The sequence below is a fragment of the Capricornis sumatraensis genome, chromosome 3 (assembly GCF_032405125.1).
Source record: "Capricornis sumatraensis isolate serow.1 chromosome 3, serow.2, whole genome shotgun sequence".
NCBI classification, from domain to species: domain Eukaryota; kingdom Metazoa; phylum Chordata; class Mammalia; order Artiodactyla; family Bovidae; genus Capricornis; species Capricornis sumatraensis.
The window spans coordinates 19,456,988-19,578,883 of NC_091071.1; the positions used below are offsets into that span (position 1 = coordinate 19,456,988).

At 45.1% G+C, this 121,896-nt stretch overlaps 2 protein-coding genes across 10 annotated transcripts; one reads left to right on the forward strand and one right to left on the reverse strand.

Annotated features, from left to right (window-relative positions):
* The first annotated feature begins 6,244 nt into the window (after window positions 1-6,244).
* Window positions 6,245-57,718, forward strand: ARHGAP17 (Rho GTPase activating protein 17). 5 transcript variants are annotated; one of them, XM_068969414.1, is made up of 19 exons: window positions 6,245-6,343; window positions 11,723-11,796; window positions 12,620-12,731; window positions 12,965-13,041; window positions 16,592-16,703; window positions 20,014-20,082; window positions 20,242-20,323; window positions 25,031-25,158; window positions 25,949-26,060; window positions 26,603-26,684; window positions 29,759-29,839; window positions 31,849-31,962; window positions 34,379-34,470; window positions 36,707-36,866; window positions 38,795-39,028; window positions 41,041-41,204; window positions 47,621-48,220; window positions 51,117-51,165; window positions 56,919-57,035. In XM_068969414.1, exons 1-18 carry the CDS (start codon window positions 6,269-6,271, stop codon window positions 51,122-51,124), a joined length of 2,376 nt encoding a protein of 791 aa, XP_068825515.1. In that variant the 5' UTR covers window positions 6,245-6,268; the 3' UTR covers window positions 51,125-51,165; window positions 56,919-57,035. The 5 variants fall into 5 exon arrangements, with proteins under 5 accessions (XP_068825515.1, XP_068825513.1, XP_068825514.1 ...); XM_068969412.1 differs by lacking the exon at window positions 51,117-51,165 and having other exon boundaries at window positions 56,919-57,718; XM_068969413.1 differs by lacking the exons at window positions 51,117-51,165; window positions 56,919-57,035 and adding an exon at window positions 49,330-49,423.
* Window positions 57,719-63,212: 5,494 nt separating this feature from the next.
* On the reverse strand, window positions 63,213-111,478 carry SLC5A11 (solute carrier family 5 member 11). 5 transcript variants are annotated; one of them, XM_068967514.1, is made up of 15 exons: window positions 111,344-111,478; window positions 108,646-108,717; window positions 101,929-102,033; window positions 100,202-100,261; window positions 90,331-90,435; window positions 88,695-88,800; window positions 86,948-87,028; window positions 81,679-81,884; window positions 76,995-77,130; window positions 69,957-70,064; window positions 69,514-69,664; window positions 66,476-66,644; window positions 65,871-66,086; window positions 64,821-64,989; window positions 63,213-63,418 (listed from the first exon to the last, which is right to left on the reverse strand). In XM_068967514.1, exons 1-15 carry the CDS (start codon window positions 111,476-111,478, stop codon window positions 63,213-63,215), a joined length of 2,025 nt encoding a protein of 674 aa, XP_068823615.1. The 5 variants fall into 5 exon arrangements, with proteins under 5 accessions (XP_068823615.1, XP_068823617.1, XP_068823616.1 ...); XM_068967516.1 differs by lacking the exon at window positions 90,331-90,435; XM_068967515.1 differs by lacking the exon at window positions 86,948-87,028.
* Between the last annotated feature and the right edge of the window lie 10,418 nt (window positions 111,479-121,896).

Genomic DNA, 121,896 nt, shown 5'->3' on the forward strand with positions numbered 1-121,896 from the left:
TCCCTTTTTCCCATAACCTCTCCAACATAAATTATTTATAGACTTTTTAATGATGGCCATTCTAACCAATGAAGTGTACTACACTGTAGTTTTGGTTTGTATTTCTCTAATAATGAGCAGTGTTGAGCATCTTTTCGTGTGCCCATTGGCCATCTGTACCACAATGGGAGTTTTAAAATTAAGTTTTCCTCTTCTATTTTTAAAATTTCACTTCATAAGTAGACATATATGCTCTGAATCTTCTCTTTTGAACTTGTGAATATTTTAATAGGCCTTGGGACTTTTCTCTGCACATACTTATACTTACAGAAGGAGATATCAGCATGCTGTCAGAGTCATCCAGGGCTCTATCCAGAACTCTGGGTTCTGGCCGGTGAAGACAGATGAAAGTTATGTCGTCTTGAGGTGGTATTTTGCTCGAGGAGTGGCAAGGCTGGGATGAATGGTGAAGCTATGGTGGTCTCATGCCAGGCTTGTCCCTGCCAGGCCGACTCACAGGCTTCTCTCCGAGGCTGCTTGCTTGAGATCATAGTCAGCTGGGGTCCTGCTCCACTTCCCTAACTGGCATGACTACCTATGTTTGGCACTTCAGCAATGCCTGGCACCATGCGTGCCAAGCGAGGGCTAGGGTGACGTATTTTGGCCGGCTGCTTCCAGAACTCGTTTGTAGAGTTGAGTTGGCCTCTTTGGGAACCTGGGGCCTTGGCCTGATCTCCAGGCTCTGCTCCTCTGGACCTGGGAGGATTGAATCAGGTCAGAGTTCTAGTTTCCTACAGAAACCACAAGTGAGCCACTCCTGTAGGCATCTCCAGGTTAACTGGGGCACTACTGTTGACAGCTGGGTTTCACTTGATGTGCCATCTCCCAAGCATGGGGTTGGGGGTGTGGGCCACCGTCCTTCTTGCATCTAGTGCTCTTCTGAGCCTAGCAGTGTTTTGCCGTCATTCTTGGGGGTCCCACCGGTTTTTCTGGCCAGATGCCTTCTCCTTCTCTTGTGTTGGTTCATGGGCAAGACCAAGGTCATGCAGCCTTCCGTTCTGCAGCGTATCTTATAAAAAGGCTTCAAATTTTCTGATTCATCAATGGTCTTACCTCCTCCCTCCTACAGTGTGATCAGAGCTGAATTTTTCTTTTTCATTTTCCTTTAAAAATGTCCCAGTTTGTTTCAGTGGGAATTTGGTAGGGATGTTAAATGACTGGGCTTAAATCACTGTTTGAACCAAAAGTCCAGAGTGGCTCTTTTGTAGTGATTCTGGGTATACCAACAATGCTGCTGTTTTGGACTGCAGAGAAAAATCTTCTTGGAAAAAGATAGCGATCTGGCACGTGAGGTTCCAGCAGCTGACAGTCTCTGCTGATTGTCGGCTGCTGTATCAGTCCTCTAGACAGGTCAGCAGGAGTTCTGAAGCGTAGATAAGGGTGAAAGTATTTTGTCTCTTGAAAGTAAAGATGAGATAGCTGAAGGAAGGAAGACTTAAGTGTTGTTACCGTGTGTGTATGATTGCATAACCTTTCTGAATCTGTGGCACACTTGTTTGCTGTGAAACTCAGAAGTGATCATTTTAAAAACTGAAGTTTAATTTTCTCCAGAGCAGTCTTTTCTCAAAGTGTGGTCTACAGGCCTCCTGCCAGGGAATTCTGGGCAGGGAGGGGCTTGTTACAAATTCAGGATCTCACTAAGGTGGTAGCAATTCTGGAATATGGCATTTTAAGGCCACACCTCCTCCCTCACCCCCTTGTTGGGTCTGTGCATGCCCAGGTTTGAGAACCCCTGATCTCAATCATTTGGTTTTTAGGGTTGCTAGTTTCTGCAAACTTCATTTATTTGTTTCTTTGTGGCTTTGCTAAAGTCGCCCTCTAATATAAAAACTGGTAAAAAATCCCCCCTTGTGATCATTCATTTCTACCTGTTGTGTTTTAAACTCCAGGATACTAATTACTCAGTTTCATGGGTTGCTTTTTATTTCCAGACGTCTAACTCTGAACTTTGAATTTTTCCCACAGGGCCGAGAAAACAGAAGTCCTCAGTGAAGATCTGTTACAGGTAACAAAAGAGACTTTTTAAAGTGCTCCATTTAAATAAGAACAACAACAACAAACCCATAAGTAGAAAAAACCAAACAACTCAAAAAACCCATGGGGGAGAACTGAACCTTATGGTTCTTTGTTTTGGGGGGATTTTTCCCAAAACAGAATTAGCATGATTAGCATGGTTTTGAGCAGGAAAAGAAAAGCAGTTGAGTTGCACGGTGATAAAGCGGATCTGAAACTTTGGTGTCGTATTCTGAAGTTCAGATGGGGCTAGTCCCGTGTTCAAGTGCCAGGTGTGTGTGTGGGGGGGGGGATGGCGGCAGAGCCTGGCTGGGCCGTCTGGGCGGTTGGCACCATGGCCTGGTCACGGGTCCCTGCAGGCCGCTGCATGGTGCCCTTGATGCAACAGGCTCCACCAGCTGCAGCAGTGACCCCACTAGCTCCAGCAGAGTTTGGATTTTTTGCTCCATTTTATGCTTCTTTTCCCCCAAACTGAGCTAAGTTGGGTCCTGCAGGACTCAGAGTTCAGTGACAGTGAACAGATCTCTCAGAACCACCCAGAGGCCCTAGGGTGGCCTCACATGGCTAGGCCAGACTTTCCTCTCTGTACAGGGAGAGGTGTTTCCTGCCAGGGACCTTAATTACGGCTACTCCATGCCATCTCTCAGAAGGCTTCTCTAACTGTGGGGCTGGCCGTTTCTCCCAGGAGGGCTGGGACCCTTATAGACACATCACTTCACCCAATCCCACTCCATCCCCACCCACACCGAATACTTCGAAAAAGACAGGACCCCTTCCACAGGCAGGTTTTGTTAAGACTTCTCCACCTGTCTCCTAGCCTTTTATTTTCATACGCTGCCTCAAGTGTGCTCCAAGGAGTCCCTGGAGACCAGAGATCTGCTCCCAGATGGCTTTCTGTCTCTTCCCGTGGAGAGAAGGAGCTGCATAATTTAGAAAAACACCTGTGCTCTGCTCCCACCCCATGCCAAAACAGCCTCCTAAATTATGACAGTCTTCTGCAGGTAGAAGATTTTAAGAGCACTTTTTTTTTTCTTTTTTTAAGGACTAGAAATGTTTATCAAGGACTAGGTTTTTTAAAAAAAGATTTATTAAGAAATCATAATCTTAAAAATAATTTTTTTTTGAAGTATAGTTGATGTACAATATTATAGTTTAGGGCTTCCTGGGTAGCTCAGATGGTAAATAATCTGGAAACCCGGGTTCGATCCCTGGGTCAGGAAACTCCCCTGGAGAAGAGAATGGCTACCCACTCCAGTATATTTTCCAGGGGTAAATATTACCATGTACAGATTAGTCTGGCGGGCTACAGTCCACAAGGTCACAAAGAGTCGGACACAACTGAGCGACTAACACACATATTGTAACTTAAGAATCAGATTCTTAACACTGTTTCCCCACTAACTTTTATCAGATATTTCAAATCCATTTTCAGACTTTTAGAAATATTGTTTGTTCCAGTTCCACTAGGTTTTCCTGTGAGCATTCTCATTCCCACATCTCATGTCAGTAATTTCATCCCAAAGCCCTGAGAAGAGACCAGAGCTCTTGCTGGCAGGTGAAGGATTGCAGAAATCTTACGGGACTCAGACAGTGACTGTCTGTTCTTGCCTCTCTGCTCAAACATCCACTAGGGCCTGAGGAGTTTGCTAGTTTCTAGAAATCCTTTTTTTTTTTTTAATTTATTTTATTAAAGTATAGTTGATTTGCAGGGTTGTGTTAATTTCTGCTGTACAGCACAACGATTCAGTTATGTATATCTGTATATCCTTTCTCGTATTCTTGTCCATTTCGGTTTATCACAGGATATAGGAGCTCCTTATAACACAGATACTCCACGTCTGTAGCAGTTGTTTCCCTGCTCTGATTTCTGTGGGCTCTAGCCATAAAGAAGGTTTGTTGTGGTTCAAAGCTCTGAGTCTGGTGACCAGCCACCTGTATTCCATGCCAGGTCTGCCCCTAACTAGTTTGGTGGCCTCAAGAATTCTCTGCACCTCCCTCTGCCTCAGTTTCCACTTCCACATCTTTTGACTCTTCTCTAGAAGGAAGGTAATTGACATATCACCCCATGGGGTGGTTAGGAGGGGCTCATGGGTTAAGCGTGGTCAGCCCTGGGAGCAGAGCCTGGCCCGTAGTAAGGAGTAAATATTAGTGACTTGTCGATAAGATCGCCACTGTCTCAGCTGCAGAGGCTGTCTTGTTTCTGGTGTGAGACTTCCCTTAGTTTGCTTTTCCTCCTTCCCCTTTTCTTAGATCTCAGTTAGAGCAGTTCAAGAGGCCGCCCTTTTATCTTGTTTGTATAGAGTTTCCCCAAGAGGCTGTCAACCCCAGGAGGGCAAGAACCGCAGATTATTTACTCTTGTTTTTCTAATACCGTGTACAGGGATTCAGTATATACTTATTCCTTCAACACATACTACCTTCCATTCATGGGCCAGGCAGTGATCAAAGCACTTGGGATAAATCAGTGACCATAACAGAACAAGGCTCTGTCCTTGTGGACTTTATAAAAGTGAAGTTGCTCAGTCATGTCTGACTCTTTGTGACCCCATGGACTGTAGCCTGCCAGGCTCCTATGTCCATGGAATTCTCCAGACAAGAATGCTGGAGTGGGTAGCCATTCCCTTCTCCAGGGGATATTCCCGACCCACAGATCCAACCTGGGTCTCCTGCATTGCAGGCAAATTCTTTACTGTCTGAGTCATCAAGGAATTCTAGAGGAAATTGGGGCTTCCTTCGCAGCTCAGTCAGTAAAGAATCTGCCTCCAACGCAGGAGACCTGGATTCTATTCCTGGGTTGGGAAGAACCCCTGGAGACGGAAATGGCAACCCACCCTGTTATTCTTGCCTGGAGAATCCCATGGACAGAGGAGCCTGGCAAGCTACAGTCCATGGGGTTGCAAAAATCAGACACAACCTAGCGATTAAACCACCACCAGTGGAAAATGGAATCACGTAAAAATGGAGTTTTCTGGGTTTCTCCCCCGACCCTGCTTTTATGGCTAATGGAGAATGTGTATTAATTTTCCAATGCCTTACAATCAGGTCATTATAATATTTGGGACAAGTGATGTGGCATCTGGTCCTAAATAAATGAGGCTGCAGATTGGGGTCCTGGTAGGGGCCCCAGGTCTGAAGAAGGGCTGCTTGAGAAGGAGGCCCCAAACCATCTCCTTGGGTAAAATGTTTTGGGGTAAAAATATATTCTGCTTGAAATCTGTTGATTTTTCTTTAAAATAGAAAGCATCCCTAAGGGCCTGCCCTCATTCTTAATGAGTCATCAGAATACACATTTTTGGCATTCCTTCCTGTAAAAAGCAGCTCTCTTTGCCATAAACAGCCATATCCCAGCAATAATATTTTGGGAAGCTAATGATGATGAGTGGGCCCCCGGAGTCAGAGTTTCTTACTGTTGGCTGTCCATTTTGCTTTAGAGGTTTGTTCTAAAACAATACATAAATAAAGGCAAAAACACTCCCACCCCCCGCCATCCCAAGCCCAATAAGGAACAATAAGGAATAATTTTGAAAATGCTAATCTCAAGTGTCAGTTGCAGAGCACGTCTTTTGACTTTTCTGTCTGATGTACTGCGTGTGGAGGACTCCATTGCCACAATCTGGAGAAAGCTGAATGTCCCCATGGCTTTCCCACTTGGCAGTGGGCCTGGGGCTGGCCTCAGCCTGTTCATCTGCAGTGCTGCTGGTTGGACCTGGGGCTTTGCTGGTGCTGTAGTTAGTGTGTGACTTGGCCACCGCTCATCAAAGAGCAAGCTCTAGTCAGGATTGTCCCCTCCTCCTGCACATGGAGTCAGCCTTTAAGGGATCTGAAGCTTCACTGCAAAACCAGGGGCCGTTTTGGCCTCCAGGAGGGTATTTGACAATATCCAGGGACAGTTTTGATTGTCAGAAAGGGGCAGTTGGGTGCTACCAGCATCTAGTGGGTGGAAGCCAGAGATGATGCTGAACATACCGATAGTGCACAGGACAGCTGCCCCTAGCCCAGAATTATCCAGCCCAGTTGTCAATAGTGAGAAACCCTGGTGTAGGTGCATGGGAACCTTTTCCGTTTACACCCAAGAGCTGAAAAACTCGATGGCAGGACACTTTTCCCTGCCTACATGCAGACTGCAGGAGAGGAGTCTGAGCTGGTTCCTGAGCCCCGCCAACCACTCGTCTGTCTGTGCTTTCAGATTGAGCGGCGCCTGGACACAGTGCGCTCCATGTGCCACCATTCCCACAAGCGTCTCATGGCCTGCTTCCAGGGCCAGCATGGCACCGACGCGGAGAGGAGACACGTGAGTACCGGCTGGGACTCGGAGCCTGGCTCTCATGTCCCTGAGAAGCTCCTTGCCCTTTATCAGTTGATTTTTCCCAAGCAGCATCAGAAGGTTTGGCTGCAGGCATGAACCTTGTATGGCCATTCACGCTCACAACTCGTGCCTGACCATAGCGTTCTTTCATGCTTCCCTGAGCTGAAGGCCCTGCTCACACTGAATTCTCTGCAGGTGCTTTTAAGAGTGAAAGTGAAAGTCGCTCACTCGTGTCCGACTCTTTGCGACCCCCTGGACTGTACAGTCCATGGAATTCTCCAGGCCAGAATACTGGAGTGGGTAGCCTTTCCCTTCTCCAGGGGATCTTCCCAACCCAGGGATTGAACCCAGGTCTCACATTGCAGGCAGATTCTTTACCAGCTGAGCCACAAGGGAAGCCCTTTAGAGATTGTACTGTCAGTTAGAAATCCTTTGACGGCAAAACGCTGAAAGCCTGTCTTGAATTATCTGCTGCTGCTAAGTCACTTCAGTCATGTCCGACTCTGTGCAACCCCATAGACAGCAGCCCACCAGGCTCCCCCGTCCCTGGGATTCTCCAGGCAAGAACACTGGAGTGAGTTGCCATTTCCTTCTCCAATGCATGAAAGTGAAAGTGAAAGTGAAGTCGCTCAGTCGTGTCTGACTCTTCGTGACCTGTGACCCCATGGACTGCAGCCTACTAGGCTCCTCCATCCATGGGATTTTCCAGGCAAGAATACTGGAATAGGTAGCCATTGCCTTCTCCATGAATTATCTGAGAAAGTAGAATTAACTGACTTACTAATTGAAAAGTTCAATAGTTGGGATGACTGCAGGTAAGGCTTGGTCTGGACTTTCAGTGATGTAACTAGGACCTCAGTTTCTTTCCTTCTCTCCTTCTAGCTGCTTCAGTGTCATCTTTATCCCTCATGGTGCAGGCTGGCTGCCACCAGCCTCCACAGGCCACCTGCTTCTTTGTGCACATCCAACTGGAGTGGAGAGCATGTCTTCTTGTAGTGTCCTTAATGGAGTGAGGAAGCTTCTTTTTTCCCATACCATTGGCGGATAGAAGTCCCTTCCCATTGCACCGATGTGCGTTGGGTCACATTCTCCATTCCTGAACAACCTCCTCCCAACCCCCACCAGTTACGGTGGGTGGGGGTGAGTTTGGGTGAGGAGATGAGACTTGCTGGTTAGCTGAAGTTAATCACGGCTCACCCCAGAGTTTGGACTGTTGTCTTACCTCCAGCTTGTAGGCTCCATCAAAACCAGAATAGATCCTCAGCAGGCCCCAGGATGCTGTTATAGGCAGGAGGAAGGATGGGCTCTAGGAAATAATCCGATGTCTACTCCAGGGTACGTTTGTTCAAAGCGTCCCAGTCCCCATATCCCTTGAGCAGAGCACAGCAGCCTCGTTCATCAGGCAGTTCCCTCCTTAGCATTACAAGTTCCCAGCCTATGAGCGTACTCTGACCCTTAGAAGCCCGTGTAACTTTAAAGTGGGCGTTTCGATGGGTTTCAGGGAAGCTGTGATTTCCCTTATTGTTTTATTTGTGACTAGATGTCTCATAAGAACTGGTGGCAGATGATCTGTGTCATCTCCTTTGATATTTCCTACACGTTTCTGGCCAGCTTGCCATCAGAACCAGGCCCAACCCACTGGTCCTGCCACCACTATGCCTTCACATTTTCCTGCCACGGCCTCTGCTCTGCTCCCCTGTTAATACCATCCCCTAAGGGTCTTCCATTCATCTCCTTATTCTCGCCTTCATACTCCTTGGGGCCCCTCCTCTCCTCATGGCTCCTAACTAATGTGTTTATTCAGGCACCTGTAAACCATGTTGTCTTTTTTTTTTTTAATTAAACTTTTGATTTTGTATTGGAGTATAGCTGATTAACAATGTTGTGATAGATTCAGGTGGACAGCAAAGGGGCTCGGCCATACATGTACATGTATCCATTCTCCCCCAGACTCACCTCCCATCCAGGCTCCTGTATAACACTGAGCAGAGTTCCCTGTGCTCTACAAGTAGGGCCTTGTTGGCACTTGTAAGCCATTTTCAATCAGCAAAATACTGCCTCCCTGGTTGTCTATATCAGCATGCATAACCTATTCTTCCTTCTGTGTTGACTTGTGAATTCCGTGCCCCCTATTATGCAGTCCAGGTTATCTTATATTTCCTGCTTGTCTTATCCTCTCCCTCCCATAGCTGCTTGATTTGCAAGTCCTGTGATTCTGTCTGTGACTGTGTCTTGAATTCCTCACCTCCACTCCATCTTTACCACCTTCACCTAAATGCAAGGCCCAATTACCTCTCATGTGGACTGTTCAGTCACTTCTTGAGCTACATTGTCTGCCTTTAATTTCCTTTTTCTAGCCTTTCTTCAATGTGATCACCAGAGTTGGTTTCCTCAAGTACAAATTAATCCTGACTTCCCTGGGGGTCCGGGGGTTAAGACTCTGCACTCCCAATGCAGAGGGCACAGGTTCGATCCCTGGTCAGGAAACTAAGAGCCCACATTCCATGCAGAGAGGCCAAAAAGCAAACACAAACAACAGAAAAGTTGATCCTGTTATCCTTCTGCATGATTTAATATTTTATAGATTATACTCCATTTAAAATTGTTATAAAATATTGGCCATTTTCTCTGTGCTGTACAAAATATCCTAAAGTCCAAGCTCTGTAGAGGACTTGTGTGTGTTCAGTCACTCAGTTGTGTCCAACTCTTTGAGACCCTATGAAGTGTAGCCCACCAGGCTTCTCTGCCCCTGGGATTATCCAAACAAGAATACTGGAGTGCGTTGCCATTTCCTTCTCTAGCGGATCTTCCTGACCTAGGGATTAAACCTGCATCTCCTGTATTGCAGGAAGATTCTTTACCACTGAGCCACCCGGGGAAGATGACTTGAGCCCATCATAATCTGATCAAATTTTCCTTATCAGTCTCACTATTTCCTGCTTCCTCCCATTCATGCCACAGGTCATTGCCCTTCACACAGAGCTGTCTTCTTGTTCCTTTGGTCTACTTTGAGACACAGCCCAGGACCAAGAATGGACACCAGAGGAGGAGAGGGGTAGTTACAGGAGGCTTCCTGGAGGAGGCAGTAGCCTAGCTGTAAAGGAGAAAGAGTGTCAGGTGATGGCCCTCTTCAGGCAGCAGGGGCAAAGGTGTATCACTCTCATTTCTGAAACCTAATGCCTTAGCCTTCATTTTCCAACCTCAAATCAAAGTACCCAAGACAGGCTCTGAGAATGTCTATAGTCTACATGTGGGAAGAGGAGTCGCCATGGAAATGCCAGGTGATAGGTGGCCATCAGATGTCAATCATGTTGAGAAAATCACAGCAGTCTCTCAGGCTCGAGGAAATACCAGAGGAGCCTCCCCCAGTCCCCATCGAAAGCTTACACGCTTGGAGAGAGGCAAGAATTGGAGGGAAGAGAGACGTAGCAGGTGGCCTTCTAAACCCAAACTTCTCAGCTTATATTGTGGGTCACACATGTTAGATCTGAAATTATTTTTGTGCAACTGGCGTGCCTTTTGTAAATTAGGATGCCCTCAGCCGTCTCTGCGGAGGCGTCTGATGTGAGTAGACAGCATCTTCATTAATCAGCTCAAGTGTCAAATGAGCGGAATGTCTGTAATCTGGACATTAGGAAACGGAATTGTTGTTCTTGGGAGTCAGGGCATGGAAACCACAGCCTAGTTACAGCTGGGTACTTGAATGATACGTGTCAAAATAAACTCTTCTCTTTATGATTTGTTTCCCCATAGACCTGCATCTAGAGTTGCACAAAGTATATTTCTCTTCCTTATTGCATTGAGCATACATTAAGTCCCCTTAGAAAGGCAGCATCACTAGAAGGTATGAATTATCCTCTATTGTGATCAACTGTACTGCCTGTTTTCTTATAGCTTCCTAGTCTAGAAAGGTGGAAGCGAGAGGCGTCCCCTTGTAGGACAGATAAAGCCTGTTGTTCGTTTATTTGAAAATAACCTGATGGGGAAGGGAGATGGTAAACATATTTGTTGTTATTTATTTTAATTTATTTTTTATGTTATTTTGTTTAATTTTTGCTGCACCATGCCACGTGTGGGAACTTAGTTCCCTGACCAGGGATCGAACCCATGACCCCTGCATGGAAGTGCACTGGACGGCCAGGAAAGTCCCCATTGTTATTTATTTTTAAATTTAAATGTACCGTTTTGAATGGGCTGTCCATTTACATGGTCAAAATCCATAATTCAAGTGAACGTAACATGATGTCTCTCCCAGCTCTGTTCCCTGGGCACCCAGTCCCCATCTCCAGGACCACCAGTAGTAGGAGTTTCTTGTATAGCCTTGCAGAGAAATTCTATAAGTATGTTGAGTGGACCCCTTTGAAAGCAGGAAAGGCAGGTGCTGTGCATGAGGTCGAGGCAGAGCTATGCCACAGCAAGGTGAACCCTGGGTTTTAAACATGAGTGCTGTTCCTACTTGGAAGGCAAAATGACGAGGTACTGCAGCATTGAAAGCATCTTTATTAGCAGTTTATGGTGTTATGACCAACATAACATCATAACACCTGGCATCTTCTGCCCATATTCTGAGATAAACCACCAGCCAGGTACGGACAGACTCTGAACTGGGGCTTGGGCCATCAGCACCAAGATCTGGCTCCATGCCCTCACCGGGGTGCCTGGTCAGGCTATGTAAGCGCGCCCTGGGCTTCCCATTTCCCAGCCACACTATGCGAACATTAATCAGATGACCCTTACGGTCATTTCCAGCTGAAAAACCAATCTCTGATAGGAACAGAAATGGTTTTATGCTTAAAAATCTTTTTTGGATATTTAGCTTGATATTTTCAAATTTTTAACTGAAGCAAAATCTTTATGATTACAGCCAATGTAAGAGCCAGTTTAAGAATGAGTATTCTAGCAGTTTTTGAAATTTGAGCAGTTCATGGCATTTATTTGCCATGATAATCAGAGGGCATGATCTGTGTCTTATGTCCCATGTCCCTAGTGCGTGGGACATAGTTTGCTCTTGATTAATGAGTAATTATAGTAATAGCAACAACAACAGTAATAATAGCAGCTTACATCTACTAAGTACTTGCCATGTGGGGGGTTGCTTGACCTTGATATATCTCCTTTAATCAACAGACAGCCCTAGGACCCTTGTACTGTTAGCCCTAATTTCCAGGCATGAGGAAATGAACACAGAGGTTAAGTCAGACAATTGATACCTTTGAGACCAGAGTCTAAACCTAAACAGGTATCTCTTATCTGTGCAGTGTACCTGGAGAAGAAACCAATGAATGATGATCTGACGCAGGTAATTAAGAATGGGTGTCAACTCTAATGAAAAAAAGTAAAACCCCATTGTCTTCTGCCTTCCAGAAAAAACTCCCTCTGACAGCTCTCGCTCAGAATATGCAGGAAGCATCAACTCAGTTAGAAGACTCTCTCCTGGGGTAAGAATTGACTGCTATCAGAAAGAGAGCCGAGCGCCCTGTGGGTTGGTGGAAGTGGGTGGCTAGGGGGCGGCCTCCTGTGTGACCAGAGGGACCGTGAGCGTGATAGCATGGCCCATCTGCCAGGGGATCGGCTCAGGCGCCAGGGGATCGGCTCAGGCGCCAGGGGAGGCCCCTGGGATGCTAGAGAATCTTTCTTTTAATAGAAGCAGGGATCGATGCTACAGAGGGCCGATAATGAAGTAATTGATAGGTCAGTGTTTATTCTGCTGAGCCTGTCAGCTCTCTCCTGCTGTAACACGGGCCCTCCTTTCCCAGCTGGTATGACCTTTGGATTTTTCAGCCCATTTCCAGGGTCTGCCATGCTCTGCGCCCTGTCGTTCTCTGTCGTTCTTTGAAGGGCACTGCCTAGGCTGTGAAGACAGAAAACAGATACAGTGTTAATGAACTTCACTATTATTTTCTAGCAGACAAAAAACAAAATAGAATAATGAACTTGATGTATGTTTTGAACGATTTTCAGAGTGCTTTTGAGAATACGTGGCTGTCCCCTGATCCAAGGGCCTAACCTTTCAGTGAGCTGCCACCTCACTGTTTACACACATCCCACCCCTGCATACACACAGTGTACCTGAGATAGTCTTGTTCATTTTAAAGAACAAGCCTGTGGACTCACGCCCTAATAAATTTATAGCATTTTTAAGGCTCTATCGTGGAGCGCCCTAAGGTATTCCCATCGTGGGGAGTGTGGAGCTGGCTCTGGGCTTTGCGGGCCAGATTTAATGGATGTACATGTGTTGTCGGGGCATCTTGTTTTTTAAAGGAAGATGCTGGAGACGTGTGGAGATGCTGAGAATCAGCTGGCTCTGGAACTCTCTCAGCACGAAGTCTTTGTGGAGAAGGAGATTGTGGACCCTCTGTATGGCATCGCAGAGGTGGGGGCTTCGGTGGGGGCTGGGCAGGGAAGGTTCACTTGTATCTGAAATTGTAACAATCAGTGCTTTTGACGTTTATGCTTCTTTTTGGATATAAGGGGAGTAAGCAGAGGGTACAAAATCCTTTGCCTAAAGAGAAAAAACATTTGTAAATAAAGATTACACTTTCAAATGTTAAACTGAAAATCCTGGAGCTCGTCCCACATGGTGTGTTGGTGTGTTCTTCTTTGCAGGTTGAGATTCCCAACATCCAGAAGCAGAGGAAGCAGCTCGCCAAGCTGGTGTTAGACTGGGACTCGGTCAGAGCCAGGTAAGATAAAGCCGAAAAATAACCCATACTGTGGTCTTCCATGACATCCCCGGTAACCATCCCCCTCCTCAACTCAGATAAAGACCACTGGGTGGACAAAGCGGAAGTCGCCGCAGACTCACACACCTGACTGACCGAGTCACAACCCACTTACACCTGCTTTCCGGCCCCATTCTCCCAGCGGGATGGTGTTAGAACACCCTGCTGTTAATCAACCAACAGTGAAAGAAGACAGGAAAAAGAAAAAAAACCTAAGTGTATTCAGGGAAGAAGAGACAGTTCTAAGAAAAACTAAGAGCCTTACTCTTGGAGTAGTGGAGTGTAGGAATAAATAGATCTGTGACCTTAGCAACCACGAAGGGTCCCACTGTGTCAAGATACACTCGTGTGCTTTTGATTATTTTTCACAGTCAAGGGATTCTGTGCTCCACTCCATCCTAGAACAGGCATTCCTTCATGTTGCACGTGCTTGTGGAGAGCAGACAGGACTCAAGGAAGGGAGTAAATGGTCCTTGCTTCCCAGAGCATAGTTTCATTTGTTAATTGTCACATTTTATCGAACGTCTCTTCCCCTCTGACCTTCCTCTCATCTGCACTTTCCTGTGGTCTCTTTTCCACAAGATGAAAGCACTGCGGAAAGGGGAACTTGGTTTCCTTCCAGATAAAGGGAAAGAGCCTGACTGTAAATTTTAAAAACATGTAAGAAACTGCTTACGTTCTGCCAACAACCAGAAACAGGAAGAACTATATCTGAAGCTGTGTCTGCAAACAGATTAAAAAGCACTTTTATCTTTAACTCATCACTGCAGACCTTGTAATCTATTGTATACTCAAATGTTTTACTGTATCAGAGAAAACATCATGCGATACATTCAGAAAAGCTGGGAAAATAATTCAAAATACAGTATAATTAACTCAAAAATAGAAAGAAAGAAATGCTGTGCTCAACAGGGAGGAACTAAGTAAAACCAAGTAACCATCCCAGAGGGCTGGTGTCAAGTGACCCATCTATCAGTGCTCCGGGCTCCAGCCTCAGCTCCATCCGTGAGGGCGTTTGTATCGATGATTCATATGAGAAGCATGGGGATAAGGGAGATGCCCTTATAGGCCGATCCTTTCTTATACCTTATACAGGGATTGACAAGCTTTTTCTGTTAAGGGCCAGATAATAAATATTTTCAGCTTTGCCACCCAGATGCTCCCTGTTCCGGCTACTCAGCTCTGCAGTTGTAGCGTAAAAGTAGCCCTGGGCAATGTGTAAATGCATGAGCAAGGCTGTGTTTGAATAAAACTTTATTTGCAAAACAGGTGGTTTTGCTGAGCCCTACTTTGTTAATAGTCGTCATTGCGCTCTTGTGAACTAGATGTGGTTATTTCTGTTTGGCAAATAAATGGAGACACAGCCACCATTTACTGACTTTCTGTGTGTCAGATGCTTTTACCGCAGATTGAGAGAGTCTGTAACAGGGCTGCATTTCCTTGCTTCTAAGATGCCATGGAGTGTCAGATGCACCACTGATTTAATACCCATCTTCAAGAGGGAAATGAAATAGAAACACCACTGTATTAAATGTACAAATCAATTGGTAAGACACATCCTGATATAACAAACGTTGAGGTGATAAAAGAGACATCTAGGAATTAACACGTGGTGAAAATGGTAATTGCCACCACCTACCGGGTGCTTGCCACATGCCAGTTACACATACGTGATATGTCAGTTCTTCGATTCTCGCACCAGTCCCTATCAGTTTGCCTGTTCATGTTTTCAGCAGACATGAAGTAGATCTTTACTGTGAATCAGACTCTATCAGATACTAAATGCAGAGACCCTTCAGTGAAGGTTGTTGGGGGACGGGGGTTAGGAGGTTATGTGATGTCTCCTACTTTGAGAGGAGACTTGTATTGCAGAGACAGGAGGGACGTGCACATGGCATGTCTGTGACTGGCTTTGGCCCTGAGACATACCAAACAGCAGAGCTAGGGTTCTGAACGCAAAGTCCATCATCATCTTGCCATCTGTGTACGTGTGATTAGAATCTTGTGGCCAGAACCAGTATCTGGGAGTGCAGGCTGCCCAGTGGTAGATTTTTGCTGAAGAAAAGGAAGAATCTTTTTATGGTTAATTGAACAAAGCTGTGAGTCACTCTTGCTGGAATTGGTTGAGCAATATTATAGATGCCTACCTGCCCGCAATTTACATCTGCAATACACGTATCCTGTAGGAGATTTCAACACTGATTCTTTGTCCTGCGTTTGTGGCCCCGTTCATTTAATGATGAGAAGCTGAAATAGATGAATATTTCCTTGTTAGTTTTACTTATTCCTGTTGTTTTTCCCTAGAGGAAAATGGTAACAGCTAACATCAAGTGGGACTCCATCACGTGCACACGCATATACGCATATGTTTGTTCTCTCCTTTGTTGCTTAGGACATTTCTGGCATGCAAATGGTATTTGTTTTCTTAGTTTTGCAGATGAGACAACCTGAGGCACAGAGAGGTTAGACCATTGCCCAAGGTCACACAGCTCATGAAGGCAGAGCCGAGCTTTAGACTTGAGCCTATCAGACTTCAAAGTCAATGCTTTTTCCATCGCCAGCTTTGCTTTAGCAGATTTACTGAAGCCTCGTTGTGGAGGAGGGCACCATATCAGGAGCATGAAAGAGTGGGGCAGAGCCTTTTGAGGGCAATGCAGTCATCTGGGAAGCTGGATAAGTTGCTAACATGGGTTTTCATCTGCATTCTTATAACATCCATGTTTAAATTTGAAGTGCTAGAACTTTCCACAATAGCAGGTATGTCCATATTTAAAAAGAAGTCAAAACACACTTGAAAACCGAAGAGAAGTTGTTTTAGAGTGTTATTCCCCATGCATCGGCCCCCCCACCGCCATGACTATTGCTGTATAATTTGGGGGAAGGGAGTCCTTTTGACTTACTGTGAAAGGAATGTAAACATTCCACATTATGTTTCAGATTTGCTGTAGCTGTTGTCTTTGGAATATTAATCCTTACAGGTGATTTTAATTCTTAAAGTGCGTTCACTGCTATCGATTACTAAGTTCCATGACTGAAGTTCTGGCTTTCACTTGCTGAAAGTAGTCACAGGTCAGGACAGTTGTTGGCAGTGTTATACGGGGTCCTGAAGAGCAGCAACGGACCCCCAGTGGCACAGGGAACGTTCCAGATCAAAGAAAGAGAACAAGGGGGTATTTCATGGCGCCGATCCCAAGATTGGATGCTAGAGGAAGAAGTTCCATGGACTGATTTCCAGCAGTGGGGCTCGCAAGAGACAAGGTGTGTCAGTTCTGCTCGGAGCGGACAGCTCCTCCCGGCACTACGACGGTCCGGTCCCAGCGGGAAGCCTGCGTCACTTCCACCAGTTTCCTTTCTTAGAGGATAAGCTCCAGAGAAGCTGGCATCCTAGGTACTGACATCCCAGGTAGAATCAGTTTTGGGAAAGGAATCTGTCTCTGCTAGATCCTCGACTCCATAAGATTGCATATATACAGTGGCTTCTCAGATAATACCTACCCCTGTGTTTTTGTAGGTGGAACCAGGCTCACAAATCTTCAGGAACCAACTTTCAGGGGCTTCCATCAAAAATAGATACCCTAAAGGAAGAGATGGATGAAGCTGGAAATAAAGTAGAACAGTGCAAGGTAGGAAAATTCCCTAAGGAATGTGTACTTAAATCAGTCTTTTGGTTTTTGCAAGTGATGGATGAAAGGTCAAATACTGCAAGTTATTTAATGTCTTATATAATTCCTGTTAGAATTCCCTGAATGATATTCAAGGTGGTTTCTATTTTCTTCTTCCTTCTTTATTTTCCAAGACTCTACATTGCTTTATAATCAGAATAAAACATTATTTTTTAAATTCAAGTAGGATATTTTTTAAAACCTTGATTAAAATGTCTAAACTTATTTAAAACAAAGATTTTAATAGATATACCTATGGCTGATTCATGTTGATGTATGGCAGAAACTAATACAATATTGTAAAGCAATTGTCCTCCAACTAAAAATAAATAAAATAAAGAATGGGGGGAGATAAAGGGAGAAAACTATAGACAAACATATCATAAAAGTTATGGGCATTAAAATAATGCAGAGTAAGCACAAAAACAGAATCATATAGGTTTTCTAGAATGAATGCTATTATGTTTAAGGGTTGAATATATAGTCATAATATGTCCACAAGAAAGGGAAGGATTATTTTTAAGATGTTGCTAGGACAATTGGTTTCTCACTTGGGAGATATATGAAATTTGTATCTCATAAATTAAATTCCAGGCTAGGTGGTTAAGTGATCTTATTCTCTATGCATTTATCTACGAAAATAGATGTTTATTCCAAATGTTATTTGAAGTGGTAAAGAAGCAAGTCTTTGGTGAGTCTTAGAATCATGGCCTGAAACTTTTCTTCCTCTTATTATTCACCATTTTCCAAAACTGGCATTAGGACTGGATATTTTGGTTTATTCAGGTTATGCTGTAATTCACTTTTTAAGATAGGAAACCTTGGACAATTTGCAATAAAACGACTTGTTGAAAATAGTATAGTGGGTAAGAATTAATACTGAAGTCATGCCATACCCTTTGCATTTAAAAAGATGATAACCACACAAATGCTTCTGATAAAAGCCTCACATTGGCTTTTTCTTGTTTAGAGAGTTGTAGCTTTTCCATTGTTGTTCATATCTGGTCTAACCTAGCTCTCGGCTGCTGGTTCCTTATTGGAAATAAATTTGGCTAGCAGTTTGGGTGTCTGAACTGGTGCATTATGGGCTGATGTCTCTTCTCTGAACTTCCACACCATGGCTTGTCAGAAAGTCAAATGGTGAAAACTTAGGAAAATATTTTCTGTCTCCTCCTCTCTTTATGTTAACTTCCAGTTCCCTAAGATAGTTAGGAAACTATTTTACCTACTATGAAACTACCTACCATAAGGTAGTTTCCTAAGATGTAAGTTCTGCTTCACTGATTCTCTCTTTTGCTATGTATGATCTGATGTTTAATTAACATTGAGTTTTGAATTCCACTGACTATATTTTTCATTTTAAAGTTCTAGTTCTTCAAGTCTGCCTTTTTTGATAGTACATTATTCTTTTTTAATGTTTTCAGTCACTTATGTATGTTTAAGTCTTTGTTCATTTTGTTTTCTTAAATTTTCTGGGAGAGTTTCCGTTATGGTGGACTGTTTCTCCTTTATGGTGGACTGTTCTTCAGTTTTGTATCATGAGCTTATTTTAAGAGGGGCTTTATCTGTGGGCCTTCTTGGGATTAGGAGTCAGTCTCCCAGAGAGTATTGCCAGCCCAGGGCAATTTTAAACTAAACTTTCTCATTTTAAGGATTTCTAGACCATACATATAATCAACTCAAACTTCAAACCCTCATGAAAGTAGATCTGTATTTGAGAACTCTCAGGGAAATGTTTTACTCTCCTAGATCCAGAACCCTATCCAAAACAGAAAGTAGTACACTAAAAAAAAAATATATATATATATATATGAAATTCTATATGTATATATATGAAATTTTGAAATATGGATATATCCAAATGCCCAACTTATCAGTTTTAAGTGAATTTTTATGTAAGTAATTCATTTTGTTGTTGTTCAGTCACTAAGTTGTGTCCAGCTCTTTGTGACCCCATGGACTGCAGCACACTAGGCTTCCCTGTCCTTCACTATCTCCCAGAGTTTGCCTCAAACTCATGTCCATTGAGTCGATGATGCCATCCAACCATCTCATCTTCTGTCACCCCCTTCTCTTGTCTTTCCTTCCAGTGAGTTGGCTCTTCGCATCAGGTGGCCAAAGTATTGAAGCTTCAGCCTTCAGCATCAGTTCTTCCAGTGAATATTCAGGGTTGATTTCCTTTAGTATTGACTGATTTGATTTCCTTGCTGTCCAAGGGACTCTCAAGAGTCTTGTCCAGCACCGCAGTTCAAAAATCAATTCTTTGGTGCTCAGTCTTCTTTATGGTCCAACTCTCACATCTGTACATGACTAATGGAAAAACCACAGCTTTGACTATGCAGACCTTTGTTGGCAAAGTAATGTCTCTGCTTTTTAATATGCTGTCTGGGTTTGTCATAGCTTTTCTTTCAAGATTTCCATGAATTCTTTTAATTTCATGGCTGTAGTCACCATCTGCAGTGATTTTAGAGCCCAAGAAAATAAAATTTGTCACGGTTTCTACTTTTGCCATGAAATGATGGGATCAGATGCCATGATCTTAGTTTTTTAAATGTTGAATTTTAGGCCAGCTTTTTCATTCTCTTTCACCCTCATCAAGAGACTCTAGTTTCTCTTCACTTTCTGCCATTAAGGTGGTATCATCTGCATATCTGAGGTTATTGATATTTCTCCCAGCAATCTTGATTCCAGCTTGTGAGTCGTCCGCCTCAACATTTCACATGATGTACTCTGCATCTAAATTAAATAAACAGGTTGACAATATACAGCCTTGACGAATTCCTTTCCCAATTTTGAACCAGTCCTTTGTATGTTAGTTCAAATATCAAAAGTATAAAACAGTATAAAGTCTTTCTTCCGCCCTTGTCCTTCTCCTCGTAATTCCCACTGCTCCCAACAGGTAACCCCTGTTATTAAGCAAACCCTCTTGCTTTTTTTCCTAGAGGTATTTTTCTACAAACATGGTGGTAAAAAATCTTTTCCTCTCCCTCTTTTACACTTTTACTATACCAGAAGTAATGTTCTATGTTTCATGTCTTAATAAACCTTAGAAGTTTGTTATCAGGCCATACCTAATAAGATCAGGCCATAATAAGCGTACTTATTCTTTTCATCATCCCTATGTATGAGCATACCAATCAGTTGATGGACATTTAGTCTGTGGCTGTTTCATCACGTTTTGCTCTTGGAGTTCATGGATATCAACTCTCAGATGCTGTTTGCTTTCACATCTCTTTTCGTCAATGACACATCTCCTCTTCCACTTACTCAGGATCAACTTGCAGCGGACATGTACAACTTTATGGCCAAAGAAGGGGAGTACGGCAAATTCTTTATTACGGTAAGCACTTTGCCCTGGCGAGACATGAAAGCACTGTAAAAGTTGAGTCATTTTAGCTTTTTTTGCAAAAGATGTCATTTTTGGTTTTGCTCAGCCATTGTGTGTATGTCCATCCAATGCTAACGTTACTTTTGTTTTTGAATGTGGGTCTGTTCTCAGTTATTAGAAGCTCAAGCAGATTACCATAGAAAAGCATTAGCAGTCTTAGAAAAGGCCCTTCCCGAGTTGCGAGCCCATCAAGGTAACGTAACCTGCGTGCTGGCCTGACGCCTCCTTCTTGCCTCTGCCACTTCCGCCTTTGTTCTTCTTCACCCAGCTCCTTTGCATGCGTTTCCTCCGGACAGAGCTGCTCTGCCTAGGCGGGCACCGTTCCCCAGCACACTTTCATCTTCCCTTGCTGCATTCTCTAATTTCTTCCAAGCCCAAATTAACATACTAATGGAACATTCGCAGTTCTTCTGAAACCTTCAGTTGAAGAGAAAGCTGCACCCTTTGGGGGAGCGCCTATTTTTCTGTCTTCTAAATAGGCTCAAAACCTTCTAGCCTCTAATTACCTTCTCCCAAACCCGTTATTTGTTCCATAGGACGTTATTCTGGCTCTGGGATTCCAGGAGCATACATTCTAAGAAAAAAGTCGGGGGCTTCCCAAAAGAAATTTTAGAAGCCGGTACCTGATACCACAGCATTAGGCATGTAATCAGTGTGATTGGGCCATGAGAACATGACCACCTCATTCAGATCTTGTTCTCATCAGCACTCACTTTGCCCACTATGTTCAGGCACATTGCTGATCCTACCCTTGAGTTATGAGCAGTCCAAACTTTCCCTTGATGCTTAGTTTTGATTCTGATCCTCTCTGATTTGCTATCAGAGCATCTCCCAGCAGAGATCAGTAAATGATTAGACACTGCTGTCCCCTTCAGACATGTTACATGCTTTGCCTTATGGTATGGTCCTGACATTTGGAACTTAAATGCCCCCAACAGAAGCCTTGGTCTTGAGCTTAAAGAGGATTAAGCCAGACGCTGACTGTGACAACTCCGTGATTGTGAAACATACACGTGTGTGCATGGGTGTGGCTGTGCTTACACACTGGCCCCTCAAGAATACCACTCCTCTCTCCTAAATATTAATAGTAGGCAATCCCAAAAGATAGTCTTTGTGCCTGAGAGTTGTTAGATTTCAGAATTAGAAAATTCTGTGCCTTGCCTGACCCTTTAGCCCATCTCCCATCTGATCCCATCGCCTAACTCTTGGGTAATGGGGTTGAGTCACAGTACAGAGGAACGAAGCAGCCAGCGAACACTCAGCCTTGCAAGGGCCCGGCTCTTGCTGGTGAGAGCACCAAGAGCGTGTAGTTACGGGATACCTCCTTCGCGCAGTGCTCTACACAGGACAAAATAGTAAAGCTCACCATCTTAGCCTTTGAGGCCTAGTCTGGAAGGGTTGGCTAAAGGACACAAAAAAAGAAATTCCTTTAGCAGCTCCACTCCCCGCTTTTGAAAAGCTCCCATTCTATTTTTACCCAAGGCTATTTTCCCTGGAGAAGCATGTCAGAAAGTCAGGGGAACGGGCAGGGGCAGGCAGGCGTTTTAGGAGGGACGAGAGAAGCCGGTGTGTGGCGGGAGCAGCCATCGAAAGAAATGAGATTCTCTCTCTCTGAGGCTGCTGCCTTCGCCCAAGTCTTGCAGTTCAGCCCCTTCCACCTCTGCCTCCAATCCGCCGTTATCTTAGTTCTGTGTTCCTCTTCCTTCTTCTCTGTTTCTAGAAAGACTCAGAGTATCCTTACGGTAGGAAAAAGCTCAGCCTCCCACCCAGCGCCCTGGTCTCCCACTCTGGTCATCTGACCTTGGCTCACTACCTGCTTGTCCTCAGCATGGAGCCTCCTTTCATCACATTTTCCTTTGCTTTTCTGGGAGGCTGAAGAGCCTCCAAACGACTCCTTTCTGTCGACCACCTCAATTTTCCAACCAGCTTCCCACCCATGTGCTATGTGGTCTAATTTCCACTTCCAACCACTTTGCTGTTAAAACCAAAAATGGAAAACAAAAAGCACTGCAAATCCCAATGGGCCAATGATTCTGGATTGTCAGATTCTGGCGTGTGACGTGGCTTGAATGGGCTCTTCCTTGCCAGTTCCCCCACTCATTTTGTGTTTTCCACCATTGTTGGGGGCTGTGTTTTCTCCACAGCAGAAACTGAGCCTTTTGTGCGATCCAGTCCTTGCTCCTGTGTCCTTCTGCCTCTCCTCTTCCCCACCTTCTTTCTCCAGGCCTCCACTCTCACCTGCATCTTCATCCACACAGCCTCAGTCTCAGGCGATGACTGGCTGTCGTCTTAAACTGAGCGTATCTCAAGCAGCACACCGATGCTCCCCCACGCCAGCTGACCTTTTTCTCTACCTGGGCTCCTCGGGACCTCCTTTCCCTCAGACAATCCAGGTTTTAAACCTCAGAGCCCTCTTTTCCTTCCTTTCTGATGCCTCCTCTCCATTCTCACTCACGCCCCATCACCTGAAGCAAGAGTGTGGACGAAAGTGTCCGTTCCCAGACTCAGGATCCCTGCTCTCTTCTCAGCCCAAGTCCTCCTGGTCTACTTAATTCCTATCCAACTTCTAAGACTTTCACCAAGCTCCCCTCCTTGAGAAGCCTTCTCTGACAACTGAAGCCAACAGTGAACACTTGCATCTCCCAAATCGCTCTAGCATTTATGGTCTACACCAGAAGTCGCAAACAGCTGTTTCTCATTTAAAAAAAAAAATTTTTTTTTTAAACTAATTGCCATCATTTAAAAACCCTAACAGTCCTAATCTCTGGCTTCTCTTGGAAGTTCAGAGGGTCTGGTGATGCTGGATCTGCTTTCCCGCATGGTGACATGGGGCCAGCTCCCAGGAGCGGCTGCCTCCTTGGGGCAGATCACGTACATGCTCCCCACCGGATCGAGCTCCTACGGCGCCCCTGCACACAGTTATGTTTGCGACCCTTGTCTATACCATTTTTCTGCAGTGACTTTGCAAACACGTCCTGTCTTGTTAATTTCTGTTGTCCATTTACATGTGTGTTTTGTGTTCTCCTCACACTCTGATCGCTCTCGTCCCGGGGAGTGGGGCTGGGGGAGGGGGTGGTGTTCTCTGTGAACTCTGACCCAGCACTGCAGGTCTGTCACTTGAAGGGTCTGTCGTTGAAGGGGCAGCCCCGGTGGTAAAGTCTGCCTCTGGAGTGGTCTCTAAGCCAACGGCTCTCACAGCCATCCTCTGCCAACGTTACACCAAGGTGGGGATGGGACACCCTGTCCAGTTTTGACCTGAAAGTTCCGGCGGGGTCTGGAGTGTGCCCGCCCCTCAGCATCGCAGGGTCATGCACAGGGAGGTGATGGCAGGAATCATTTTCAGCAGTCCCTGGGTGATTCTGATGTCCCCCCCTCAACAACCCCACCCCACCCCACCCCCACCCCCGCAGGGGAAGGTCAGCTGGCCCTCTTCTGCCTGTGTTGAGAATCATTGCTTTAAATAAAGGGACGAAGTATTTGAAGTAAGATCTGGCCTTTGAGTCGACTGTCCCAGAGCTCTGTCTTCTGAGAAGGGCCAGGCCCCCTGGCTGCTGGTTTTGTTCAGAGTTCCACGGACCAGGGCTGGGGCTCTCACCAGGGACGAGGGGCCACTTGACAGTTCTGAGAGCGGCCACTGCCCTCCGCCCCCTCACCCCTTCCTTTAAGGTCCTAGGGTAGGAATTTATGTTGGCCCTTTCCAGTCCTGTATGATAATGCCCGGCTTGTGTTTACATTTTTAAGAAATTATTTCCTTTTTCAACTGAAGGAGTCGATTTCTTGTACCCTACTTGCTCTTTCTACCAAAGAAAAGCAGCCTTTGACCTCTGACTTCCCAGGAGCGCCCAGGTCTCCGGGTTCGTGGGCTTTCCCTTTCCTTCCTGCAGTGGGCCCCTCCCCCCATCACATGCAGAGTGGTGTCAGAGCCATGCTGGGATAACACTGCCCACCTGGCATTCAGCATTCGAACAGCAGAGTGGCTGAAGGACGCGTGTCCACATGCCGAGAGGAACCCTTCCTGAGCCACGTGTCCCGGTGGGGTCCCTTCCACCAGGCGGTCTGCTCTCTCTGGCTTCTGCCTGCATCTGCATCAGTGCTGGGCCTCCGCGGGCCCCCAGGCAGCCCGGGCGCCACCACCAGTTCTTAGTTTCCCTGTGCATCCACGTCATAAATGCCTGTTTCTGTCCCCGCCGCTTTCTCGCTTGTCTTTCTGCCAAGCCGCCTCACCTCTTCCGTGCAATGAAGCAGCGCACGTGACCGGAAAATAATACACAGCGTTGCTTCGCTGCTGTTGGCACAGACTCCAGCCCAAGCTGCCTTGTGGGGGCTGCGTTCTCTCCACTCAGAATCCTGGGCAGTCTGGGGGTCTGGCACCAAAAGGTGCTGCAGGTCCGGGTGTAGGAGTTTACGGTGGCCCTCTCCAGTCCTGTTTAATAATACTCGGCTGATGTTTACAATTTTAAGAAATTACTTCCTTTTTCAATGGAAGGAGTCGATTTCTTGTCCTCCGGATAGAAAATCAGTGCTGCTTTGCATGGCTAGGTCAATTTCTTTTCAGTGAAAACTCTGTGTTCAGATCGGCTATTGGTTTTGGCCCAAGGCAGCCCACCCATCTTGGGTGCATGTTGGGCCAGAAGCCCCATTGCAGCTTCCACTGGGCATCTCACATCGGGCACCATGTGGGCGTGTCGGGCTCTGTTCTACAGGTCACCTTCCCAGCCTGGCACATACGTTAACAGGAAAGGACACAAGCAAAGAGGACACGTTTCCCCCTTTCCCAAAGCCTCAGCTACAGGCTGCTAAAGAAAAAGAGAAAAATCCCTTCTGGTAGTCTGGGGGAGGAAATAACTTGGTGACGCCCACAAGGTGGTCGAGTGTCTCACTGGACAGTTTGCTGCTCTAGATAAGTGGGCGGAGAAGCCCGCCTTTGGGACGCCTTTGGAAGAACACCTGAAGCGGAGCGGCCGTGAGATCGCACTGCCCATCGAGGCCTGCGTGATGCTCCTGCTGGAGACGGGCATGAAGGAGGAGGTGAGGGGCCCCGCCATCCCGGGCCAGTCTCCCCGGACCAGCGATTCTTGAACTGCATTCACTGTGACCACATTTCATGCTGAAACCCTGTCCATGTAACCTTCTGTAGACATGGAATGAAAGAGAGCTTTCACAGAAAAATTTTTACCTTGCCTACCTGCAGTACACTCTGCCTTTTTTTTTCTTTTGGTCCCATTTGATTATTTCATTTTACACTGTGGTCATGATTTGTGAAAGTGAATTTCATGATGTACTACTGAACCAGAGCTTATGTGAGCTTTAGTTTCCAATAGCAAGATTCTTACATTTGTGTAGTACTCGGTGAGGTGGGGGAGCATGGTATTTACATACTTTTATTTTATGAAATCCTTACCCCAGGTGGCGCTAGTGGTAAAAAAAAAAAACAAAACAAACAAACAAAAAACCCACCTGCCAATGCAGGAGACGTAGTGTTCCATCCCTTGGTCAGGAAGATCCCCTGGAGGAGGGGATGACAACGCACCCCAGTATCCTTGCCTGGGAAATTCCATGGACAGGGAAACCTAGCAGGCTAGAGTCCATGGGGTTGCAAAGAATTGGACACAACTTAGCAACTTAACAACAAAAGCAAATAGCTGACTAACAATGTTGTGATAGTTTCAGGTGAACAGTGAGGGGACTCATCCGTACAGATACACGTATCCATTCTCCCCCAAACTCCCGTCTCATCCAGGCTGCCGCATAACATCGAGCAGAGTTCCAGGTGCTGTATATACAGTAGGTGATACTAATGGCTTTTCGTTGTCTTTAGGGCCTTTTCCGAATTGGGGCTGGGGCCTCCAAGTTAAAGAAACTGAAAGCTGCTCTAGACTGCTCTACTTCTCACCTGGATGAGTTCTACTCTGACCCCCACGCTGTAGCAGGTGAGCTCCATGGAAGAAGGCGCCTCAAGGTGGTGGCACAGCATCAGCTGAACGTTCAAGATTAAGTTTAAGTAACAGATAAAATGGAAATGGTCTCCTTAATAGATTGAAATGACAAAACTCAAAAGTGTGTGTGCTTTCACTTACACATACATATCTTTTCTGTTCCTGTTTTGGGGGTTTTGTTTTATTTTCCTGATTATTAAGTAAAGGTGAAAGCAGCTTATAAGCCAAATGTTTGGAGGCATGCTTGTATTCTCTTCCCTTCTTTTACCCCCAAATCTCCGTCTATGCAGAGAAATGATGCCTGTTAAGATGACTTTGAAGCTGATTTTACTTTCTATTAATCTCTCAATATATTTTACAAGAGACAGAAATTGTCTTGTGAATATTTCATCCTCTAACCAGTCCTGCCAATTCATGATTTGTTCTATGTATCATGAGTGGTTAGAATTGAGGTCATTTGAATTTGCAAAATAATGTATCCTGAGAGTCCCAGCCTTGCCCCTTGCCATACTCAAAGAGGGTGTTACTAATTTCAGGTGCTTTGAAGTCCTATTTACGGGAGCTGCCTGAACCTTTGATGACTTTTAATCTGTATGAAGAATGGACACAAGTTGCGAGGTAAGTGTAAAGAACACCAAGTTGTTTTTTTTCCTAATTGATTTACTTTTAACTGAAGGATAATTGCTTTACAAAATTGTGTTGGCTTCCACCATGCATCAACAGGAATCAGCTGTAGGTGTACATATCCGTTCCCTCTTGACCCTCCCTCCCACCTCCTACCCCATCTCACCCCGCTAGGTTGTCACAGAACGCCGGTTTGAGCTCCCTGAGTCATATAGCAAATTCCCACTGGCTGTCTATTTTACATATGGTGCTGCTGCTGCTAAGTCACATCAGTCGTGTCCAACTCCGTGCAACCCCATAGACGGCAGCCCACCAGGCTCCCCCATCCCTGGGATTCTCCACGAAGAACACTGGAGTGAGTTGCCATTTCCTTCTCCAATGCATGAAGTGAAAAGTGAAAGCGAAGTCGCTCAGTCATGTCCGACTCTTAGCAACCCCACGGACTGCGGCCTACCAGGCTCCTCCATCCATGGTATTCTCTAGGCAAGAATAATGTAAAGAACACTGAATTTTAAAAGTTAAAGAAAACAATGTAATACTCTGTCCTGCTTGTAAATCATCTTACTCTTGGGGACCACAAAACAACATTAAAATAAGGTATTTTGAGCTGTGTGGGAACTCAGCTGTGCAGTAATATAATGTTGACATGATCAATAACAATAGTTGATGCTTACTGAGCATTTACTGCATGCTAAGTACTGCACTAATCTTTATGCCCATGAATTCCTGCAGCCGATAATTAATAACATGAAAGGCAGAAATGGTTGTTATCCTCACTGTTCAGATGAGGAAATGGAGGCTTATGGAAGATCGGTGTCACTTAACTGACAGAGCTTGGAATCCATACCCAGAACTCTGCCCCAAAGCCTGAGTCCATGTTGTTTATCTCTTCTCCTCTGACCCCGGCTTCTGTCTGTCCAGAAGTAGTTGGTTTTAGGCACGGCAGAACTCATTGCAAAAGTTCTAGAGGCTTCTCCCTGGCCGCCTCCTGGTCAACTTGTCCCTCCCAATTGACTCGCTTCCTCTCAGAATGCCTAATTCCTCACCTATAAGGGGAGGGGACTATACCTCCCCTCCCCTCCCCTCGCCTCCCCTCCCCTCATCTTCAAATGCTCACCTGTTCCCATCAAACGAGCCGTGATTAGAAATAAACCATGTGTTCTGATGAGTCATTCATCATCAGTTGAACCAGGCATTTGGGCTTTATTTTTTAAGGTATTGACTTTTTTTTTTCTTTAACTATTTAGTTATTTTTTGTTACATCAGGTCTTAGTTGCAGCATGTGGGGTCTTAGTGCCCTGACTAGGGATCGAATCCATATCCCCTGCATTGGAAGGCAAATTATTAACCACTGGACCACCAGGGAAGTCCCTAGCTTCTCTCTGCAGCTATGGAGCAAGACGTTATTCCTGGTAGATAGTGAGGATTTTAAAGTAAGAGTGACCTGTTAGTCCAGTTGTGTCCTTGGAACCAGCAAGGAGCACTGCCTGCTCTGGGTACCCACATTTGTGGGGCTGGAGGAACCCACCGAGCAGTGTCAGGTCAGGGGTTCTGGAGTCTCGTGTTGGGTCGGCTCCTTCCCTCCTCCTAGGCCTTGAGTTTTCTCTCTGTTCTGAGATTCCCAGACTTGTCCCTGTGAGGAAATAAGCGGTAAAAGAAGGAATCTGTCTACTAGTATGTTGACTCTATACTTGAGAAATGTCATCCCCTCGCAGTGACACATTCACTGGCCTCCAGAGTGTCATTGTGTTTAACCCCTACCCACAGCTCTCCAGGCTGGTTCAGCTGTCCAGGAAGTTTTAAGTCTGAAGGTGTGTTGTGTGAGCAACTTCTAACACCCTCTCCTGCTGGTGGGCAGAGTTGATTCTAGCCCTGCAGGGTCTGATCTAACCCTTTTTGGGTCTGTGAAAGCTCGCACATTGAAACTCTGCAGCAGAAGAATTCCTGTAATTGCTTCAAAACAGAAAGGGCTTCTTGGCCCGGAGCCTTTGGGCAGTACTGAGTGCAGGGAGAGCCCCAGGGAATGGGGTGCTAGGAGCTTGGCCCGCCCATCTGCTGCTGGGCCACCCTTGGGACAAGAGACCTGAGCCCCGGACACTGTACAAGAATATACACATTGTCTAGACAGAATTTCCAGAATGCCTCCTGTGTGCCAAACATTGATCTGGGTGGTTTCTTATGTTCTGTCTCTGAAAGCTCACAGTCACTTGGCAGAATTAACATTCTTATCCCCAGTTTGGCACTTCAGGAGATTGAGTCCTAATGAGGTTGACTAACTGCTCAGCGTATGTCAGTTAGTATTTGACTCCACATTTGTTTCTTTCCAAAATCTGTGCTAATTAAAAATTTTTTTAATTTAATTTTTTATTTTTTGGCTACACCACCTAGCATGTTGGATCCTAGTTCCCCAACCAAGAATCATTCTTGCACCACCACCCCCACCCCCACCCCATGCATCGGAAGCTCAGAGTCTTAACCACTGGACCACCAAGGAGCCCCTTTAATTTTTTTTTTTTAATCTTGGCTGTGCCACACAGCCTGCAGGATCTTAGTTCCCTGACCAGGGATTGAACCTGGGCCACGGCAGTGAAAAGTGCCGAATCCTAACCACTAGAAATTGCTGTGCTGTTTTCCCACTGTGCTTTCTCTGTCAGTGGGGGCATCGCTGCTAATATAGCAGATGAACACAGGTATTCCTAAAATGAGCATTCGGTTCAGTTCAGTTCAGTTCAGTTGCTCAATCGTGTCCGACTCTTTGCGACCCCATGAATCGCAGCACACCAGGCCTCCCTGTCCATCACCAACTCCCGGAGTTCACTCAGACTCACATCCATCGAGTCCATGATGCCATCCAGCCATCTCATCCTCAGTCATCCCCTTCTCCTCCTGCCCCCAATCCCTCCCAGCATCAGAGTCTTTTCCAATGAGACAACTCTTCGCATGAGGTGGCCAAAGTACAGGAGCTTCAGCTTTAGCATCATTCCTTCCAAAGAAATCCCAGGGCTGATCTCCTTCAGAATGAACTGGTTGAGTATTAATAAAGGTTATAAATAATTTTTTTTTCTCAGTGTACAGGATCAAGACAAAAAACTTCAGGATTTATGGAGAACATGTCAGAAGTTGCCACCACAAAATTTTGTTAACTTTAGGTATGTATGATCGGCATTCTGCAAATTAAGCCACCAAGCTGCAGTGAGGAGAGGTTTACTCCGCAGTGGAGAGGCCATTGGATTCAAGCATGTTTGGCACATCAAAAAAATGCTCTGGAGGGTAACTCGGGGTTGCTGGGAGTGGGGCTTGAGGTGTATTACTGTGATGCGTCTGGAGCACGGGTATCACGTCTGCCATCGATAGATACGTCTCCTGACCATTTCATCACTGCAACTGTTGGGAAAAAATTCTTGTGAAAAGTTTGATTGACAGTATGTTGGATTTGGAGTCCAAATTGTCCAATATCTAAAAGGCAAAAATTCAACAATAATTGTCCTTTCTGTAATGTGTTTCACATATGCTACATAATTTATTTAAGCAGAGTACAAATCATCCTTCTCAATAAAACTTCAAGAAATGGAGATTATATATTAGTTTGTGGAATGGCTGTGTTTGTAGGAAAATTTGCCGTGGAATAAATTTCTAGTATTTAACTTCAGTTTTCTCTTTGACTTACAATGTAACTTTGAAGAAGCACAGAGAGAAGGGTAAAAAAGGTAGCCTGAAGTAATAAAGTCATTTAAAACCAAAGAAAACTTTGTAAGAAGGTATGATCTGAAATGACAGATACTTTATTGGTGAAATTTCTGGTATGTCGCCTGACCTTTCATTTCAGTCTTAGATCCTGTCACTGAGCTAAAGCTAAATATTCTAATATTTAGCTAATATTTTAAAATCTAAATGTTTTAATATCTTAGCTATCAACCTTGCCTTATGAATGTGTTAAATTTATAATCCCTTATTTGATTCATGTAACACACCCAGCTTGTAATTGCAGGTACTCTTTGTTCAGTGTCTTATGGTGGAAACTAAATCACAGAGCTTGGTACTTTGGAATTTGAGCTTTTATTTTGTTTAACTTACTCATTTTAATTTTTACCAATTGTTTTTTGACTAGGGAGGACATTTCCATGGTTCAAAATTCAAAGGTGTACAGTGGAAAAAATCTCTTTCCTCTTCTGTCTCTCAGCCACCTACTTCCTCTCCTGAGAAACAACCCATGTTTTCAGTTTCTTGTATATCCTCTCAGCAAGAGTTGATAGATGTAGAATCAAATATATATACATATGTATATGTTTGCATACATATCTACAAACATTTCTGTCACACCTTTCACTTTTTTTTTAAACTAAAGGCAATGTATATTATGTACATCATTCTCCTCCTTGCCTTCTTTGCTATAATACACGTCCTGGAGGTTTGTCCATATCAGTGTGTAATAAATTTCTATGGCTACATAGTACTCTACTGTATGGATATGCTGTAATTTATTTAATCAGCCCCCTCTTGGTAAATAGTTGGGTTTGTTCTTAATTTTTTGCTTTTATAGTGCTATTCTTGTACCTGAGAGTGTATGATAAATTGGATCCTTTCATAATTAGGGCCTAAAGGATTCTCAGTTTCTTCTAAGCAATAAACCTATACTTGTATTTTTAAAGTCATGTTTGTAAAAAAGAAACTATGTTCATATCAAGAATATATTGACCCCACTGTTAATCATACTGTAATCTAGTTCAGGGTAGAGAGATAGGGCATAAAGGAAAAACAGATTAGAAATATATTGCACATAGAGATTAGATCATTGAGGCTTGCATTGAGCTGTTTTCCCATTCCAAGCTCTGAACTATCTGTTCCCTGGAACAAAGAACATGTACTTATGGAGAATAAAATGGCAACCCACTCCAGTATTCTTGCCTAGAGAATTCCGTGGACAGAGGAGCTTGGCGGGCTAGTCCATGGGGTCACAAAGAGTGGAACAATAAAGGTTACTTCAATAACCAAAAAAAAAAAAAAAACAACAAACACTTAACCCAGGGCAGCTTCGGGTTAAGTCACACCCTGCAGTTAGCATCTGTGGGATCTGGGGCTGAGCAACCCCTGGGCAGGAAGGTACTGCTCCTCCAAGTATTTCAGAGGAGATGCTTTTCTTCTCTCGTTTGTTCCTTAGGTATTTAATCAAGTTCCTTGCGAAGCTTGCTCAGACCAGTGACATTAATAAAATGACCCCCAGCAACATTGCAATCGTGTTAGGCCCTAACTTGTTATGGGCCAAAAATGAAGGGTGAGTAACCGTTCCCTGTATCCTATTATCTAAGTTCTGCTTTCCACCTGATGGGAAGGGTAGACATGAAATTCACTTCTGAAGTCGATCTTTCCCTTATAGCTGACTTTCTCAGACTTAACTGTGCGCTGGGTCCTGTCCCACACACTGGTCACACAAAGGTGTAAGAGACTTTGTCCCTGTCCTCCAAGGACCCCAGTCCTGGGCAGCCAGGCAGGTGAATGGCGATCGTGCAGTGATAAACTCCACACACATGTCTGTGCATCGTAGATGTTATGAAGGAGGAACACAGCTCGGGCTGAGTCATTCAGGAGGGGACGGCACTTGACTGATGATGGATGAGTGGTTTACCATAGGTAGGACCTGAATGAGCTGTGGCACAGAGGGCACAAAAAGGCCCTGGTCTCTGTGTTTGGGGGTGGGGGGTGGGGTGTGTCACGTGGTCTCATGTAACTTGAGCACAGGGGTCATGAGGCTATGGCTGAAATTTATAGAGCCACTTTATGAAGGGCCTCATGCATCTTGCTGAGATGTTAGGAACTTATTTATGGGTCATGCTGGGAAGAGGGCATCAAGATTTCTCAGCAGAAGAATCACTTGAGCAAATTGCATTTAGAAAGATTATTTGTTGGCTCTGAGAATTGTAGATTGACTGGAAGAGAGGGATCTAAGAGGTCAGCTAGAAAGCGTCCAGGAAACCACTCCTTTTGACGTCTGCCACATAACCTTTTGAAGTCGGTGATCTGTCCTCATTTTTACAGATGAGGATGCTAAGGCTTAGAGAGGGCAAGTAATTTGCTTATTGCACAGCAGGGAAGTGGTGGGGCCCACAGGATCTGTCCTTAGCTTTCACTACTTTTCCCTGCCTCCCCTCACTGCTCTTCAGCTTTGTAAAATCATGAATGGTTCAAGTTACCATTCAAAAAATATAAGGACTTTCTGAATCAAAATTTTTCTATCTTTAATTCATCCATTTCCTTGTGTTATGCCCACTCTTGTTTTGGAAAGTATTTATAAAATTATTTACAAAGATCCAATGTTATAAAGCAAAAGATAGGTGAATATAAAGGCTAACTACATAGTGTATCGTATCCTATAGCAAATAAATTCCAAGGTAGACCAAAGAGCTAAATATAAAGAGTGATGTTATAAACATAGCAAGTTAAAAAAATTAAGTAACTAAACATAAAGGCATCAGGTAAATATTTATTAGCTTTGAGCATATAATGTAAGAGTATTTTATAAGCATAAAAGCAGTTTAGGAAACAAATAGATAAAGTCAAAAAGCTCCTTAAATAAATGGCAATTCACAAATGGGGAAGGAGTTCCTCTAAAAATATCCAGATATATAAAAAGGTCTTGAAATCAATAGGTAAACAATACCTCCTCAAAAAGAAAAATTGGCCAAGAATACCAGTGAATCATTCCTCCCCAGTGCTAAGGTTCTAAGGCAGGAGAATCAGAATCCAGATGAGTGGAAGGGAAGTATGAACGGGAGGGGAGGGTGATTTTCAGGCAGAATTTGAATTCAGATTCTAACTAATCTGGAATTTGAAAGGAGCTAGAACTTTCACGTGGCTGGGAATCAGAGCAAAAGTATTCTTCCCAGTGGAAAGACAGGTTCTAGTGATAAAAGGAGGGAGGAAGTAGGTTTGGGACTGTCGGATGTGGGATCCAGTCTGTCAGAGATCCAGTGTCCTTGTTTATATGAAAAACCTCAGAACAGTCCTGACGCTGTAAAAATTAAGTGCAGTGAAGAATCTGAGGCTCTGAGCATGGTTGGTGCCCAATAAATGTCAGGCCATTGCATCCCGTCGGCTGTCCTGTGTTCTGACTCTGGGCTCGATGTGAGCTCCTTAATGGCAGGAACAACAATTCTTTATTTTCTTTCTTGTGAGCCCTGGCATTCAGTCACTGTCAGCTTCTTAACATGCACCTTGGGACCAGTCCCCATCTGTATGTGACAACCTTAGTTAATATGTGTAAATGCAGAGCCCAGGTCTTCTGTGTGATAAGAGACACCTCGAAACACCGCATACGCTTGGCTGCATCATAGCCATGATCACCACTGTATATGTGATCCGGGGTCTTAGTGTGACTCCCGCAGGCAAGAGTACGGGGTGGGAAAATGCAGGCCTGTCCCCAGACAACTGAAAACCAGTATTCTGAGACATCACTGGTCACTGACTTACATCATACTTGTCAGCACAGACTAAGGAGTGACAGCCGAGTTAGGGTAATTTTTCTTCCTGGGTGATCACTGCCACACTCCTCGGCCAGAGCCTGGTGGATCTCATTTTTGCCTTTGTACTTAAATGTCTTATCCTTTCAATATAATTGAATTGCCTTGACTCAACCTGCAGAAATTGGAGGCTGCCCTGGGGAGATGGTTTAACTTTGTCAACTTCTTTTGCAGAACGCTCGCTGAGATGGCAGCTGCCACTTCCGTCCACGTGGTTGCGGTCATCGAACCCATCATCCAGCACGCCAACTGGTTCTTCCCTGAAGGTGACTGCCGCTCCGATTTCATTGACACACTGATACACAGCAGTAGTATAAACAATCTTTCTTTGTTGTTTATCTTTGAAGTTTTCATTGTGGTAAAATACACATAACATGAAATTACCGTTTAAAGTATACAATTCAGAGGGATTAACTGCATTCCCAGTGTTGTGCAACCATCATCATCTATTTCCAAAGCTTCTTCATCATTCCAAACTGAAACTCTCTGCCCACTGAACGATAAGTAGACATTATCTCTGCCCCTCAGTCCCTGGTAACTGTTAATACTGTCCTACTTTCTGTCTCTGGGAGCTGGTGATGGACAGGGAAGCCTGGCGTGCTACCGTCCTTGGGGTCACAAAGAGTCGGACATAGCTGAGCAACTGAACTTTCTGTCTCTGTGAATTTGCCTGTTCTGTGCATGTCCTATAAGTAGAATCATAGAGTGTTTAACCCTTTGTGTCTGGTCTATTTCATTTAGCATAACAGTTTCAAGGGTCATTCATCCATGTTGTAGCATGTGTCAGAATTTCATTCCGTTTAAAAAATCTGAATAATATTCCTTCTATGTATAAACAACATTTTGTTTATCTGTTAGCCAATTGGTGGGCATTTAGGCTGTTTGCACCTTTTTGACTATTGGTAATTGGCCGCTCTAAACATTGGTATACGAGTATCTGTGTAATTCCCAGATTTCAGTTATTTTGGGTACATATCCAGGAGGGGAATTGCTGAGCTATATGAGAATTCTATGTATAAACAATCTTTTTAAGGAAGCAAATGCATAAGTAATCCCATCACATTGCCTTTGCTTTTTCACGCTTCTTTTTAGACCCTTGGCATTCCTGTTTTCACGCAATGGTAACCGCACTGTTGGGTATTTCACTTTGTTTCATGGCACCCGGAGTCACCCACTCAGCCAGTGTATGTTGAGTACTCGCTAGGTGCATGTGTTTGCTCATAAGACGTGCTGTCTTCCCTGGAGAAGGAGATCTGATCATCAGAGAAACTCTGACACACAACACATTTGAAGGAAGGTGGAGGGAGGATTTGACAGACTCAGGTGTCGAGCATGAAGGGCCAGGAGTGGCTCGGTAGATGAGGTGGCGCTGACATGCAGGGATCCTCAGGGGTGCGGGGCCCCCTTTCGGGTACTGCCTGGGAGTCCGGCCCTCCCGCCCCAGCTTTGACCGGAGCGGCCCAGCTGGCACCCTCCGGAGTGTAAGCTCCTTGAAGCCTGGTCAAGCACATCTCTTCTCCTCTGTCTTTGTTCTTCATGGGCATCTTTCTTCTCATCTGTCTCTTCCCCTGAGTTCCCGCCATCCAGAATCACACCCCGCTCACGTAAGGATGCATAGTGAATGTGTGATAGATAGGTGATAATTGGCATTCTGCCCAGGGTTTCCTTTTTTTTTTTTTTGGAGGGGGTCAGTGTTTATTGAGGTATAATTTGCATAAATTAACAACTTATGCAAGACTGTACAATGTAATGATTTTTAACAAATAAATCCAGTGTGTACCTACCACAACGATTATATAGACTATTTCCATCATTCCAGAGAGTTCTTTCGTGACCCTTTTCAGTCATTCCCTTCATTCAGCCTGTGGCCATCACTCATCTGCTTTCCATGTCTACACTCTGCCTTTTAAAATTTTTATATAAATAAGAGTATGGAGTGTAGTCTTTTGTATCTGGCTTCTTTCATTTAGCATCGTGCTTTTCAATAAGTTCATTCGCTCAGTCATGTCTGACTCTTTGCGACCCCACGGACTGCAGCACCCCAGGCTCCCTGATCATGCTTTTGAGAGCCAAGATTTCTTTTGAGAAAACGAGTCTTCAGAACCTGCTATAGACAGTATGAAGTTGATGCCACCCTTTTTATCTACTTAATATCAAGCTGTACATATCTTAGTTTTTTTTGCTTCCAATAAGTAGTCATCCATGCTCAGTATCCTCTTCCATATTCCATGATTTTTTTTTTTTAAGAAAAGAAAAAGCAGGGTAATTGTGTAACTTGGATTCTGAATCATACCCCTCCCCTAGCTCTAGTTTTCTTAACTTACCCCCCACCTTGGTTTGCTAAACTCTCCTTAAGAAGATGAGATGCCTGGGGCTTTCACTTGTGGAATAGTGAGGGCTCGTGGATGAAAGAAGGAGTCTCCTAGCCCAGTGGGGTGTCCTCCAGCTCTCTTGACCTCTGTGCGCTGTGTCTCATGTACACGTTTCTTTTTCTTCCGGCAGAGGTGGAATTTAATGTGTCAGAAGCGTTCGTACCTCTCACCACCCCAAATTCCAATCACTCATCCCACACTGGAAATGACCCGGTCGACTCGGGGACCCTGGAGAGGAAGCGGCCTGCCAGCATGGCGGTGATGGAGGGGGACCTGGTGAAGAAGGAGAGGTGCGTTCAGAGCTATGGATCTTCACGATAGTGGGAGCTGGCACAGGGGAGAGGTGGTGGACCCGTGGTCCCTGGTCCTGCCTCAGTGGACCAGCGACTCAGTGTGCGCCCAGGCCTGTTAGAGTCTAGACAGTTTCAGGAGCTCGGCTCTAGTTCATTGGAAACATTAATCTGCCTCCACAGTAGGTGTGTAGCCGCCAGTTAACATTCATATCTGATGCATCCAAGCTTTGCTTGGTGGTCTGTGATGAGCCCTACACAGTAGCATCGCACACATGTTACGAATTCACCTAAATGTACTTGATTGGAGAAAAAGAAAAAAAAAGAGTTAAATATTGAGGATGTCTGTCCAGGAGTGAATGTGAGAACAACCCACCTCTCCTGGTGATCTGTATGAGTTGGTGTCTAAAGACACACGTTTTTAGTATAACTTGGTTCCTCGTTGGATGCCAACCATAGCAGCCTCAGTTTTTGCCAGTTCTGGAAGAAAAAAAAACTGTGTCGGACTTCTCCTTGGGTGATCTGTGGGGTTTTCAAAGTTATTAAGACTATTTGTGATTTCTGCCTTCAGATGCCAATCTGTCCAACATGTATGCTGAAATGCTACTGTGTCTACTAGTAACGCTGAGTTAGGAGTCGCATGCTTTTCTCATGTACATGCAATAATCTTACTAGAAATAGTTTTACATTAAAACTAAACAACAAGCTCTTATTCTAACTGCCCGCTCTTAAAGTGAGGTCTGTTTTTTTGTTTTGCCTTTTTGTTGTTTGTTTGTTTTTAAAACCCATGGCAAAGGAAAAGGCTTTACTTTTCTGTTCTGTCACTCTGGAGGCCACATTTATTATGTGCAGAAGCTTCACTCCTCTGAACCCACATTCACACACGCAGAAGTGCTTCCTGATGACAAACTGTCCGTCACAGAATTAGCCTTTGTGTACCTGAAGTTACCGAATGCAGTGTTAGGGTCTACTTAGTACATGATAAACAGTTCCCAGCCATCTTCCTGGATGGATTCTCCCCACCAGCTGACCCAGTAACCACAAGCTCAGGCAGCCATGTACCTTTTTAATCTTTTGAACTGGCCAAAAGGGTTAAAATTCACACACCAGTGGCTTCAGTAAAAAGTGAATCTTCCTTCTAACCTATCCTCCAACCACCATCTCCTTTCCCAGAGCAACTATTTTTCCAGTTCTACACATCCTTTCAGATACATTCTTTGCATATTTACCATTATTTCTGGGCTTCCCCGGTGGCTCAGACATAAAGAATCTGCCTGCCAACGCAAAGACGCAGGAGATGTGGTTTGATCCCTGCGTCAGAAAGATCCCTTGGAGTAGGAAATGGCAACCCACTCCAGTCTGAAGAATCCCGGGCACAGACGAACCTGGTGGGCTACAGTCCATGGGGTTGCAAAAGAGTCAGACATGACTTAGCAACTAACCAACAAGCAACACGTCCTTTTGGATATATTCTTTGCATACGCATAGACCAAAGTTTCTACATCTCAGCTTAAGAGGTGACGTAAGGCTGTCTTACTTTGCTGCTGGTGGCACTTCTGCACTCAGCTTCCACCTTGATGCCGAAACACACAGATTCCAGGTGATGGCCTTGTGGAAATAAACTATGGAAATAAACACGCTGTCATGATGGCACTCACTCAGGATGAGGCCTGCGTGTTTGCTTTCAACTGCTCACACCCACTTTAAGAAAGGGCGCTGGTCAGTACCAGGTCCAGATTTAAAGCCCTGTTACTCCATGCCTGGGTAACAGGAGTGACCATCTGTCTGGTCCTTGCCGCTCCATTGCATGCTGGGCGACTCGGGTGGCTGTCTCCGCGTGTGGGGTGTAACGCGTGGGGACCGATGGGCTTCCGTGTCAGTGGTCGGCTCGCATGGTGTGTTGTTCACTGTTTCTTCTCTCTGTGTAGCTTTGGTGTGAAGCTTATGGACTTCCAGGCCCACCGGCGGGGTGGCACCCTAAATAGAAAGCACGTATCCCCTGCTTTCCAGCCGCCACTCCCGCCCACAGATGGCAGCACCTTGGCTCCAGCGGGCCCAGAGCCCCCTCCCCAGAGCTCTAGGGCCGAGAGCAGCACAGGGGGTGGGACTGGCCCCTCCTCTGCGGGCATTCTGGAGCAGGGGCCCAGCCCGGGCGACAGCAGGTAAGGAGGCCAGCTTCTGCTGGCAGTGGGTGCCAGACACCCCAGCCTTCTTGCAGGTGCTGGCCTGTGGGCATGGCCTCCATGCCCCAAGGATCACTTGGCACGGCATGAACCATCTTTGCCTTCCCTCCTCCTCTTGGCAAAGGATGGAAAAAAAAGACTGCAAACTGCTTGCTTCCTTTCCTGTTTTCAAAAGAAAGCAACATTTGTTTGCATTCTTTACCAAACTGCTTTAGGGTTGGGAAGCTAGAAGCCAATAAGTGTCTCACAGTCATAAGCCTCTCTTACCTGTTTGACGTGTACTCGTTCACGTAGCATTTGCTTGTTGTCATCCAGAATGCTGACTAGTAAATGTTGGAATGTAACAAGTTAGTAAGATAATTATATTCCTCGCATTCCTTCACTCATCCATTCATCCATCCGTCCAGTCAGATGTACTGAATAACTGAGTACTGAGTAATATGTGCTGGCCAGTATACTGAGCATCCCCCAGCCCCCTGACTTTAAGTCTTATAGAGGAGGTGATATACTCCTCTGAGTATAAAGTAGAAAATGATGGTAGGTTTTCTTTGGAGGCCCTTTTGTTACTTCACCTTTTGATTAGCCACCTGGAGTGGAGTGTGAATTTATAGCAGCTTCAAGGAAAAACACCTTTGACCTGGAGACCTTTATTGAATTGGCGTGAATTCAGTTCTCCACTCTGACCTGGGCAGATGATCACAAGAGGCCACTTGAGGTGGTATGTTGGGTGGTTCAGAGCTGGCAGCTGCTATAAAAGATGAGCCCCTCTTGTACATGCTAACATTTTTATTGTATTTGGTCTACCTCGGCCACCTATAAAGCACTGAACGGTCACATATCAAGTAAAATAAAAGATAAAACAAGGATGGCATGTGGATCGTGCACTTTTTTCCTGCCCAGAGGTGACTTTACCTTGGGAGAGTTCCCTCAGGTCTTCTCCTTTGGCGGGGAGAGACTGTCATGTGCAAAGCGTAATGAGATGAGAATTTCATTAAATTCTCATATCTGAACTCTGAGGGCTCTGTGCATTCCTACATTCCTTTCTACCACCATAATTGAAGGAAATATACTTTCTAGTTAAAAATAACTAAGGCTTCAAACTCCCTGGTGCTTCAAACACACATTGTAAGCTCCACCTTGGCCTGTCCATAACTGCTGCCACACAGGTATTCATTTGGGCCTAAATCTTTTGCTTGGAGAAAAAGTCTTAGCAGACTCACACATTTTCATTTACCTGAAGCGTTCAATTTGTTTTAATCAGGCAAAATATTTTATTTAAGACAGAAATTAGTCTTCACCGCAGAAGGACAAATAGGATCTCCGTCATCAATTTGCTGTTTGTTTTTTGTGCTCTGTGGATATTTTGGGGTACATACATCTCATCAATGGCATTTACCTTGACAAACTGTAGCTGTAAGGTTCAGTATACAAAGTTCTGAGCCAGGGATTAGTGGAACCTCAGGTCTGATCTCTATGCCACTGTTAACCCACCCTGGACCTTGAGTAATCGTTTAGCCTCTCAGAGTTTCTCTTTCCTGCAGGCCAAATTATTGATACTATTTCAGCACTTGATCATTTAGCATAGCATTAGCGTTTTGCTACTGCATTTGCTTAGTTTTGCCCAACGTGTATGTCAAAATGGCATTATTTTAAAGTCCCAAAAACCCTTTCATGTCTTTAAATGTTGCCCAATTTAAGTACAAGCTCATTAGAACTTGAAATTTCTTATCAATTGCTGCAAAATGGCCTCTCGTGATTTTTAAGTGACAGAGTAGTTGGAAGACCATCTGGTGTCATGAATCTCAAAATCTGTGGTCCTGACTGGCACCAAATAGATACCAGCTTCAGAGACCCTGAGTGAGCTATTTAAAAATTCAGACCGCCTCCTTGCCTTCCATGGGGAAAACTAGTGGGAATCCCGTACTTTATAGCATCTTTAGCTTTTCTGGCTGGGGATGCTTGACATCTAACGTGGCTTCTGCTCCCCGTAGTCCTCCAAAGCCCAAGGACTCTGCGGCTGCCCCCGCGCCCGGGAGGAACAGCAGTCAGGCGGCCCCCGGCCCAAGCCAGGCCCAGGCAGCTGCCGGCTCCCATCAGCTCTCTGTGGGCCCCGCGCACAATTCCGCCAGCCCGAGCCCTCACACCGTGCGCCGAGGTGAGTCCCCGCTCGTGCCCTTGGGGAGGGACACGCACACCTCCCTGGGTCAGCGTAGTGGTCAGGCTGAGAAGCTCTCCAGCTGATGGTTCCACATCTGTTGTAAAGTGGCAAGCAGAAATACCAGTCGTTAACGGGAGGAATCCTTAAGGGAAGTGGAAAAATGGGGAGCAGGCGAGCAGACCTTTCAGAATATGTTTGAGCCACCAAGCCTGAGAGACAGTCGTTTCTCCAGAAATGCTCCCCATTTTCCAGGAACCTGGTATTCCAAGCCCTCGCTCTGTTTTCGGAACCACAGCCTCTGTCCCAGCCAGGCTTCCTGGGCCTGGAGCCCCCAGGCTCTCTGGACTGGGCTCTGGGCCTCTGGGTCCCCATTCCCGTGTAATCTGACCTGCTCCCACCTGTGCTGCTGTGGTCCTCACCCCCGCAGGCAGGGACATGGCTTTTTTTTTTTTTAATGAAAAGTTCTTTAAATTCTGTAGTGCTTTACAGTTTTTCAAAAGTTTTGCACACGTGATTTCATATAATCCCGTAATAACGCCCCCTTTTCTCCATACCCCTTTCTTGCCCCTGCCCGCATCCCTCTCCCTAGTGGTAACCACTGGTTTGTTCTGTGTATCTTTGAGTCTGCTGCTTTTTGCTTTCTTCACCACTCCGTTGTATCTTAGATTCCATGTAGAAGAGATACCATACAGGATTTGTCTTTCTGACCTATTTTGCTCAGCATAATGCCTGTCAGGACGGGGATGGCTTTAAGCCACAAAGCTGAGTGTGTCATCCTGGCTGGAACTCTCCATACCTTCCATGCAGACCTCCCACCAGGCACCCTGCATGGCCTGGCCATGTGGTCTAGGTTGGCCCCTCTGAGCCCAGCTCTTCCCCTGTCCCCTTACTGACTTCAGCCTCACTGGTCCACTCTCCGTTCCTCAGATGCACTAAGCTTATTCCCTCTTTAGAGCTTCTGCACATGTGTTCTCTTCCAGAACATTCTGTCCCACATCTTCACATGGTTCCTTCTTTTTTATTTTATTGGGGTAGGAGCACATGAGATCTACCCTCTAAAATATTTGTATATAATAGATAGTACTGCACTCTTCAGTGCATAATACAATCCTATACTGTAGGCACAGTGATATACAAGAGATCTCCAGAAGCTACCTAACATGATTGATACCTTATGCCTGTTGAATACCAGCTCTCCATCACTCCCCATCTTTACTCCTGCCCCCAGCCCCTGGCAAATCCCATCCCACTCCTGGTTCCAAGAGTTTGACTATTCTTTTTTTTTTTTTACTTTATTTTACTTTACAATACTGTATTGGTTTTGCCATACATTGACATGAATCCACCACGGGTGTATACGAGCTCCCAATCCTGAATCCCCCTCCCACCTCCCACCCCACATCATCTCTCTGGATCATCCCCATGCACCAGCCCCAAGTATCCTGTATCCTGTATCGAACATAGACTGGCGCTTCATTTCTTACATGATAGTATACCTGTTTCAATGCCATTCTCCCAAATCATCCCACCCTCTCCGTCTCCCTCAGAGTCCAAAAGTCCGTTCTATACATCTGTGTCTCTTTTGCTGTCTTGCATACAGGGTCGTCATTGCCATCTTTCTAAATTCCGTATATATGTGTCAGTCTACTGTATTGGTGTTTTTCTTTCTGGCTTGCTTCACTCTGTATAATCGGCTCCAGTTTCATCCATCTCATTAGAACTGATTCAAATGTATTCTTTTTAATGGCTGAGTAATACTCCATTGTGTATATGTACCACAGCTTTCTTATTCTTGATACCTCATGTAAGTGGAATCAGAATCTGTCCTGTGATTAGCTTGTTTCACTTCACATCATGTCTTTAAGGCTCATCTGTGTTGTTATATGTGACAGAATTTCCTACTTTTTGAGGCTAAATAATATTCCATTTTATGTATATACCAACTTTTAAAAATCCAGTCATCCCTTCTCAGTGCAGTAGGAAAAAAATTTGGAAGTAAGTTTTGATGCATAGAAGTATAGAAGATGCAATGAAGTATGGAAGATCCATATCCAATACACTGAATAGTAAATTTAAAAAATCAGGAGCCTCTTAAAGGGCTGATATCCTGTTCATCATAAAATTGAGATAAAAATTAATTGTGCTAAGAAATACCTTTTCACCTCCTCAGTAAAAATGACCTTTTTTCTTTAAAGAAAAAAAGAATCCAGTTATCCATCAATGGGCAATAGATTGTTTCCACATCCTGGCTATTGTGAATCATGCTTCAGTGGACATGGATGTACAAACAGTCTCTTCAGAATCCTGATTTCAGTTCTTTTGGGTAAATACTCAGAAGTGAGATTCTTGAATCAATGTGGTAGTTTTATTTTTAATTTTTTTAGGAGACTCCATTCTGTTTTCCATAATGGCTATACCTATCTACATTCCCACCAATAATGTATAAGAGTTCCAGTTTTTCCATATTCTCACCAATGCTTGCTGTCTCTTGTTTTTTGATATCAGCCATTCTAACAGGTGTGAGGTAATATGTCGTTTTGGTATTGATTTGCATTTTCCTGATTGTTACAGTGTTGAGCACCTTTTCATATGTCTTTTGGCCATTTTTATGTCATCTTTAGAGAAATGCCTATTCAAGTCTTGAGTCTATTTTAAAATCAGGTTATTACTTATATTGCTGTGAGTTGTAGGAGTTCTTTGTATATCTGGGGAATTAACACCTTTGCAGATGCATGATTTTGAAATTTTCTCCCATTCTGTAAGTCGCCTTTGCATTCTGTCAGCTGTTTCTTTGGTTGCTTTACCAAAGCTTAGTAGTTTTATATAATCCCACACATCTATTTTTGCTTTTGTTGCCTATGCATTGGATGTCATATCCATGAAACCACTGCCAACACCAGTGTTATGAAGCTTTCCCCTTGTGTTTTCTTCAAAGAGTTTTACAGTTTCAGGTCTTGCATTTAAGTCTTGGATCCATTTTGAGTTGACCTCTGTGTTTCGTGTAAGATAAGGGTGCCATTTTGTTCTTTCACCTGTGAGTATCCAGTTTTGCCAGCATCGTCTGTTGAGAAAACTATCCTTTTTCCATTGTGTATTCTTGGTGCCCTGTTGAAGATCAGTTGGCGGTACAGATACAGAGTTACTTCTGTGCTGTCTGTTCCCTCCATGCTTTGAGGTCTCAGCTCAAAGACCTCCCCAGTGACCCCTCACTGGCCAGCCAGTCTGAGCTGAGGACCACCACTCACACAAGTCATCCTCTTATCACATCACTCTGTTTCTTTCAGAGCCTTTTTCTCCATCTGGAATTTTTTAATTTAACATATTGCTAGTCTCCCCTCGTAGCTCACGGAACTGGGATCTGGCCTGTCTCACGCACTCCTATATTCCTAGTCCTGGTCCCGTGCCTGTTACAGAGAGGATACTCAAATATGTATGGTCTGGGAGTTAGAGAAGCTTGAACGATTCGGATCTTGGGATGATTTTGCTCTCCTCCCACCATCTGGGACATTTGGCAATGTCTGGAGACTTCTTGCTTGTCACAACCAGGGAGAGGAGCGGTATTGGCATCTAGTGTGTGGAGGACCAAGATGCTGATAAACATCCTACCATGTGCGAGACAGCCCCCCGCAACACAGAACCATTTAGCTCCACATGTCGGTAATGCTGAGGCTGAGAAACTCTGGTCTACAAAGAGACATGGTTCACTGAAAATGTTTCTAAAGTCAATTAAATTCCATGTGAACCAGGGCGCTCTATGTCTTAATTCCAAACTGCATTTACTGGAGTATGGATGATCTTCAATATAAAATGACATATATATTTTTTAATATTAAATTTGATATAACTTTAGACTTAAAGGAGAGTTCCAGAGATAGTGTAGAATGTGCACATAGTCGTCCCTGAACCTCTCTTAAATTTTTATATTTTTATAGAACAACTATAGGCATCAGGAAATAACACTGAAGCAGTCTTATTAGCTAAACTTCAGGCTTTGACCACATTTCCCCAGTTTTTCCAGTAAAGTTCTCTTTCTGTCCCAGTATCAATCCAGAATCCCACATTGCAGTTATTTTTTTAAGGTGTACAGTGTGATGATTTAATACATATATACACTGTGAAGTTATTACCACAATCCCAAGAGGTTAATATCCAAGATATATAGGAAACTCATAGAGTTTCAATAGCAAAACAGAATATCCCATTTAAAAATGGGCAAAGAGTATATTTCTGGGTTCATTTTCTTGTATTATCATCTCTGTAACCAGGACTGGGGAAACAGAATAAATAACAGTTTTGCTATTAAAAAATCTTACAGAGGCTCTCCTGTAAGCCACTGTCATCTTTGTCTGCGTCCTAACTGATGCTCGAGGAAAGTTAGGTCTTCTCTTCCTGGATTCCAGGTATAGCCCTGGAATCGAGACTGAGATTCCTTCATAGCCCCTTCAGGAGTTTTTCCTGCGTCGTAGATCTCAGGTTTCCTCACAAGAAGAGTCTGAGCCTTTGCGCACCGTCCACTACCCTGACTCAGCCTCCCAGCACCTGCATGGTGGGCTTAGACGAGGCCTGACTTCCTCTCAGCCTGGCCTCCACGCTGGACTTGGACCTTGTCATGCTGCTGTCATGCTTTCTCTCCTGGTTCCCTCTACACCCTTAAATGTCAGGAATGATCTTTTAATCAGCATGGATTTGTAATATTGTTTGGAACAGAATGCTGGAAATTTTTCTTTTTAAGTTGCTTATGATAACCAGAGTGCAGCTAATGTTCCAGATTCCTTTGTCAGTGGGTTGGTTGTTTCTTATGGGAAAAGATCTTCTTATTTCCAAGGTCAAAAGTTCTATCAGGCCAGCAGAGCAGACTTTATTCCTTTTTTATTCCTGAATTCTGGACCTTATGAGCAGGGAGCCAGGCAGTGTAGGAAGGAAGAGGAGAGAGAAAAAGAGTCCAAGGAGGCCACAGGACATGGTGTAAGCCTCTGCTCTGCTCTGCTCTGTACTGGCTGTGTGAACTTTTACAAACACTTGACCTCTCTGAGCCTCGGTTTTCTGCACATGAAATGGATATGATAATGCCTGTCTTACAGTGAGCTTCTGAGACTTAAATGAGACAGTCTATGTAAAGGGCCTAACTTGGTGCCAGTCACGTATTAGGTGAATGATACACCTTCATTTCTTCCCTTTGTTTCCCTCTTCCTTTCTTGCAGGATTAGAAGGATCTCAGCAGAATTTGAAAAAAATGCTAAAGTTTCTCCTTTCCACCCATTTCTCCCAACACCACACCAGCTCCAGACTTGTTTTTTCTCCTACCCTGTCATCCTCGGTACTGAAGTCCCACCCCCAGTCATACTGATCTCAGCTGGTGTACGGAGTAGAGTGATGAAATTCAACTCTTGAAACTGAATCCAAGGCGACCATCCAGATTTATACTTTTATCTAGAATATATGTATTAGCACAGATGATTCTGGAATTTGTAGAATTTCTGTTAATAATAAAAAAATATCATGCCCTCTAGGAGATGATATCTCAGGGCAAGGGGTCCATGATTACGTACAGGTGGCCCAGTCATGCTTAGAGACCCCCTTAGCTGTTCTTGGAGAAGGAAATGGCAACCCACTCCAGTATTCTTGCCTGGAAAATTCCGTGGATGGAGAAGCCTAGCAGGGTATAGTCCATGGGGTCGCAGAGAGTCAGTGCTTGACTTCATAAAAGTGGGTCAGCCTCTGTTAACTGAGTTTTCTAATCATTCAGCTTTTTAAATGACAGGTTTTTAAAGACCTGTATGTGTACAATGTACTTTTTTTTTTAAAATAGCCTTTTTATTTTGGAATAATTTTAGATTTACAGAAGAGTTACAAAGGTAGTCTAAGTTTCGGTGCACTTCTCACTCACTTTCCCCTATGGCTAACATCTCCTATCACCAGGGTACTGTATCACGGCTGTGAAACCAACTCTGGCACATTACGACTAACCAAACTCCGTATTTTGTTCAGATCTCACCAGTTTCTCCTCTACTGGCCCTTTTTTGACCCCAGCTTGTCCCCTCCCCCACCCCCCAGGTCAGCGTGCGGCGTTTAGTCAACATCACCTCTCCTTACCGTTTTCTAGACTGTGATAGTTTCTTAGTCTTCCCTGAGTTTTCCGTGGCCGAGACACTTGTGGGGAGTCCTGGCATTTTGAAGACAGCCTGTCAGTTTGCATTTGTCAGATGCTTTTCTCATGGTTAGGCTGAGACTGTGGGGTTGGGCGAGGAGGGCCACGGAGGTGGGGTGCCCCTGGCTGACATGGGGTTGGGAGTGGGGGCAGGTCCGGATCCCAACCTGGTTTACATGGTGAGGTTAAGCTCGATACCCTGGTCCAGGGGGCGTTGGCCATCCCCAGCACTCCGCTTCCTGAGAGATGTTTTTCCTTTGCGCAGCTGTTAAAAAACCTGCTCCAGCACCCCCAAAACCAGGAAACCCGCCTCCCGGCCATCCCGGGGGCCAGAGTTCTCCAGGAACATCTCAGCACCCACCCAGCCTGTCGCCAAAGCCGTCCACCCGCAGCCCTTCTCCCCCGACCCAGCCCCCAGGCCAGGCCCCGGGCCAGCCCTGCGCCACCTCGCAGCTCTCGGCACCACGGAGGTACTCCAGCAGCCTGCCTCCGATCCAAGCCCCCAACCACCCGCCGCCGCAGCCCCCGACGCAGGCCGCATCGCCATCAGCGCTCACCAAGCCCGGCAGCCAGGGCCCGCCGGCGCCCGGGGCGCCCGGTGAGCCTGGACTCGAGCAGTCGTCCCACACCCCTCCCCAGACTCCGACGCCCCCCAGCACTCCGCCCCTCGGAAAACAGAACCCCGGCCAGGCGGTGAGTAACCCCGAGACCGCACAGCCACACGCTGGAACCTTACCGAGACCGAGACCAGTACCAAAGCCAAGGAACCGGCCCAACGTGCCCCCGCCCCCTCATCCTCCCGGCGCGCACGCCGGGGATGGCAACCTCAGCATCGCAGCTCCCACCGCCTCCAAAATCGTCACAGGTAAGTGGGAAAAGGATTCAGACAGTTCCCTGTGCCAACTCTGCCTTGCTTTTTTACTATTCTCCTTCATTTAGGCTTCGATTTTACATCAGGGGTTTGCAAACCAGGACTGCGGGCCAAATCTGGCCCCCGGCTTGTTTTTATAAATAAAGCCTTCCATTTGTTGACATGTTCTTTCTAGCCACTTCTATGCTAAAACAGTAGAGTTGTGTCCTTTGGAAAGTCGTATACTCCCAGAGCCTTCCGAGTTACTACCTGGCCCTCAGGTTTGCCAGCCCCTGATGTACAGGGTCACTATGTTTGAGAACCATCTCCGTTTACATTTTCTAGGTACAAACGACCGAGTCCAGGGGGAAGGTATTGTCCAGCTCGAGCATGATACCCGTTTCTTAGTGAACTCCTCGTTAAAATGCTTGTTTTCTTTTTAATAGTAATTTAGAGTAAGTGAAGCATTTCAGGTATAATCTTTAAAAATATGTTTTGTGCTAACCTGGATGCTCTCAGCAGGGAGATTTGAGACGCATGAGAATCCCAGCTTTTAATGGCAAAGAACAGAAGAATCGAGGTTTCCTTTTTAATTCTATGGAAACCTGTTTTAGGTGTTGATGATTGTACAGATTTTACCTCTCTCATGGGATATTTTTTATTGGCAGTCTGGAACATGACTGTTTATTTAGTTGTGATTTTTTAAAAATTTCCGTCCCAAGTGCTCTAATTTACTGTTTAAGGATGAGATGGATGGATTTTTTTTTTAATGTTTTTAAAAATGGTAATTAGGAGCTTTGAATAATTTCTTAGAACAGCCTAGTTTTACATTTTCCTAAGTGGAACTGTTTTTAGAGAAGTAGCTGAAATATACCTCTGGGCCCTCCAGTCATGCTGAATGACATCTCTGCTAAAAAGGAGCAAAGGATACATCCCACTCTTAAGTGATGAGGGTTAACCGACTAGTCTCTCTCTTGATAACTTTTCTCCCCCCCCAGGAATATATTGCGTGATTTGCATGTGTTATAAATTGTGAGCTTTTTTTTTCTGATGACACCTCAGCTTTTATTTAAAAAACAAAAACAAAGCCACATTGGTTTGTTTGTTTGTTTGTTTCCCAATAGATGCCCTTCCTAGCGCCCTCACAGGTGGGGAAGGTTTCCAGGAGTAAGGTCTGTAACCCACCCCAAGCAGCTTGCCCGCAGCCCCAAATGCTCCTGCTTAGCCATGTTTTGTATACGTGCTTTTGACTTTGTGCTCAAGAGCAGCCATCTGACCCCCTGCCATCCACTCTCTAGTGGGTAGACATCACTCTTGTTTATATCAGAAGCACTTTGAGCTGCAGTGCTCCAAATTCGAGATGTAGGTGTCAATAGATCTCAAGCCCAATTTCAAGCTGCTCAGATAAGAATACTAAGAAATGTTTCCTTTCTTTTTGGTAAGATTTTCCAAGCGTCTGCTCTGCTCAGCGTGATTTCCCTGTCATTGATTGGCTCCTCAGCATCCAACCAAAGAGAACTGGGGTGCAGTTAGCCCAGAAAATGGTGTCCCTTATGTCTTGAGCTTTAATTTTTAATTAACTGCATGGAGCTTCTTAATTTGGTGTTTGAAATTCTCAGGATCCCCCATCCCCTCCAAAAAAATTCTTTCTCCAAAGATCCCACACTAAATTTCTTTGCATTCTGGCATGCTTACATTTTGCTTTCTTAAACCACATGAGCTTTTTGAAAGGTCCTGTGAGGCTCATCTGAAGCTAGCCTTTAGGTCCACGCTTGGACGGCATAAGGCTCTCATTGCGTGTGCAACTCAGTTCTGCTCAGCTGATCTGAGCCTTAAGCCTTCAGTGGGCTACTTAGAGTTTTCCCAGCTTTGGCCTGAGGAAGACTTTCTGTAAAAACCAGAATCAGAAAACAAGAACTCAATCTTTACAACCAGTGGAGGGCTCAGGTCTTATTCCACCTTCCTGACTCCTGGGTAATGAACCCAGAAGTCTGCAGTTACCCAGTTGGGTGTGGAAATCACAGAGTGAAAAGACTAAACCCTAATTAAGGCTGAGCCTTTTAGCACTTTAATTCTTGTGACACATCAGAATTTTATTTCCAGATCTTCCCTTTTCTTTGGAGGAAAGACTACCATCAGAATTGTATCTGCTCTTCAATATCATTGTTATCCGGGTGTTTTTATTCCAGAAACTTATTTTATTGATGTGCTATGACACTGTAATGTTCTGTACTTTAACAACTGTCAGATAAGTGAAATTTGATATTATAAATACTTTTCCTAGGATATTAGCTAAATATTGTAAAATCAATCTGTACTTTGAATTCTCCTAACTCAAGAAATTCCAGGTCACCATATCTTTGTCTTAAAGAATTAATGTTTAATTTCTTCAAATCCCCTGAATTGCCATTAGAAGTACATAAAAGGCCAGCATTTAGAATTTATAAATATGCTTGTGTTGATCATGCTGCTGTTAACCAATCTGGAATACAGTCATTGGGTTTTTCAAGAAGAAGAAAATGTTTTAACTTCCCTAGACAGGCAGTCTGTATTATGAAATCACCTTTTCACTTGAAAAAACTCTAGATAGACGAATTCCTGAAAACAGGTTATTCGCTGAGAGCATTTAATCTTAAAACCTGATTTATGGCCTGGGGATTAAGATAAGCTCTCAGGGGAGATTACTGATACCAAACAGGTTTGGCAGTCAATTTCTTGCAGCTCAGTACCAGAGGAAGGAGGAATTCTGCTGTCATTCTGAATCTCTTCTTAACTGTTACTCTAGAAAGCAGTAAGAAAAAAGAAGAGCAGTAGGATTTTAGCTTTGCAAGGATAAGAGTTTACATCTTGCTGTTTTTAAAGTAATAGATTTTAGAGTGTTCTAATCTAAACATTTCATTAAATAATTTAGATGTATGACCTGCCATATTCAGTAAGAACTGAAATTGGAATATTTAATGGTAAGGAAAAGGCACCTGATTGGCCAAAGCATTGTCGCTACTTGATGATCATGTTCGCGCACTAATGCCTGATGTTAACCGTTCACTCTAACCCTGCCTGCTCGCACCCCTACTAATAGTGCATGTACTAAGGGAGGCTGGCTTTGTTCATGCTTGCTGCCAAGTACTCTGAGTACTGTGTTCACACACCCATGTCACCGGGCTGGCCTTGTCACCTCCTCAACTCCTAGTCTTTTCTGTACCGGGCAGGCTTGAGAGGTAGTGAAAAAACACACTAGAATCAGACCTGTCTGAATCTGAAATTCAGCTTTCTGTGTAACGACGGCCCCGCATCACCTGGATCTGTAAAATGGTGACATTTGCAAGAGTAACTATCCAAGGCGTTACAGCAGATAAAATAAGAAAAGGATCCTACAGTTCTTAATATACAGGGGGTCTGAGTCAGTGGTAGCTATTTATTATCACTTTTATCGAGAAAAAATAGATAATCAGAGTTAGGTATTAGATTCGTATGTCACCATTTTAAAGACTCACATGCCCAGATCCAGGCAGGTCAGGTCTGGAGCCCAGGCATCCGTATTTTGATCCCAACGTGCCACTTGGTAGTGGGTTGAAAAGACAGTGCTCTGGACTAGAAGATATATATATATATTTTTTTTTTAATTGGAGTATAATTGCTTTACAATGTTGTGTTAGTTTCTGCTGTACAAGAGCATGAATCAATTATATGTATACATATATCCCCTCTGTCTTGAGCCTCCCTTCCACCACCCACCACCACCCCCCCACCCCGCCCACCCCACCACCCCACCACCCCTGTAGGTCATCATAGAGCCCTGAGTGGAGCTCCCTGTGCAGGAATGCAGTAGGAGATATTCTTAATTTAGTGAGCCTGAAAGTTAATTTAGTAAATCATTCATCCACTGCACAGTGGTAGAACGAGTTGCAATAGTAGTCATCAAACACCCGACATTTTGCTGGTTCTCATAGCTTTTGCTTTTTAAAATTAAACATTTTTTTAATAGCACGTAAGTAACGTATTGGGACTTCCCTTGTGGTCCAGTGGTTGAGAATTCACCTTCCAATGTAGGGGGTGCAGGTTCGATCCCTGGCTGGGGAGCTAAGATGCCATAGGCCTTGTGGCCAAAAAACCAAAACACGAAACAGAAGCAATATTGTAACAAACCATAAAAATGGTCCACAGTAAAAAAAAAAAAAATTTTTCAAAAAAGTTATATATTTAAAAAATAAATAAATATGGATACTAAAGCAAATTGGGAAATTAGAAGCAATAAGAAATCACCCTTCCATAATTGAAGAAGTCCACTATTCATATTTTATTTTTTCCTTCTAGTTTTTTTTTCCTAAAAGGCAAAGGGATGCATGATCATAATTGTTTGGCATATACAGAGTTTGATTTTACGTTTTTATTTTACTTTACATCATGTGCTCTTTCTTGTATTATGATATAATTTTTATAACTTTATATGATATGCTATTTCCCATGTTATAATGTAGTTTTTCAATGACTGCATGATATTTCATTAAGCAGATGTTTTATTGCTCACAGTTGGACATGTAAGTGGCTTCTGCTTCTAGTTGCATTTTATTTTTAATAAATGGATGTCAGGATCACGTCAAGATAAACATCCAGTGAGACTGGAACAGGCGCTCTCCTTTGACTGAAATAAGAGAGTTGACTCAAAGTCGCTTACAGATGAGTAAGCCTCTCCCAGCCCTAGAAAACTGATGAGGATTGTAAGGAAGTCATTCCCTCAGACTCTAGCTTAGAGAAGAGTTTAATGATTGAGGGGTGATTCACCCTGCACTTGTGCCTGAAATGTTTAATTTCAGGTTTGTGTTCGGATCCCTTAACGTGTCAAAGTGGCTATCAGAATAACCTTGGCCTTTCTGAAGGGTAGGTTTACCACCTAAATCACATACTAAATATTGCTGAAGTGACAAACTTTCTAGGGCCATACCCTAAACTGTAGAATGCCAGTTCCCACCCTCAGAAGGCCCACTCTTAGACGTGTGTGTGTGCGCTCAGTATCTCAGTCATGTCCGACTCTTTGAAACGCCATGGACTGTAGCCCACCAGGCTCCTCTGTTCATGGAATTGGAGGATCCAGGGTATGTTAGTCAGAGCCCCAGAGCAATGGTGAACCACATGGCCTTCTACCAGCAAGCAGAGGCTGTGACTTGGCCCTCTTGCTCAGCCTTCTTATAATACTTTTCATATGAACTTAACTCCAAGAAATATGCTCAATCTGAAACCAGCCCATCTTGGAGTGCGGGTATAATGAAAAATGATGCCTTACGTAAATCCATAGCCAGAAAGTTTTGGAGATGTTTTTTTAAAAAACATTGAAGGGCTCCTATAGGCAAAAGACCCTTTATCTCCTTTGCAAATAATGAGCCAAAAGTCTTTAAGTCACTAAAGACACTAGTGACACTTTAAGTCACTAAAATGAGCCAAAGTCTAAGCCTCAAGCCATTATCTGCTCAGGTGCTGTCTTCTCTCTCCAGGGGCATCCAGACTCCTCTGGGGAGGCGGAGAGGCCTTCTGAAAATTAAGAACCAGGCTCCAGAGCCCAGCCGGTCTGGCTTAGCCCCTCCTTCCAGTGCTGGCTGTGTCCCCTGGATCAGAGAACCCAGCCCCGGCCCAGACTCCCCCTTGCTTGTCTTATGGTGGCGCCAGTGCCGCCTTGGGGTGATTTCACGAGGGTTCAGTGCGAGTGTGTGGCGCACTCAGCACCACACCTGGAAAGTAGTAGCTGCTCAGTAGCTTCGGCCGCTGGGATAAAGATCTGGCTCTTTCTGAAAGCTGGCTCTGCACACATGCCATGATTCTTACTGCTTTTTGTGTGTAAACAGATTTGTTGTTTTCTTTCAAGAAATGGTTCATATAAAAGGGAGATGGGGAAAATCCACCAGCCTCAGGCAAACCAAGCAGGGTGAAGTAAAGGAATTTCCCCTATGTCCCACCACACATTTTTCTTCTAAGTATGTAAGTAATGTGTGTTCATCATAAATAGCTAGAGAAACTCAGAAAAGTCAAGTCCAGAAATTATTTGTGATGTTAAAAAAAGAAAAAGAAGAAAAATAACAAGTTTGTACTCTGAAAAGGATCTGTTACTGATAGGTGTCACATTTACATGTAAATAGAGATACTGATCAGTAGAAATCTAACTCATATGCACACCCCCTCGGCATCATGCGTGTCAGTTCCCTAGTTCTGTGTAAAGTCTGTGAGCCAAGAAGCGGCACTGGCTGATTGTCCCATCTGTCTTGTTGGGTTAGGATAATGGTAAAGGGGTTGAATGTGCAATGAGTTTCTTGTATCAGTGTTGTCTTCAAGACACGCCTACTTCTTTACATGAGGCTGTCAGCAAAGAGGATTAGAAAGATGGCTGGACTAGATGACTTTTTATCTATTCTTCTGTCTAGACAGACAGACAGACAGACAGCTACAACGTTTATTGAATGTCTGCTATTAACTCATCACTGTTCTGGGCACTAAGGATGCACTGTAAGTCGGAGAGACATGGTCCCTGCCCTCGTCGACTTTCATTCTGCTGAGGACAAATCTGAGACAGTCTGTATTCTGTGTACATAGACCACCCTTACCTGTTCCTTTAGACAGTGCAGTTCAGCACCACTCAGCTGACTTTACGATTATCATAAGACCTGAGCTATCTGAAGTGACACGCAGCACCTCAACTCTTTGACACCTTGGCACCTCCGTAAATTCGGATATTTACCTGAGTTATGGTGCACAGCAAATCTCAAGGGATGGTCTGCCAACCCAGGAGTGACTGAGAGAAAAGGGACACCCCAGGAAGTAAGTAGATCTTGCACCTCAGAGCTATAGGGATGTGTCAGAGCAGGAGTCTCAAAGAAGTGAGCCTCCCAGGATACAACTGCTTTTGCCAGTTCTGCCTATGTGGATCAGGAGCGGCTAAAACGGAAGTACTGTTTAGTACTGTTTTAGTACTGTTGAAAGCAGCTTCCAGCAAGGGTAGACTGCACCGCAGCCAGTACAGAAAAGCAGCTCTAAGCATAACAGGAAAACCCCAGCACAGCCCCCCACCACCACTCTGGTTCCCTCGCTGCTCCCTGCATGACTAGCTCTAACCCGGCAGAAGGAAACTACAGCGCATCTGAACATCTCCCGCCTCTCTTCCACTGCCCTGAAATCCCTAACAAGGCTCATCTTTTGCTAGAATTCACATCTACTAGAGAAACAAACTTTTCAAGACCGGAAGGCCTGTCTCCCCAACTTAGCCATGGGCTTCAGCTAAAGCTGTGTCTCACTTGTTCACTATTGGGTCCTCACAGCTAGAATGTGGTAGGTGCTGAACAAGTATTTGTTCATGATGAAGGAGTCTAAGACTCACCATCTCACTAGGAAGAGGGCTGTGATTGGTTCAGGTGTCTTGTGAGCAATCATGGCTTGAGGACCATGTATTTGCCATCTCGCTGAAGGCGTTCCAGCCAACGTAATAAGACACGCAAAAGGAATTGGAGGTATATAAGTATTAGAAATGGGCTTCCCAGGTGGTGCTAATGGTAAAGAACCCACCTGCGGATGCAGGAGATGTAAGAGACACGGGTTTAATCCCTGGGTCAGGAAATCCCCTGAAGGAGAGCATGGCAACCCACTCCAGGATTCTTGCCTGGAGAGTCCCATGGACAGAGGAGCCTGGTGAGCTACAATCAACAGGGTTGCACAGAGTCGGACATGACTGAAGCAATTTAGCACGCTTGTACGAGTATTAGAAGTAGATGTGAAAATTAATATTTGTAGGAGATTTGGTGCTCTGCCTCAGTGATTGTTAGCCAGGGGTGATTGTGTGCTCCCACCCCCTTCCCAGGGACATTTGGCAGTGACTAGAGAAGGCAATGGCACCCCACTCCAGTACTCTTGCCTGGAGAATCCCATGGACGGAGGAGCCTGGTAGGCTGCAGACCATGGGGTCGCGGAGAGTCGGACACGACTGAGCGACTTCACTTTCCCTTTTCACTTTCATGCAATGGAGAAGGAAATGGCAACCCGCTCCCGTGTTCTTGCCTGGAGAATCCCAGGGACGGAGGAGCCTGGTGGGCTGCCGTCAATGGGGTCGCACTGAGTCGGACATGACTGAAGCGACTTAGCACCAGCAGAGATATCTTTGGTTGTCAGCTGTGGGAAGAAGAGTTGTGTGCCATTAGTGTCTCACGGGTTAAGGGCAGAGATGCTGCTGCTCAGCATCCTACAGTGCATAAGACAGCCCCACACCCAGGGTGATCCGGCCCCACATGTCACTAATGCCGAGGTTGAGGGCACAGCATTCATTAATAACAGGAGGAAACTCACCAGCCTCAGAAGAGGGAACCCTTTCCGGTGAAGCTCAGCCCTTCCCACAGCCCAGATGTTGTCAGCAGATTTCAGTTAATGCCTTAGAGATATTGGTAGGAATAAGGTGTCTCTTCCTCAGTCACAGCAAGCAGATCCTTCCAGGGTTGCATCTCTGAGGATTGCCATGGGCTCCCAGAAAGGACCAGAGCCAGGTGGTCTGTGCCACATGGCTGTCCCTGGGGTCTCCAAGGCTTGACTCAACTTCTTAGGGCTAATGGTGCCTGTAGTAGGGGAGTGTGCGTGCATGGGCTGACTCTCAAACTCTCCAGCTTCTCTTCTTCTCAGAGAACCTTGGTGGCCTCTTGGGCATTTCCACACCATTGATACCATGTCTCCTCATGTTTTTGTCCAGACACCAATTCTAGGGTTTCAGAACCGCTTCGCAGCATCTTTCCTGAAATGCAATCAGACTCAGCCAGCAAAGACCTGCCTGGCCGCATTCTGTTGGATATGGACAATGATACAGAAAGCACTGCCCTGTGAAGAAAGCCATGCCCCACCCTTGACCCCTTCCACCCTGGCGAGTGGAGCAGGGGCAGGCAGATGTTAATCTTCATAGACCAAACAGTGAGAAGCTTTCAGTGAAGGGGAAAAAGAAAGGCCTCACCATGCTGGACTTGGCCTTCTCACAGCCCCAGGAGAGAGCAGAGGCTGACACTTAAAGCTGGATGACCTGTGTCTTGAAGAAGTTGGCTTTTTTTACATGGGAAAGAATCATGCCAAAAAAAATTTTTTTTCTTTTTTTAAGAGGGATACCAACAGTGGAAGGTGTATCATTGCCGAGACACGTGTTGGAAGCTTTTGTCCCTGTTGTTCACACAGGCAGCACCACCGGCAACTTGGAATGAACAAAGAGCCTTGCATTAACACTCTATTTAATGAAGTACATCCATTATGCTCACCTACTTCCTGCTGCTTGGACTTGCCTTCTCATCTATCACAAGGGAGTTTCCTCTCCTTCAGACATGCTGCAGAATCATTTTGTATGAAGTATGGTCTGTGTCTCCCCGACCCCTCAGAACCACGAGCATTGGGGGTGACTGCTGGATCCGTCACCTCAGCAAACTGGATCGCCTTGTGCCTTGTTGGATTGCCAGAATGTAGACAGAAATGTACTGTTCTTTTTTTTTTTTAAACAATGTAATTGCTACTTGATAAGGACCGAACGTTATTCTAGTTTCATGTTTAATTTGAATTAAATATATTCTGTGGTTTATATGAAAACTATTATTCTTGCAGGCAAAACTGTGGATTGTGTGTGTGCATGTTGTCATTTGTCACTTAACTACAGAGAACTATGGATAGGGGACTTCCCTGACAGTCCTGTGGTTCAGAGTCTGCGCTTCTACTGTAGGAGGCGTGGGTTCCGTCCCTGGTCAGGGAAACTGAGATCTCACATGTCAAAAAAATTTTTTTAATTAAAAAAAAAAAGACTTGTGGATGTGACAGCTGAAAGTCTTAACTGTGAACATAGAAGTTTGAAAGGGTCAAGAGCAAGGTCTCAGCAGTGAGACCCGCCCCCAGGGGACCCAGAGACCTCCCAGACTGATTCTCTCTCATCGAATGTTCCAGGGGCTGGGCTCTTCCTTTGCTCTTACCAGTCCTGATTCATTTTCTTGTCTGGAGACACTTGTCCAGCAGCACTTAGACACTTGTAGGCCAACTCTCAGTATCTCAGCCCCACAGACTCAGTGCAGGAGGCAGAGCCATTCATTACCTTCCAGGGAAATCCCTCTTCTAGTGACTGGAAAGCACTTCTTTCCCAGGATTGAAATAACCTGGAAAGAGTGGATGGGGGATTGGAGCAAAATGAGGCCAATTGGCTGGACACCTATTGTGTTGATAGTGCCTCCCTGTGGCCCAGATTTGGCATCAGCTCTTGGGACACACGCTGCCCTGCTGGCTGCCCCAAGTGGCTCCACTGATAGAATCACTCGCCAGGCACATCCATGACCCAACTCCTGCTCAGAACCCACTGGACCTCCTTCCCCTATTGTTGCAGTTGCTCAGTCATGTCCGACTCTTTGCAACCCCATGAACTACAGCACACCAGGCTTCCCTGCCCTTCACTGTCTCCAGGAACTTGCTCAAACTCATGTCCATTGGATCAGTGATGGCCATCCAACCAGTCTCATCCTCTGTCACCCCCTTCTTCTCCTGCCTTCAGTCTTTCCCAGCATCTGGGTCTTTCCCAATAAGTCGGCTCTTCGAATCAGGTAGCTAAAAACTGGGGCTTCAGCTTCAGCGTCAGTTCTTCCAATGAATATTCAGGACTGATTTCCTTTAGGATGGACTGGTTTGATCTCCTTGCAGTCCAAGGGACTCTCAAGAGTCTTCTCCAGCACCACAGTTTTATGAATTGACTTAAATTTAACTTGCAAAAGACAATCATTTTTTCCTCTTAACTCAAAGTTTAACTCCCTGCACTTTTAAATTACATTGAAAATATGTACCTGTAAACCTTTTTACCCCCTATCTTAAATTTGTGTTTACTGAAGGCTCACTCTTTCCTTCCTCATACACCAGCTCTGTTCTTTTTCTCTGCTCCCTCCCATCCCCGTTTAGCACTAAAGCAAACCCTCTAGAGAAAGCAAAAGTCTCCTTGTATTGATACATTGCTCCTAAGTATTGACCCCTTCTCCAAGGAGCTCAGCCATCCACCGTCAGGCATCTCTGCAGACCTTGGAGACGCTTCTTCTAGGATGCCTGAACTCACACTCCAGAGGGAGCTGGGATGTGGTGCTTGCCCAGGAGATGGTGTGGGTGCCCGGGGAGGAGGAAGGGCCATGGCAGACATTCTCCCCAGAATGTATACTGAGGTTTGTTATTTGAACAAAATGGTTCTGAAACACAGCAAACCCTACCCTCTTTACTTTAGGAACAGTGTTCCTGTTTCACCCTCCTGTTGTCTGTAGCTATCACCCGACCACAGCAGCTCCCACCTAAAGAAGAATGAAGCTTGCTTGCCCTGTATGTGCGTCAGCAGCCACTGTCCATCTTCCTGGATGGGCGAGGGAGGTGTGGGACATGGTGGCTCAGCCCGTAGTCAAAGCTGTCATTGCATCACCACAGGAGCACCTGCAAGGTGCCCCAGAGACAGAATTACCCCTGCGTGGGGGGCAGGGGTCGCCACGTGGCTGTCACCTTGCCCAGGGTACTACACATGACAAGAGTCTCTTCACCATACCCACCGTCAGAGAGGGGGAGAGGTCTGTAATCCATACTCACATTGCCTTCCCTGACCATCAAGGAAGGTGCTGGGATCTGCCCTTCAGACTGTTCCCTTCCCTTCTCCATACAGCTACTCATGGCAGCGTCAGTCCTGGGTGCTCAGGTCTTCTGTTCCTGCTTCCCTGCCCACAGCGACACCAGAGTCAAGGACCTGGGCCTCTCACCACACACCTTGCAGGCAGCACCCATCTGCCTGTTCGTGGTCTGGCCGTTTGGAGGCTAACGGGGGCCAGGGTGTCACCTTGCAGGCAGCACCCATCTGCCTGTTCGTGGTCTGGCCATTTGGAGGCTAACGGGGGTCAGGGTGTCCTCTGGTTGCCTTGATTGTACTGGGTTCTACCCTGTGAATTCCCTACAGGTCAGATGCAGGCGGAATGACTGAATCCCTGAACCTCTTTAATACCCTGGTTCCCTTGGGGGCTCCACAGAGCCCCTTTGTCCCCTTCTTGGGGCTTCAGCTTCCAGTACTGTCCTAAGCCCAGTGAATCCTTAAAGTGCTCATACTTGCAGGACTTAAGACAACCCCTTTTTCTAGTTTCTCTACCTGTGGTCTAGTCCCACCATTCTGCCACCTGCACCATGAGCCTGATGGTCTGAGTGCATTTCAGAGCCCTAAGTAGTCTCTGACTCACAGTATAGGGTCTTGAGTGAGGCCGGGCGGCACACCACTGACAGATATTTCTAGACCAAAGGCATCCACTTTGCTAATAGCCTAGTGATGGAGCTGAAGATAAAGAAAGTCCTGTGGACATGGTGAAGCCACTGGCTCTGATGCAACCAAAAGGCAAAAAGTGGTTCAAACTGCCTGAGCCGCCAGCTTAGGGAAAAGGCATGACATGGTGCAGAGTTGAGGTACCTTCTCTGGCATCACTTTTAGGGGTGTCTCTGCAGTTCACTCTCCCATGAACCCATCTCCATCACTGAGGCCATTCTGCATTTCTTGCCCTGGTACCCTCACCACAAATTCTCTCCCCCATCACCCCGCCTTTATTTTTTATTGTTTTTTGCCTAAACTTTGTAGGGTTTGTTACTTGCAAGCAAATGACTCCTACTTGATAACACTCTTCAAAAGAGAGTGTATCACTACATGCTATAATATAATCAGAGACGATATCTCATCACCCCAGCCAACAGAGGCTGTCCTTTTCTGCTCACTCTCCAGCATGTGGCTGTACAGACCCCTGGCAACCCCACAGGCAAACTCTCCCCACATCACCCCACCCTTCGTATCCACACAGGTATCCATAAATGGTACACACTGTCAGTTATCGCTGAGCAACAAATGACCACAAACTTAAAGCAGCTTAGAACAATGCACATTTATTATCTCATTGTTTCTATAGGTCAGAAGTCCAGGCAGAACTTAGCTGGCCCCTCTGCCCGGGTCTCACAAGGCTGCAGTCAAGGGTCAAATGGGTCTGGGGTCTTATCTGGAGGTCCACCTGGGGAAGGACCCACTCCTAAGGTCCCTCGGGATGTTGTCAGAAGTCATGTCCTTGTGCTTGTAGGGCCACAAGGTCTGGGAGCCTGTGCTTCTTGCTGACCGTGATGTAAGTGCTGCCTGCAGTTCCCAATCATATGGGCTTCTGCAGGGAGGCTGCTACTTCAAGTCAACAAGGAGACCCCTAGAGTGAGTCTGCTGGCAAGACAGTGTCTGCATGCTGTAATACAATCACAGACAGCATCTCATCACCCCTGCCATATTGTGTTGGTTAGAAGCCAGTCACAGGCTCTGTCCACACTCAAGGGGAGGGGATTACACAAGAGCAAGACACCAGGAGGTGGGGATCACTGAGGGTCACCTTGGGGTCTACCCATCACCTACGTCAAAATGTCACCTATGACCCATCAGGGTATACTTGAGCCAAATGTATTTTGAGAAGAACAAAAACAAAAATTCATCAGAGTTCTGTTTTTACCTTCTATATTTGTATTTGAATGCAGTTTTCATACATATCAATAAATTATATTTGGATGACCCAAAGTGTTTTTCATGTTATTTCATGGTAGAAACAGCATTCTTGCTTTCACCTAAGGATGTTTAGAATTGAAGCTGTGTCTTATAATGATTTCTATGTCTTCTTTAGGTGAATACCATGGGCTTACTCTTCCATACACTGACCTAGACCCTGGGGAACCAAGCTGAGCCACACAAACATGGTCTTGACCTGCAGGAAGCTTACAAACAGATACCTGGAAGCAGGGAGAGGCTGGAGGAGGGGGAGGGGTGGACCATGGAAACACGTGGGAGGAAGGCCCTGTTGGTAGAGAGAGGAGTGGAGAAGTGGGCTCTCCAGGTGCTAGGAATGGCCTGTGAGGTGAGAGATAGCACAGAAGTGGTGGGGTGGAGGGGGGGCGGGGGGGCGGGGGGGCGCGGTGTGCAGGGAAGTGGTGAGCCACAGGCAAGGAGTGAGCCTGGCGAGGGAAGCAGGAGCTGGAGTGTGAAGGGTGTGAAGGGCCTTAGAGTCAACCAGGGAGCAGCGGGCTGTGGATGGAGGAGCGGAATGACTGTGGGATTTGTACTTTAGATCCTTGTGGCTGTGGTGCTTGTTTTAGGGGAACAGCATTGTGGTGAGTCAAGCAGAAAGGCCCAAGCTAAGGCAGAAACTTGGGACATGCAGCCAATCCCCTGATTTTCTTATGGCACAAGATTCCAGGGCACCAACTCAGGTCTGTTTCCCAGAGATCATAGGTGCAAACTTCACAGTGAGAAAACCTTTGGGACCAGCTATTTCTTCACCCAAAGCCAGCAAGAGTGAAAGGCAGGAGACAGAAGGCAGGTCCCCTTCCTCGTGCTTGGAAGATGAGCTGGGGAAGAGTACACCCAGCCCAGGAGATGTGTCTCTTGGAGGGCTGGGAGTCTCTGCTTGTCTCACCTTTTGGGTTTGGCTGTTGATGTTACATGATGGACAGAAAGAGTAAATGACTGCCTTTTGAGACAAGGAAGCCTTTACTCTTCTCTCTTTTTCCAGCTTCTAACCTTCATTCCCTTGTAAGAAGGGCTAGGGACTTCCCTGGTGGTCCAATGGTTGCGAATTCACCTTGTAATACAGGGGACTCGGATCTGATCCCTGGTCGGGAAACTAAGCTCTCACCTGCCACAGAGCAACTAATCCCCTGTACCGCAACTACTGAGCCTGCGAACCACAAACTAGAGAGTTCATGCACCTCAAGGAAACATCCTGCTTGGTGGAATGAAGATCCCAACTGCTGAAACTAAGATCCACTGCCATAAATAAATAGATAGATAAAAATAAATAAAACAAGGGCTAAATATTATATTGAAGATGGCCCATTAACAGCTTTGACGCCTAGTGGTAAACAAACAAAGCTTTATTATTTTTTTCTCCTTCATTAAAAAAAATCGGAACATTGATAACAAATGAGAGGTCAGACCCCTGGGTTCACCCTCACGTTAAGCAAAGTAGCCCCAGAGAAAGATGGCACAGCTGATGCAAATGATGAGGTTGAGGTCCAGAAGGGTTTTCACCAAGGGGTTTTCTTCCAGGGAAACTATGATCGGGTCCACTCTGCTCGGTGCCTGCTCCTTGCCCTTATTCTCCACCCCACAGAGCCACAAGATGGCTTTCACCACTTTGGACTGCTTTGTGGTCGTGTCATCTAAAAAGAACACAACAGATAAAGGTCATAAGGGTGAGCTGTGTCTCTGAGACAAGAGGGAAGAGAGTCTCTCCCGGTATGTGATAAAAACTTTATGTTCCTCTTCTGGAAGGTATTTGTTAATACCGCAATCCTGGAAGACTTGAATTCTGAAAGGTTGGTGTTCTCAGACTTTTCATGATGTTTAGGTGCAGAATTTCAGATGAATTTCAGCCTCTTAGATAGAGGCTCAGACTAACTTGAGTGAAGCACAGAGCAGGTCAGCAGAGGCAGAGATGGGTTTAGGACCTGCTTGATCTGACTCCCTCTCTGTGTGTGGCACCGCCTGCCAGAGGCTGAAGGGAGACGGGCACTTTTGCAGGGAACTCTGTCTCCACTCAGAGCTGGGGCTGTGAAATCAACTGCAGATGGAGCCAGGCAGGTGGCCTACGGGGGTCAGAGAAGCTGATTTGCTTCTTAGACACATCACCTCTACCAAGGAAGATTCTCTCTCATGTTTCCTGAAGCACGTGGCCTTCTGCATCTATCCTTGCGTTTCCCACTGTAGGATGCCATGGGTTCGTAGCCACAGTTATTTTTTTTAAGCCATTTGCTATTGTCTAGTCATCAAGTCATGTCCCACTCTTTATGACCCCATAGACTGTAGCCTTCCAGGCTCCTCTGTCCTTGGGATTGCCCAGGCAAGAATACTGGAGTGGGTAGCCATTTCCTCCTCCAGGGGATCTTCCTGACCCAGGGATTGAACCTGAGTCTCCTGCATTGGCAGGCAGATTCTTTACCACTGAGCCACCAGGGAAGCTCCTTTAAAAGCCATGCGTGGTGATTAATGACAACCACAGCCTTGGGGTCATGTAGGCAGAAGGGACTGCTGGGGACTTTGACTAACTGTATATCCCAGGTCTAAGGACCAGCTGCTTCCCACCTCCAGGCAGCTTTTGCCAGGCAGGCATATGGGCTCCATGCTGCCAGATCTTCTACTTATTCAAAAGAAGGTGGAAATCTGAAATGTTATGAAATCTCCCTACTTTTAAATAACTCACATTAAAAGAGTAGGTGGCCTAAACCAAAATACGTCTACAAGCTGAGAGTTTAAAACCAGTAATTTAAAGAATGCCAGCAGTAACCCCCACCTACCACGTGGGGTTTCACGAGGATCAAATGAACTGTGTTTTAGTAGGCACTCAACAAACGTTGGCTCTCATTGCCCAGCTGAAGCATCTGTCGAAAGTTCCTAACCCTTTCAGTGGCCAGAGAGCGAGGGAAGACCAGACCCTGGGAATGAGGAGATGCTAAAATGTCAAGTGTGCCCCTTCACTTGCTAGTGATATGATAGAAAAATTTCCTCTTAAACACATAATGCTTCTTGAGGTTCCTACTGTAACCTAGGAAAAAGGCAACTCACAGCTGTGGGTTTTGGACATGTTTTCTTGAACCATCTCGAATTGGATGTTGGTGCCGCTGGCCTCTGGTGTCCCGTTTTGAGGAAGGGTAAGAGGCGGGGGAGTGGCCGATGGCACCTGTTCCTTCTGGACCACAGGGTCGTGGCGAGTAGACCAGGTCAAGCGACTGACCTATAGAGCAGAGAGGCATTGTGAGATGAGGGTGGGTGGTGACGTTCATCCCTTTCTCCTACCTCCTTCCAACCCCAGGCTCAGCCTTCATGTCCAAGTCTCTTCCAGTCTCACCCTCCCACTCCACCTTCCAACAAGCCTCAGCTCCCTGCAGTCTTCAGAATCAATGGACGTTTCCCCCACTCATTCCCCATCTTTCTTTGAAAGCCCCAAATCTCTTGTGGGGATCTCACCCTCCCTCATTCTAATAAGAGCTTAACCCCAGCCCAGGGGTGTGTGGGACCCAGAGACCAGCATTCAGCTCATCCATTTCTCTGGCCACAGCAAGTGGGTTGGTTCATGAGTGACCATGTGTCTTGGGCTGACTCCATCAATGGGCATGAGCAGCTTCACTGGAAATGCTGGGACTAAAATGTTTATGCTTTTGCTTAATGAGACTAAGAGAGGAGGTATCCTAGAAGCTGTTGACCCCAATAGGGGCTGGAGAATAGGAATAGGGGCGAGAAGGGACTTCCCTGGTGGTCCAGTGGTTAAAAGTCCACCTTCCAATGCAAGAGACCCAGGTCAGGTAACCAAGATCCTGCATGCAATTGAGCAACTAAGCCCTCACACTGCAACTACTGAACCTGTGCACCCTGGAGCCCACAAGCCACAACGAGAGAAGACCGTGTGCCATAACACAGACCCAGTGCAGCCAAAATAAATAATAATTAAAAAAAAAAAAAAAAAAGAAGTGACCAACGGATTCAGATGGTCTTTTCTGAAGTCAAGTTCCTCCAAAGACCAAACCCTGGACTTTTCAGCTTTTTGAAAATCAGTCCTGGTTTTCTATCTCTAGCAGTAAAGGGTCTCAATGGCTATAGGGTCAAACCCCAAAGTACCATTTCCTTGGAGGGCGGCTCTGTGAACCAGCTCACGGCACACACAGTGATCAGGGTGACCGAGGACAGGATCATAGAGAAGTAGAGATAGTGGACGTCCTTCACCACGGCTGGGCGCTCGTCCAGCTGGTCACAGCGAGGCTGCGCGTAGATGAAGTCCAGGATCAGCCGAACCAAGCCTAGGAGGAGGCCTAAGGCCAGACCGAAGAAGGCACCCTGCAGAGCAGAGCAAAGCAAAGCTATCTTAGACACACGCCTCCGGAAAGCTCAGCAAGCCCTCTCCAGAGCTGGTCTTTACCATGACGGTCACTGCACGAGTCAGTGATTCAAAAAGAGTGGGAGCTACTTATCTGCTTATCTTTTACATACAATTGATCCATTACGTATAATTCCCTGTTAATTCAGCTTCCCTTTTGAAAGACAAAAATGCATTGAAGTAGAAGCTTCGTTCCTTGTGTTTTCAAAAGCCAGGTAACATCCTCCCTGGATCTTTCTCCCCAAATCTCATCACCGCCCCCCCCAACAATGACACCTTACATCCACGTGTCCCCACTTCAAGTCCCTCCTCTCCCATCCAATGGACTGAAGGGCTGATCCAGAGCTACCTTTTCATTGGCCCGCTTCCAGAAACATCCCATGATGAAGACCACAGCCACAGGTGGCTGTAGGTAGGAACTGATGGACTGGATGTAGATGAAGAGCTGGCCGCCCTGGCTGGCCTGGACCACAGGGATCCAGAGGATGGAGACCAACACCAGAAGCAACACAAACACCCTGGTTGAATGAGACACATACCCCCCCACATTAGTTTTGTCCTCCCTGGATACTTCTCTTTTTTTATAGCTTTTTGGAGGTAGAATTTATATAAGATTCACCCATTGTAAGTGTGCAATCAAGTAATTTTGGTAAATTTATAGTCGTGTAACCAACATCACAATCGAGCTTTTGAATATACATCACTCCAAAAACATCCCCTCATGCCCATTTACAGTTTATTCTTGTTTCCAACCTAAAGAAGCACTTCTATCTGCTTCTATCTCTATGAAAGAAAATGAAAGTGTTAGTCCCTCAGTCATGTCTGACTCTTAGTAATCCTATGGACTGTACCGACCAGGCTCCTCTGTCCCTGGGGTTTCCCAGGCAAGAATGCTGAAATGGGTTGCCATGCCCTCCTCCAGGGGATCTTCCTGAGCCAGGAATCAAACCCAGGTCTCCTGCATTGCAGGCAGATTCTTTTCCATCTGAGTCACCAGGGAAGCCCCCTAGGGGCTTCTGTGTCTATAGCTTTGCTTTTCTGGACATGTCACATAAATGGTATACAATATATACAATACATGGTCTTTTGCAGTTGGCTTCTTTCATTTAGCATGTTTAAAGTTCATCAGATATCATGTATCAGTATTTCATTCCTTTTTATTGTTGAAAACATTCCGTTGAGTGGATATGCCATTGTGTAACTATTGTTGAAAACATTCCGTTGAGTGGATACGCCATTGTGTAACATTATCTATCCTTCACCCATAAGTGAACATTTAGATCGCTTCTCCTTTGTGGCTCTTGTAAAAACTGATGCTATGAACACTTGTATACATGTCTTTGTGCAGACATACGGTTTTATTTCTAGGAATGCAGTTGCTAGGTCATATGGTAAGTTTATATTTAACTTTTTAAGAAAATGCCAAACTGTTTGAACAGTTGAACCATTGTATATTAACACCTGCAATTCACAAGAAGTCCAGCTTCTCTGCCTATCTGCTGTTCAATTATAGCCATACTAGTGGGTGTCCAGTGGTATCTTGAAGTCTTTTTCAATCTTTGTGAAAATTAGATCATACAAAATTAGATTAGAAAATAGATTACAATCTCATTTTGAAGACTGTTCTGGATTACAAGTCCTTTGTCAAATATTTGGCTTGCAAATAGTTTCTCCCAATCTGTGACTCATCTTCTCATTTGCTTTCTTTCCTTTCTTTTCCTTTTTTATGTTCTTGGCCACCCTGCATAGCATGTGAGATCTTAGTTCCCTGAGAGATCGAACTTAAGCCCCTTGCATTGGAAGCTCGGAGTCCTAACCACTGGACCACCCAAGTCCCCTTCTCATTTTCTTTTGAAGTGAAAAAGTTTTGGGTTTTGATGAGATCTAATTTAGCTCTCTAGGCTGAGCGCCGAAGAATTGATGCTTTTGAACTGTGGTGTTGGAGAAGACTCTTGAGAGTCCTGTGGACTGCAAGGAGATCCAACCAGTCCATTCTGAAGGAGATCAGCCCTGGGATTTCTTTGGAAGGAATGATGCTAAAGCTGAAACTCCAGTACTTTGGCTACCTTATGCGAAGAGTTGACTCATTGGAAAAGACTCTGATGCTGGGAGGGATTGAGGGCAGGAGGAGAAAGGGGCGACAGAGGATGAGATGTCTGGATGGCATCACTGACTCGATGGACGTGAGTCTGAGTGAACTCTGGGAGTTGGTGATGGACAGGGAGGCCTGGCATTTTACGATTCATGGGGTCGCAGAGTCGGACACGACTGAGGGACTGAACTGAACTGAACTGAATTTAGCTCTCTTTCTTTTTTTTTAACGGAATATGCTTCTGATGTCACAGTTAGTGGCTCAGTCATATCCGACTCTTTGAAACCCCATGGACTGTAGCCCACCAGGGCCCTCTGTCCATGGAATTCTCCAGGCAAGAATACTGGAGCAGATTGCCGTTTCCTTCTCCAGGGGATCTTTCCGACCTAGGGATCGAACTCTGGTCTCCTGCATTGTGGGTGGATTCTTCACCATCTGAGATACCAGAGAAGCCTTTTGTTGTCATACGTTTCCCTCAGCCATGGCTGAGACAGCCCTAGGAATGCACCTTCTGGAGAAGCAGAGCCCCGAGATGCTTGTTAGCATACATTTTGCATAAAATGTGCATGCCACTCACTTCACTCATTTTCATGCCCTGCATTACGCTTCAGGAGTTGGCAGAAGACTTGGTAGAGAAACGTTCCCCCAAACCTCCAGAACACCCTCCTTGCTTTTACCTGGCTGTCTCCTATTGACCCCTCAAATCCCAACCCAAGTTAGAGACTTTCCTCTGAAGCCCTAGCTCTCCTGGCTCATCTGTCATAATACTCATTGCAGTTAAAACCAGCTGTTTACTTCTGTTTTTCTTCTTCTAGCTCCAAGAAGGCAAAATGAGTCTTTTCTTTCCCCTGCTATGTGCCCAGCACCTGGCACATAGGAGGTGCTCTTGAATGAATGAATGCCTTACTCATCCACAGGGTCCTGGTGTCCTTCAGCTTGGCCATCAGAACGGGGCTGAGCCAACCAGAGGAAGTCACTGTTTGGACTTTCCCTTTGAATGGCTCAGCTTTTTCCTCCCTGAGTTATCCTGACTTTTCAGACTCTTGCCCAGCTCCACCCAATAAGACCGTGACAAGTGAAAGAAAGTGAAGTCGCTCAGTCGTGTCCAACTCCTTACAACCCCATAGACTGTAGCCTACCAGGCTCCTCCGTCCATGGGATCTTCCAGGCAAGAGTAACTGGAGTGGCTTGCCGTTGCCTTCTCCAGGGGATCTTCCTGACCCAGGGATCGAACCCAGGTCTCCCACATTGCAGGCAGACGCTTTACCGTCTGAGCCATCAGAGTAAGACCGTACCTGCCCACAATCATGAGCTCCTTCTCAGATGCCCGAGGCCGGAGATGGTTCCAGAGGTCCATGGTGAAGATGGTGCTGGCACTGTTAAAGATGGAGGTGAGGGAAGACGTGAGCGCCGCCACCATCACAGCCATCATGAGCCCGCGGAGCCCTGGGGGCAGAAGGGAGCTCTATGGGCCTTGGGCTTTTTTCTGCCTTCCCTGTTGACCCCATTGCCCAGGTCTGCGGCTAACTGGTCCTGAGAGGTTCAACGCTGAGAAGGCAGAACTCAGGGCTGGGAGCCAAGAGGAGGGACACAGAGGTTGGTGGGGCACAGCTCCCTGCGGAGCCAGGGCCTGAGCTTCAACTGGGAGCCCTCACATCTTGTCCCCCACCTCAGATCGGAGCCCAGCCAGGGTCCTCCTTTCTCGGGGGGACTCAGCTGAAGGGTGATGGATCATTACCTGTAGGCAGGAGTTCCAGCACAAGTTTGGGATACGCGATGTCAGAGCAGCCGGCGGGGTTGCTACAGACCTTCCGGCAGATTTCTGGGTCTGCACAAGCCACTTCGTCTGTGGAGGAAACAAGCCCAGAGATGGCTAGATGGACCCTTAGAGCCCCAGGCCTGGCCAAAACACAGCCCGGCGCCGGTCAGCACCAGGAGACAGGGTTACTGCGTATAAGTGTAGAGCTCGATGAAATAAAAAGGACCCTGGACTTGATTAAGTGGTAAAGAATCTGCCTGCTTCCCAGTGGTAAAGAATCTGCCTCCCAATGCGAGAGACACGGGATCAATCCCTAGGTCAGGAAGATCCCCTGGAGGAGGAGATGGCAACCCACTCCAGTATTTTTGACTGGGAAACCCCATGAACAGAGGAGCCTGGCAGGCTACAGTCCATGGGGTTGCAATAAGTCAGACATGATTTAGTGACTAAACAGCAGACTTGATAAACCATGGCCTTCTCACTTAACCATCCTGGACCTCAGTTGCTGTATCTGTGAAATGGGACAGTAACGGAACTTTACTTCATAAGATTCTAGTGAGGACTGAGATGTTACACGTTAACACACTCAGCACTGAGTCTGAGACATGGGAAGTGCTGAGCTCATTTCAACTGCTTTTATTGCAACCTCAATATAGCTGACACCTCACAGCCAGTCTTGGCACAGTGTTCTACATCAGGTTCCTTAACTCCCTAAAAAGGACACAAGCAATTCACCTCTTCACCTAAATTTATTGGAAGTGCAAAGGAGAATGCCATCATTTGACACATGGCAAATATTTTTAAAATTCCTCTTTTCCCCATCTCCTTCCCAATAGCACATATAGTTCAACACCTGTTCCTCATTTTAGACTCATAAAAACTCTACCCACTCGGAAGTTTTCTTGCCTCCTCTTTCTGCATTTCTATATCAATTCTTTCCTCTTCCAAGCAGCATTCTGATTTTCTAATGAAAACCCATCCAGAATTCCTGGCACCTCTAGTTCTTCATCTCTACCTGTTATCGTGATGAACACACCCAAAGCATACAAGCATAGACCTCTTGCTTACAAGATAGAAAGAGATTTAAAAAATTATACTAATGTGTGGTACTGATAGGGACAGAGTAAAAGGGACAAAGTAGATGATTAAATAGGTAATCCCACTAGGGGATTCTATGTAAAATATATATATATATAGGGGAGCCTTGTAAATTAATGATTACTCAAGGGAGCAGATTTGCTCAACCACAAAACCAAGCAGGCTGGCTTAGCAACAAAACCATGCAACAGAAGCACGGGACTGCCCCTAAACAATGAAACAATGGTGGCACGAGGCCCACAGCCTGCCCAGGGAGCTCAGCAAGTTACTGATTCCTAAGACATGCTCTCTGCACACATGAAAAACAATAATTTGTGGACCTAGGTTGACCCTGTAGGGATGAGAAAAGTCCCCTGTGCAACCTGGAGAAGGAGCTGATGTTGGAAGCAAGAAAGTCTACTGAAGAAACACAAAGAAGTTTCTCTCCCACCCCCTACTTTTCCTTTGATTATGAAACTGTAGCCCAGTAAGTTCTTGGGGCATGGCACCCCCTCGCCCACCTGCTTGTAAGACTTACAAGTGTTCTATTCTAAGAAATCACTTCTTATCCATCACTTTGTTTCTCACAGAATTCTTTCTGTGCTGAGACATAAAGGACTGTGGTACCGGGAGCTCTTTGGAGCCCCCCTGAAAGGCCACTAAACAGTTTCAGTGCAGACTCTCTGCTCAATACACTTTTGTTGGGAAGAGGCTCGCTATCTCATTATTAGTGTCACCTTCAGAGAGGGGAAGGGACCTGATTATAATCACCCAGCAAGGCCATGATGGAGACAGGTCTTGCAACTCCCAATCCAAAGTTTCAGAGAAGGCCCAGAGCGTAGGTAGTTTCAGTGGTCTGGCACGTGTTTGAATGCGAGCTTTCTTGTTACTTTCTGTCTTCCTCAGCTCCTCATATCTGAGCTGAGCTATGCTCCTCACCACCGTCTCCATGCCAAAACGTCACCACTCACCCCTGCTGGACCACTTACAAATCCTCATATCTCTTTTGCCAGCTGGATCTATTAATAGAGGTAAAACTCCCATACACAACTCCCAGACCCTCCCTCTGTGTTTCTTCCTCATTCTGTTGGGTGACACTGCCTTCCAGCCCACCTCCAATGGCAAGTGACAACTACCCCCAAGACTCAGTTTAGGGATGGGCTTGGAGCCCATCGCTGCCCACGCCCATCTCCTCCCAGGTTCTGATGCAATACCAGTTTCATGATGAACATGTAATTGAGGCCTCGAATTCACAAGTGGCCTCGAACACAGATGCTTGACAGGGTTACAGCAGGCAGGTAGCCAGGTATGAGCAGGGAAATGGAGGCAGGGGCCAGGTGGCAGGAAATCTTGTAAACATCTTGTAAATGTCTTGTAAACAGTGAGGCAGATGAAGGAAAGCAGGAAACTCCATACTGACAGGAAATGACATATTGTAGGTGGTAAGGGTTCAGGTAACAAAGAAGGCTGGGGAAAGGTGGGAATCTCCTGCCTCCAAAGGCAACCTTTTGCTTAGTATGTTCTTATTACAATAAAGTTGGCCTTACAGATAAGAAGTACCCACCATGCACTGATGCCATGACACTCCTGATTTCAGCTAAATAGGGACAAAAATCCCTACTCCCCTTGGGAAGATGAACTGGGGTTAAAATCAGGGATTACAAACTCCGAACTTCTCCTTTCTCAGGGAATATTCTATCCCTTCATTTGCATGAAGACCCTCAACACCGATGATAAAGAATCCCAGGGTGGTGGCTCCTCACCTGTCTGCCCACTGTCCTCACTGCTTAAATAAACTCTCACTTTATCTTCCCAACCTCTCTGCTTTGTCTCTGAAATCTTTTGGGACAAAGAAAGAACCTTAAATTCACTGGCAGCAATGTTATCTCCAGATGAGGTTGTATGCCTGATCTTTATAATTTTATCTGGGTTAAAACTATTAGTTTAATAAATGTGAACATTTAAAGTACATCACAACTTTAAAACCTAGTACTGTTGGTTCTTTTCTTTAATTAAAATTTTTTTATTGAAGTATGGTTGTATAATACAGAAGCTTACAATATTTCAGGTATACAGCAAGTGATTCAGTTGTATTTGTGTATATATATATATACATACACACACATATATTCTTTTTGAGATTCTTTCCTTTATTGATTATTAGAAAATATTGACTATAGTTCCCAGTAGGTCCTTGGTGTTTATCTATAGTAGTGTGTATCTATTAATCCCAAATCCCTAATTTATCCCTCCCTGCCCTCTAATATTTTTTATTGTTCTTTTTGCCATGCTGCACAGCTTGCAAGGTTTTAGTTCCCCGACCAAGAACAGAACCTGGGTCCCCTGCAGTGGAAGCACAGAGTCCTAATAACTGGATTGCCAGGGAAATCCCAATTCTTCATTTTCCTTTTTAAGGCAGTACAAGACCTAAGAAATGGAAATCATCCAGACCGCTTCATCCATGAGGAAGCCCAAGAACTAACTGGTCTTTGTAAAATTTCTCCACTCACAGCTATGTCTTCTCAAAGCCGGGACCCTTCCCTCCACTTACATCCATGAGTGAGAAAGGGTACTGTGTCCACAATTAATAATACTAATAACAGGGGACTTCCATGGTGGTCCAGTGGCTAAGACTCCACGCTCACAAAACAAGAGGCCCAGGTTCAATCCCTGGTTGCGGAACTAGATCCCACAGCCCACAGCTAAGAGTTATCAAAGATGCTATAATTAAGACCCTGCGCAGCCAAATAAATATATTAAAAAATAATAATAACAATTGCTATGGAACAAAAGTAGATGCCTCCAGAACTCTGATTCAGTTTAGACAAAATTCAGATAGCAGACCAAAAACGATATTTGACAGGAAGCATTGTGAAGGAACAATCTTTTTGAGAAAAATGCTTTTGAGAAGTCAAAGTTCTTGGCTTGTTTACGATTTGTCTGAGGAAGCTTTGGAGAAGGTTAGAAAATAGTTACATTCCTGTGGCCAGAAGGCTGTAGAGAGCTTCCCAGGTGGGGCAAAGATCTTGTTTACATTCACATGTTATGAGTTCAAACTCTCACTGTCCAAAAACTCCTGTTTTCAAGGGACACCAAGAAGGAGCAAGACTCCCCCTGAAATAATTCATTTAACGACCAAGTTTTTGTTTAACCCTCTAGGAATGCAAGCTTCAACCATGAAACATGTGACATAAAGTTTATAATGCATGTTTAGGGCAGAAAATTATGTTTGTTCATTCAGGCTGAAAAATATGTTCATCACAAGGAAACTATTTGGCTCAGCTTAAGTTATAAATGGAATTGACAGCCTTGTGATCATTAACCGACCATTCACTAATATCTGCTCACGTGTCTTGGGTGAATTAATCAACCATTTCATACATTGAGTGGATTCCCTTGTCAGATCCTATGATGCTTGAAATAAAGGATGGCTCTAGCAGAGTCCAGTCCAAACACAGCACCAAAACTCCTTCTTCCAAAATGCCAGCATTCATAGAAGTTGTACTGTGACACAGATGCTGCAAATTAACACTCTACGCATACCTTCTCATGTAATTTTCATAACTCTGTGGGGAAGACATTGCTATTATACCAATTTCTAAAATATTTATTTATTTGGCTGTCCCTGGTCTTAATCGTGGCACGTAGCATCTTCATTGTGCCATGGGGTTGTGGTACATGGATTCTAATTGTGGTAGGGGGGCTCAGTTGCTCCATGGCATGTGGGATCTTAGTTCCCTGACCAGGGATCGAACCTGCATTGCAAGACAGATTCTTAACCACTGCACCTCTAGGGAAGTCCCTATTACACCTATTTTAAAGACAAGCAAATTGAGACCCACAGAGGCTAAATAACATCCCCAAATGATAAACCTAGGACTCAAAACCTTAGTTTATTCCAAAGATTAGGTGGAGATGATTGGCTTTGTAAACAGGTACATTTCTAGACTCTTGTGTTTCATTGTTTTGAGGGTCATTTTGTTATTTTTCAGATGGACTAAATGGAAGAGGATGTTGTCCAGGCTCATGAGAGCCCAGGATCAGAGCATCCTTTGAGGCAGTGCTGGAACCATCTGAAGATTCAGTAGGGAGCTGCTGGAGCTGGGATGGAGAGAAGAGTGGAAATGGGTAGGAACGTTGGCTTGGCCTGGCCCCTGGCCCTTTAGACCAGGGATTCTCCACCTTCTGTTGGGCCCCATCCCCAAAGACCTGGATTTGATAGGTCTTGGATGGGGTCTGAAAAGTTTGCCTTTCTAGCAAGTTCCAAGGCAACTCTGATGCTGCTAGACTGGGGACCACACTTTGAGAAGCTCTGATCAAGACCTTCTCAAATCCACCATGCCCACCTCACCATCTCCACCCTGCCTCACTCTCTCCAATTCATTTCTCACTTATTGCTGGTACCATAGGCTAGAATGTTTTGATATCTATTTTCTTTCACTTTTTCACGAGTACCAGACTCATCTGAGATGTTACAACTCCCTAGGGTCATGGAATGTGGCATTATGTTTCATTTAATAATCATCACTGATTGGCTGACTGCTATGAGTGAGGAGCAGGGTCTTGTTATTGGTCTTCCAGATATAGATCCAAAGCTTAAGATGTGATTTCCTGAGAGAGACAGTAGCATGATTAAGAGGCAGGTTTTGGAAGCAGATGCACCTGTCTGCAGGTACAGGTATATAGATCACCAGTTCCTGACATCACAATGACTCCCAATAACATTTTCCACTCCTAGGCCTGTTTAATCCCTATGCTGAAAACCTCATTCCCCTACCAAGTTTTTTTATAGATAAGGCAAATACTTTAGAGGTTTGATACCCCAGTTTTGTTAAGAAAAGTACCCTGCCAAGGGTTCTATGCTTCCCTTGTGGCATATTAAAAAGCAGTGATATTACTTTGCCAATAGAGGTCCAACTAGTCAGAGCTATGGTTTTCCCAGTAGTCATGTATGAATGTGAGAGTTGGACTATAAAGAAAGCTGAGGGCCAAAGAATTGATGCTTTTGAACTGTGGTGTTGGAGAAGACTCTTGAGAGTCCCTTGGACTGCAAGGAGATCAAACCAGTCAATCCTAAAGGAAATCAGTTCTGAATATTCATTGGAAGGATTGATGCTGAATCTGAAATTCCAATATTTTGGCCACCTGATGGGAAGAAACGACTCATTGGAAAAGACCCTGATGCTGGGAAAGATTGAAGACAGGAGGATAAGATTGAAGGCAAGACAGAGGATGAGATGGCTGGATGGCATCACAGACTCAATGGACATGAGTTTGAGCAAGCTCCGGGAGTTGGTGATGGACAGGGAAGCCTGGCATGCTGCAGTCCATGGGGTCGCAAAGAGTCGGACATGACTGAGCAACTGGACTGAACTGAACTGAAGGGTTCAGCTGGGCTGAAGTTGCCAAACCACTGAAGTGTGAGGGATGCCCTGACGTGAGATTTCAGGGAGCTGACACCTGGGACAAGATTTGGTCTGGTTTGTGGTTTTAAAATATGTATGTATAGTTGAGGGACTTCCCTAGTGCTCCAGTGCTACGACTCCACACTCCCAATGCAGGGGACCCGGGTTCAATCCCTGGTAAGGGATCTAGATCCCACGTGCCACAACCAAGTGTTCACATGCCTCAACGAAGATCAAAGCTCTCAAGTGCTTGCAACTAAGGCCTGGTGCAGTCAACTAAATAACTAAAATATATAGTTGCAGTAAAGCCCTGGATAGGTCTCCACTCTGTTTGGCCTGGGACATCTATAGGACATGCCCATTGAACCAATATTGGGAAACAGCACAGAGTCAGTAGGTGCTGGAATGGAGATGCCTCAGGGGAATCACAAGGAAGGGACACCAGTCTCTCTCATGGGGCAGTTGGTAATATGTTTAGAACACTTTACTGGGTCTGTGACTCACGGACAATCTCTCCTCCCAGCTGTCTTCTTACCTGGAAAGAGGACACGGCTGACCATACCCGGGAACACCATGATGAAAAGGGGTAGCACCTTCAGGTATGCGGCCAACAGAGAGCCTCCTTTGGCGTGGGACAGGTTCTTGGCAGCCAGAGTCCTCTGAACAATCACCTGGAAACAGTGGGGTGGTTGGAAGTTGAGATGACTTTCTCTTAAAGCAAATTAGATGTGTGTGGCTTCTTGGTAGGCATAGTAGAGTCAGGAGCCTAGTGGGTCTGTCTCCTCCAAAGAAGCATCCCTTTCATTCACAATCCCTGTGGCCCAGCGGTCCAGCCGCAGGAGCTATACCAAGGCAGAGAAAGCAAGAACTGGAAGGAGAATAGAAGAGAAAGAGAGGTTCTGAGATATTGCCACCAACAGGATTGGTGTATCTGGGCTTATAGTTACTGCATACTGGTACACCTAGGTCTTAGCCTGACCCCCTTCTCTCTGATGGGAGGCATAAGGTAGGTCTTATCAAGATTTATCCCTTCAGAACAGATTGGTAGTTGCCAGAGACAAAGGGTGGGGGTGGGCAAAATAGGTGAAGGGGGTCAAAAAGCACAAATTTTAGTTATACAATAAGTCCTAGGGATGTAATGTACTGCAGGGTGAGTATAGTTAATACTGGGTCACCTATCTTTAAGTCGCTAAGAGATGATCTTAAAAGTTCTCATCACCCTAAAAAAGGTCTGATCATAGGAGAAATATTGTAACTATGTATGGTGATGAAAAATAACTACATTTATTTTGGTGATGATTTTACAATATACCCAGATTTTGAATAGCAAAAAAAAGATTTATCCACTCAAAGGGAATGACATGCTGGCAAGTGTTTTTTGAGTAGAAAGAAGACCGGTCCCCACAAATCCCGCTCCAGCCTTCAGATTGCATCTACATGAACTCAGAATTTTCTCTACTATTTCCTGAGGTTTGGGGTCTTGAAGCATCTGGAGAAGCTGCAGAGACCTTGGTGAATTGCTGTTGAGTGGCTAAGTCACATTTGACTCTTTGTGATCCTCTGGACTGTAGCCCACCAGGCTCCTCTGTCCATGAGATTTCCCAGACAAGAATACTGGAGTGGATTGCCATTCCTTTCTTCAGGGGAGCTTTCCAACCCAGGGATCAAACCCATGTCTCCTGCATGGGCAGGCGGATTCTTTACCACTGAGCCATCTACCAAAGCTTTTATAAGTTGGTTCTGTGAACAGTGGACAAGAGGGGTGAAATGTCATTACCACCATTAGTACCGTGGTGAGCAGGACAAAGTTGGAATCCTTCCCATTTTTAAAAAGTGTTAATGGCACAGGCTTGCTGGAGTGTCCTGCTTTTTCTTTTGAAACCCACCCCCTCTCCACATGGCTATCCTTTCTTCCTGGACACAGATCCTGCCTCAACCAGAGCCTTTCCACAGTTTTTGAATTTGGGACTTTGGGAGTCGTCAGTCTCTTTCCACTGGACCTCGATGAGAAACAATGAAGTCTGCAGGTAAGAAATAAGGACCATGGAGAAGGATACCAGAGTAAGTTCCAGGAGTTTCTGAAGGCTAGTACACCTTCCTGCAGTTCATAATTCATGAGGTAATAAATTCCCCACCCTTTTCCTAAGCTGGTTTAAATTTGATGTGTGTGGTTTTTTTTTTTTCCTGTGACTTGCAAACAAGTGTTCCCTCAACTGCGTAGATTATTATTATTTGTTTGGATGCTGTCAATGAACGAGTCTAAAACATGGAATCAGCTTATTTGAGGACAGGTGGGGAACAGTGAGGCCTCCTCTGTCTTGAGCTGGGGACTTAGCTGTCTTTGTCTAGAAGCTGATTTAACTGTTACCTGTCGTTTCTCGTAACTCCAAACATACACCCATTGGGCTTTCTAGAATACTTAAGAATGTGGTAGTTACATGTAACAATATAGCATCTATAGAATACTCTTTTTTTAATGGCTTCATTAAGATGCCAAAGGGGCATCCCCAGTAGCTCAGTGATAGGAATCCGCCTGCAATAAAGGGGGCACAGGAGACTCAGGTTCAATCCCTGAATTGGGAAGATCCCCTGGAGAAAAAATGGCAACCTACTCCAGTATTCTTACCTGGAGAATTCCATGGACAGAGGAGCCTGGTGGACTATAGTCCCTGGGGTCACAAAGAGTCGGACACGACAGAGCAACTGAACACAGTCGCTCAAAAGTGCCAAAAGAGGCATTCGAGCTTCAATCCTTGTCAGTCCATCTGGAAGCAGATAGGAGAGTTTATAGCTTTGGAAAACCCAGCTCTTGTGATGGCAGGTTGAAAGCTGTGACTGAAAAGAATGTTGGCTTTTATTCCCATGAAGTGGGGCCTCCAGAGTGGAATTTAAGAGGCAGCTGAGTAAGTTTTAAGAGAGTTGTGCTGCTCAAAACCCCGCAAGCCCTGTGAAGAGTGTGTGGCCCTGTATGACAACTCCCAGACCCAAGTAATGGGGCAGAGCTCATAGAAATGTTATGAAAATGAATGAGCTAATACGTTGGAAGTGCTTCAATCAATTACTGGTAAATGGCACAGTTATCAATACATGTTTAAGCGTCATTAGTGATTGTGATTTGCCCTTCTGTCTCTGCCCAGAAAGATCTAAAACACGCTCTCAATCAGCGCACCATGCATGCCGCTTTGCCTTTCTTCTGCTCTAAAGTGAGCTACATACGGAGCTGACAAAAAATGTGCGTCTCCTAGGGCAGCACCAGCACAATGAACTGACACGTAACACAGCCTTTGGGTGCCACAGAATCCGGCTCAGCAGCAGCAAGACTGAGAGCCGTGGGGTCCAAAGAAGGCTTGGTTTTCTGGGCCCTCTTTCCCTCCCTGGCATCCAGAAGATGATCGAGTCATCATGGATTAAGTCCCCAGGCTCTTGAACAATACAAGGTGGGTTGAAGGTGGGCTTCAAGGGATGTACACTGAAATCCCAGCTAGTAAAGGGGTAAGGCATCTCAAGGAAATATCCATATTGATTAATAAATATAAGCTGGTGACCTGTGTCAAGAGCAGTAGCATAAAACCATAGCAAAAATGTAAATGATTTTAATGGTTTATTAAATGCCCCCCCCCAACAGAAAGGACTATGAGCAAATTCCCAATGCTTCTCTCTTTTGCAATTATTAGTAATCCCCCTAATGAGAAAACAGAGGTGGAAGATATTAAACAAAGTTATGCCACCTGAATCTGAGTCCAAGCCTGTTAACGTTTAGAAAGCCCAGGCTCTTAGCCTGCATCTGAACTGCCTCCCACTCAGTTCAGGGCTGAATATTGGCTGAACTCTCCAGCCCAATATTTGCTAAGGAAAAGATCAGGGGAGAGGGGCAAGAGGGGAGAGTGGTTTTCTAAAGTGGCAATATTGCACCCATCTCTGCCTTGGGTTTTGGCTCTTCTCTCAGAGGAGTTCTCACCCATGGGGTGACCGAGGTTCACTCTCCACAGTGCCTCTTGCATCAATTCAGTGATCAACTCCATGATCATTATTTTAGTTAAAGTCTCATCAGCTCTGAATATGAAATACAGCTTCCAAAATGGCACACAGATCACTGATCTTTAATGTAATGGAAAAACCGATTTCAACAGATGACATATTCACGGGCTTGAAATCTGAGAAAGTATAAACAGGTGTGCAGTGAAATGGCTCCCGTCCTTCCTGGCACACCTACCCCAGGAAGTAATCGCCCTCAGTTTTAGGTAATCCATCTGGAGTTTCCTTCAGCACATTCACGTGTGCGCCCATGCTCTTTCAGTCACTCAGGCGTGTCTGGCTCTTTGCGACCCCATGGACTGTAGCCCACCAGGCTCCTCTGTCCATGGGAGTCTCCAGGCACGAATACTGGAGTGGGTTGCCATGTCCTCCTCCAGGGGATCTTCCCAACCCAGGGATCGAACCAGCGTCTCTTATGTCTCCTGCATTGGCAGGTGGGTTCTTTACCACTAGCACCACCTGGGAAGCTCTTCAGCAAATACAAGCAAATGCAAATACGGACTCTATCCCCACCCCACCTTTTAACACAAAAGGCTTATTTTACCCACAGCAGTGTCTTTTGCCTTTCTCATTTCTTTTTTTTACACCAGTTATATATTTGCTTTAAGGGATTGGCTTTGGTGAGTCCCTCTGCCCCAAACTCTCTTCCCTGACAATCACCAGAACCCACTTGCTCTCCTCCTTTGCCCAAAGGTCACTTCTCAACCATGAGTCCCCTGACCACCCTATTTTAAATGTCACTCTCACACTCTCAACCTCCTTTTTTTTTTTTAATGACAGTTATCACCTTGTAATGTTCCATTTATTTATTTACTGCTGTCTACTTCTGTCAGAAGAAAGTGAGTTCTACAAGGACCGAGTGTCCTTGTTTACCTGTGACTTCCAAGCACCTGGTACAGAGAGAACACCCAGTATTTGCAGAGCAAATAATACCAATGTCAGCTAAAACCTCTATTTAAAATACATCACCGCTTTTGCTTACTGAGTCTTTCCAGACATTAGGCAGGATGTATCAAGTTTTCCCTTTGCAAAAAGCAGCAGCCTCAGATTTGCCATATGAGCAAGAATAAGAAGATAAGGTGTAGAATAGTATAGAAATAAGAGAATGGATAGGGGAAGGGCAAAAACCCAGCTTCTAGACACCCCAAGGAAGCATTCTGGGGGCCCAGCCTGCTGCCCTGTACCTGATCCGTGCACCAATACCAGAGAGACGGGATGGACATTCCAAATAGGATCCCAGGCCACGGGAGATCAGACGTCACTGGGTCTCGGAAAATATGGAAGGCATCTTCCCGGGGCAACCCGCAGCTGCTGTTCTCACTCCGGTTGCTAGCCATGGCCAAGAAATATTTCTCCTCCAAGCCTTCCAACCCACCAACTGCAGCGAAACCTAGAATTCAGAGGAAGCCCAAATTTGCCAGGAACTCAGATTGATCCACAGCAGCTCATGAGGGGATGGTTGGAGATGGGTGAAATCCTACTTAGAACCACAGGAAAGTTAATTGACTTAGAGGTTCTTAGCCTCCTATCTTTAAAAAACATTTTTTTAATGCCTTTGGTAGTGACTATAGATTGCTTCTTAGAATAATATTTCTAAATATATAATACAAAATTGTTTAGTCGCTAAGTCGTGTCTTACTCTTGCGATCCCGTGGACTATAGTCCACCAGGCTCCTCTGTCCATGGGATTTCCCAGACGAGAATGTTGGAGTAGGTTGCCATTTCCTCTTAATACAAAATACATCAATTATAAAGGAAACCAAATACATTGAAGGCACTCATCAAACCATGAGAACTAAGACATAATAATTTATTTATTTGCATCATTAAATACAAAGACTCCACAGTGGGTCAAATAACAATCTAGTTTTAAAGTAACCATGGACACAGTGTTTCAATACATCAGCAGCAATTATAAAAACATTTGGATAAAAACAGGGTTATATTTTGGTTTCAAAGTCACAGATATTGCTAATATTCCTGTGGTGAGCTGCCTACACTAATAACTGAAAGATGCTAAATGTCACTGATAGATTTGTGAAAACAGAGATGGATTTCTTTCCCATCCAAGGTTCACAAAACCTGTAAATTCTGTCCATGGATCCCAAATTAAGAAACTCCGCCTTAAGGAAACATACTTTCACCTCTAAACTTCTTCTCAGCTATCCCAATTTATGGTATTTCAAGAGTGGTCCAAGTAACGTATGACCTTGAGAAAGTCATTTCTCCATCTGAGATTCAGTTTTTCATCTGTGAGTGGGAATAATATAGCGCCAACCTCACAGCGCTGGAGCAAGGACCAGGTGAGATACTGCACATAAAATGCACAGCATCTGGCACAAACATGAGTTGTCCTTAAGAAATAATAAAGCACTGTAGTCTGCAGATAATTGCTTCATTATATTAATCAAAAGGATTCAAGGTTATCCCCAAAATAACATTTCTCTCACTGGATTATGTTCTGGAAGATTGTGTTTGTCTTTTTTGTTTCATTTTTTTTTCTTGGGTATTTTTTGTATGTTTGTTTCTTGGTACGGAAGAGAAGGGGTTGGTGTTACCACTTGGGTAAGAATGATATGTAACCTGCAGCCTGGCTTATTTTTGTGGAAGAGTGTGGTAAACAGTGGCTACTGGGGGGGAAATATTTTTGATAATAAATTTTTGTCATGCTTTTTTCCCTGAAAAATGATTTTGTGGTAGTGGGAGGGAAGGATAATTATTTGTGGTCCAATTATCAGTAATTGGACCTTGAATATATACCATTCAAGTCAAGAGAAATCTAGACAGACTATATTAATATTAGACAAATTAGACTCCAGAACAAAGAATACAGCCAAGGATAAACAGGAACCCCACCAAATGATAAGGAGGTCAGTTCACCAAGAGCTCATAACAATCCTAAAAAGAGAAAGAAGTCAACAATCATAGTTGGAGACCTCAATACCCCCTTTTTCGTGGTTGATGGAAAAATAAGACAAAAATATTTATACAGATAAAGATTTATACAACACTATCAACCAAGTTGACCCAATTGAAATTTATAAAGCACTACACCCAAAAATAACAGAATACATATTCTTCTCAAGTACTCTTGGAAGGTTCATCAAAATAGGCACTTTCTGGCCATAAAACAAACCTCAATAAATTAATTAGAAATAACATCATACAAGATATATTCTATTATTGTAATGGAATTAAACAAAAAATTAATAACAAATATATCAGAAATATCTCCAATATTTGAAAATAAGTTGTCCCTGTTTGCTGATAATATGATATTATATATTAAAAATCCTAAAGATTCCACCAAAAACAGTTAAAACTAATAAATGAATGAATCTAGTAACGCTGCTGAATACAAAATCAATATGCAATAATCAATTGTGTTTCTATACACTATTCAGGCTTCCCTGGTGGCTTAGACAGTAAAGAATGCGCCTGCAATGTGGGAGACCTGGATTTGATCCCTGGGTTAGGAAGATCCCCTGGAGAAGGGCATGGCCAACCACTCCAGTGTTCTTGCCTGGAGAATCCCCATGGAAGGGAGGAGCCTGGTGGGCTACAGTCCATGGGGTCACAAAAAGTTGGACACGACTGAGCGACTAAACACATAAGCAAATACTATTGGAAAGAAATATTCAGAAAATAGTACCAATACACATTACTCCATATGAAATAAACAACATGGATTTACTGTATAGCACAGGGCACTATATTAAATAATTTATAATCTATAATGGAAAAGAATCTGAATATATATACACACATATATATATTTACACCTCAAACTAATACAATACTGTAAATTGACTATACTTCAAAGAAAAGAAAACAATATCATTTCTAATTGCATCTAAAAGAATAAAATAGGAATCAGTTTAATCAAGGAGGTAAAAAGATCTATACACTGAAAACAATAAAAAAGAGTGATAAAAGAAATTGAAGAAGACACAAGTGGACAGATATTCCATGTGAAATGGACTGGAAGATCAAGATTGTTAAAACGTCCATACTACTCAATGTGATCCACAGATGCAATGAAATCCCTATCTAAATTTCAATGGTATTTTTCACAGAAATAGAAGAAAGAAAGGAAAAAAGAAATCCTAGCATTTACATGGAACCACAAAAGATCCTGAATAGCCAAAGCAACCTTGAGAAAGATCAAAGCTGGAAGCATCACATTTCCTGATGTCAAACTATATTACAAAGCTATAGTAATCAAAACTGTATGATATTAGGAAAAAGCAGTCCTGTAGACCAATGGAACAGAATTCAGAGCACAAAAACAGGACTTTCCTGGTGACCCAGTGGTAAAGAATTCACCTGCCAATGTAGGAGACATGAGTTAGATTCCTGGTCTGGAAAGATTCCACATGCCACAGGGCAGCTAAGCCCTTTCACCACAACTAGTGAGGCTGTGCTCTGGAGCCCAGGAACCACAACTGCTGAAGCCTGTGCACCCTAGGGCCTATGCTCAGCAACAGGAGAAACCACTGCAGTGAGAAGCCAGCCCACCACAACTAGAAAGGAGCCCCCTCGCTGAAACTACAGCAATGAGGACCCAGCACAACCAATAAATAAATAAAAATGTTTTAAAGGCACAGAAATAAAACCATGGTAAACAAGGGGATTGGAATTGACATATACACATTATTATACATTAAATAGATAACTGAAAAGAACCTACTGCATAGCACAGGCAACTCTCCTAAATACTCTGTAATAATTTACATGGGAAAGGAGTCTTAAAAAGAGTAGATATACATATATATATGTATGTGTGTGTGTGTGTGTATATATATATATATATATATATGACTGATTGATTTTGCTGTACAGCAGAAACTCACACAGCATGGTAAATCAACTATATTCCAATAAAGATTAATTCTAAAAAATAAAATAAGCTTTATGATTAAAAAAGAAGAAAGAAAGAAAATCATGCATATATTGTCAGTCAATTTCCCACATTTAAAAACCTGCATATACCTTAGGAGAAAGTCTGCTAGATATAGCAGAATGAGAAAGGTTGCTGAAGGTGGATCAGTAATCTCTCTCCTGACTGATCATAATGAATTAAGTAGTGGAACTTCCTCCTTGAGACCCCACATTTAGGGAGAAAGATCAGGAAGTTGGCTAAATAGCAAACCATGTGAAGGTTTATCTTTTGGCTCTTTTGCCTCCAAAACCCGAGAGTGTTATGAGTCACTTATGTGGCATTAGGAGGTTCAAAATGTTATGATGGCAACCACACTCAACGTTTATCTAGTGAGGTTGAACATGTGTCTCTGTATATTTATTACTCATTTGTTTTCTTCCTTATATAAACCAGTGAAGTTTTTCTTCTTTGTAAGGGTCCAGAACATTTCCTGTTACAGTTGATAATACGCAAGTCTTATTGCTGTTTTGTGTGTGTGTGTGTGTGTGTGAAACTAATTTATTATTCCGTGATTTTTTAAAACTTTTGTCTGAAAGGTAGAATTTTTGAACTTTTGAGATAATTATAGATACACAGAAGAGTTGTATAAGTAGCACAGAGAGTTTCCATACACCCTTCTCCTAATATTACAGAAACTGAGAAATCAGCATTGGTGCATTACCATTAGCTACAATAGAAGCTGTTCCAATTGCACCGCTCATGTTCTTTTACTCTTCTGGAAGTCAGTTCAGGATCCTACATTGTGTTTATTTGCTGTGTCTCTTTATTTTCCTCCTCTCTTTGTAGTTCCTCAGTTTGTCTTTATTTTTCATGCCCCTGATAACTTTTGAAGAATACTGGTCATTGTAGTTTGTAAAATGTCCCTCAATTTGTCTGATGTTTATAATCAATGAAGTTGAAGGTATATATTTCAGCAAGAATGGCACAGAGGTGATTCTGTGTCGTTCTCAGTGACCATATCGGGAGCTACATATAGGTACATCTGATTATTGTGTTATCAGTTACTATATCTTGGTCATTTAGTACAGTGATGCCATGTTTCTCCACTGTAAAGTGGATGTATGTTCCCTTGTAATTAATAAATCTTTTGGGTGTGATGCTTCAAGACCAAGCAAATACGCTATTTCTTCATAAACTTTCACTTGCTAACTTCAGCATTTATCGTTGGCTTTTGCCTGTAGCTGTTATTACTATGGTGTTCTAATGGTGGTGTTCTATTTCCCTCACCCCACCCGCATTTATTAATTGGAATTTTCCTGTAAGGAAGAACGATTCCTTTACTGCCTTTTATTTTGTTATTTAGTTATTTATCCACACCAGTATAAGAAGATCTATTAATTTTTCCTTAAGAAACAGTTAAGTTTCCATGATAAGCACAGCTCGCTTCCAGCTAAAATAACCAATGCCTCAAGCAGGAATCCCCAGCTGGGTTTGAAACTGTGAAGAAAGCAGATGTCCCTTCTTGAGAGAGGTGCTGTCATCCACCCAAACGACCCTGGGACCCCACTTACTGTAGCCCATCAGGATGAGTGCTCCTATGAGCATGATCAGAGTCTGTAGAGCATCTGTGTAGATCACAGCTGCCAGGCCACCTAGAGGGGAGATGAGCACAGAGGTGATAGTCAGGTACTTTGATGGAGAGGAGTTACTCTGGTGGTGCCAGAGGAAACTTTGAAATTCAAGACCTGATAGGACAGAGGTCTTAGTGTCAACTCTTTGCAAAGATGGCCACAACAGTACCCATTTTTCATGTGCCTGCCAATTCTGTCGTGTAGCTTTGCTGCTCTTTTCATATTGAGGTGAAATTGATTTCTCTTCCTCTTAAATGTGGCTTGGCCAAATGGCTTGCTTTAACCAATAGATATGGTAGAGGAGGATATTATGGAGCTTCAAGCCTGGGCCTCAAGAGGCCCCTGCAGCCCCTGCTCTTGTTCTTGTGTTGTCCTAAGACTACTATGCTTCTTTAAGAAGCCCAGTCTAGGACTTCCCTGCTGGCCCAGTGGATAAGAATCTGCCTGCCAGTGCAGAGAACACAGGTTCTATCCCTGGTCCAGGAAGATCCCACATGCTGCAGAGCATAAGCCCGTGTGCCACAGCTTCTGAAGCCCTCTCACCCTGGAGCCTTTGCTCCACAATGAGAGAAGCCACCACAGTGAGAAGCCCATGCACCAAAACTGGAGAGTGACCACAACTAGAGAAAGCCTGTGTGCAACAGCGAAGACCCAGCACGGCCAGATAAATAAATATTATAAAAAAGAAGAAGCAGGTACATATCAAGGCCCTGCTCCCCACCAGCCACTCTTCTGGGATGCAAGTCTTAGGGGAAAAGATGAGCCTCAGGCTCCAAAATTGCAGTGGTTTGTGGTCCAGCTGTGCACAGTGCTTGTGAATACACCTGCTCAGCATTTAGTAGGTTCTAAGGAAAATCACTGCAGATGGTGACTGCAGCCATGAAATTAAAAGACGCTTACTCCTTGGAAGAAAAAGTTATGACCAACCTAGATAGCATATTCAAAAGCAGAGACATTACTTTCCCAACTAAGGCCCGTCTTAGTCAAGGCTATGGTTTTTCCAGTAGTCATATATGGATGTGAGAGTTGGACTGTGAAGAAGGCTGAGCACCAAAGAATTGATGCTTTTGAACTGTGGTGTTGGAGAAGACTCTTGAGAGTTCCTTGGACTGCAAGGTGATCCAACTAGTCCATTCTGAAGGAGATCAGCCCTGGGATTTCTTTGGAAGGAATGACGCTAAGCTGAAACTCCAGTACTTTGGCCACCTCATGCGAAGAGTTGACTCATTGGAAAAGACTTTGATCCCGGGAGGGATTGGGGGCAGGAGGAGAAGGGGACGACCGAGGATGAGATGGCTGGATGGCATCACTGACTCGATGGACGTGAGTCTGAGTGAACTCTGGGAGTTGGTGATGGACAGGGAGGCCTGGCATGCTGCGATTCATGGGGTTGCAAAGAGTCAGACACGACTGAGCGACTGAACTGAACTGAACTGAAGGAAAAGTTCTTAAAGAAATAAATGGAAAATAGCTTTATGCAGGTATGGTGCATCCCTTCCATCAGACAATCTTTTTCCTTTGGACAATGGCCAAGAGAAATCATATCTTCCAGGATAACAGATTGAGAGTTCATGAAAACAAGGTCTTAGCATACTGGAACATCAGAAGACCAGCCAGGAAAAGGACCTGGAGGGACCACAGCCCCTGCCCACCACCTCTCCCAGCATCACCCCTTGTCCAGTTGTACCTGCAATGGTGTATAGAGCTGTGACGGCCAGCAGCCCGACTATTGCCAAGTAGAGATTCACATGCAAAGACTGCTGAATGAAGATGGCGCCTGCATACATGTCAACCTAGAGAGAAGTTGATGGGTGTATGAATGAATGGACATTTTAGCACAGTTTCCCCAGGTTCAGGCCTTAGCCTTGATTCTGAGAAACACAGAAACATCATATGTTGTCCTTTCTTCACCCATCTCTTCCCAGATCAAGGGTCTCAAATGGGAGCCCTATGGGTGATTATGTTTGAGATCCCTTCTCTAGGCTAATACAACTCCTCAGTGGCCTTCCTGCTTCTCTTCTTGATCTGCCTACACTCCATCCTCCACACTGCAGCCTTATCAAATACCATCATAATCATCTCATCCTCTCTTCCTCATCCAGACTTTTCAATGGCTCCCTTTTGGCCCCTAAGATTGTTGTTCAGCTGCTGAGTTGTGTCTGACTCTTTGCAACCCCACGAACTGCAGCACACCAGGCTTCCCTGTCCTTCACTATCTTCCAGAGTTTGCTCAAACTCATGTCCATTGAGTCAGTGATGCCATCTAACTATCTCATCCTCTGTTGCCCACTTCTCCTCCTGCTCTCAATCTTTCCCAATATCAAGGTCTTTTCCAAAGAGTTGGCTCTTTGCATCAGGTGGCCAAAGTGTTGACGCTTCAGCTTCACCATCAGTCTTCGCAATGAATATTCCTTGAGGATTGACTAGTTTGATCTCTTTCTGTCCAAGGGACTCTCAAGAGCCCCTCAGATAATGTCCAAATAAGTTAGAGCTCTATGCCAGGTGCTTCCCAGTTTGCCTGCCACTTGATTTCATTTCTTTTACTCACTTCATGCTCCCAGTCCCTCAGGCATGCTGAAACACACCCTGTTTCCCTAACAAGTCAAACTTGCTTGTTCTGTCCATCCATCTGGAATGCCAATTCCTCTTTCTCTATATCTTCTCAGCATCTTTCTCACACGTAACTTCCCTTGGGAAGGCTTCTCCATGTCTGTAGATTCCCACCAGGATGAGAGCAAGTGTTGTCCTTCTAAGTCTTTCTTTCACATCTGGAGCTGGCAGAGAGTCAGTTATTGTTGTTTGAATTGAATGGAATTCCTATACCCCGCCCTACGCCACCTCACACCGGACAAGGTCTCCCCCAGTTCCAGATTGAAGAGAAGATGGCATCCTTGTGAGTCAGGCCGAGCCACACCTCCTGGAGATTGCCAAGCATCTGTTCTTGGCCGCTTTCCAGGAGATCTGCCTATCCAAAGGTCAGGGTGGGGCAGGTTGAATGACTGTCAGCACACATGACTCATAGCTGATAACTGCCTGATCCCAGGAGGAAAATGGCAGACTCACCCCCAGGCTCTCAGAGTCCCATTGAGTGTCAGGTGCCATCCTGAGATGTTGCTGAAGAAGCTTTGGCAGGAGACGGGGGAGGAGTCCTCTCCACCTTTTCCCTGTACTTCCTCCGCCCCTGCTTGCCCTTTGCCCCCACCCCTCCCATCTTCCTAGAACCTCCCAGAAGCTTCCTCAATAAGAAAAGAATGTGGATGGGCAGCAGATGCCACCAGCAATGAGCTGTAATGAGCGTCTCACCTGCCGCGTCCCCATCTTACCGAGATCTTGGTGAAGATGTAGATAAACAGGTAGAGCACAGCCAGGATGATGGGGATCCTGTTGCCACCAAAACGTTTCCGTAGGTATTCCGGCATTGTGGTGACCTGGGGACCAGAGCTGAGCTTTTGCCACCCAGCAGCCCTTCCCCCCACCTCCTCCCCAGACTCAGAAGCACAGATGGTCTTCTTGGGATTCTCAGTGGGAGACTTAAGATGGAGGAGAAAATGGGGACCAAAGGGTGGGGTGAGGATGAACTGGGGTTCTGTGAAGAGCTATGTACTTAACTATCATATATGCCAAATGTATATCCTATCCCAATTTTTGCCATCTGTGTTATTAATGTTATTTTATAAAACTTATAAATGTTCTATTAAACAATGTTTTTCTTTAAACCAACTCATGTTTATTTTTTTATATTTATCTATTTTTTAAATTGAAGGACAATAGCTTTATCAAGTTTACATTTAAATAAACATCTAAAGGTCAGTTTTCATTCCAATCCCAAAGAAAGGCAATGCCAAAGAATGCTCAAACTACCGCACAATTGCACTCATCTCACATGCTAGTAAAGCAATGCTCAACATTCTCCAAGCCAGGCTTCAGCAATACATGAATCGTGAACTTCCTGATGTTCAAGCTGGTTTTAGAAAAGGCAGAGGAACCAGAGATCAGATTGCCAACATCTGCTGGATCGTGGAAAAAGCAAGAGAGTTCCAGAAAAACATCTATTTCTGCTTTATTGACTATGCCAAAGCCTTTGACTGTGTGGATCACAATCAACTGTGGAAAATTCTGAAAGAGATGGGAATACCAGACCACCTGACCCGCCTCTTGAGAAATCTGTGTGCAGGTCAGGAAGCAACAGTTAGAACTAGACATGGAACAACAGACTGGTTCCATATAGGAAAAGAAGTACATCAAGGCTGTATATTGTCTCCCTGCTTATTTAACTTCTATGCAGAGTACATCATGAGAAACGCTGGACTGAAAGAAGCACAAGCTGGAATCAAGATTGCTGGGAGAAATATCAATAACCTCAGATATGCAGATGACACCACCCTTATGGCAGAAAGTGAAGAGGAGCTGAAAAGCCTCTTGATGAAAGTGAAAGAGGAGAGTGAAAAAGTTGGCTTAAAGCTCAACATTCAGAAAACGAAGATCATGGCATCTGGTCCCATCACTTTATGGGAAATAGATGGGGAAACAGTGGAAACAGTGTCAGACTTTATTTTTGGGGGCTCCAAAATCACTGCAGATGGTGATTGCAGCCATGAAATTAAAAGAGGCTTACTCCTTGGAAGAAAAGTTATGACCAACCTAGATAGTATATTCAAAAGCAGAGACATACTTTGCCGACTAAGGTCTGTCTAGTCAAGGCTATGGTTTTTCCTGTGGTCATATATGGATGTGAGAGTTGGACTGTGAAGAAAGCTGAGTGCCGAAGAATTGATTTTTGAACTGTGGTGTTGGAGAAGACTCTTGAGAGTCCCTTGGACTGCCAGGAGATCCAACCAATCTATTCTGAAGGAGATCAGGCCTGGGACTTCTTTGGAAGGAATGATGCTGAAGCTGAAACTCCAGTACTTTGGCCACCTCATGCGAAGAGTTGAAAAGACTCTGATGCTGGGAGGATTTGGGGGCAGGAGGAGAAGGGGACGACCGAGGATGAGATGGCTGGATGGCATCACTGACTCAATGGACATGAGTCTGAGTGAACTCTGGGAGTTGGTGATGGACAGGGAGGCCTGGCATGCTGCGATTCATGGGGTCGCAACGAGTTGGACACGACTGAGCGACTGAACTAAACCGACTGAACTGAAACATCTAAAAAGAGAAGGAAATGGCAACCCACTCCAGTATTCTTTATTCTTGCCTAGAGAATCCCATGGACAGAGGAGTCTGGTGGGCTACAGTCCATGGGGTTGCAAGGAATCAGACACAACTGAACACATACACACACACTCACATCTATAAATAACAATGCAAATCACTACTGTAAAATGGAAAAATCAATCCTAAACTTAAGGAAGCCTGCAAAAATATACACATTGATAATAAAATAACTCTTTTAGGTTCTATTCATTCTGGCGCCTTCCTCTTGCACACCAAAAACCCTGGGCCCAGAACCTACTCTTTGAAAAAAAGTCATCAGAAAAGTGTTGGACAGATGTTAAGAGCACACTAACACCAACATGAGACATTACCCTTGAGCTCAGTGAAGACAGTGGAGGAGGCAATAACTTCACTAGATGATTCCGTGTCTTTGGCTCCATATCCAATGCATAAAACCATCTCAGGAATCTCCATTTGTCCTTGCTCTAAACTTTGGGGAAATTGCTCTACACTGTTAACCAGGTTACCAGGAACACAGACTCCTAAAAGCAAACCGTGCACATTCCGGAGACAGCAGAGAGACCAGGGCAGCACTGAGTGAGCGGCTCGCCCACGGTCCAGATGGGTGGTCCCAGGCTGGGTGTCCTTGCCATATGGGGCACCCCAGGGGCTGGGTCATGCTGATGAGAACCATTATTTGGGTGATACTTTCCTCGGAGGACGGCTTGTCCTTTCCCAATCTCCTCACTGTACCCCCAGACTTGGGTTCAGAGGATACTGTGTCTGAACAAAATAACCTCAAACCAAAACCTTTTCTTCCATGAGATCCTAGATCTCAGATGGAGAAGGACAGAGTGCTGATGATATTCACAGAAATGTTTGCAGCCCCTCTTCCAGGCTGCTGCTGCTTGGATGTTTCCTAGTCCAACCCAGGGAGGAGACTAATGGGTACCCAAACATGAGCCAACAGATGGCCAGCCATCCATCCCAAGGTCAGATGTGAAGGCAGAAGCTCGGAGGGGAGACTGGGAGAAAGCAGATGGCCAGACTTGATTTAAGAATGATAAACTGAGACGTCCCTGGTGCTCAGGTGGCTACGCAGTAGACCTGGGTTCGATCCCTGGTCTGGGAAATCCCCTGTCCCACACGCCACAGTTAAGGGTTTGCACGCTGCAACTAAAGATCCTGCCTGCCACAACGAAGACCCAATGCAGCCAAATTAATAAATTAAAAAAAAAAAAACAGAATGACAAATTGTTAATAGTAGAACCTGGATATTCAAGACTATAACGGTGTACAGTGTAAAATTACTTCAACATTAATGTATGTTTGAAAATCTTTTCATAATAAAGTACTGGCCAAAAAATTGAACTCTAGAAATAAATATGTATGTGCTTAGTCACTCAGTTGTGTCCGACTCTTTGTGACCCCATCGACTGCACCTCGCCAGGCTCCTCTGTCCATGGGGATTCTCCAGACAAGTATACTCGAGTGGGTTGCCATGCCCTCCTCCAAGGGATCGTCCCAACCCAAACCCAGGTCTCCCGCATTGCAGGCAGATTCTCTACCAACTGAGCCACCAGAGAAGCCCATAGAAGTAAATAAATGAACACCTTAAAATTTTAAAAACTTGAAAAGTATCTCTTCCCTCCCCCATCCCTGAAAGGGCATTTAGGGATTCTGACCCCGGTGAATGTCTTATCTCAACCTTCTGATTTGTTGCAAGGCAAACAGGTTTTTCCTGAAGCACATGGCAGTAAAGTGTGACACTATCAGGGAATAACACACAGAGGGATTCAATCAAACTGTACTGAATGGACACACTCTTGCTGACGGTTTATTGTTGTTCATTAGTTGCTAAGTGGTGTCCGACTCTTTTGCGACCCCATGGACTGTAGCCCACCAGACTCCTCTGTCCATGGGATTTCCCAAGCAAGAATACTGGAGTGGGTTGCCATCTCCTTCTCCAGGGGATCTTCCTACCTCAGGGATCAAACAGACATCTCCTGCTTGGCAGGCGGATTCTTTACTACTGAGCCACCTGGGAAGCCCTCTGGTGATGGTGTCAGAGCTAATTAGAGAGAGAGCATGAAAGCTTCAGCCCATTCAGATAAGTGGACCAAGGATGCTCAAGCGGCATCACTCTCTGGTCTGTGATGACAACCATCAGCTGGTCTTGCTGGAGAGCGACATTCCTATCCTTGGCTGACAGCCTTTATTATCAATTGACCTCCATTTCGATCTACAGAGAGCTGCACAGCCTGCTACATGCAGGAAGTTTCTAATGAGCTAAGAGAGGAAGGAGGCATGAAAGTCATCAGAAAGCGAGTGGCACTGGTATCTAGAAATCAAACTCTGGGGAGAAATGTGGCACTAGCTGACAGATGGGAGGCAGAGCCCAGGCTATTTATCGTAAAGTGGCTGAGAAGGCAATTTGCCAGGAAACAAGGTTGAGAGACAGAGATGTGAATGACTGTTGACACAGGAACCACCCTATGAGTGGTGCTGGGTGAACGTTAACAGGAAATAAACTCAGCCAATGACAGCTGCCCTGAGAGAGGACCTCCTGAGCTCCATGCTCAGGTGGCTCCTCATCTCCTGAGGATGGAGGGTGGCGAGGGGACGTCAGCATCTGTCTTACTCTCCCTTGAATCAGATCCAGACCGCCACACTCTGTCCTCATGGGAAACCCCTCCCTCTTCTTCGGAAAGCCATGCCATCAGCCACAGCAACCTCTGCTCACCCCAATACTCCCCAGAACCCTGTTCAGCAGCCAATGAGAATTTCAGCTCCTTTGTGGTCTTGCCCTCTTTCTAGGCTTCCCTCCAGTCTGGAAGCAGTTTCAAGGACAGTGCAGAGAACCTACATGGGACACCTTGTACAGTGTCTTAGCCCCAACAACACACAGGCATTTCCACCTCAACAACTCATTTCTCTGGCCAGCATCCAAACCTCATCACCTCCAGGACTCCATTCACCTCCAATCCCCAAAGTTTTCATCAATGCCACCATCTCATTTGCTCAGCCTGATGACCCTGGCTTTGACACTTGACTGAGATTTTTAGTCCATAAATGGTGCCTCTTCTTTTGAATGTCCGCTCATCCTGCCTTTTGATCCCTTCTGAAATCATGGACCCTGCTACTGAGTAGCTTCAACAAATATTTTTCAAGTATCCACTATGTATCAGACACTGTTTATTTACTTTTGGCTGCCCTGGGTCTTTGCTGCTGCGTGCGCAGGAGACCCGGGTTCGATCCCTAGATTGGGAAGATCCCCTGGAGAAGGAAATGGCAACCCCACTCCAGTATCCTTGCCTGGAAAATCTCATGAACAGAGGAGCCTGGTGGGCTGCAGTTCATGGGATCGCAAAGAGTCGGGCACGACTGAGCAAATAATACTAACACTAATTGTCATCTAGTGGATAGAGACAGGGGATGCTGAAAAAACATCCTAAAATACACAGACCACCCCTCACACATGCGTATACACACACACAGCAAAGAATTATCCCAGTCCAGGGACTTCCCCGGTGTTCCATTAGCCAAGACTCTGCGTTCTCAGTGCAGGGGGCCTGGGTTCAGTCTCTGGTCAGGGAACTAGATCCCATGTGTGGCAACTAAGACCAACACAGTCAAATAAATAGATATTTTAAAAAAGTGAATTAGCTTGCCCCAAATGTCACCACTCCATAGTTGAGAACGTAGAGTGGGAGAGACACAGTCTAATGGGAGAGGTGTATTAATTTGATAATCACACAAGAAATACAAAGCAGCCACGATGGCAAATGAAGGAGGAGACTTAACCTAACCAGAAAGGTTAGCCCTCCAGACAGGGCCTCCTGGAGGAAGAGCTGCTTAAAGTAGGAACTGGACAGATGATGGGAGCTGACCGAACCACAGAGGAGAAGGAAAACTTTACAAAAGAGAGGAAAGTTTTGCATTAGGCTGGTGATGCAGAGAGCCTGATGAGGATGAGGAACTGTTAAATACTGTCTGGAATACAGTTCTCATACAGCTCAATAAATCCTTCAAGGAACAAATAAATGAATGAGCTGACAGGAGTATACTGTGGCTGGAGAGTAGGGTGGATCTCTAAAGAGTAGGAGTCATTTTCTGTATTCAAAAGTAAAATTGGTCTGTAATTTTCTTGATGGATAAAATTAGCGTTATCTTAGTCTCAAAACATGGTATACAAAAGTCAATCCTCGGTGGGTAATTGACTTAAAAATGAAAAGTTCTAGATGGTAACATAGGAGAATATCTTTCTGACCTTTGAATAGGAACATATTTTTAAAATAAGATATAAAAGGCAGTAATTAAGGAAAAATGGTAAATGGAACAACATTAAAATTAAGATCTGTTAAAGAGAACCCTCTTACACTATTGATGACAATGTAAATTGGCACACTCACTATGGAAAACAGCACGGAGTTTCCTTGAGTGAGTGAAAGTTGCTCAGTTGTGTCCGATTCTTTGTGACCCCATGGAATCGAGGTCCATGGAATTCTCCAGTCCAGAATACTGGAGTGGGTAGCCTTTCCCTTCTCCAGGGGATCTTCCCAACCCACGGATCGAACCCAGGTCTCCTGCATTGCAGGCAGATTCTTTACCAGCTGAGCCACAAAGGAAGTGGAGTTTCCTTAGAAAACTAAACATGGAGTTATTGTATAATCCAGCAACCCCGCTCCTGGGCATGTACGTCAGAAAAAATTAAAATTCAAAAAGACATATGCAACCCATGTTCACAGCAGTATTATTTAAAACAGTCAAGACATGGAAGCAAGCTAGATGTCCATTGACAAACAAATGGATAAAGAAGATGTGATATATGTATGCAATGGAATATCACACAGTCATAAAAAAGAATGAAATAATGCCATTTGCGGCAACATGTATGCTCCTAGAGACGATCTTACTCAGTGAAGTCAGAGAGAGAATATTGTAGAACATATTCGACATCTAAAATATGACAGAAATGAACTTATCTACAAAACAGAAACAGACAACAGAGAACAGGCTTGTGGTTGCAAAGAGGGTGAGGAGCGGGGGAGGGAATTTGGGTTAGCAGATGCAAACTCATCTGTAGGATGGATAAACAACAAGGTCCCCCTGCATAGCACAGGAAACTACATTCAACATCCTATGATAAACCGTAATGGAAAGAAATATGAAAACGAATATATATATATGTGTGTGTATAACTGCATCAATTTGTTGTACAGCAGAGATGAACACAATGTTGTAAATCAACCATACTTGAATAAAATAGCTTTTTAAAAGATCTGTTTATCCAAAAATACCATTAAGAGTTAAAAGGCAAACCACAGAGTAGGGGGCAAAGATACTTGCAATACAGGTAATCAGCTTGTTTCCAGAATGTACAAAGAACTTCTATCAATAAGAAGAAACTGTAGAACATAAGAGAAAAGTTGGCAAAAGTCCTAGACATGTTACTTTCCCAAAGAGGACATCTGAACAGCCAGAAAATATATAAACAGATTTGCCAATGGAAAGCACAGGGAGAAAACTACACAGTCACCAAATTGGCAAGAATTTTAAAGCTGGAAAATACCAAGTATTGGCAAGGACATAGAACAATGGCGCAAAGGGAATTTGCACGCCCCGCTGCTGGGGGTATAAACTGATAGAGCTACTCTGGGAAGAAATTTGGCAATGTCTAACCAAACTTGATAAACACATCCAATGACCCAGAAATCCCACCTATAGTTAGATTTTTCTCCATAAACATGATGTTTATATTCATCAGGGCACTTGTATAAAAACATCACCGGGACTTCCCCGGTGGCCCAGTGGTTAAGAATCCACCTGCCATCACAGGGGACATGGGTTCATGGTCTGAGAAGACCCCACATGCCGTGAGGCAGCTAAGTCTATGCACCCCAATTACTAAGCCTGCACTCTAAAGCCTGTGGCCTGCAACATGAGAAGACACCGCAATGAGAAGCCCATGCACTGTAGCGAAGAACAAGCCCCACTCAGCACAACTAGAGAAAGCCCACGTGCAGCAACGCAGACCCAGCACAGCCAAAAATAAATAACTGATCTGCAAAAGTGTTATCAGCAACACTGCCCGTCACAGGCTAACACTGTGCTGTGCTGTGCTGTGCTTAGTTTCTCCATCATGTCTCACTCTGCGACCCCATGTACAGCTTAGCCCCCCAGGCTCCTCTGTCCATGGGGATTCTCCAGGCAAGACTACTGGAGTGGGTTGCCATGTTCTCCTCTAGGCTAACATTAGGAACAACCTAAATGCTTGTGAACAAAAGGAGAGACAAATATATTGGAATATAATCATACTCTGGGATACTACATAGCAATGGAAATTAACCAGGTACACGCAAGGAAAGAATGTTACCCATGATTCCAACTACTATATTTCATTCCAAAGAAGGAAAATTAAACCATATTTTTTAGGTGTGCACAATTAAAATGGTAAAGAAAAGTAAGGGAGTGAGTTCAGTGAAATTCACAAAGAAAGGAAGACAGTGATATCTGGTAAAGGCACGTGAGGGAGGGTATTACACTTTGTGACTCGATCTGGGAATTCGTTTTACAGTAATTTGTTAAGCACCACGTTTGTGTCTTATCACTTTCCTGTGTTTATTTTATTGCCCAATAGAAATGGATTGGGTAGCTTTTTATTGCTCCTCAGCACTGTGGCATTTATTATTTAACATCAGCTTCATCTCCCCTTTGAATAAAATGTTGACCAAAGAACGTCTGGAGCCACAGGAATTTTTTATTGAGAAATAAAGCCTGGAGATCTTTCCACAGCAGCACAACTCTGTCAATTTCAGCCCTTTTCACGGCATGACATTCACAGTACAGATACCCAGCCCCCCAATCAGTGATACTGTGGTAGTCCCCAGGTTTCTCTATTACAAACCACAGCAATCATTTCAGTTCTTCATGCCTCTTCTTAACCTTTGACCACACAAGTTCCTTCCTCACTCTCAGCAAATGACACCATCTTCTACTTCACAGAGAAAATAGAAACCATCAGCTAAAAATATCTGGCCACCCTACCTTTAAACCGACCTACATCTCCACCATCCTTTGCTCCTTCCTATTCAAGATGCTCAAGAAAGACCCACTGATCTAGAGATCTTCACTTCTAGTCAGTGTTATTCTGCCTTAGAGATTTTGTCCATGTAGGGGCTGGGCAGACCCAGGCTCCCCATCGACCAAAAGCCATGCTTTTAGACTCAGTATTATCTCCAAGCAAGATAACTTATTTATTCCTACCTCACTGCCTTTGCATAAGATTGCACTACTTCCAGTACAGAGTGATTTTTTTCCAATGATTTTTCTGATCATTAAGTAGTTCTTTCTACTTTGTGTATTTTTTTAATTTGCAGAATAAAAGTTAAAATCAGTTATTACTTGAGGAATAACACTGATACTGTGTGATCTTGGTCTGCCTAGTAGAATACCTAAAACAGGATTAAAGTCGAGAGGGTATGTGTGGCAGAAAGCTGTCAATAACCGCAGAAGTGATTTTTTAAACTACCTCGGTCAAAAAGTCTAAAGCACTACTATTTTGTAATAAAAATTTTGACATATCACATCAGCCAGAAATAACTCAATTATTATAGTTTTAGGTGGAAAGGAAGAAAAAAAATTACTGAATCGTGTGTGTGTGTGTCTGTGTTGAAAGCAGGAATCTGTTATGGCTTAAACATTCAGAAAAGACTGTGATTTTGTGTTTTGACATTCAAAAAACAATTTTTCTTAGCCCACATTTCTTCCAGCCTCTGAATGCCCCGTATGTATCTTTGATGTCATTACTCAAAATGTCCCATCATTACTAGGTGGGAACTGCCAAGGACAGTGTTCCTAACTGTCCTAATTAATACATGAGTCACCCCTCACCAATGCTGCAACCTCTTGGGGACTGTGTAACGGATGTCCACTGGCAGGACAGAGGGATGCTGCTGGGAGGGAAGGGATGAAGGCAGGGCTGACACTCCCTAAGGATCTTCCTATTCCATAGCACCTGGACCCCCTCAGACTCACCTGACCAGTGATGTAGATTGGAAGGAAGATCCAGGACAGCATCAGCACGAAAAATAAGCCCTGCCCAAGAAAACAGAATCAGGACTCAGCTCCTGCCCACATTGTGGTGACGACTTGGATTTCCTGATGTCTGGATGGAACCTGGTCTGGTCTGCCTCTCGTTCCATCTCTTACTTACTGAGTAACTCACCCTCCCTGGGCCATCACATCCCCATATTTAAACAGAACATGGGAATGAAGTGGGGCAGTGGCTCCCAGGGCTATGTCTCCTAAACCTTGCATATCCCTCTCTGTCCCCTTGTGTTCCCTCCCCTCCTTGGGCAGGAGTTAAAACAAGGCTGTGAGGTCAGGCAGGCCATACTGATGAATAGCTGGTGATGCTGGGAGAGTTTACACAAGTCTCTGGGACTCATTTTTCTCACCTGTGCAATGAGAGTAACAGCGCTGCCACTGGGCTGTTGCAAGGGAATCAATAAGACGATGCTTACTGAGCACTTATTATATTCCAGACATTCCTGGGCACGCTTTACAAGCATGAAGTCATTTAATCCTCACAGCAACCCGATATGGAAGGTACCATTATTTTCTCTGTTTTATACATGAGGCTCAGAGAGGTCAAGTAATTGGCCCAAAGTCACACAGCTTGTAAGTTTTAGAGCCCAGATTTGAATCTTGACAGTTTGGTTCTAATCCGTAATTGAATCCCATAATATGATGATGTATGTAGGGTACTTAAGTCAATGGTACAGGGTAAGCAATTAAAAAAATGAATTGTTATGAAGATAAAGATCACTATTAATAAGTGCATCCTCTCCCAATCAGTAAAAATCATATCTTGAATGAGCCTGCTACACAGAGAGTGTGTCTTATCTCCTGAGTATCTGCGGGGTGGCAAAAAGATCAAGAACCCTGGAACCACATAAGTTTTGTGATGGGCATTTGATATCAAGGCTATGGTTTTTCCAGTGGTCATGTATGGATGTGAGAGTTGGACTGTGAAGAAAGCTGAGCACTGAAGAATTGATGCTTTTGAACTGTGGTGTTGGAGAAGACTCTTCAGAGTCCCTTGGACTGCCAGGAGATCCAACAAGTCCATCCTAAAGGAGATCAGTCCTGAGTGTTCTTTGAAAGGAATGATGCTAAAGCTGAAACTCCAGTACTTTGGCCACCTCATGTGAAGTGTTGACTCATTGGAAAAGACTCTGATGCTGGGAGGGATTGGAGGCAGGAGGAAAAGGGGACAACAGAGGATGAGATGGCTGGATGGCATCACTGACTCGATGGACGTGACTTTGAGAGAACTCTGGGAGATGATGATGGACAGGGAGGCCTGGCGTGCTGTGATTCATGGGGTCGCAAAGAGTCGGATATGACTGAGCGACCGAACTGAGACTGAACTGAATTGATATCTAATACACAGAAATACCCCCACCCCCAACTCCCACAAAACCTTGTATCTTCTGCATCTGCACAGAAGAGACTCGTGCCTTCTTCACACACATATTTGCCTTACGGACTCCCATCAAGCAAACACAGAGAAGCCTGCAATATGACTTGCAGATCAAATTGATTTTTGCTAACCAGGGGTGCCCTTGCTGATTCCTGCTTGTTTCTTCATAAAGCACCACTCTATATTTAGAAGAGCAGAGCGTGCATAAACCTGCCCCGCACCCAGGATCCACCTGTTTGGTAATCTTGAACTGACATTGCCCTGGAAACATACTTACATTAAGCTCGTAAGCAGTTACAGAAAGACCTGCAGCAGCGCCTGATCCTGCCAGGCCAACGAAATGTCCACTTCCAACGTTGCTGGCAAACAAGGATGCACCCACCTGTGGGGAAATGGACAGGTCAGATCTTGCAGCCAAGGTCTGGGGTGGCTTCTTCCCACTCCCCTTCTTCCCATATTCCAAAGGAACCAAGACAAAAGGAGAAAGTGGGGCCATCCCTACTTTATCTAGCAATTTTTTTCAAATTAGAAAAAACCTCTTCTCCAAGACTCTTTTACTTCCACCTTTAGGAAACTGACATAACAAATATGCGTATCTAGGATGCCTAAAATGTAAATTGTGGCCCCCACTAGGGTTGTGCAGTGCACAACTTGAACAACTGTATGCAGCATCCCCAGGGGTTAGGGAGGATAACAGGTGTTGTAGAAAGTGCTCCAGGATGAGAATCAGGAAGCCTGTATTGTTCCTCAGCTCGACTTCTCACTTAGCAAAGTAGAGAGCCCTTCTAGTAGAACTCTAAGTGAGCAGAACAGTTCTTGAGGACCCCAGTTCCTGGACTTCATTGATTACATAAGACAGACCTGGGTACCTGGCCCGAGTTGGGCCAATTACATTCTCTCTCCTGGGAATCTGGACCTGGGAAATCATCTTCGCTGGTCCCTTAGACTGGGGGGCATGTAACCCAGGGCAGTGTGTGTGTAGCAAGGGGATGGGGTGTGGGGTGAATAGCACATTCATGTCTGCCACTCTGAGAGGAAATGAAGAAGACTTGCAGAAAAAGGCAGCTCAAGGGAGGACAGAACCAGATAGAGACAAAGATAGAGACAGATGATGGGGGGAGAAAGAGAGAGGGGACTGTTTGTGAGGGAACTGTGGTACCGCCCATTGACTTTCTAGTCCCTGGTTTTCATCTGACTCTGCATTGATCTGTAACTATCACACTCTCTTGAGTGTTATAGCTTGGTAGTATTTTGAGGCAGAGAAGTCCTAAATCCTCCAACTTTTTTCTTCCTTTTCAAGTTTGTTTCAGCTTCTGGGTCCCTGGTGTTTCCATCTGAATTTTAGGATTGCCTTACCAATTTCTGCAAAAAAAGAGGGGGTGTGATGCAGATGGAATTATGACAGGGACTGTGTTGAATCTGTAGTTCAGTTTAGGGACTGTTGCTATTTGTGTTAAATAGATACTACCTAATGTGCCATTGTAATTCCCTTATTAGCTCAGGCAGCTGCAATGTCAAATTGATGGTTTTTTAACTAACACCGTTGCATAAAAAGCTGCTCGTGCTGGGTGGTCATTGATTCGGATCAAATAAAGACAAGTTGTACAAAGGGCGCTTTCTAGAGTAAAACACTGGCAATAATGTGAGAATGGCTTTGAACAAGATCCAATCCTGTTCTAACCTACTGGTCTTCAAGACTACTGCAGAGCTGAAAGAAGGGGATGGGAATAGAGCCAGGTGAAACACGGCAAAGCTTCCTGTTCTTATTGCGATTCAGTGGTTTTTCTTGAATTAAAGCTCCCTGGGGGCTTCCCTCATGAAGAACCTGCCTGCCAATGCAGGAAACATGAGAGACATGGGTTCGATCCCTGGATCAGGAAGACCCTAACCCTAACCCTAACCCCTGGAGAAGGAAATGGCAACCACTCCAGTATTCTTGCCTGGAGAATCCCATGGACAGAGGAGCCTGGCGGGCTATAGTCCTTAGGGTCACACAGGGTCAGACATGACTCAAGTGACTTAACACACACACACGGGGGCTTCCCTGGTGGTACAGTAGATATGAATCTGTCTGCCAATGCAGGGGACACAGGTTTGATCCTGAGCCTGAGAAGGTTCCACATGTCGGGGAGCAACAAACCCCGTGTGCAGCAACTACTGAAGCCCATGTGCCCTAGAGGCTGTGCTCTGCGACAAGAGAAGCCACCACAATGAGAAGCCTGCACACTGCAATGAAGAGGAGCCCCTGCTCACTGCAACTAGGAAAGCCCATGCGCAGCAAAGACCCAGCGCAACCCCAAAACGAATAAGGTAAATAAATAATTCAATCATTTTTATTTTATTATTTTTATAAGCTTTAAAAAAAATTTTATCACTTGACTGCTTTATTTATTTATTTATTTTACTTTGCAATATTGTATTGGTTCTGCCACACATCAACATGAATCCGCCATGGGCATATGCGTGTTCCCCATCCTGAACCCCCCTCCCACCTCCCTCCCCATACCATCCCTCTTGGGTCATCCCAGTGCACCAGCCCCAAGCATCCTGTATCGAACCTGGACTGGCAATTTGTTTCTTATATGATATTATACAAGTTTCAATAATTTTTTTAAAAAAAGCTCTCTGGAGGAAATTTCAAAGATCTTTACTCTGCCATTCCCAATGACACCACCCTGCCTGTTCCTCTGAAATGTGACTTTTCCCCTCTTCCCATAAGGAACCCGTGCTGGCTGATGGCTTGTTTTGACCAATATGATGCGGTGAAAGTGACACTGTGTGACTTCCAGGTCAAGCTCAACAGCCCAGCAGCTTTCATTTCTGCCCTTTCGAGTTAAATGCCTTGTAAAAACCTTGGGCTGGGTCACTAAATGATGAAGGGCATGTAGAGAGGGAAGCCCCAGCCTTCTAGCCATCCCCACCAGAGCCACATCTGCAGAGGGGGCCGTCTTGGCATCTAGCCCATCCAGCCAACAGCTAAATGCAGCCAAAGAGCGAAAGTGCTAAAGAGCAGGGGAGGAACCACCCACTCGCACCATGCAATCATTAGAGTAATACACTGAGATTTCCCTAGTGGTACAGTGAGTGAGGGTCTGCCTGCCAATGCCGGAGAAATGGGTTCGATCCCTGGTCTGAGAAGAATCCACATGCTGTGGAACTGAGCAACGAACGCCTGTGCAGCCCAACTCCTGAGTCCTCACCCTAGAGCCCACAAGCTGCAACTGCAGAGCCTGTGTGCCTAGAGCTTGTGCTCTAAAACAAGAGAAGCTGCTGCAATGAGAAGCCTGGGCACTGCAACAGAGAGAAGCCCCCACTCACTGCAACTAGAGAATGCCCAAGTGGAGCAGTGAAGATGCAGCATAAAAAATTAATCTTTTACAAAGATATGATATACTCTGTCTACTGTATGTATATATATATAACGGAGTCACTTTGCTGTACAGCAGAAATTAACATTGTAAGTCAGCTATACTTCAGTTTTTAAACAATAGATTTTAAAAAGAAATAATATACTGTAGTGATTGTGAGCCACTAACTTTGTGGGTGGCTTCTTAGGCAGCAATACCTAATGGATGCACTTGTTCCAAAGCCCTTTCTCTTAACCACACCTCCTTTCCATTGACATCATTCTCCTGAGGGAAGAAAACAAAGAAAGTTCCACAACTGCCCTTTCCTTCTCGACCTGGAGAAGGGTCATCCAAGCATATGAGCAAAGAAATGGATATAAGTATGCAAAAGCAGGCATACTTAGGTGAGCTGCTATATTCCAACTGAATTTTTTTTTTTTTTGAGCCCAGCATCACTCATGATAAAGATCATTTGACCAGCATTTCTTAAAGTTCAATCATTGCGGGACTTCCCTGGTGGTCCAGTGGTTAAGACTTCACCTTCCAATGCATGGGGTGTGGGGAGCTAAGATCCCACATGCCTCGTGGCCAAAAATCCAAAACATAAAACAGAAGCAATATTACAACAAATTCAGTAAAAACTGTAAAGAAAAAATTCAGTCACTGAGTAAGTACTTCTTTTGTAGCCATCTCTATGTCCACTACACCTGCACTGGTATTTACTCTATATTTTAACCTTATACTGACTTCTTTAACTTATATATATGAGTATATATTTTATTATTTAACCAATTATTATATATTAATATAATACAAGCATATATATGTATTTACAACTTTACGTGGAAAACCAGCATCGCTTGCTTTATATAGAAAAGAACCATACAAATAAAATGAAAATGAAAAAAAAAAGTTACTAAATTTGATCTAGGTTCTCCAGACTACCAAATTTACTTACCCTGAAGCTTGCATTCTCTTTGTTAAACACAAATTAGTCAGTGCTAAAAGGCCGGTAAAGCCATCTTAGTAGCAAACTGCGACCTTCTTTTATGTAACCAAGAGGACTAACTGAGAATAGGAAAGGCAATATTCCCACAATGTAATGTGATGTTATTCAATGTTGTGTCTGTGCACAACTGAAAAATGATGGCTCACCTGTTGTTCACATTTTAGGAAACGCTGCACTAGATTACAGGCTCCTTGAGGGTGAAGACAAGCTCAGTGATGTCTCCTTTGTTTGGTGCAGCGCTGGACAGGGAACTGTTCTAATGAATTCACTGAATATACAATGCAGAGCTCATTTTTAGTATCTTTTGAGAACAGTGTGGTCATTGTCTTCAGACATTGTTATAGACCAGAGGTTCAGATACCTGTTAATCTCTCTGTATCTTACATCTTTTGGACTCCCTGCAAATGGGAAATGTCTTCTCTCTTTTTATTTGGGAAATTTAACACTTATAATAGAAGATCATGAATAAAATGATCATTCCTGATTCCTTGCTCAGGACCCATGAAGCAGAGGCCTGTGTGCATATGTGTACACGCGCATGCATGTATGTGTGCATGTATGTATTTCCACAAACTGTGGAAAATTCTTCAAGAGATGGGAATACCAAACCACCTGACCTGCCTCCTGAGAAACCTGTATGCAGGTCAAGAAGCAACAGTTAGAACCAGACATGGAACAACAGACTGGTTCCAAATTGTGAAAGGAGTACCTCAAGGCTCTATATTGTCACCCTGTTTATTTGACTTATATGCAGAGTCCATCATGCAAAATGCTGGGCAGGATGAAACACAAGCTAGAATCAAGATTGCCAGGAGAAACATCAATAACCTCAGATATGCAGATGACACCACCCTTATGGCAGAAAGTGAAGAGGAACTAAAGAGCCTTTTGACAAAGGTGAAAGAAGAGAGTGAAAAAGGTGGCTTAAAATTCAACATTCAAAAAACTAAGATCATGGCATCCAATCCCATCACTTCAAATAGATGGAGAAACAATGGAAACAGTAACAGATATTATTTTCTTGGGCTCCAAAATCACTGCAGATGGTGACTGCAGCCATGAAATTAAAAGATGCTTGCTCCTTGGAAGAAAAGTTATGACGAACGTAGACAGTGCATTAAAAAGGAAAGACATTACTTTGCCAACAAAGGTCCATCCAGTTAAAGCTATGGCTTTTCCAGTAGTCATGTATGGATGTGAGAGTTGGACCATAAAGAAGACTGAGTACCGAAGAATTGACACTTTTGAACTGCGGTGTTGGAGAAAACTCTCGAGAGTCCCTTGGACTGCAAAAGACCAAACCAGTCAATCCTAAAGGAAACTAATCCTGAATATTCATTGATGATATTCAAGAGTGATGCTGAAGCTGAAGCTCCAATACTTTGGCCACCTGATGCGAAGAGCCAGCTCATTAGAAAAGACCCTGATGTTGGAAAAGATTGAAGGCAGGAGGAGAAGGGGACAGAGGATGAGATGGGGGGATGGCATCACTGACTCAACACACATGAGTTTGAGCGGGTTCCAGGAGATGGTGAAGGACAGGGAAGCCAGGCCTGCTGCAGTCTGAGGGCTCACAAAGAGCAGGACATGACTGAAAGACTGAACAACAACAACAATGTATTTAGCAATGCCTTTAGCTCCCCTTGAATAGAGAATACTAATTGGGCTGTTGTATTTGTTATTTGGCTTCTCAACATGCTTTCCACCTTGTCTCAGTAATGGTCTCCAGCTGTCCTTCAGGGTCAAGCCCTTCTTATTTCTCATCACATATGCCTCAGAGCAGGCTCCATGCCCTCCAGATAAGGCTGTGAGTATGTGACCCAGGCTTGAGTTACTTAACACAGCTAACTACCTTGGTCACAGTGACTAACACAGAGATGGGCTTGGGACACATATTTTCCAGGGATCCTGCCATGGAGGCAGGTGCTTTTCCCATGCTAGGTTGGAGACGGAGAGGATGGAAAGTCTGGAGCAGTGGCCATGAAGTTGAGCTTGTTGACATGAAGTTGAGCTTGTTTGTGAATGGCACCCTTCCAGAAGAAGAGAAGCTGATAGAGATAGATAGGTGATAGACAAATAATGGATAGATGGATAAATGTGTGTGCTTCATCGCTCAGCCCTGTGTCTGACTCTTCCTGACCTTATGGACTATAGCCCACCAGGCTCCTCTGTCTATGGGATTTTCCCAGGCAAGAATCCTGGAGTGGGCTGCCATTTCCTCCTCCAGGGGATCTTCCCAACCCAGGGATCGAACCCACATCTTCTGTGTCTCCTGCATTGCAGGCGGATTCTTTATCCTCTGAGCCACCAGGGAAGCCCAGATAGACAGGCAGATAGATAGAGAGATAGAGATTAATAGAAAGACAGATAGATGGGATAAACAGAGGGAGAAACCAGGTCCCAGTGATCACTTGAGCCCCTATACCCTGCCATACCTGAAACCAGACCAACTCTCGGTTTTTCCCTTGGGTGAGCTGATGGATTCTTTTTGTTCAGACAATTTCGAGTTGGAGTTAAGTCTTCTCTAGTTTAGACTGTGACTTCCAGACAACATGGCACCAGAGAGTCCCGAGAAAGCAAAAGCTAGACAGAGTATCAGGACTTGAAGTGTCTTTTAATTGAACCAAAGACTACTTACTGGCCACCACTGCATGTTGCCTCCAGCTAGAAAGTAGCCTTTCACGGTGTCTCTTGTGGTCTTCACCGTGGACTGAAACAGAGAAGAGCAGTGGGCAACGGAAATGTTAGCAATCAGAGGCACCCCCGATGGTCTAGTCCCAGAGTATAACCTGGGAGTCCAGCAGGCCAGATCCAGACATCAAATATATTTGGGGGTTTGTTTGGTTTGGGTTTTTGTTTGTTTGTTTTTGTAAGAGTCCCTAAGCAATACTTCCTATGGCCATTATTTGCATGAACTATCTTACTTCACTATTTTTTGCACCAGGCAGCTTGTGAGATTTTAAGTTCCCCAATGAGGGATGGAACCTGGGCCCTCGGCAGGGAAAGCATGGAGTGCTAACCATTGGACCACCAGGAAATTCCCTTAACTGTAATTTTTTTTTTTTTTTAAGTGAGGGACTTCCCTGGTGTTTCAGAGGCTAAGACTCTTTTCTTCTACTTCCCTAGTTAGGGAACTAAGATCCCACATGCACTGTGGTAAGGCCCCAAAATAAAAATTTTAAATTAAAAAAAAAAAAAAGCCTCTCAGGTCCTTCAGAAAAAAAGTATAGGTGATGTATGATATTATGTAAGTTATAGGTGATTTACAATTTTTAAAGGTTGTACTCCATTTATAGTTATAAAATACTGGCTATATCCTCCGTATGGTGCAATATGTTCTTGCAGCTTATTTTATGCCTAATAGTTTGTACCTCTTAATGCCCTTCTCCTGTATTTCTCCTCCCCTCTCCCCACTGATAACCGCTAGTTTCTTCTCTATATCTGTGAGTCTACTTTTTTGTTCTTTTTGGTTTTTTTCTTAGGATTGTTTTTTGAGGTGGATCATTTTAAAAATTCTTTATTGAATTTGTTTCAATATTGCTTCTGTTTCATGTGGGGTTTTTTTTGTTTGGTTGGTTTTTTGACCATGAGGCACGTGGAATCTTAGCTCCCTGACCAAGGATGGAACCCACACCCAGCCAGGGAAGTCCTTTTACTTCTTTTTAGCTTGTACTTTTTAGATCAGATATGTTTTGTTTGGCCCATGGTTTGTCTTTTAATAGCTACTTATCTCTTTGTTTCTGGCTGTGTGCAGTTTTGGTTGTGGCACCCAGGTTTCTCTCTGGTTGTGGCACGTGGGCTCAGTAGTTGCAGTGCACGGCCATAGTCGCCCCACAGCAGGTGGATCTTAGTTCCCCACCAGCGATAGAACCTGTGTTCCCTGCATTTGAAGGCAAATTCTTAACTGCTGGTCCACGTGGAAGTCCCTGTTTGATGTCTGGTTTTTAAGATTTTCATCTGAATCCCTTAGAGGAGACAAACTCTTTAGGTCAACACTCCCTACAACTCCCTGCCTCACACATAACCTACTAGGTGCCCCTAGACATCTGAGTTTTAGACCATGGTTTGTCTGTGACAGCCCACAGTGGATGTCATTTATTGAGTATCAGTACTATGTACCAGGGGGCTGCCCTGGTGACTCAGACGGTAAAGAATCTGCCTGCAATGCAGGAAACCCAGGTTCTATCCCCTGCATCGGGAAGATCCTATGAAGAAGTGGCAACCCACTCCAGTGTTCTTGCCTGGAGAATTCCATGGACAAAGGAGCCTGGAGGCTACAGTCCAGGGGATTGCAAAGAGTCGAACATGACTGAGTGACTTTCATTCAGTCACTCACAATGTGCCAGGCTCTGCAGTAAGCATTTTGAAGCATCATCTCATTTTAATCCTCACCAACTCCTGTGAGAGCTTCCCTGGTGTCTCAGATGGTAAAGAATCTGCCTGCAATGCAGGAGACCCAGGTTCCATCCCTGGGTTGGGAAGATCCCCTGGAGGAGGGAATGGCAACCCACTCCAGTATTCTTGCCTGAAGAATTCCATGGACAGAGGAGCCTAGCAGTCTACAGTCCATTGGGTCACAAAGAGTTGGACTGAGTAACTTTCACTTTCAGTTTCTATGAGGTTGATGTCATCATGCCAATCTGATCCATGAACAAACCAAGGCTCAGAAGTAGTCCCTTATCAAGTGCCATATTTCTACAGAGAGGAAGACTGAGAACTCAAACCCAGGTCAGCCTGACTTCAGAGCTCTTTAGGAGTGAGCTCCTTGGCCCTAAAGGTACTTTAACAGAGACATTTAAACCACTAAGTGGTAAGTTGTAACTTCTCCCAGCTCTGGGTGCAGATATTGGTAAGAGGAGTCTTATTGGACAGGAGATGACATGAAATGATATCTTTTCATCCCTGCAAAAGATCTTACTATAGCAAACAGACACTTTAGCTCATTCCTGCTGAATCCTGACACAGGAAGTATTTTCCAAGAGTAAAGAACTCCTTGTGCTAAAAGGGATCATCTAAATCCGGGGCTCCCCAAACCAGTACTACATCAGAGTCTCCTGATTCTCTTGTGAAAATACAGATTCCCAGCAACTCTATCCCTTATTCTAACTCTGCCTGTACTCCCTAATCCTGATCCCAATCCTGTCTGACTTGAAAACCTCGAGTCTTAGGACTTCCCTGGTGGTCCAGCAGTTAAGACTCCACACTTTCACTGCACAGGGCATGGATGTGATCCCTGGTTGGGGACCTAAGAACCCACAAGCCATGCAGTGCAGCCAAAGAGAAAGATAAAGAAGAATCAGGTTCTACTTACTGTAAGGCCCTCTGACTTGACTTACCCACAGTCCAACAACCAGGACGAAGAGGAAATACAGAGTCAGCACTGCGATGTCACCTGCTTCCAGCGTCCTCCGGGGAAACGCCTCCAGGGGATCTGACTGTGTGAGTGGAGGGCTGCTGGTGCTGCTCTCCATGGTCCTGAATGAACTCTTGCAACGCTGTGGAAGTGGAAATGTGTGTCACATGCCAGGACCCGGTGCCACTCTTCCCGCCCTCTCTGTAACTGCCTCCTTGGGCAACCAAGCAGGAAGACACATGTGGAAGGATGTGTGATGGAGACAGACTTCGGGAGGGCAAATCCATCCATTCTCTCTCTCATTCACCCAATATTTACAAGGAAGTCACATCCAATCTACAGTTAATGTTCACCAGCCCCACTGCTCACTTGGCAAAATACAAAGACAAATAAACAGCTTAAGTAATACAGATGTCTCACCACCCTCTTCCACGTATCCAGGAGTGAGAGAAAAACAGGACACCCGAGTCAGTCTGTTTCCCTGGTACCTCGCAGCCGGGTGAGAGTCAAGCCAGCAATTTTGTCTAAGGCTCAGCCAGTCAATACTATGTTGTGTCACTGCTGGATATGCCCATAAACTGTGTATGTTTGTTTATTTTTAAATGTGTGCTTATTTTTTATTTTGGCTGCACTGGGTCTTCGTTGTTGCGAGTGAGCTTTCTCTCCTCGCAGTGCATGGTCTTTTCACTGTGGTCGCTTCTCTTGTCACAGAGCACCAGCTCTAGAGTGTGCAGGCTTCAGTATTTGTGGCTCGCAGGCTCTAGAGCACAGGCTTGGTAGTTGTGGCCCACAGGCTTAGTTGCCCCGTGGCATGTGGAATCTTCCAGCACCAGGAATGGAACCTGCATCCATGCATTGGAAGGTGGATTCTCAGCCACTGGACCAGCAGGGAAGTTGAAATGTGTTTATTTAATAAACATTTATATAGCACCTGCTACATGACAGGCATCATCCTAAGTGTTTATAACCTTGCAAAGTAGGCAGCTCAATAATGGGGTAACTCAACTCATAGATAATAACACAATATGATGTTTCATACAAGTGGGTGTGTATAATGACAGGCATATTAAGGATTCAAGCCTAAGAGTCATCCAGTTGGCTCCACCCCTTACTGGCCCCCAGAGCTTGGACAAATTCCCTAACTTCTCTAGTTCTTTGCATTCCCATCTCAAAATGGGACAATAAGAGGTTACATTTCACAGATCATCGTGATCTAGCACCGGTGAAGTGTGGAGAACAATGCCACACACAGTTGTGCTCAGTAAATTATAGCTGCTATTATTGCTATTACTAAATTTCTACAGTAGGCAGTGAGGCAAAGACCACCTAATTTTACACGGAGGAAAACAGATGATAGTATATGAGCTGGGTTTTGAAGAATGCATAGGTGGTCCTACACGCCATGAGCAGGGATGCAGGTACATTCCAGGCTAAGGCAACAGTATCCACAGACATTAAGATGTGAATAAGCATGTCATGCTTAAGGAACCATCAGATTCTTTCCTGAGGATTAAGATTGGGAGCAGGGAAGTGGGTAGTGAGGCTCATTATCTATGAAGGCATTAAACCAGCTCTTTGATGTCATTCAAAGGATTCTGTAAGGTCAGTAGTTTTCTTTCTACAGAAAGCAGATATCATCATCTTCAGATATTATCCCCTGTTTCTATAACAAATATTTTATAATACTCTTTTTACTGAATGCTGAAATGAAACTCATAGATAATGTTACCTACCTACACACATTTTTAAAAATCAATATAAAGGTGTATTATAAAAGAGAAATAAAAGAACAGCAATTTATGGTTAAAATGATGGAAAACTCAACATATAACTGCTCCATCTGACGCAAAGGGGGAGTCAGATCCTTTTACCTATTACACTGAGTAAGCTTTGAATTTAAGAGAAATAAGAGAACTGGAATCCATTTGATTTCAGAAGCACAGAATAAAGTGTGACTCTACAGAGGAAAACCAGATTTAACCATGTTTAAATCTGAAAAAAAAAATGCTTTGTGACTTTAAATGTTATAAAGAAATCCAAACAACTCCCATGATATACGATGTTTTTAACTTAAGGTAGAGCCCTCTGAGAAATATCAGAGACAGCCCCGATAAAATAAAAAGCCGATACATTTTTTAAACTATTAAAAAAAAAGTTAAGTACAGTTCATTTACAATGTTGTTAGTTTCAGGTATATAGCAAAGTAATAAATATTTTCAGATTCTTTTCCATTATAGCTTATTATAAGATATAGAATATAGTTGTCTGTGATTTTAATGTAAAAGAAAGCCCAGAACACTGTGTTTTATGCAAACTGCAGATAAGTCTGCGTGCTGTGCTGTGCTTAATCATTTAGTCGTGTCTGACTCTTTTCGACCCTACAGACTGTAGCCCACCAGGCTCCTCTGTCGATGGAATTCTCCAGGCATGAATACTGCAGTGGGTCGCCATGCCCTCCTCCAGGGGATCTTCCCAACCCAGGGACTGAACCCAAGTCTCCTATATTGTGGGGATATTCTTTACCATCTGAGCCACCATGGAAGCCCAAGAATACTGGAGTGGGTAGCCTATCCCTTTTCCAAGGGATCTTCCGGACCCAGGAATCGAACCGGGGTCTCCTGCATTGCAGGCGGATTCTTTACCAACTGAGCCACCAGGGAAGCCGCAGAACTGAGAGAACCTGGAGATTAACTGAGAGAGGGGAAGAACTGGGAGCCATTTCCTGCTTCTAACCAGAAACACCCAAAGGTGGAGTAGCCTGGTCACCTGGGTAACGCATTCCTGGTTCTTAAAGCAAGGCTTTTCATTTGCAACACTACTGGCATTTTGGATCTCGTAATTCCTTGTCATGGGGGAGCTGCCTGGTGCATTGCAGATGTTTAGCAGCATCCCTGGGAGCCACCCACTCGAGGCCAGCAGCACCTCTCCACAGCTGTGGCAGCCACAAATGTCCCCTGTGTTGAAAAGCACTGCCTTAGAACCCAGGAGGAGACTAGAGACATTCATTTAGAGAAGATGCCTCAGGGGGGCGCTCAATAACCTTTAACATCCTTTCCCACAGCAAGAGCAGTATTGAACTTCTCTCCCTGGGCCTGGGCCTTGCTCTTCTGTTGAGAGGATGCTCACAGCTTCTCAGACCTGTGCGAATATCCAAACAACCACTGATCCATAACACTGATCCAAAAATGGACAAACAAGAGAAGGAGGGAAGGAAGGAAGATGGACCAGCCAGTATCAGGCAAACCCAACTCACTGACCCAGCTTGAAGGCAGGTGTATGCAGCAGAAGCCCAAACTCCATCCCAGGTCATCCCTCAGCCCTCCCTGCCTCAGTCAAGCTTAGGTTTTATGATCATTGTCATCAGTCCAATGGGATGGTTAATAACCTAACTGAACCAGAAAACTTGCAAGGAGAAAGTGGGAAGGGAAGACTGTGCCGGAGAGCTCCCAAGGGTGGAAGCAGAGATTCATAAAGGAGGCTCTAACCTGGAGGCAGATTTGGAGGCTTGAAAACAAGGGGGCTAGATGGTCCTTAAGGTCTGACTCGAGGGTGAAGCCCTTCTTGGATAAGCAGTGTTCTTACCGCCACTCCACAGACAAGGAAGTGGTGTCGCATGACTGAGTGCCCAAGGCGGGGCTCAATTCCAGATCTAATTGTAGAACTGTGTGTTTTATTTTTATTTTTCAATTTTTTTTTGACTATGCAGTTTGTGGGATTTTAGTTTGAACCCTCATCCTCAGCAGTGAAAGCATGGAGTCCTAACCACTGGACTACCAGGGAATTCCCTGACCATCCTTTTTAAAAAATTATTATTATTAAAATATAGCTGATTTACAATATTGTGTTAGTTTCTGGTGTGCAGCAAAGTGATATATATCCTTTTTCAGATTCTTTTCCATTATAGGTCACTCCAAGATATTGAAGATAGTTCAATACAGTAGGCCCTTGTGGTTTGTCCATTTTATATATAGTAGTATATCTACTAATCTTAAACTCTTAATTCATCTCTCCTCTTTGCCCTTGGGTAATCATAAGTTTGTTTTCTATGTCTGCGTCTGTTTCTGTTTCATATGTAGATTGATTTGTTCATTTTTTTTAGATTCCACCTGTAGGTGTTCTTTGATTTACTTCAGTTGGTATGGTCATTCCTAGGTCCCCCCGTGTTGCTGCAAATGGTATTATTTCATTCTTTTTTATGGCTGAGTAGTATTCCACTGTGTATATATACACCACATCTTCTTTATCCACTCTGTGGATAGACACTTCTGTGTCTTGGCTACTGTAAACAGAGCTGCTATGAATACTGCATGCCTCCTTCTGAATTCGAGTTTTCTCTGAATACATGCCCAGCAGTGGGATTGCTGGATCATACGTTAACTCTAGCTTTTTGAGGAACCTCCCTACTGTTCTCCATAGTGGTTACACCAATTTATATTCCCAGCAACTGCATAGGAGGGTGCAGAGCCTGCATTTTCAAACACTTCACCTACTTTCAAGTACCCTGCTGCTTCCAAAACTGGGGACTTGAGGAAGATGAGCACTAAGAGTGGAGAAAGCAGCTTAAGGTGGAAATTTACATTGAACTGGGGAGTGGGCAGGCTTGTCCTAGAACTCTGCAGGTCTGAAAGGGAGGAAGGGGAGGAAGGAAGCAGGGGCATTAGACAGAATGGTGAGCCAGCCCTCCCCCGTCCACAGCCCGGCTCCCCGCTGCCCCTTCCAGGCCTCTGCCTGCCAGGCACCGAGAGGGGCAGGAGCAGATAAACAAGCCATTCATCACCGGCTCTGGGCAGGCTGGCACTGACTCCAGGCTCTTCTAGAGTCCCAGGGAGGTGGGGCCCTGCCGGTGGCCAGGATGTACGGCTTTCTTCAGGATGGGAATAGGACCTGCAACATGGACCAGAGAGGCTGCAGAACTCAAGTGCTGGAGCCTTGGCCACATGTCCCAAGGGAGCCCTCCACATGCCCTCGTACAGCAACGCCACTGTACAGCAAAGCCATCACTGTAACAGGGATCATCTCTAAAGCTATTTATTGAAGTTGTGGGCCTGGAACTCAGTTTGCATTGGTCCTCTTACTCATCCTAGTCAGCCCGGTGAAGCAAACACACTTGTTGCTATTGTTCAGTCTGAGTTGTGTCTGACTCCTTGTGACCCCCTGGACTGTAGCCCACCAGGCTCTTCTGTCCATGGGATTTCCCAGTCAAGAATACTGGAGTGAGTTGCCATTTCCTTCTCCAGGGGATCTTCCCAACCCAGGGATTGAACCCGAGTCTCTTGCATTGGCAAGCAGATTCTTTACCACTGGGCCACCCAGGTTATACTTTCATTTTACAGGTGGGAAATGGAGCCACCGTGAATTAAGAGTGAGCTGGGTTCAGGTCACGGCTGTGCCACTGGCCTCTGGGTCATAGGAAGTGCAGAGGTGGGATTCGAACTCAGGTCCTGAATTGAAGCTCATTGTAACCCTATACTGACTTGTCTCTTTTTTCCACTCTGCCCTTCTCTCCTTCTTTCTATCCTCCCCTCCATCTACTTCTATCTTTGCCACAAACATTTATTAGGCACCAGCTGTGTGCCAGGCTCTGTGCTAGGCCCCGGGGGACAAAGTGGTGATGACAGTGAACAGGGCCCCCGTCCCCAGTCCCCGACCTCGCGAGATCTCACCCAGTCCCCGACCTCGCGAGATCTCACCCAGCCCGTTGCAGCCCCTTGCATGCCCAGAGCTACCCTCTGCACTGCCCCAGAGGGCTTCACTTCCAAGAACGGAACCACACTGTGGGAGGCCAGGGTTAACAGGAGTCTATGCAAAGCAGGCATTCTAACAACGGCCCTGTTTGCAAGAACACCCTGCCCTTACAGCTGCCAACTGGCCCAAGAACAGAGGAAATTCAGCAAGCAGAGATGGCTGCTCAATGCTTTCCTTCTGGCCGCTTACATAACTTGCCAAAGCAGATGTGGAAATTTTCCGAGCCCCAGTGCTAGGCAAAGATGGGCAAGCATCCCCACAGCAGGGTGGGGGCTCTGACTGTCTTCACTGCATTTGGGTTTCTTAGGCTGGCTCCTCTATGTGCATCTACTGGTGGGGATACGTTATTTTTCCCCCCACATTATTCTTTACGATGTGTGTGCATCTGAAACATTTCATAATAAAAGAAAAAGAGACAAGCGAAACAAGATTTACAGCATAAAACCATACATGTATGTTAAACGTGGATACATGCTGATGGGAAAAATAGTGCCAACTATTTTGCCAGGATGCAGGCCTATTTGCTGAAGAGTAACAAACACATTACAGGGACAGAGAATGAGAGAGACGGAGAGAGAAACCAGGGAAGAATTCTGCATTGGCTAAAGATGACAATGAGTGTCTAGTTACAAATTTTAATTATTGGAGTTTTTTAAAACTCCCTGGGAAATAGATGCACTTCAATCACCTGTAAAGATGTTAGAACTGCATTGCCCGGTTCAAATCCCAGCTCTACCTCTCACTAGCTCTGTGATCTTGAGCAAATAACTTCTCTGAGGCTCAGTTTTCGCATCTATAAAATGGGGATATTAATCAGGCCTATGTCACAGTTTTGCTAAAAGCATTAATCAAGTTCATTATAGAATGTGATCAGACCTACTAGGTCTGACCTCGTCCTCTTTTTTTTTCATTAACCATTTATTTATTTATATTTACTTTTTGGCTACTCTGAGCAGCATGCAGAATTCTAGTTCCCCGACCAGGGATCGAACCCGAGCCCCCTACAGTGGAAGCAGAGTCTTAACGTCTGGACAACCAGGGAAGTCCCAACACATTCTTCTCGCAAAACCATTAAAAGAAAGAAAAAGATAAAAAAAAAAGAGCATGGACTCTGTGGTCATGCAGATCCTGGCCTCTACATGTATGAATCTCATTTTAAGCACATAGCGCCCCTAAGAGGTCAGGTCTCTGGTTAACCCCATAGAAAGCCCAGGCTGGGGCCCCAAGGTCACGCCACTGGTAAATGACTGAACTGGGACTTCCAACCGGGGCTTGATCTGCAGGTTCTCAACTACCGCTCAGCATGTGGACCCTTAGCAGGGAAAACTGCAGAGGTTACCACACGGGCCCACACAGGCTGCACCTCTCGGGGCCAGCAACCCCTTACACCCTTTTCTTCCATTCCCCTATGAAGGTAACTGCCCCTTCTTCAGCCATAAGCCTGCCCTTTGGCTCAAATTCAAAATGATGGTAGAGGCAGCCCCATCAGAGGGAGGGGGTCAGTACTGTAAAGGCTGAGCGGGGCCATCAGAGCCTCAAACAGCAGAAGAGAGGACGGAAGGAGGACCACTTCTGGCCTGCTCAGACAGCTAATGCCACACAGTTTGTTAGGAACAGGTCTCTAGAAAGAGACCAGAGGACAGATTCCGGGCGTCTCTGGGCTGAAGCAGAGGCTGGGACTGTCCCCTCCTGCTAGAAAGAGCCACCTCCCCAGTCATTAGCAAGAAAACCATGGGCACGGTATGGCCTGACAGCTTTCCACAAACAGTCCCTGTGGGGTTAACAGGTGTGAGTGCAAGGGACACTGGTGTGAGGCTTCTTCTCCAGCCCCTTCCCCACTTCAGTGATGACCTTGTCTCATGACTCCTAGAGAGAACAGATATCAAAAGAGCACCTTCTGAGCCCAGACCTGTCCATGCAAATGCCGGCATGGAATCTCTCATGGAGTCTCAGCCGTCATCTCAAAGGTAACTCATCCAGCACAGAGATGGTGATCTTCAAGAGCTTCCAGTCTGTTCCACCTCCCTAAACGGCAACTTCATCCACTCTGCTGCTCAGGTCAGAAGTCTGAGAGTCATCCTCAAGTCTTGCATTCATTCAAATTTGTGTTCATTCATTCTTGCATTCATTCACTCATCCAGTGGCCTGTGAGCACATCTTACACGCCAGGTACTGTGTCTAAGCACCAAAGATGCTAGACCTGGCAAACATACCAAAAAAGACATTATAGTGTCTCTTGTTCACCTCCCAGAATCTCAGTCTCCCAGAATTGACCTGTGACTCCATTCTGTTGTATGTCCAAAGCAGAGCTGGACTCCATCTATTTCCTCTCACTTCACTTCTCTTGCTTTTATTCAAGCCACCATCACTGGTGTCTAGTGCAAAGGAAGAATCTTGCCTCCCCAGTGCCACTCTTGCTTCCTTGGAATCCACTCCCTTCACGTGGAAGCCAGAGAGGTCTTTGAACATAAATCAGATGGGTTCCTTTTCCTGCTCAAAGCATCTCAGCACCTACTGACTTGCTCTGCCAGCCCCATCTCACCGTGGTCTTCTTTCTAGCCCATGGATGCTACTTCTGCCTCAGGGTCTTTGCCATTCTGTTCCCCCCACCCAGCATGCTCTTCCCTACACTCTTGGCTTGGCGAACTCCTACTCATCCTTCAGGTGGCACCCTACTGTCACAGCCCCAGAGGAGTCTTCTCTTGGCTTCAGTCTAAGTTGGATGATTTGCCATCATAACAAACACGACTTCCCATCACTGTTGAATCTAGCAGGACATTTGATTTGTACGATTCTCTCATTACCACTCATTCCCACTGCACTGTAAACTCCGCAAAGGCAGGGGCTCTGTCTGTCTCGCTCACATTGTGTCCTCTGAGCAGGCACTCAATGCGTGCGTCCTGAGTCGCTTCAGTCATACCTGACTGTGTGACCCTGTAGACTAGAGCCCACCAGGCTCCTCTGTCCATGGGATTCTCCAGGCAAGAATACTGGAGTGGGTTGCCATGCCCTCCTCCAGGGGAATCTTCCCGACCCAGGGATCAAACCCAGGTCTCTTATGTCTCCTGCATCGGCAGGTGGGTTCTTTACCACTAGCACCACCTGTGATCCCCATGCACTGAGCAGACAAATGGGGGATTTTCTGAGCCTTTGCTGAATACTCGCAATTGTGACCCAGCTTGGGACTGTCCTGGTGGTTCAGTGGTTGACTGCATGCTTCCAATACAAGGGGAGCAGATTCAATCCCTGCTCAGGGAACTAAGATACACACACACACACACACACACACACACAAAATTGTGACACCCCCCCTCACCGACCACCACCCAAAGACATATCCTCAAGATGTCCAGTGAAGGAGAGCATCTCTCCCACCTGCTCCCCAGAATCGTCATGAAGACACCTTTTGAAAACCAGACTTGGTGGATAAGCTCGCAGCTGTCGGAGCTGAGTCTCAGCTTCGCCAGCTCACTATCTGTGCAGCCTTGGGCACGTTTCTTTCCGTCTCGGTCTCTGCTGTGAGTTAGGGTGGCTGGGCCAGCCATTCCGTTCCACCACTCAAAGCTCTCCGCACGTGTCTGCCATGTACCAGTGACTCCTATTTGCTTGCAGTTAACAGCAGCCGCATGGAAGTCACAGGCAGTGCCCCCTCCATCTCCTCACCCCCTACCCCCCACCCCTCCCGGGCAGTGTTTCGCTGTTTATGTAGGTATTTTCGCACCTGCTTATCTCCTGGGGCCTCATGAGTCCACTACACCTGTGGGCTGGGCTGCGCTGAGGCTCACACTGTGAATTGACAGATAAGGAGAAATGCTCACCCCAGGAGCCTGAAACCGGGTAAGTGGAGGGTCTGGGACCCCGGCATGGCCTGGTGCTCGGGCTGCCTCCGTCCGTGTGCGTGGGGCAGGACCGCCCCCTCCCAGGAGAGGAGCTCTGCGCCCCCCACCCTGTCTTTGGCCAGTGCTGCCTCCAGTCCCCGGAGTACCTGACCCCCACCCCCGTGTGCAGAATGGGTATCAGTTTGGGGGCTGCGGGGGTGGCAGACGATATCTTACCTGTCTCTGGGTGCAGGGCCCACCTGCTCTGGGTACCGGCGGCGTCTGAGGTGGAAGGAGACAGAGCTGGCTATGAGGGGGGCGAACCTTCTGGGCTCCTTTTCCCTCGCAGCCAGAGTTTGAAAGGACAGCGGTGGCCTTCCCTGCGGCCCCGCCTGCTGAGAGAGGCTCCTCGAAGGTCAAACTCCAAATTCCAGCCTGGGCTTACTGCAGGGGTTAGAGGAAGCGTCAATGATCTCCCCCAGGGCGGTAGGAGAGGCCCCGGGCCAGCCCCAACCCTGAACTTGAACTTGAACTCTGAGCAGGCCCCGAGGGGAAGATGGGCTGACCTGAGCCCCGCCCACATGGCCCCACCTCCTCACCTGGTGGGGGGCCCATGGCAACGAGGGGGCGGGCAGCGGGTGCCGCCCCGGGCGCGTCCTGCCCCGCTTGCCCACTCTGCCACTGGCCCGCCTCCGCGCTGGGGACAGGCGGGCTTGGGACGAGCTGGAGGCGGGGGAGGGGAGAGGCTGGCAGGGGACCCAGGGGACAGAGGGACAGTCCCAGGAGGGCACTCGCGGCGGCCCCACCGCTGGGACAGCACCAGTAACAGTGACCACCTTTGTTCGATTCCTTTGCCCAGCGCTCTCCAGACCGAGGCAGGACAAAGGCAGGCGCCTGGAGCCCAGAGGAGTTGTCAGGAGTGACTGAGCCGGTGGCCAGGGGCCCACAAGACCAGGACAGGCAGTAGGGGACC

Excerpts from the sequence above, each read along its gene's own strand:
- ARHGAP17 (XM_068969412.1), top strand. The coding sequence starts at position 6,269 with ATGTGCCACCATTCCCACAAGCGTCTCATGGCCTGCTTCCAGGGCCAG. Across the intron at positions 6,344-11,722 it reads CCGACGCGGAGAGGAGACAC|AAAAAACTCCCTCTGACAGC; the intron begins GTGAGTACCGGC and ends TCTGCCTTCCAG. Across the intron at positions 20,083-20,241 it reads ACGGCAAATTCTTTATTACG|TTATTAGAAGCTCAAGCAGA; the intron begins GTAAGCACTTTG and ends GTCTGTTCTCAG.
- SLC5A11 (XM_068967514.1), bottom strand. The coding sequence starts at position 111,478 with ATGGAGAGCAGCACCAGCAGCCCTCCACTCACACAGTCAGATCCCCTG. Across the intron at positions 102,034-108,645 it reads GCAACATGCAGTGGTGGCCA|GTGGGTGCATCCTTGTTTGC; the intron begins GTAAGTAGTCTT and ends ATTTCCCCACAG. Across the intron at positions 88,801-90,330 it reads ACATCTTCACCAAGATCTCG|GTTGACATGTATGCAGGCGC; the intron begins GTAAGATGGGGA and ends ACTTCTCTCTAG.